The sequence below is a fragment of the Hypanus sabinus genome, chromosome 3 (genome assembly GCF_030144855.1).
Source record: "Hypanus sabinus isolate sHypSab1 chromosome 3, sHypSab1.hap1, whole genome shotgun sequence".
NCBI classification, from domain to species: Eukaryota; Metazoa; Chordata; class Chondrichthyes; order Myliobatiformes; family Dasyatidae; genus Hypanus; species Hypanus sabinus.
In genome coordinates, this window is record NC_082708.1 from 93,497,530 (window position 1) to 93,619,425 (window position 121,896).

Genomic DNA, 121,896 nt, shown 5'->3' on the forward strand with positions numbered 1-121,896 from the left:
TCACTTACCAGCAAAGATAGAGAGGTCCGTTGAAGTCTGATGGTACTATTATAACAGTATTTATTGGTAAAAATACACAAAAATAATATCAATGCAGACATACGTCGTCAATACTAGATCTAAAAGTGCGGGTATGATAATAATCAATAAGAAATAAGCTCTATCGTTGTCTAGGGGATAATGTATTGTCCGATGGAAATATCAAAAGTCATTTAGTTCATGCAGGCTGCAGCCTTTGGTTGGAGTCACGAGACAGATTTTTAGAATTTGCCAGCTTTTCCTTTTTATGATGTCGATCCTTCGAAATTTCTTTGGTGGTGGTCTCTTCTTTGGCTAAACCGTCTTCCGTGGTAAGGCCCCCAATCCCGGCAAAGGGAAAGGACGCACACGAGCCTCCCACCGGCTGTCACTACCAAACGCTGTCACGGGACTTCCAGCGTCTCTCCTGGTGCGTCTAAAGGGGTTGTTCCCCAGACCCTCTTTTATATTTACTCACGGGGTCTCAGATGTCATTCAGGTTGGGATGATGCAATCCCTCAAGCAGCCCACTCTGGTCAGTCCCTGAGGGCTTCAATGAATAGTACAGTACTCAATACACAATTCCGTCTCTAAGAGACAATGGTCAGTATCCGTGGCATTGTCTCGCTGAGGGCAGGACACACATTCCAAACCCATGAGGATTCTCTCTCATTTCCTGGGTCCCCAGAACTGAATTAATAGCGATCTTGCGATTCTCAAAAAGGACGGGGCTACTTTGTACCCTTCGGCCCCTCAGAGTTGTGGCACATTCGTAAAACCCCCTTTCTTCAACGCGTTTTTACCATCGGTAAAAAACGAAGTAATACAGAGTCTTACAGGATTTTAGAATCTAAGACAATACAAAAGGGTTTTTTTCACTACAGAGCAATACAGTTATACATTCAATTCAGCATCTAAACAGTTACCGATTACATTGTCACTTCCTTTAATATCTTACCATCTTGTACCTTACTAAAGTCTTGTAGCATCAGACTCGAATTTAATAACCACCTTTTTTTATTTTCTTTCCTTCAGCAAACAAAAACTAAAGAGTGGTGATCTTAGCTTACGTGTATACTACAAAAGTTCGTGCAAATACTAATCTTTATGTTACTTTCAAACATAACGGTCAAGCTTCCATGGGGGTTGTCTTTATTATTCACATGCTTTGTTGAAATCCCTTAAAACCGGCTTCTGCTATTTAAAAATGGCGTCACATTAACCCTCGCCTTTTCCAGTTAACTCCCACGTGGTGAGCTTGTGCCCCATGGCGAAATAGGCTTTCGCCCGCTCCTTTCATAGGAGTTATTTTATCAGCAATGGGTTCCAAACTTAGACCATTTTCCGAATTTCCACTCAATTCTTTAAGTTTAAGCAAGTTGCTAGTTTTCTCTTCAGGACCCTTCAGGCTATTAGTTCTCAATGCCAGCGATCCCTCTTTGTTCAAACAGCATTTCGAATTCTGCGGTTTCACACCACACTCTTGAATAACAATAGCGTGTGGGGCACCTTTACCTTCCAACTCAACCTGTAATTGATTCACAGGCACCGCGGTACCAAGCCATTGACTCTGTAGCCTGATTGCTGCTTCTCACATCAATCCAGACTTTAAATTTTCTTCATTCAATTTGGGAACTACACTTTTCCCTTTTCCTTCAATAATAATATTCACCTCACCACCTTTTATCTCCTCACTAACTTTTAACACACCTTCGAGCACAAACAACTGGGAATTCTCACTTCCCACTATTACCAAGGTTAACCCTTTCTTCACTGAACCAAGTCTATCTGACCCACAAGGACTGCATTCCTTTTCAACTGAATCAAATACCTCAGACTTTCTCTGAGCTCCATTACTAGGTTCAGTACCACGTGCATCCACATCTTGGACACACTCAAACGGGACATTTGCCTCTTCCAGGCTTTCAATACCCGTATCCTTTTCAAATTCTAAATTCCCCTGATCCTCCCAACTACTCTCTGGGCAACTCCCTTCCGGAGTAAACTCAACCTCGCGGGCTGAAACAACCTCATCTGCCAACCCAGCAGACTTCTTCAAGGTAATGGCATCCTTTTCATCTAGGACTGCCATCATTTCATTATCGGGAACACCTTTAGAATTTTCAACTTTTTCAAACAGTTCTGCCAAACCAGACAGATCATTCATGTCCAACCCTGGACCTTTTAACAGCTTTATCTGTTTCTCATCTTTATTTCGTGCCTCTATAAATTTTCTCCTCGCTAAGGGCAGGTATACTTCCCCTCCCTTACTCTCTTTCACTTTACTACTCTTCGTTTTACCACCCTCCAAACCCTCGTGGTACGGGGTCGGTAAAAACGTCTCGGCCAAATCGATACTGGCCGGATTTAAACTGCTCTAGTTCTCAGCTGCCTTTCTCGACATGCTGCGAGTGATCGCGCATGCGGGATAGATCTTGGAATCAAGGGGCGGGGCCACAACACTCACCGGCCGGCTCGTCAGCTTCATTGCTGACCAAACCTTACCACCGGCTAAAACATTACCTACCCAGAAGGACGTCCGCGTCAGTTCTCGGGAATTCTGATCGCACCCCCATTTCAACTGGTCCAGATACCAGCTCACAATTCAAAATGATCCTATGCAAGGGCACCGTTTCCGTCCCTTTTCCTATTCCTTTCAAAGCTACCATTCCCGTCTTGCGACCAAAATCCAGTACCTTACTGCTAATCAATGACTGTTCAGCTCCCGTGTCTCTCCAGATCCGTACGGGAACTGGTGTGTCTCCCTCTCTCACAGACACGGTTCCGTTTGACATACATGTCTCAGTCCCTTCTCGTACTCTGTCTACCCGGGGCTGTCTTGTCGATTTACTGATCACCACGGCACATCCAATAGGGACGGCTGCTTTCCATTTTCCTGTCTCCTTCCTCGGAGCAAGGCAGCTAGATGCAATATGTCCCCCCTTTCCATAATTAAAACAGGTCATGCCCGGAAATCTCTTGCCGTCTTGCCTCTCCTCCTCAATCTTACCACTAGCTCCCAGCGGGACCTCTGCCTCAGCCGGCGGGCTTTCTCTATCGTTCCCACGGTCTCTCTGGTAAATTTTATTCGAGGAAAACTTTGTCTTGTGGATTAGGGCATATTTATCTGCGAACCTAGCAAATTCGGAGATGGACTTATTTGGCTTCTCATTCAAATACATCCGGATATCCTCCGAAACACAACCTTTAAATTCCTCAATCAGAATTAACTCCCTGAGACACAAAAAATCCTCTTCCACTGTTTCTGCTGCACACCATCGATCCAAGAGCACACCCTTCTCATAGGCAAACTCGGTATATGTCTGATTCCACCCTTTCTTTAAATTTCTGAACCTTTGTCTATATGCTTCAGGTACCAATTTGTAGGTCCGGAGAAAGGCCTCCTTTACTTTTTCATAATTCTCCACCTCTTCCTCCTCCATGGACAATGCCGCATATGCCCGTTGTGCCTTCCCTTTTAACACACTTTGTAACAACGCCACCCACTTCTCTTTGGGCCACTTCTGATTCACTGCCACCTTTTCAAAAAGCAAGAAATAACTATCAACATCCGTCTCCTCGAACGGAGGTACTACCCTCAACTCCCAACTAACATCAAACCGCTCCTCTCGGTCTGACCCTTGAGCTCTTCGGTCGTGTCTTAATTTCTCCATATCCAAGTCATTTTGCCTCTGCCTTCCTCTCCTTTTCGGCTCTTTCCTTTTCTTTCTCAGCTCTCTCCCTCTATTTTTCAGCTGCTTCCAGCTGTTTTAACTGCACTTCATGCTCCCTTTGTTTCTCAGCTCTTTCCTGCTCACTTTTCACCTCCAACTCCTTTAGCTGGAGCTCATGCTCCCTTTGCTTGTCAGCCCTTTCTTTCTCTTTCTCAGCTCTTTCCTTTTCCTTTTCAGCTGCTTCCAGCTGCTTCAATTTAATTTCATGTTCCAACCTTAATCTCTCTAACTCTAACCGAGCCGTCCCACTAGCTGGTACCTTTTCAGGGATGTTTTCCAATACCTCAGCTGAAAACACATCCTTCACAATATAATACTGAGTTATGGCCCTTCACACCTCCCACTTTTTCATCGACAACCTCACCTCTGCGAGGCTTACTCCTTTCGCAATATTTATTAATTCCGATTTGGTGGCTGCCTCTAGCGCCTCCAGAGTTGGGTTTTCTATAAATTCATCCAATTCCATCTTTGCTAGTTTCCCATCTGGCTACCCGCGTAACCAGATCCAAGTTTGGACTTACAAGCCCGATTCACTGGGCCCCCAATTTGGTATCAAATCTTGAGACGAGAACCCCAAGTTGTTACGTACACCGTAACTGGGTCACTTACCAGCAAAGATAGAGAGGTCCGTTGAAGTCTGATGGTACTATTTTAACAGTATTTATTGGTAAAAATACACAAAAAATAATATCAATGCAAACATACAGATACTATACGTCGTCAATACTAGATCTAAAATGCGGGTATGATAATAATCAATAAGAAATAAGCTCTATCGTTGTCTAGGGGATAATGTATTGTCTGATGGAAATATCAAAAGTCATTTAGTTCATGCAGGCTGCAGCCTTTGGTTGGAGTCACGAGACAGATTTTTAGAATTTGCCAGCTTTTCCTTTTTATGATGTCGATCCTTTGAAATTTCGTTGGTGGTGGTCTCTTCTTTGGCTAAACCATCTTCTGTGGTAAGGCCCCCAATCCCGACAAAGGGAAAGGACGCACGCGAGCCTCCCACCGGCTGTCACTACCAAACGCTGTCACGGGACTTCCAGCGTCTCTCCTGGTGCATCTAAAGGGGTTGTTCCCCAGACCCTCTTTTATCCTGACTCATGGGGTCTCAGATGTCATTCAGGTTGGGATGATGCAATCCCTCAAGCAGCCCTCTCTGGTCAGTCCCTGAGGGCTTCAATGAATAGTACAGTACTCAATACACAATTCCGTCTCCAAGAGACAATGGTCGGTATCCGTGGATTTGTCTCGCTGAGGGCAGGACACACATTCCCAACCCATAAGGATTCTCTCTCATTTCCTGGGTCCCCAGAACTGAATTAATAGCGATCTTGCGATTCTCAAAAAGGAGGGGGCTACTTTGTACCCTTCGGCCCTTCAGAGTTGTGGCATATTCTTAACAGAATGCACTGTCAAACCAGAGATGTTCACAATGCATCTGGTATTCTGGAAATTCTCTATTCAGACTGCTATTTCATATTTTGCCTGTCTTCAGAAAATTGGCTGCTGTATCATGTTGCTTCAACATCTTGCATTTCCGACGATGTCCCTTCCTCATTTGTACCCGTCAATTGCAGCTTCATGTTCATTGCAACACAAAAGTGTGAGCACATATCTGAATCTTCACACTGTTCCATTTCACTGTCCTGTCTCCTCCGACGTAAAGATCATATTTTTCTTGATTCCCTTTCGAACTGTTATTCGGAGACAGACGTGTAATCTTGTTATAATGCAATGCAAAGCGAGAAAGCTCATGGTCTGCTTCTTCACATAAAATCAACCTGTTGTCAATATATGTCATTGTCTGGTCCAAGAAATCTGCGTTTTGGTTCACGATCCAGCCCCCGGACTCTAGACTCCGGGTCTTCCATTGTTTCAGTTAGGCTTAATCACAGACACCTGATTCTCATATTGGGGCTGGAATATAAGTGGCCCTGGGTTCGAGTAAGGTTGCTGGCTCGTCCCGTTGGTATCCTGTCCTCGCCTCTGTGGGGTAAGTCAGGCCATCTTTGCCGTTACCCTAAGGCTGGATTGATCCCTTCCTTCCTGACCTGAAGCCCTGCCGGTTAGCCACACCTGAAGCCTTACCGCCAACCTCGTCTGCGTCCTCACCTGTATCGCCGTCAAGTTCAACCACCAGAATGAGACCAGAGCCTTGCCATGCCAACAAAAGGAACTATCTATCGTTGAGCTTGGAACTGTCTTTTTGTGTCCCTGTTTTTAGAGTCCGTGTATGAGTCCCGGCCCTATGTCCTGTCCCAAGGGAGGGGTCCTGGCTTTGTGTTCTGTGCTCCTGTGCTCCAGACCAAGGCTCCGTGGAGGTTACATTCCATGTCCAAGGATCCGTGAAGGGATCATTCTGTGTCTGAGGCTCCGAGGAGGTTCCACTCCATGCCCAACGCTCCGAGGAGGTTCCACTCCATGCCCAACGCTCCAAGGAGGTTCCATTCCATGCCCAACGCTCCGAGGAGGTTCCATTCCATGCCCAACGCTCCGAGGAGGTTCCATTCCGTGTCCGACGCTCCGAGGAGGTTCCATTCCGTGTCCGACGCTCCGAGGAGGTTCCATTCCGTGTCCGACGCTCCAAGGAGGTTCCAGTCCATATCAAAGTGCAAGTTATAGCCTAGGTCCTGAGTCCTGGTCTCATCTATGGCTAGTGTCCGTGTCCAGCTACGCCTCTCCCTGCTTCTGCTTGCTCTCCCCCGACCTAGGATCTGCGTTCCTGCTCTACCTCGATGAAGACGAAGTCTGAGCTTCATGTCCTCGTTCAGCCCTGGATTCCCGCGTCGTGTCCCCCCCCCAACGTCCTGTCCTGTTGACTTGCCACATCAAGTCCTCACCAGGATCCGGAGTCCGAGCCCGAGTCAAGACCCAGGTTCCGGGTCCCTGTCTAGTCTCTGTCTCGGAGCCCTTGTCTAGGTTCCTAGTTCCTCGTCCAAGTCCCAGTTTCCTCCTCTAGTCCTAGCCCATGCCCTGTCTTCTAGTCTTGTCCAGGGCCTGTGACTTGCCCAGCGTCGTTTCTTCCCCAAGTCCCTTGCTTTCTTGTGTTACGTACCCGTGGGTATCTTGTACTTGTCACGTGACAGTGGTGTTGAAGCTATACTGGACTTAAGGTAGTGGTCTTGTGATGGTGGAGTGATGTCATTTTCCTGCCAGCAGAGGTCATGTGACAGGTTTTTTTTTACAGGGTATAAAAGGAGGACCCCTCCCTGTACGGAGGAGCAGTTCGTGGCTGGATTTGCCATTTTGACTCCATGCCACTGCGTAGTCCAATATTATGACGCAGTTTGGTTGCAAGGTGGAGTTTTATTTAATCCCTAAAGTTTAAAAGGTCGTTGCTGGCAGTTTCTTTATAATACTGCCAGTTAAAAATCAGTGGAGAGTGACGATTGGAGTTCGGGAGCTAACAGATCGAGAAAAGATGATTTCGACGGTGAAACAGTTCGACCTTGTTTGATCCTCATTCGGAAGGAATTCGTTGGCTGTCCCTCTGGTAACCCCTGTGAATAGCAAAAAGGCTTGGGTATAGTTTTGTAAAGGAAAGGTCAGTGCCTTTAAGCTATTTCATTTTCATCTTCGTAAATTCTCCGGGAAAAGTATAGTTCGACTGGGAACTGCAGCAACACGACGTGAAAGAGAATTTAAATCGACTAAAAAGTTCTCCTTTAATGGACTGTAAGCATTTTAAACTTTTGCAGTACTACTTTGAAGAACTGTTTTTGCAACATCGTTTTAATAACTGTGTTCGCTTTATTGCTTTAAGATCTGTTTAAGCTGCTGCACAGCAGCTGATTTCCGGTTACGTTAGTGGTTTGTTTCCTTTTGGGAGTTTGTTTTTCAGTGTTTAATAAATGTTCTTTTTGTTATAAAAAAACCCTGCCTCCATTATATATTTATTGTTGCTGAATCCGTAACATAAATATGGGGGCTGTATCCGGGATCAACCATTTTTGAGTTTAAATGCGTGTTAAATTTTGAATCGGTGTTTTGGAAAAGGGGAATACTCGATTCTTTTGTTTGATTGGCTTGTGAGTGGTATTCGGCAACAATAAATATTGATGAGTTTCTGGCTTTGCCAGACGCGGAGTGGTTAGCGAAGGCGAAAAAAACTGAGGTGTCTGAGATAGCTAATAGATTGCAACTTAAAGGTATTTTGAGGTCTAAGGCTCTAATACAGAGAAAAATCGCGTTACACTATGTAGATTCGGGTGATTTTGATGAATCGATTTTAGAGTCGTTTCCAATAAGTAATCTGGAGATGCAGTTGCAAATCGAACAAATGAAGTTGGAGCGTTGTAGGTTAGAAGCTGAAAGTAAACAGAGGAAATTTGAATATGCGATGGCGGAATTAAGGTCTGAGAATCGGTCTTCTGGTTCTAGAAAACCGTTTGTTGCTAGTCAAGAAATTAAATTGGTCCCTCCAATTAGTGAAACAGAAGTGGAAAGATACTTCCAACATTTTGAAACGATTACTCAGATTTCAAAGTGGCCGAAAGATAAATGGTCAGTGTTGTTACAAAGTGTAATTAAAGGCAAAGCACAACAAGTTTATACAGCTTTAACTGCTGCGCAAGCACTAGATTATGATATTGTGAAACAGCATATTTTGAAAGCATACGAATTGGTCCCAGCAACCTATAGAGAAAGATTCAGAAGTTTGAAGAAGTCTGTGGAAAAAAACTTATGCGGAATTTGCCTATGATAAAGCTGTGTGTTTTGAGAGATGGTTTTCCTCTAAAAATGTAAATGGGGACTATAATACATTGAAAGAGCTGATTTTAATGGAGGAATTTAAAAGAAGCATCCCTGTTGAAGTAAGGACCTACTTAAATGAGAGGGATACTGATACATTGCAGGACTCTGCTGGATTAGCTGATGAGTATGTTTTAATCATAAGAATAAATTTCCTCAGAGCAGGATTTTTAAGAGGAAAAATAACACAGAGATTCAAGATAAATCAGAAATTAAATCAGAAGTTAATGAGAAAGGTAAGGAGGAAGGAAAACCTGTGAAGGAAAGACAGTTTGGTCCCATTTGTAATTATTGTAAGAAACCTGGTCACGTAATAGTCAACTGTTTCTAATTGAAAAAGAAGGAGGAAGCAGTTCCAGATGCTTGTGTGAAACATACTGAAACAGCTGTAAGTTCACAGGGTTTGATAAACAAATGAAATTTTGTTAGAGTCTGACCAATTTAACAAGGGATATGATCATTTTATAATTGAAGGATTTGTATCCTTGAAAGAAGGATCTACTCCGGCGCCAATAAAAATCCTTAAGGATACTGGAGCTTCTCAATCACTGATGTTAGATAATGTATTCAAGTTTAATGAAGAGTCTGATACTGGTGAGGTAAATTATATACGAGGTGCTGGGAGTGCTTTTATGCCTGTACATTTGCATAAAGTAAATTTAGAGTCAGGGTTAGTTACAGGAGTTGTTAAAGTTGGATTACAGCCTAGCTTCCCTGTGAAGCATATTTCTTTACTGTTAGGTAATGACTTGGCAGGTGGACAAGTTTTTCCTGAAGTGCATTTGACAATGGAGTCAGAGGAACCAGAGATGAATTCTAACACAGATTCTTCCCGTGTTGTGACTAGAACTATGGCTTTAAAGATTGATGCGCACAATGAGGTTGTTACTCATAACTGTTCAACTCAGGATTCGAGTTTTAAGGATGTGTCCGAGACTTTCTTACCTTCATTGTTTGAACAAGATTCTTGGAGTAAGTCTGACTATGAAGATTTATCTCTGTCTCGGAAGGAGATGATAGCAGAGCAGAATAGAGACCCTGAGATTATAAAATTAAGAGAACAAGTTCTACCAGACAGTGAAATTGAGATGGTGCCAGTAGGATATTACTTGGAAAAAGGAGTGTTGATGAGGAAGTGGAGATACCCTGCAATTCCTGCAAGTGATGAATGGAATATTGTTTACCAGGTAGTTGTCCCTAAAATTTATCGAAATGAGATTTTGACTTTAGCTCATGGTGTGCCCTTAGGTGGACATCAAGGGGCAAGGAAAACTGTGGACAAGATTTTAAAACATTTTTACTGGCCTGGTCTAAGAAAAGATGTGGCGATGTTTTGTAAAAACGTGCAATACTTGTCACTTTGTGTGTAAACCAAATCAAGTTAGACCATTGGCTTCATTACAACCTATTCCAGCATTTGGTGAACCGTTTTCTAAAGCTACTTTAGATTGTGTCGGTCCATTACCAAAAACAAAAACTGGTTATCAGTACTTGTTGACTGTCATGTGTACTTCGTCTAGGTTTCCAGAGGCAGTACCACTTAGGAATATAACAGCTAAAACTGTGACAAAGGCCCTTATTAAATTCTTTACTTATTTTGGATTACCTAAGGAAATACAAACTGATCAAGGCAGTAATTTGATGTCTAGATTGTTTCAACAGATAGTTTGTAAATTGGGAGCTAAGCAAATCACTTCGTCTGCACACCATCCAGAATCGCAAGGTGCCTTGGAAAGGTTTCATTCTACCCTCAAGTATATGATTAGGACATATTGTGTGGAAAATGAAAGTGATTGGGATGAGAGTATAAACTTACTTTTAATTGCAGTAAGGGAATCGGTACAAGAATCTTTAGGTTTCAGTCCATTTGAACTTGTATTTGGGCATACAGTTAGAGGACCTTTAGCTTTATTAAAAGAACAGTGGATTAGTAAGGAAGTACACACTAATTTGTTGGACTATGTTTTGAAATTTAAGGAGAGGTTACATAAAGCTTGTAGCTTAGCCAAGGAAAATTTAAAATTGGCTCAGGAGAAAATGGATGAGGATGTTTAAGCCTGGAGATAAGGAGCTGGTTCTTTTCCCAGTGCAAACGAATCCTTTACAATCTAGATTTCATGGTCCTTATGAAATTGTGTCTGAAATCAATGATGTGGATTACGTGATAAAAACTCCAGATCGTAGAAGGCCAACAAAACTTTGCCATATAAGTATGATAAAGCAATATTATGAGAAACAACCTGATACTGTGACTGTTGTGGTTAATGATAATGATTTTGATTTAACTGGGGACATGATAGATGATTCATCTGAATTTCATTCTAAATCCAACATTGTTTCTGTCAGGTTACCAAATTCAACCATTCTGGAAAATATTGATGAGAAACTAGCACATTTAAAGCCAGAGCAGAAACAGCTGATTAAGAAATTAATTTTTAAATATAAGGATTTGTTTCCAGACGTTCCGCGAAGGACTACTATAGCTTAACATAATGTAGATGTTGGAGATGCCAAACCTATTAAACAACACACATATAGGATGAACATAGGAAAATATGAACTTGTTGAGAAAGAAATTAAATATATGTTAGAGAATAATATTATTAGACCTTCTAACTCAAATTGAGGTTCACCCTGCGTTATGGTGCCAAAACCAGATGGTAGTATTAGGTTTTGTACGGACTATAGGAAGGCAAATGCTGTAAGGAAAACAGATGCATATCTAATTCCTAGAGTAGATGATTGTGTAGGTAAAGTTGGAAAAGCAAAGTTCCTTACAGAGATTGATTTATTGAAAGGGTATTGGTGTGTTCCACTAACAGACAGAGGTAGAGAGATTTCTGCATTTGTAACTTCATCTGAGCTATATGAATCTAATGTTCTTCCATTTGGGTTGAAGAATGCCCCAGGTACTTTCCAGAGGATGATTAACTCTGTGATTCAAGGATTGAAAGATAAAAATGCTTATATTGATGATTTAGTGACAGGAAATGATACTTGGGAAGCACACATTATTGTGGTGGAGAAATTGTTTGAAAGGCTTTCAAAAGCTAACAACTATTAATTTAGCTTAGAGTGAATTCGGACATGCCACTGTGACTTACCTTGGTTATGTTGTGGTAAGGTAAGGTAGCTCCTGTTCAGGCAAAAGTTCAGGCAATTTTAGAGATTCCCACTCCAACGGGAAAAAATACTCTCAGGAGATTCTTGGGAATGGTAGGACATTATTGAAAATTTTGTAAGAAATTTGCTAATGTTGCCCTTCCATTGACTAACCTCTTGCAGAAGAATGTGAAGTTTGTGTGGACAGTGTCTTGTCAAGAAGCATTTGGAAAATTAAAAATTATGATATGTCAACAACCTGTACTTAAGGCACCTGACTTTGAAAAACCTTTTTCATTAGCTGTAGATGCTAGTGATGAGGCTGCAGCAGCAGTATTAATGCAAAGAAATTAGAGTGATGAGGTTGATCATCCAGTAGCTTAGTTTTCTAAGAAATTTAATAAGCATCAAAGAAACTATTCGACAATAGAGAAGGAATTGTTATCTTTTGTTTTAGCTTTAGAACATTTTGACGTATATATTGGTACAACTCAAAAACCACTTATTGTTTACACTGATCATAATCCGTTTGTTTTCCTGAGTAAGATGAAAAACAAAAACAGAAGGTTATTAAATTGGAATTTGATGTTACAAGAGTACAATATTGTGATAACTCATATTAAAGGTAAAGATAATGTGGTTGCTGATTGTCTATATCGATGTTGAATGTAAAATGTAATTTTTTATGGAGTGTTTTTTTTTACAATTGTAACACTCCTACTGTATTGTAAGTTGTAAGATGTTATATGATGTATACTGTGTATGATATAAAATTTATACATTTGTTCTTTTTTCCTTGTAAATAATTGTTAAAATATTGTTCTTGACAGACCAAATTTTTTTTTGGAGGGAGGTGTTACGTAACTGTGGGTATCTTGTACTTGTCACGTGACAGTAGTGTAGAAGCTATTCTGGACTTAAGGTAGTGGTCTTGTGATGGTGGAGTGACATAATTTTCCTGCCAGTAGAGGTCATGTGACAGGTTTTTTTTACAGGGTATAAAAGGAGGACCCCTCCCTATGAGGAGGAGCAGTTCGTTGCTGGATTTGCCATTTTGACTCCATACCACTGCGTGGTCCAATATTATGACGCAGTTTGGTTGAAAGGTGGAGTTTTGTTTAATGCCTAAAGTTTAAAAGGTCACTGCCGGCAGTTTCTTTATAATACTGCCAGTTAAAAATCAGTGGAGAGTGAAGATTGGAGTTCGGGAGCTAACAGATCGAGGAAAGTCAATTTCAGCGGTGAAACAGGTTCGACCTTGTATGATCCTCATTCGGAAGGAATTCGTTGGCTGTCCCTCTGGTAACCCCTGTGAATAGCAGAAAGGGTTGGGTACAGTTTTGTACAGGAAAGTTCAGTGCCTTTAAGCCATTTCATTTTCATCTTCGTAAATTCTCCGGGAAAATATAGTTTGAATGGGAACCGCAGCAACACAACGTGAAAGAGAATTTAAATCGTCTATAAAGTCTCTCCTTTAATGGACTGTAATCATTTTAAACTTTTGCAGTACTACTTTGAAGAACTGTTTTTGCAACTCCACTTTAAGAGCTGCTTAAGCTTTATTGCTATAAGAACTGTTTAAGCTGCCGCACAGCAGCTGATTTCCGGTTACGTTAGTGGTTTGTTTCCTTTTGGGGGTTTGTTTTTCAGTGTTTAATAGATGTTCTATTTGTTATAAAAAAAAACCCTGCCTCACTTATCTATTTATTGTTGCTGAATCCGTAACAGTTGATACACCTAGTCCTCTCCCTAGTACTTCAGTGTCTGTGTCTTGCATTTGGGTCCATTCCCAACGTCCATTTTTTGACAGCTCTAGCCATTTCCTCAGTCCAAGTACCTACAGCATCCATCTGGGCAATCCCAAACGCAGTTAGAAATTATTTCCGAATTTCAAGTTAAATTATGTTCAGGAAAAGCAAATGAAATCACAATGTCAATGATCGCTGCTTTGAACTAATCCTCTCTCACTAGCCATCCTCCTCTGCACAATTTCTGAATATGATTCCGTCCTCCGATTGGGATGATAAAATTAATAAAATGTATATAATTTCATTTTTTAAAAAAAGTTTCGGTGTGGCATATCAGTGTGAACAGAATTACTTAATTGTTGTTCAAATTATCTAAAAAAAAATCTGACAACTAGATGGGTAACCAAAAGCCTATGCTGCAGTAGTTTGGAGATAAAACAGGGTCGTCGCTCCAGATTATTCAGCTTCACCCAGGGGTTACACTTTCAACCCACATCTAAATAGTAATGTTCTCCTGACCTGAAATAATTCATCATTACCTCATTATTAACAAAAAATGTCAGGTTGTCAGAATCGCCGATCCATTACTGAATTGGAGTGACATGTGCCACTCGTGGAATAGATGCAACACTCTGTTCCCCGGGTGTGACATATGTCACCCTATCTGGTGGTTTCCTGCCACTTTAAAATCTTGTTACCCCATAATCTCCTTCTTCAGATTCGGACACCCTCTGGGATGTTTACTGTCTAAATGCAGGTGCCTCTCCCTGCCCATTACTTGTGCCCACCCTGTCACTTGGTTGACCTCAGCTTCATTCCCAGTTACTCGAGAGCTCTATTTCCCTTGTTTGTCATTTGTCACAAGTCATTTGGATCAGACTGGGGACGTTTAGGAATCTCTTGGTCAATTATTGGGGAGTTTGCATAGGATAGCATATACCATACACTTATTTCATCGTTGTCTGAATCTGTATGACATTCAGTTCCCACCAGACCTTTCCGCTGACTGTCCTGTTGTACGACTGCGTCGCCTCAATGACCTCTTACGAGGAGTAAGATCCACATCAGGCTCTGTGACAACACTTAACTCTTGTCCCAGAAGTAGAAGATGGTTCCGATGGCGGATTTTGCAGGTCCATTCCCATCCTCTGTCTTCACCTGGAAAACTGGTAGGTTTGGCAGTTGGCTCTCCACTACTTAAGGCTAAACCACCCAGCCGTCAGCTAGCTTATGCTTGACTGGTCGCCTCAAATTCTTTATGCAAACTCTGTCTCCAGAACTTTTAATCATATTGCCATGGTCCCTTCTGGCAGTCACCCACCTGGCTATTTTCCTCAGGAATTGGGCCTCAATCTCCTCGTTTAGTTTCCAGTCATTCTCAGGTTCCACTAACTACAAACACCTGCTTTCCATCAGCAAATGCAGTATAAAACCCCGTGACCACAACAAGGAGCTGCCAGTTCGTTGGTTGACTCATGTGTAAGTAACCTCGTTCCATGGTTCTTAGGACTATCAGTTCTAAGTCTAGCATCATTCCTGAATTCTCTACTAAAACCAAGACTCCGGGTAGAGACTCCCTTGGCACCAATTCCACACTCGCAATGACCATAACGCCTCCCGACTCGGCCTCCGCGCCCGTGTTCAGCGCTGGTGGTTCGTTCCACCGCCACGTCCTTGCAACACTATTGACATCAAAGCAACGACACATCAGTTGCGCATTTAAAATATATATTTAAAAAAAACTGGTGTTCAGTGTAGGCGGTATTCCTGTCTTTGAGATCAGCGCTGAATCTGTAGGGCAGTAGCATCTGGACTACTTCTGCCCCTGGTTTGTTAGGTATTTAGTCATATGGGGCAGTAATGCACAGAATACAGGACTGCAGTTACTGGTGCCTTTGATCCAGCAAATCACGATCAGCTGGCTCAAGGAGTTGGGAAAATATTTAATTGAATTCTACGCAGAGGGGAAGAATTTAAAATATGGATGTCTTAGCAATGCATTTCAGTGAATGACCAGGACACGCTGTTACATTATCACAGTGGTCAGTGTTAAGGCTCCAGAGACAACATTATCATCATGGTAAATGATGGACGTTGAATACTAATGAGGACGAGAGCTTGGCCTGCAGAGATATCACCAACTCTGCTCAGTGCGCTGAGATCCACAGTTACAAAGACAGCATCCGCGCGGTCAGTGACAGTGAAAGTGAAGACCATTCTACATATTGAATACAGGAACCGCTCATCATTCTGAATTTGCAGCATTGCATTCAACGTGTCCGTTCGTGTCCGCTGTTGGGCAGCTCCAGTCCAGGGAGTGACTCTCCTGGAGGTCAGGGAAATGAGTTTGAGTGTGATTTCGGGCAGATTCATCAAGGCTGTGTTTCACATCCGTAGCCATCTGCAGAGAACTTTTCCTTGGAATGTTTACTCCAATTGGAGCAAATATTTCAAATTATTCCAAATCTTTAATAATCGCATGTCTTATTGTCATCGTATAGCAGCATTTGGCGTATTCCATATATCTGCCGTGCTGAACTACAACGGGTTCACTACATTTATTTCTGACTGCAATTAATCTGATTTGTGTTGTGCAATAGCTCTCTTGTTGTTGTACACAGCCTCGTTGAAGCAACACAGACCTGAACATTTATTTTCAGCAATCGTCACAATATTTGAAAGTGTTTCAGTATATTTATGTGTATACGGGATATTTTAACAATTTTATTTGTTGCCACGTTTGCAGATGATACGAAGATTGGTGGGAGGGCAGGTAGTATTGACGAAACAGGATGCAGAAGATCTTAGACAGATTCGAAGAATGGCAAGGAAGCGGCAAATGGAATACAATGTTCGAACATGCATCATCATGCACTTTGGAAGTGGAAATAAATGTGCGGACTCTTCTCTTAACATGAAGAAAATCCAGGGAACTGAGATGGAGAAGGACTTGTGAGTTCTTGTGCAGACCACCCTGAAGGTTAACTTGCAGATTGAATCGGTGGTGACGAAGGCAAAAATCACGTTAGCATGCATTTCGAGGTCTAGAATTCAAGGGCAAGGATGAGATGCCCAAACTTTATAAGGCACTGGTGACGCCTCACCTTGAGTATTGTGAGCAGTTTTGTTCCCCACATCTTAGAAAAGATATGCCGGCATTGTAGAGGGTCCAGCGAAAGTTCACATGAACGATTACAAGAATTAAAAGAGTTATCATATGAGGAAAATTTGATGGCTCTGGAATTCAGAAGGATGGAAGGGGAGTGTGATCTCACTGAAAAATGTTCGATTGTTGAATGGCCTAGACAGAGTAGAACCGGAAAGGGATGTTTCCCATGGTGAGAGAGTCTCGCACAAGAGGGCACAGCCTCAGGATAGAGGAGCGCCTTTTCAAAGCAGAGATGCAAAGGAACTTCTTGAGACGAAGAGTGGTGAATTTGTAGAATTTGGTGCCACATGCAGCTATGGAGGCCAGGCCGTTGCGTTTATTTAAGGCAGAAATTGATAGGTTCTTGATTGGATATAGCTTCAAAGGTTACGGGGAGAAGGCGGGAAATAGGGTTGAGGACAAAAAAAGAAAATGATCAGCCATGGTTGAATGGCGGAGTAGACGCAATGGGCTAGGTGGACTAATTATACTCCTGTGTCTTATGGTCTTTTGGTCTAATGTCCTTCCGGGCAGGTTGTCTGGAGTGTTTTGTGCGGGTTTAAATCAATTTGTCACGGAGATGTGAACCACCATTATACAGCTGAAGAAGCGGTAGTTATTTGACAAAATAGATGGAATGTGTAGTGAGACCATGAGCAAGGAAAGGCTGATAATAGAGCAGAACAGCAGACAAGGGGATGAGTTGAAACTTAATAGGGGGACAAAATCGAAATGGGTGAATAATAGACTGAAGGCGTTAAATGTGAATGCGTGAAGTATATTGAATGTGGTAGAATAACTTGCAGCTCCAAAGGTAGTCATAGCTGAAGGGTGGTAGTGGGGACGAGCTCCCACTGCTAAACAAATGCTCTTCATGGCGTGCGTTTGAAACAGACTCTGACAACCAAGTCCAACTCCTGGCCACGTATGGCATAGATCTTAAGCCAGGCGGAGTTGTTCTCACTGACAGAAGAACGGGCAAAGGCGGTCAATGGCACCTTAAAACCAGTTGCTCTGGACAGATGGGGCTCGTTAACCGTGAATGGAAGATCATGTGCAAGAGGGAAAACTCTGATTTCAAACCTCCGCTGCCTTGCGGCTATACTCTTTCACGGGAAAGGCTTTGGGAGTAAACCCCGAGGAAAATTCTGGAGTCAGAGTCCCGAAGGCGGCTGACTGCTGTACCCATCACCTGCATGGCAGCTCCTGCGATGCTGCTGACACCAAACTGTATCGACATTCGTCGTTCCTTTGGACCTGTCATCAGCATGGAGTGGCGGGGGGGGATTCCCATTGCATAGGCAACAGACGGATCTCCATGTGGTCATCCATGTTTAACTTGAATAGAGAAAAATTGTCACGGAGATGTCACGTTTTCTCCATATCTATCTGCTCCTTATCAACTGCCATGAAGGTCACCACACTTGGAAGTGATTGTGCATGAATCACAAAAGGTTGGTTTGCCGGTGCAACGGGCATTCCAGAAGGTAACGAAAAGTTGGCCTTACTTGCTGGAGGGACTGAAACATGTTGTAGGGAGGTTACGCTGCAACAGTCTCATCAGTGATGTCTCTGGATCGGCAATGATAATACAGGAATAGCGTCTTTTCCTGAGCCATCAGGTTTCTGAATCGACATTGATCCCATAAACCATCCTCTCAGTTTTGTTTTTTTTGTTTTGACCTTTGATTATCTAAGATTATCTTCTTACTCTGATTTGTAATTATAATGGTTATGTATTGCAAAGTACTGTTGCCGCATAAAAACACATTTTGCAACATATACCACTGATATTAAAATTATTTTAATTCTAATTTTGCATATTCAGTGACCTGCATCAAAGATCCGCGGCTCAAGTATTTATTGCTATGTAGGATCCCTTTAAGAAATAATCTACGCCTGTGATAAATGAAGCGTTCCGGAAGTGAATGCAAGTTGCCTTTCTCGTAATTGGTAAACTTATCAATTGACGTGCAGTATTACAATTCTAAATGTTTTCTGTTCACCTTCTACAATAATTACATTATTCAATGTGTTCCAGATTACTTCTGACACATGCTTAGAAAAGTTTTTCCTCTGATCCCTCTGTAGTACCAATCCCTTTCCACGATTACATTGTCTAAACGCGTCTCGCAGGGTGAGAAAGCTGTTCTGTGTTGATTATTTCCACCGCCAATTGTTGATTATGATTTATCCAGTGCGTAAGGTTATAATGCACATGTAAAGTTTGAAACATTGTCGGCTCATAATCTAATGTTGAAATGAGTAGCGTGTCTGCACCAAATTGCATTACTGTGATCTTCAATCACATTGCTCCGTCGTCCAATCTGTAAAAGTAAGATCTGTCTTTTGGTATTCATTTAATATAATTTCCAATCTAGTGTGTAGTGGCTTATCTATATAGAAACCGGACCTGCTGCATTTTGACAAGTTACAATCTATTGGTATTACAATAACGCCATATGAGTTGCACCTTTAAGGGAAAAGCCAAAATACGGTGTAGGCGATGATCCTGCTTTAGAAGTTAGCCATGAAGCTGCAGGACAGTAGCATCTGGAATAATTCTCTACCTGTGTTGTTAGTTTCACTGTCATTGCGGGCAGTATTGCCAGATTGCACGCAGATAACAACGAAAGCAATAATGTATAGAAAACAGGATTGCACATAGCTGATCACTTTCATCTAGATCAGTTATTCTCAACGGGAACCATATGACCCCCTTGGGGGCCCTGATGCATTTGAAGGGGCCACCGACTGAAAACTGAGAAGGAGAGCCCCAGGTGTTTATGGGGGCCCTGGTAACTGAACTCCAGAGTGATATAACTGCACATTGTCAGTTCAGTCAGTTTCAAAAATATTTTTAGATCAAGAGTGATCCGCGGAATAAATTTACAACACTGTGGGAAAAAGCCCAAAGATTTTTTATTGTCTTTCCCTCAACATATTTGGTTGAGAGCGGATTCTGCAAGGTAGTTTCCTTGACAAAATCCAGGAACAGAATAAATATCGCAACAAGAGGTGACCTCCGACTGTCATTGTCTAATTTGGAGCCCGATATCATGAAACTTGCAGAAAAGCACCAAGCTCAAGGATCGCATTAGGCCTGATAGAGCTTTAATTTCATTTAGTCTTTTTAAAGTTTTGTCCAGTATGTCGAAATGTTCGAGTTTTCTTGGTGTTCAGTGATAAATGATTCTCCGCCTATCTGTTAGTGTTGTACCCCTGTTTGAAAGGGGGGACAAAGTAACTGAGAATAGCTCCTAAGGGGGCGGTGGCCAAAAAAAAGGTTGAGAATCACTGGTCTAGATAATCGAAAATCAGCTGGTTGCAGCGATCACAAAAGGGGTGGATAATTCTCCAACACAATTCTGTACACAGAGGATGAATTTAGTATATGGGTGTTTTTCGATTACATTTAGATTTATGCCGGTTAGAAGAATAGGCTGAACGTTGGCAGATGGAGTTTAATGCTGAGAAGTGTGAGGTTCTACATTTTGGCAGGAATAATCCAAATAGAATATACAGGGTAAATGGTAGGGCATTGAGGAATGCAGAGGAACAGAGGGATCTAGGAATAACAGTGCATAGTTTCCTGAAGGTGGAGTCTCATGTAGATAGGGTGGTGAAGAAGGCTTTTGGAACACTGGCCTTTATAAATCAAAGCATTGAGTACAGAAGTTGGGATGTAATGTTAAAATTGTACAAGGCATTGGTAAGGCCAAATTTGGAATATTGTGTACAGTTCTGATCACCGAATTATAGGAAAGATATCAATAAATTAGAGAGAGTGCAGAGACGATTTACTTGGATTTACCTGGGTTTCAGCACTTAAGTTACAGAGAAAGGTTGAACAAGTTAGGTCTCTATTCATTGGAGCGTAGAAGGTTGAGGGGGGATTTGATCGAGGTATTTAAAATTTTGAGAGAGATGGATAGAGTTGACGTGAATAGGCTGTTCCCATGGAGAGTAGGGGAGATTCAAACGAGAGGACATGATTTGAGATTTTAGGAGCAGAAGTTGAAGGGAAACACGAGGGGGTATTTCTTTACTCAGAGAGTGATAGCTGTGTGGAATGAGCTTCCTGTAGAAGTAGTAGAGGCCAGTTCAGTTGTGTCATTTAAGGTAAAATTGGATAGGTATATGGACAGGAAAGGAGTAGAGGATTATGGGCTGAGTGCGGGTAGGTGGGACTAGATGAGATTAAGAGTTCGGCACGGACTAGGAGGGCCGAGATGGCCTGTTTCCGTGCTGTGATTGTTATATGGTTCTATGGTTATTTCAGTGAGTGAGCGGGCTATGCTGTGACATCATCACTGTGGTCAGAATTAAGACTCCAATGACAACAACAATATTAACATGATCAACGATGGGCGCGGAATAGTACTGACGTCAGCAGCGTGGCCAGTAGTGAGATCATCATCTCAGTTCAGTAGCCTGTTCCATTATCTGCACCACTGAATGGAAGCTGCACCTTTTTCATACTTTAGGGTCTTTATCCACTCCTCCACTGGAAAAGGTCCAGAATTGTTTTTCTGCAGGTAGACTAAATAGAAGAGATGTCAAGATCTCCTTTCCTCCGCTATCTTGCTGGCCACATTTGAGCATGGTTAGCAAACCCGCTTAGCCCACTACAACCCTCCGCCTCACCGATTAGGGGTACATACAGTCATGGAAGTTGGTGGAGGATGGTCGTATGAGCAGCTGGTGTGTATAACAGATCCTAGTTATGCAACCATTGACGCCCGACAGATAATCGTAAAAGGAGGGAAAATAGAAATGGGTAAATTTTGGACTGAGGGCGTTATATTTGAATGTACGTAGTATACCGTATATGGTTCAACAACTTCTCGCACAGTTACATATGGGTAATCGTGTATAAGTTGTTGTAAGAGTTGCTGAAAGATGATTATAATTGGGAGTTTAATATCAATAATATACATTGAAGCAAAAGGCTAACCAAAAAGTTAGAGAGGACGGTGTTGTACTGTTGGGTAAAAATGAAATTAAATCATTAAAAAGAGGTGATATAGAGTTGTAAGGCGTTGAATCATTGTGGATAGAACTAACGAACTGTAAGGATAAAAAAACCATTATGTGCGTTATACAGTATATACAACCACCCCAAACCGGAGTAATGATTTAGTCCTCAAAATATAACATGAGATAGAAAATGTCTGCCGAAAGGGCAATGTAATATCGTCATGAAGATTCAAAACGTTCTGTAACACTGGGAAAATCATATTGCTGCTGGGTTCCAAGAAACAGAATTTCTAGAATGCCTAGGTGATGGCTTTTTACAGCAGCTCGAGGTGAAAATGGGGAACTACGATATTGTTGGGATAATGGAGACATGGCTGCAAGGGGATCAGGCCTGGGAATTGAGTGTACCAGGGTATACGTGCTATCGTAGAGACAGAAATATGGGAAGAGGGGTGGGGTGGCCCTGTTGGTGAGGAATGAGATTCAGTCCTTAGCAAGGGGTGACTTAGGAACAGGGTAAGTAGAGTCTGTGTGGATTGAGCTGAGGAACAGTAAGGGTAAAAAGACCCTAATGGGTGTTGTGTACAGGCCCCCAAACAGTAGCGGGGATATTGGGTACAAGTTGATTAGGGAGTTAACATTGGCATGTGCTAAAGGTAATGCAGTCGTTATGGGAGATTTCAACATGCAGGTGAACTGGCAGAATCAGGTAGGTGCTGGACCCCAGGATAGGGAGTTTGTGGAGTGTCTTAGGGATGTATTTTTGGAACAGCTTGTGCTTGAGCCAACCAGGAACGACGCTATTTTGGACTTGGTGATGTGTAATGAACAGGAATTGATAAGTGATCTTGAAGTAAAGGAGCCATTAGGATCATAACATGATAAGTTTATCTACAATTTGAGAGGGATAAGGGCAGATCAGAGGTGTCAGTGTTGCAATTAAATAAAGGAGACTACGGAGCCATGAGGGAAGAGCTGGCCAAAGTTAAATGGGCGGATGCCTTGGCAGGAAAGACAGTGGATCAGCAGTGGCAGATATTCTTGGGGATAATACAAAAGATGCAAAAGCAGTTCATTCCAATGAGAAGGAAGGATTCAAAGAGGGGGAAGGGGCCACAGTGGTTGACAAAGGAAGTCAGAGATTGTATAGCATTAAAGGAAAAGAAGTATGACAGGGCTAAGATGAGTGGGAATACAGATGATTGGGAAAGTTTTAAGGAACAGCAGATCTTAACTAAAAAGCAATACGGAGAAAAAAAATCAGGTATGAGCACTGTCTAGCCAGGAATATAAAAAGGGATAGCAAAAGCTTTTTTAGCTGTGTGAAGAGAAAGAAGATAGTTAAGAACAGTGTTGTCCCCTTGAAGAATGAATTGGGAGAAATTGTTATGGGAAACAGGGAAATGGCAACAGAATTTAATGCGTACTTTAGATCTGTCTTCACCAGGGAGGACACAAGCAATCTCCCAGATGTATGGATGGGCCAGGGTCATAAGATATCAGAGGAATTGAAACAGATTGACATTAGGAAAGGAACTGTGATGAGTAGACTGAAAGGACTGAAGGCTAATAAATCCCCGGGTCCAGATGGTCTGCATCCGAGGGTTCTAAAAGAGGTGGCTCAGGAAATTGCGGATGCATTGGTAATCATTTTCCAATGTTCCTTAGATTCAGGATCAGTTCCTGAAGATTGGAGAGTGGCTAATGTTATCCCACTTTTCAAGAAGGGAGGGAAGGAGAAAATGGAGAACTATCGCCCTGTTAGCCTAACGTCAGTCGTGGGGAAGATGCTTGAGTCCATTATTAAGGACGAAATAGTGGCATATCTTGATGGCAGTAATAGGATTAGGCCTAGCCAGCATGGATTTACCAAGGGCAAATCATGCTTGACTAATCTGTTGGAGTTTTTTGAGGGTGTAACAAGGATGTTAGACGAGGGTAAGCCAGTGGATGTAGTGTACCTAGATTTTCAGAAGGCATTCGATAAGGTGCCACATAGGAGACTGGTGAGTAAAATCAGAGCTCATGGCATTGGGGGCAGGGTTTCAACATGGATAGAAAACTGGTTGGCAGATAGAAAGCAAAGGGTAGCAGTGAATGGGTGTTTCTCGGACTGGCTGGAGGTGACTAGTGGGGTACCACAGGGCTCTGCATTGGGACCACAGCTCTTTACGATTTATGTCAATGATTTAGATGAGGGCATTGAAAACTATATCAGCAAGTTTGCTGACGATACTAAACTGGGTGGCAGTGTGACATGCGAAGAGGACGTTAGGAGAATACAGGGAGACTTGGATAGGCTGGGTGAGTGGGCAGATACTTGGCAGATGTCATTCAATGTGAATAAATGTGAAGTTATCCACTTTGGAAGCAGGAACAAGAGGGCAGAGTATTGTCTGAACGGTGTAGAGATAGGTAAGGGAGAAATGCAAAGAGACCTAGGAGTCCTAGTTCATCAGTCAATGAAGGTGAATGAGCAAGTGCAACAGACAGTGACGAGGGCAAATGGAATGTTGGCCTTTATTACAAGGGGAATTGAGTACAAGAGCAAGGATGTCCTTTTGCATTTGTACAGGGCCCTGGTGAGACCACACCTGGAATATTGTGTACAGTTTTGGTGTCCAGGTTTAAGGAAGGACATTCTGGCAATTGAGGAAGTGCAGCGTAGATTTACTAGGTTGATTCCTGGGATGTCAGGGCTGTCTTACGCAGAGAGATTGGAGAGATTGGGCTTGTACACACTGGAATTGAGGAGATTGAGAGGGGATCTGATTGAAACGTTTAAGATAATTAAAGGATTTGATAGGATTGAGGCAGGAAATATGTTCCAGATGTTGGGAGAGTCCAGTACCAGAGGGCATGGATTGAGAATAAGAGGTCAGTTATTTAAAACAGAGTTGAGGAAAGACTTCTTCTCCCAGAGAGTTGTGGAGGTGTGGAATGCACTGCCTCGGAAGACGGTGGAGGCCAATTCTCTGGATGCTTTCAAGAAGGAGCTAGATAGATATCTGATGGAAAGGGGAATCAAGGGATATGGGGACAAGGCAGGGACTGGGTATTGATAGTGAATGATCAGCCACGATCTCAGAATGGCGGTGCAGACTCGAGGGGCCGAATGGTCTACTTCTGCACCTATTGTCTATTATGGGATCAATCATTCTTTATTAGATGCTGTGTAATGAGCCAGAATTGATCAGAGGGCTTTGGTGAAAATGATCACGATACGATTAATCTGCACCTCCCTGTGACTCCAGCCCGATCTCAATTCTAAAGTTTTGGGATTTTTACTGTTATTCATCAGTCCACAAGTGTAAAGGAGAGGTACCAATTATTATTGGAATCCAATGCAGCGAAAAAAAATCACAATTCCTATAAAAGCACAATGAATATAAATATAAATGCAATGCTATAAAATGCAATGTGCACGCAACTATTTAATGTATTGGTAAATACATAAGTTTAATTTATAGACCTTGATTGATATGATATAATGTACTTAAATAGACGCTGTTTATGGAAGTATCGGAACATGTCATTATTCTGGCAGGAAATGATAAACTGACAAAGTGAATGACCACTAAATTGTGCCTGACTGTCAGAGCATCGTGCAGCACAGTAGCAAAAACTTAAAACTCTGTCGAACTAATCAACTCCCACCGACTCGGGGTCACAGAGGGAGAGAGAGAAGGTTAGAAACCCTTGGATACCTGTGCAGAAAATCTCTTCGTATCATTATCCGTTTATCAGCAAAGCAATGAGACATAGAAAGAGATTCTCTTCTCTGCCCAGGTAAACAAATCGAATATACAACGGCTTTCCTCAAAACTGTTTAACCGAGCTTAACAAAAAGAAGGGGTAAGTTTTTCAGAAATGGTGAAGTGTAAAGGAAAGCAGCTGTTTCCCTTTCAATGCCTCAAGCATGAAGCGAATCTCTGTTGCATCCGATTTTCCGGCATATTTCTGAATATCAGCGGTGCTCGGTTCTTCGAAAGCTTTGCATCGAAAGGGTTGTGATCAGAAATTGAGTTCAATTCCTCAGTTGGTGTAGAATCTGGCAGCGGAGCGGATCGTTTCTTTGACTAATATAATGCACCAACTACAATTCCGTACGAAGACTATCCACGACAAACGGCACGTTTCCATTCACCCTCTACAGTTTGATACCGACAAAGACGACAATACAGAATGACAGATGCTCCTAGTAATGCTGGGGCACTGGCGCTCAGATAATCCACATCAGCTATTGATCCGCAGGCACCCACAATTACTGAGTATCAATCTATCAGTCTCTGTAAGTAGCGTAAGTTCGGGTGTATGAGGATATTACACCAGATAGAAGATTTTGTATAAAAAAGAAAGAGGGAGAGGGTCATTATTCCCTGAGCGGTGATATTCACCAATTAAAATTCTATGCGGAGACTGCACGGCTAGAGTGTTGCCCGGCATCCATACCAGTCATTTCAAAACAATAGTACTGTGAGGTAGCACAATGGAGGCGTAATAACACAATGCAGTATAAAGAGTTCCGGTTACAGTTACAAAGAAGCAGGACAGGGATGCAATCAGTTGCAAAGGCCATGACGAAGTCGCTGCTGAGGACAAGATATCATATTGAAATTACAAGAGCCCGTTAATAGTTTTATGCCAGCAGATAGAATATGTTCGCGAGTCTGGTTTTCCGTGTTTACAGATTTTTATATTTTATGCCCAATGGGATGTAGAAAACAGAGAATGCCTGGTGTGGAAAGGCCATTGGATTACATTGGCTGGTTAGTCGGGGCAGTTTCGAAGTGTGGACTGAGCTCTCTTCACCACTCATAAAGTCTTAGAATCATTGAAAAGTACAGCACAGAAACAGACCCTTCAGCCCGTCTAATTCATGCCGAAGCAATTTAAACTACCCTCTCCCATTCACTTGCAGTGGGATCCTTGACTTCAATAACGCTGCCATCCATGTAACTGTCTAAACTTTGCTCCATCTTTGAAATCGAAAGCTCTTGCTTCACTTGTGCGGCAGATCCTTACACACACTCAGTTCGCTCTGACGGAAGACTTTTTCCCTCTGGGCGTTGTGAACGGACCCAAATGTAAGACACAGACGCTGAAGTACTAGGGAGAGAGATAGGTGTATCAAGGAAGCAAGAGAAGTGGGGAAGAAACTATGCTGGACAAGTCACAGGGCATGGGCTAGGACTAGAGTAGGAAAGTGGGACCTGGACGAGGAGCTAGGAACTAGAAAGCTGGGCAAGGGCTCCGAGACAGAGACTAGACAGGGACCCGGAACCTGGGTCTTGATTCGGGCTCGGACTCCGGATCCAGGCTCGGACTGGACATGGGGGAAGGACGCGGGACAGCAGCGCTGGACGAGGAGTTGGTCTTGATCGAGGGAGAGCAGGAATGCAAAGCCTAGGTCGAGGGAGAGCAAAGCAGAAGTGGGAAAGACTTAGCTAGTCCGGGACACTAGGCCTGGACGAGACCAGGACTGAGTGCCTAGTTTAGGACTTGGACTTGGACACGGACTGGAACCTCCTCGGAGCCTTCGACACGGACTGGAACCTCCTCGGAGCCTTCGACACGGACTGGAACCTCCTCGGAGCCTCGGACATGGAATGGAACCTCCACTGAGCCTTGGACATGGAATGGAACCTCCATGGAGCCTTGGAGACGGACTGGAACCTCCTCGGAGCCTCGGACATGGAATGGAACTTCCTCGGAGCCTTGGACATGGAATGGAAACTCCTCGGAGCCTTGGACATGGAATGGAACCTCCTCGGAGCCTTGGACATGGAATGGAACCTCCTCGGAGCCTTGGACATGGAATGGAACCTCCTCGGAGCCTTGGACATTGAATGGAACCTCCTCGGAGCCTTGGACATGGACTGGAACCTCCTCAGAGCTTTGGACATGGAATGGAACCTCCACGGAGCCTTGGACATGGAATGGAATCTCCTCGGAGCCTTGGACATGGAATGGAACCTCCACTGAGCCTTGGACATGGAATGGAACCTCCACTGAGCCTCGGACATGGAATGGAACCTCCACTGAGCCTCGGACATGGAATGGAACCTCCTCGGAGCCTTGGACATGGAATAGCACCTCCTCGGAGCCTTGGACATGGAATGGCACCTCCACTGAGCCTCGGACATGGAATGGAACCTCCACTGAGCCTCGGACATGGAATGGAACCTCCACTGAGCCTTGGACATGGAATAGCACCTCCTCGGAGCCTTGGACATGGAATGGAACCTCCTCAGAGCCTTGGACATGGAATGGAACCTCCTCGGAGCCTTGGACATGGAATAGCACCTCCTCGGAGCCTTGGACATGGAATGGAACCTCCACTGAGCCTTGGACATGGAATGGAACCTCCACTGAGCCTTGGACTGGAACACAGAACACGGAGCCGGGACCCCTCCTTGCGGACAGAACATCGCGCCGGGCTCATACACGGACACTAAACACAGGGACACAGAGACAGTTCCAAGCTCATCGATAGATAGTTCCTTCTGTTGGTGTGGCAGGGCTCCGGTCTCACTCCGACGGCTGAACTTGATGGCGATACAGACGAGGACACAGGCGTGAGTGGCCGGCAAGGCTTCCGGCGTGGGTTGCAGGCAGGGTTTCAGGCTAGGCTACAGAAGGAAGGAAGAGAACAATCCATCCTCAGAGTAACGGCAAAGATGGCCTGACTTACCCCCACAGAGGCAAGGGCAGGAAAGGACTGATCCCACTGTAGGGTAACGGCAAGAATGCCCTGACTTACACCACAGAGGCGAGGACAGGATACCGACGAGTCGGACCAGCAAACACACTCGAACCCAGGGCCACTTAAATTCTAGCGCCAATATGAGAATCAGGTGCCTGTGATTAAGCCCAACTGAAACAATGGACAGTCAGAAGACCCGGTGTCCGGAGTATATGGACCGGACCATGAACCGGAATGCGGACTTCACGGACCGGACCATGGCATCATCATGTTACCTTTAAAATTCTCAGCGCTCAAACTGAACCCATGACCTCTGGTAGTAATCCCACCCAACATCAGTGGAAAAAGTCGGTTGCATTTACCATATCTTTACATCTTACCATTTTATATACCTCAGTCAAATCTCCTTTCAAGCTTCTATGTTCTAAGGAATAAAATCCTAACCTATTCAATTTTTCCTTATAATTCAGGTCATCAAAAGCTGGCAAAGTGCTTGAAAATTATCTCTGTATTATTTCAATATTCGCATCTTTTCTGTACATATATAACCAAAACTGCACACAATGCTCCAAGATAGGCCTCACCGACGTCATACACAATTTCAACAAAACATCCCATCTCCTGTACTGAATACTTAGATTTATCAAAGCCAATGTGCCAAAAGCTTTCTTTGCGACCTGTCGAACCGCGACGCAGCTTGAAGGAATTATGGATTCGTATTCCCAGATCCGTTTCTTTCACCATGCTCCCCAGTGCGGTGCCGTTTACAATTTAAGGCCGATTTTGGCTGAACCCACCTTGCCTCCATTAAATTCCAACTGCCACTTTTCAGTCCATGTTTCCAGATGAACCTTATCCTTCTGTGAGCGATAACAGCCTTCCTTGCTCTCCACTACATTGTTCCACTAATCTGGTTAACTACATTCTTCTCAAGTTATTCGATACAAATGGTAAATAACAACGGACATGCATGGAACCCTGCGGCACTTCAGTAGTGTTACGTCCGTAGCCCCCTCCTTTGTGAGAATCGCAAGATCACCGGTGGGTTGGGTCAAGGGGCCCAGGAAATGAGAATGGGATGTGCAAAATGCCTCGTTTCCCCGGCGATGTAAAGCTACGGGACATGGCTATTGTCTCCGGAAGACCAAGTTGTGTATTGACCACGTTGTGTATTGTGTATTGTGTATTCACTATTCATTGAAGCCCCTCAGGGGATGACCAGAGTGGGCTGGTTGAGGGATTGCATCATCCCAACCTGATTGACATCGGAGACCCCGTGAGGAAGTATAAAAGAGGGTCTGGGGAACAACCACTTCAGACGCACCAGAAGAAACGTTGAAGTCATCTGAAGGAAGACACGTTCGTTAGATTCCGTGGCTGGAAACACGGGAAAACAGCTTTTAGCTAACAACGGGGAAGCCCGCTCCCCTGACTCAACGGATCGGCATCTTAAAAGACCTGGGGCAAGTTTAAACCCAACAACGCTGCAGCTTGAACGAACTGATAGTGACTGTTTATCTTTCCATCTGACAATACATTAACCCCTAGACAACGATAGAGCTATTTCTTATTGGTTTTTATTATACCCGCGCTTAGATTTAGTATCGACGACGTATATTATCTGTATGTTTGCATTAATCTTATTTTTTGTGCCCTTTATACGTTTAAAATAGTACTATTTTTAAAATACGTTTAAAAATAGTACCATCAGACTTCAACGGACCTCTCTATCTTTGCTGCTAAGTGATCCAGTTACGGGAATTCATAACAGTAGTCACCGGCCTCCAGACAGAGACACAGCCGTCTACTACAACTCTCTGCATTCTGGCAGAAAGCCAATGTCCAATCTAAATTACCTGCTTACCCTGAAACCAAGCGACAAAATTGTCTTCAGCAACCTCCCATGGGGCAGTTTGTAAAATGTTTTTCTAAAGTCCACCTAGACAACAACCACTTCCTTGCTCTCCTCCACTGTCCTGGTAAATTCCTCAATAAACTCTATAAGATTGTTTAAACATGCACGAAGCCTTGCTGACTTTGCTTAATCAGTCCATTTCTGTCCAAATAGTTATATATTGGGTACCTGAGAATACAGGCAGACAGACAGACAAACTGACAGACAGACATACTTTATTGATCCCGAGGGAAATTGGTTTTCATTACAGCCGCACCAAGAATAGTGAAGAAATACAGCAATAATTAATTAATTAACCAACCAACCAATTAATTAATTAATTATAAATAATTAAATAATAATAATTAGTTAATCATGCCACGTGGAAATAAGTCCAGGACCAGCCTATTGGCTCAGGGTGTCTGACACTCCGAGGGAGGAGTTGTAAAGTTTGATGGCCACAGGTAGGAATGACTTCCTATGCCGCTCAGTGTTACATCCTGGTGGAATGAGTCTCTGGCTGAATGTACTCCTGCGCCGAACCAGTACATTATGGAGTGGTTGGGAGTCATTGTCCAAGATGGAATGCAACTTGGACAACATCCTATTTTCAGACACCACCGTCAGAGTGTCCAGTTCCATCCCCACAACATCACTGGCCTTACGAATGAGCTTGTTCATTCTGTTGGTGTCTGCTACCCTCAGCCTGCTGCCCCAGCACACAACAGCAAACATGATAGCACTGGCCACCACAGACTCATAGAACATCCTCAGCATCATTCAGCAGATGTTAAAGGACCTGTCTCCTCAGGAAATAGAGACGGTTCTGACCCTTCTTGTATACAGCCTCAGTGTTCATTGACCAGTCCAGTTTATTGTCAATTCGTATCCCCAGGTACTTGAAATCCTCCACCATGTCCACACTGACCCCTTGGATGGAAACAGGGGTCACCGGTGCCTTAGCCCTCCTCAGGTCCACCACCAGCTCCTTAGCCTTTTTCACATTAAGCTGCAGATGATTTTGCTCGCACCATGTAACAAAGTTTCCCACCGTAGCCCTGTACTCAGCCTCATCTCCCTTACTGATGTATCCAACTATGGCAGAGTCAGCAGAAAACTTCTGAAGATGGCAAGACTCTGTGCTGTAGTTGAAGTCCGAGGTGTAGATGGTGAAGTGAAAGGGAGACAGGACAGTCCCCTGTGGGGCCCCAGTGCTGCAGACCACTCTGTCTGTCATGCAGTGTTGCAAGCGCACGTACTGTGGTCTGCCAGTCAGGTAATCAATAATCCATGACACCAGGGAAGCATCCACCTGCATCACTGTCAGCTTCTCACCCAATACCTTCCAATGACTTCCCAAAAGCTAATGACATTCACCATGTAATAATTTCATAGTTTATGTTTCCAGCCTTTCATAATAATGACGGTGTTATCGAGAGTACTGATGTAGAGAAGGACAAGATTATTTTTCTTGCAAGGAAGCGGACCTTGGAAGCGAAGTGCATTACCAATGTGATCTTCGTTGTGCTTTAATAACCAGTGTCTGGTTGGAATTAATGTCTGGAGGATGGTTACATGAGTAAAGGAGAATTGTGGACAACAACGAGTAAACAATGTAGTCGCGCAGAGAACGACCTTCGGAAACCGAAGATGGGGGCGGGAAAGTCGTGCCAATCTCTTTTATCATTTTGGGTGGAATGGAATGATGTTGCCGGCAGGAAGTGCAACAGAGAACGGTGATGGCGGCAACGATCATGTTGGAAGGGAATCTCCATTTACTTCTAAAATGTCTTGAGTGGAAATTCTCATCTAAGGAAATGATAGAATCGAATAACACATCCGTCTGGCAGGAAGTATCGTCAAGATAACTCTGAGAGTCAGTAGCTTCGCTTTGCAAAATTTGTTGTTAGATAAGCTCTCCCTGGAGTTGGGGACAGAGAGATTGAGAGACAAGAGAGGTGTCAGGATGGGACCGACCTGATCTGAGGGCGGTCTGGAAAGTTGTAGCAACGTAGATGAAATTGACGAGCTCAGCGTGGGTGCAGTAAGCAGCACTAATTGAATCGGTAATTGACTGGAAGCACCCCGTCGAAGGAATATGGCCTTGCAGCTGGACCAATGTATCGGTGCGGCCGGAAGCCCTGCACCGTGGAACTGCGGGTCAAAGTGCACTAGGATCAGGAGAGCAGAGATGGGAAGATAGGCCGGTGAGTGGGGGACGAGCGCTGAGGTTGTATAAGGGACCGTTCTATGTTATTGCCGCTTGGGAGGTGTGAGTGGAACAAGGATAGCACCGGGCCCAGGGGGACAGCAAGCGCTCGCAATGTATAGAACTTTAATTGGGTCAGGGCGGGAATCGCCGCTAATTCACGGCTTCTTCGAAACAATGCAAGTGAGCGCACATTTTGCCACATTCTTTAGCCGCTCCCTGAATTTAGCCTGTGTAACGGCATAGGGGGCCGTGTTTGTACAACAGCTCAGAAGCTGTTGTACAAACAAATGCCCACCTGTCGCAGCGAATTTGGCGGACGCAAATATATGGTAAGATTATACAGCCGATCCCATGCGGAGTACACAGTGAAAAGTGCCCACAGCAGGATGAAATTGCCCGAAGCGATTTCCTGAGTTTCTCCAACTCCGGATCTTTGGCACTCTGTCCGTTTCCGGGAACACTAAGTCTTCTGCGAGCTCTACTGGTGACTAAAACGTACCTGACGGTGAAGCCATTCATTACCAGTACCTGAAGAAATGGGAGTTCGGGGGTGAGGAAGTAATAAAATAGGTCAATTTGCATTATTAAATTGAAACAACGATATCTCTCTATACAAATGAATGGATAGAATTACCATCTGTATGTCTCTGAGAGCCGAAAATACCAGTAAATATTCTTTAAACAGTTGATCGCAGTCACTGTTCCCAAAACTACGGCCGCAGTTTTACCCGTGCAATATTTTGTGTTCAGCTTCTGGCAACAAATGGCGAAAAACCGATCGAAGATGAACGTGACGGTGAACCAGACCGAACAATCGGTTGCGGTGTAAATCAGAGCAGCGTGGATATTACACCCCTAGGGCATTGACCGGACGAAAGGGTCGATTGGAAAATACCTAAATGGAAACTTACTCAAGATCAGGTCCAGGATATGAACCAGATGAACCGCCACTGCCATGGCAACCAGGTAAGAAGTGATAACCCTGGAGAGGCCGCACTTCCACCGAGACAGGATGAATATGGTCACCATGTTCACTGCCAAACAAAATAAGCAACCATGGTAAGCACACCAGGAAGGGTTTTCTTAAAGCAAGCGTATAATGTGTGCCAATGATAGAAACGGATATACATGGCGGAATAATATAATCGTAGCGATTACCAGTCAATAAAATTAAACCGTTTTGCAAAGTAGTGTGAACATAGTGCGATCTGTTCGATCGATTTTCAGCAACGAAACAGAAAGCGAAGAACACAGATAACGATGGCTGATGATCGGGAAGCTCTGTACTTGTTGAGGGAAAATGAGATGACTGATACATCTGCAAATCTGCGGAATCTCAACTGTCATGAAATGAGTGTCCTTGACACACACCAGGTTTAGCTGAAGCTCAGATTTCCGTCCCTGATCGCTACCCAGAGCGTCTGGATTTGCAGATGGAGCAGTAGTTTGCCGACATGAGGGAGTGAGTATTACCTTGAAATCATACCAAAAGTCTCACCGTCTCCGTCTTGTACTTCTGCCTTTACAATCGTATGCAATTCATTAATGTCTCGAAATGCATTATTTTTTTCAGCAACGATGACGTTGATTTGTCACCGCAACAATACGTCATGGTCAGCATTTCAAGAACTTCCTGTGGTCTATCATGTTCCTCAGGCTTTAACCACCGTCAAATGCACCTGGCGTGAAAATACTGTATTCATTAAGGATCTTCGCATTTTGCAATTTTTGGGTCCCAATCGGAAAATGCACAGTGGGGAGGAGGATAGCCAGAGCCCGAAGGGGCAACTCGTGATTACTTTCGCGGAGACAATGCTTACTTTGCTTCAGTGGAATCTCGGACATCATATGAAAGTTGGAAAGGTATCAACGAATTTATTAATTTTCTAATATGACTGGCATTGGTTAAAATGGCCAGTGAGAAATAGAGGAGAGGTGTTCTCTATAACGTCATTCTTTCTACGGGAAGACCGATAATAAGATGATTAATACCAATACAATTCTCCGACTGCCTCAGATTGCAATTGAAACAATAACAAAAGAAACATAGATACAGAACAGGCGAACGCATGCTCAAAATGCAATTATTGAGCAATAGCCAAAGCGGAAACGTGAAGAATGAACGACAGTGCCTGAGGACATTTCCGGGAGCCTAAAAGTGGGAGATTGCTCTGTTAGGAGACGGAATGCGAATGACTTCTTCGATAAATAGTAGGCATATGATAATATGGTATTCGATAAAGCGGAGGAAGGTCCTGGAGTGTCGACGACAGTCAGACAGATAAGCCACGGACAACTAGGAGATTGGAATCCAGTTAAATTGTAGAGGAACCTCAAGTGATGAAACAACTTGATTCACAGCAGATATTCTTGCTGGTAGGATAAAGCGGATGGAAAGATCAACATTTCAGTGACATGCTGTTGTGTTGAGTGACTGTAGGCAAGTTTGTTCGTCAGAAATTTAACCATTACATCCGGAGAATAAAGTGAGCCAGCCTGAACACAGCGCAGGATCAGAAGCCAGTCAATTATGGCTGATTTCCCTCCCGAAACTGTCTTGTTGACTTCTCCAGATAAAAGTTGATGTCCCAGTTAACTTCCGCTTAAATCACGCGAATAGAGGCACAGGACCATAAAACGCGCCTCATAAGTGAGATCGTTTAATCGCTGGATCATTCTCGTAAACCTGCTCTGTATCATCACCACTGCCACCACCTATTTTCTTAAACAGAAATTCTCAGGACCGAAAACTACCAAACTACAGAGAGCAAAGGTTTGCTTTATGCGCGACAGCAGCATTAATTATTATTCTGGGAGGTACACGTGAAAAAGAAAATGTGCAGTTAAGTATTAGAAAGGGACTCACCGGGAAGAGCAATGATGGCGAGGACGGGAAAGATAACTACCTGAATGGCGAAGAGAACATGCGTGACTCGAACATCTACCGCTATCCAACAATCATATGTAACGATACATGAAACCAGCCAGAAGATATGTTCCCATTTCCTGTTATATTCCAATCTGTTCTTCCCGAACTCTGATTCATGACAGAACATGCCAGTCTGCCCTTACTCTCCCTCTTTGTTCAGCTACGGATCTCTGTCGGTGACAGGAGAGGCCGCTCTCGCTGAAACTGGGGGAACTGATTGAAAGGGACTCTTATTAGTACGAGAGAGAAACTCTCCGGTGACGTCACAGCTTCTTTTCTTGAAATGATGCAATTTATTTTCCATGATACTGCAGGAAGAGTTAACCTTGGTTTACCCTGCGGCCGAGGAACAAGTGTGTAAATAAGTGCTGTTGTTATTACATATCCTGAAATTACAAAATGAAATACAAATTCTCACAACCTTTTGATGGTTTAGCACAGTTTGAAGTCGAACAAAATGGTCCAAAAATAATAGGCAAATATATCTATTTTCTTTAAAAATCCCTTGCTGGGAAAGAGGTAATTTAATCAAAAATCACATTTGATCCCTCTTTGGATGGCGTAAAATGCCAGACTGAAAGCAGCGGTTCTGAAACAAAGCGGCATTAGCTTGGAATGCGGAAGCATTATGAGAGAGTAAAAGATTATCAACCTTTTGTGCAAACGTGCTCTCATGTTAGACAGGAGTAGCAGTAGACAAGAAAGGCTGACATGGAGGAGGACTGAGACTGAGACTGAGACTGAGACTGAGACAGAGACAGGGACTGAGAATGAGAGAGGGAGACAGATACAGAGACTGAGGGAATGATGTACAGGGTCTCACTAACTGCAAATTCCTGATCCTGCTGACTCAGGAAAAAAAAAGGAAAAAAAGTTTTCCTTATAGCGCATACCAGTACCATATCTCATACAAGAGCTCAGTCATACAGAGATTTCCACTGTACGGCAGCTGATGTTGTTCCGCTGTATGTAAAGAGCCGGTGTGATATGATATTCTTTAACTCGGAGGCACTGGCATCTTTCAACAAAATGACTTTGTATTTAAAAGCTGGATGAACTCAGCAGGTCGGGCAGCATCCGTTGAAAGAAGCGGTCAACGTTTCGGGTCGAAACCCTTCATCAGGACTAAAGAAGGAGGGGGCAGAGGCCCTATAAAGAAGGTGGGGAGAGGGTGGAAAACTAATCAGAGGAAAGATCAAGGGGTGTGGGAGGGGATAGGCAGGAGAGGTGAAGAAGGAATCTAAGAGGGAAGCACTATGGGTTGTAGAAGAAGGCAGAGTCATGAGAGGTGATAGGCAGCTAGAAGAGGAGACAGAATAGAGGTGGGATGGAGAAGAGAGAGGGAGGGAATTACCGGAAGTTGGACAATTCGATGTTCATACCAAGGAGCTGGAGACTACCCAGACAGTATATGAGATGTTGTTCCTCCAACCGAAGTATGGCCTCAACATGGCAGTACATGGGAATGAGAGTGAGAGTTGAAGTGAGTGGCAACCGGGAGATCCCATCTGTTGTGTCAGACGGAGTGTAGGTGCTCGACGAAGCGGTCCCCAAATCTGCGTCGGGGGACTTTGTGTTGACTTTGTATTTATTGGCAAGCAAAGAGGAACACTGTAACTTTGTGCAATTTACCCTCCATTGAAGATTACTTAGAAACAAACAACCACCAGTGATCTAAATTAGTTATTTGGTTTATTTTGTTATTCCTCTTCTTTTTCGGTTTCTTGGAATATTCCTCTCACTTGAGCAGCATCGGCAATCATATATTATTTAAAGGTCTTTGGAGACTAGTTTTCTTTTAATTTTCTCCAGACCAAGAACATGCCAAATCTGTGAGCCTGCAAAGGTCGAACAGAAACTGGTGAAGCACATCTCTTCTTCTCTGTTATTAATCACTATCATGGTTTGCAATCAGCTTCTCTTAAAACTCAGAAATGTGGAAACAACGGAAAGGGCACGTTTATTCGCATTTAACATTGCAATAAATTTCAAAGAAATGTGTTTAATGCTGGGAAACCTTTGATTAAAAGTATATATGTTACATTAAAATATTTCTTTGTCACATAACTCATCAGAGACACAGTATGTGTAACGTTCTGTAGACCATTGCATAGTTAGTGCCAAATAAAGATACAGTGGCATGAAGAAGTTTGGGCACCCCTGGTCAAAATTCTGTTACTGTGATTAGTTAAGTGAGTGGAAGATGAACTGATCTCCAAATGTCATAAAGTTAAAGATGAAACATTCTTTTCAACATTTTAAGCAATTCTAGTGTATTATTTTTGTTTTGTACAATTTTGCAGTGAAAAAAAAGAAACGAGCACGTGCGAACGTTTGGGCACCCCAAGAGATACGGGCTCTCAAATAACTTTTACCAAGGCCTCAGACCTTAATTAGCTTGTTAGGGCTATCACAGTCATCAGTCATCATTAGGAAGGTCAGGTGATGCAAATTTTAAAGCTTTATAAATAATCCTGACTCTGCAAACCTGGGCCCAACAAGAACCTGAGTTTGCCTTGCACGTTTTCCTTTGTAATAGCAATGGCACTCACTCCTGCTCCCTGACACTCACAGATCTCTGGCACACTGCTGGTGTCTTCCACAGTGAAGATGGATGCAAAGTACCTACCAAGTTCATCTACCATCTCTTCCCCATTTCTACCCCATGAGCATCATTTTCCAGTGGTCCAGTATAAAATCCCGCCTCCCTTTCGCATTTTTTATAACTAGTATATATTATTATCTAATTTGCCCTCATAGTTCACCTTTCCCCTTCTTATAGCTTCTTTTTACTTGCCTGGTGTTGGTTTTTAAAAGCTACCCAATTATCTAACTTCCTCCTCACTTTTGTTACCTTATATGCACTTTCCTTGGCTTTCACACAGTCCGTAACTTTCTTTGTCAGCCACGGTAGCCTAGCCCTGCCATTTGAGAAGTACTTATTCAGGACATATCTACCTATACATTATGAACAATTCTCAAAAACATAAGGCATTTCTGCTCTGACCTGGGGAATCACCTCTTTCATGCTTCTGTAATTCCCTTTATTACATCGTGATACGACACATGTGACCTACGCTCCTCCCTCACAAATTGCAGTAGGAATTCAGTCATATTATGATCACTGCCTTCTAATGGTTCCTTTACATTAACCTCCCTAATAAGACCTGCATTATTACACGACACCCAATCCAAGACAGCAGTTCCGAGTAGGCTCAACCATCAGCTGTTCTAAAAAACCATTCTTTAAGCATACAATACATTCCCTCTCTTGCAATCTGACTTCCCCAATTCTCCTGCAGATTGAAGTCACCCACTACATTTGTGTCATTAAATTTATTAAATAAATGCCAAACATTCAGGGGCAGAAGTGAGGATACATGCTTTTACCAAGGAGAGAAGGTGTTTTGGAAGCTGAAAGGCCTGAAGGTAGATAAGACTCCTGGACCAGAAGGTTCAGAAAGCAGTAGCTGAAGAGATTGTGAAGGAATTAGAGTCAGGAAAATGCCATTTGGCCAATCGAGTGCATGCCAAAGCATTAATCTGCTCAGTTCCACCTGGACCACAGACCTCCATAACCTTCTCATCCTTGGACCCAAGCAAACTTCTCTTTAAGATTGATATCATCCCTGGTATTTGCTCTGGCAGCTGGTTGCACACTCTCAATGCTTCTGAATGAAGAAGTTCCCCCTGACTTTTCTCTTAAACTATGAGTAATGATCTATCATGAATCACTAGATTTTGGGACAGTTCTGGCAGACTAGAAAGTTGCAAATGTCACTTCACTCTTCAAGAAGAGAAGGAGGCAGAAGAAAGGAAATTATTGGACAGTTAGTTTGACCTTAGTGGTCATAAAGATGTTAAAGTGTATGCAGGGTGATTTTTTTTTTTGGGAACTGTAATTGGCGATGCATGATGAAGTAGGCCAGAGTTAGCAGGATTCCTTTAGAGGAAATTGTGTCGGACAAATCTCTTGGAATATGCTGAGGAAATAACAGGCAAGATAGATAACAAGCAGAGGCAATGGATGTTGTTTACTTGGATTTTCAGATGATCTTTAACAAGGTACCCCATGCAAGGCATATTGAGAAAGTTAGGAGGCATGGGGTACCATTAAGGAAGAAAGGATCCAAGGGGATATTGCTTTGTGGATCCAGAACAGACTTGCCCACGGAAGGGAAAGAGTGGTTGTAGATGGGTTATATTCTGCATGGAGGTTGGTGACAGGTGGTGTGCCTCAGGGATCTGTTCTGGGATCCCGGCTCTTCGTGATTTTTATAAATCTCCTGGAAGAGGAAGTGGAGGGATGTGTTGGTAAGTTTGCTGATGACACAAAGGTTGGAGGTGTTGTGGATCGTGTGGAGGGCTGTCAGAGGTTACAGCGGGATATTGATAGGATGCAAAACTGGGCTGAGAAGTGGCAAATGGAGTTCAACCCAGATAAGTGAGAGGTGGTTCATTTTGTTAGGTCAAGTATGATGGCAGAATATAGCATTAATGGTAAGACTCTTAGCAGTGTGAAGATTCAGTGGGTTCTTGGGTTCCTTCTGATAGCACATTCAAAGCTGCTACGCATGTTGACTCTATGGTTACGAAGGTGTATGTGCTTCGGCCTTCCGTGGGATTGAGTTTAAGAGCTGAGAGGTAATGTTGCCTCTGTTGAGTAATGTTGAGTAAGGTAATGTTGAGAGGTAATGAGAGGTAATATGGGACCCTGGTCAGACTCTGCTTGGAGTAATTTGCTAAATTCTGGTCACCTCACTACGGAGATGTGGAAACCATAGAAAGGGTGCAGAGAGGATATAAAAGGATGTTGCTTGGATTGGGGAGCATGCCTTATGAGAATAGATTGAGTGAACTTGACCTTTACTCCTTGGAGTGAAGGAAGATGGGAGGTGACCTGGTAGAGGTGTATAAGATGATGGAAGGCATTGATCGTGTGGATAGTCAGAGGTTTTTTCCCAGGGTTGAAATGGCTAACACGAGAGGGCACAGTTTTAAGGTGCTTGGAAGTAGGTACAGAGGAGATATCATAGATAAGTGTTTTACATAAAGAGTAGAGAGTGCATGGAATGGGCTGTCAGCGGCGGTGGTGGAGGCGGATATGATAGGGTCTTTTAAGAGTCTCCTGGATACCTATCCATGGAGCTTAGAAAAATAGAGGGCTATGGGTAAGTCGAGGTAGTTGTAGGGTAAGGACATATTCAGCACAGCTTTGTGGGCCGAAGGGCCTGTATTGTGTTGCAGGTTTTCTATGTTTCTGAGGTGCTGCATGTGAGGCTTTTTAACAAGATCACAGCTCATGGAATTACAGGAAAGATACTTGTTTGGATCGAAGACTAGCTGACAAGGGAGAAAGAGTCAGTAATGTGGGCAATTCTGTTTTGTTGTCAGTAACTAATTGTGTTCTGTAGGGGTCAGTATTGAGACTGCATCTTTTCATATAAAATCTGAATGATATGGATGACAGAATTGATACCTTGGTGACGAACTTTGCTGTTGATGCAAAGATAGGTAAGGGACAGGTAGTTTAGAGCAAAGTGGGAGTCTGCAGAAGGACTTCGATAGGTTTGGAGAACAGACAACAAAGTAGCAGATGAAAGACAGTGTATGCAAGTGTCTGGTCATGGTCAGTAAGGGCGCAGAAAAAAAAGGGAGAAAATTCAAAAATCAGAGGTGCATAGGTACTTGGGAGTCCTTGAGCAGGGGTCCCTAAAGGTTTGCTTGCAGATTGAATTGATTAAGGATGACAACTGTAATGTTAGCATATAAGAGCAGGATGTGATATTATAGTTTTATATCACATTGGTCAGATCGCTCTTGATGTATTGTGAGCAGTTTCCAACCTCCTATCTGAGAAAAGATGTGCTCGTCTTGGGAGTTCAAGTTCATGAGAATGATTCCAGGAATGAAAGGGTTAATATATGAGGAGCACTAGATGGCTTTGACCCTGTACTTGCTGTTCCAGAAGAAAGAGAAGGGATCTCATTGAAACCTATAAAATACTGAAAGGCCTCAACAGAGTGGCTATGAAGAAGATGCACCCTGTACTGTGTGAGTCTGGGACCAAAGGCCTCAATGCATAGGGCATCTGCTGACAGCAGAGATGAGGAGGAATTTCTGTACTCAGGGAGTGGTAAATCTTTGGAATTCATTGCCACAGACAGAGTAGAGGACGTCATTGAGTGTATTTTAAATGGATGTAGGAGAATTGGGTTGAGAGAGATAATCAATTGGATACGAAGGAATAGTGGAGCAGACTCAATTGGCTGAGCAGCCTCTGTCTCATATCTCATGGATCATGGTCTGAAGAAGAGGCAGGTGAGGTTGCATTAGAGTTAGGGTATTGTTAGTGTATCTGTGCCTGGATTATTGTATTCAGTTTTGGTCGTTCTGCTATAGGAGAGAGGACCTCAAGCTGGAATGAATGCAGAGGAGATTTACGAGAATGGTGCCAGTAATTGAAGGACTCAGTTCTGGAGAGATGTCGGGCAGGTTGGGACTTCACACCTTGAAGTGCAGGAGATTGAGGCTGACATTATGCAGGAGTTCCAAACCATGAATGTACAGAAATTGGGAATGTGCGCAGTCCTTTTCCTACTTTTGTGGAATCAACAACCGAGGGCACCGGTTAAAGGTGAGAAAGGATTGATTGGATAGGGATCCCAGGGGAAAATTATTAATCCACTCTCTCTTTAAGTTCATTGTTTAACTAACACAATGACTGCACTCTCAGGTTGGAGGAGCAACACCTCATATTACATCCGGGTAGCTTACAACCTGATGGCGTAAACATCATTATCTTTAACCCTTACATACTGTTCATATTCTATACCTTCACAATATGGTCTGGGTCAATTTTGACCCGGCCCAAGAATCCCCTCATAAGAAGTGACTATACCAAATTTTGAACCACAGATTTATTTAGAACGTATAAATAGCCTATCTGACATTAATAAATGGGCGATTAATCCTTAATTAATGTTTCAGAGAGCATTCAGAGTGTATTTTTTAGGTTTTACACCACTCGTTTATGGAGAAAAAAAAACAACTACTATCATACAATATCATGTCCTATTTTACCTAAGACATACAAACATAACAGCCATAATAATCTAAATATATTTTATTGAAACTGAAAATGGCAAGAACATTCTGGAACTGTGGGGTTTATTATATAAGCATTTATAACCATTACAACCATCAAACACTGTCCACAGAGTTAGGATGCATGTATGCGGGCAGTGGGCAAAATATCTCTGTACTGTTTGTGGATCTCGTACTGGAGATGCAGTATCACTTCACCCTGCTACTTCGTTTTTGGCCCACGTTGTCATCATCTTGGTCCCCGACTTGCCTTTATTGGGAGATCCCTCCTCGTTAACCTCAGTTCTGGAGTTTAAGTTAAAGTGGTGGAGTTATTACTTATGGCTAGTACTTTGGAGGTGGGGGGCTTTGCTAGTTTCTGGCTGCCATTTTCTGGTGCTAGTTTAAATATCATGGTGTCCAGAAAGTCAATTTTCTCCCTACTTGTGGTGGCCTTAACCTTAATGGATGGATGATGAGTGTTTAGGATTTGAAAGAATTCCTCTAATTCTGCCTCTGAATGTGTCCGCACTCCCCAGATGTCATCCAGGTATCTATAGAAACACTTGGGTTTTTTGGGACACTTTGGATAAACTGTCACCTCCCACTTTGCCATGTACATATTGGCATAGGCTGGAGCAAACTTCTTTCTCCATCGCTGCGCACGACATGTAAATAGAATTCATCATTGAAATCAAGGTCATTTTTAGTCAGGCTGAGGTGAAGGAGTTCTAACAAGGCCTTATCTGGTCTCTCTAGCTGAGGGTTCTTCTTTAGGATGTCTCTCACCGCCTCTATACCCCTGTGTGTTTCTATATTGGTGTACAGGCTTTCAATGTCCATGGTGAAGAGTATGGCCTCAGGGGGCACTGACATGGAGTTGACAATCCGGACGAACTGATATGTGTCCTTGATGTAGCTGGAGCATTTCTGCGATAGTGGGTTTAGGGTTAGGGTTAGGGTTAGTATTCGGGCAGTGGGTGAATCAGCCCTCTTGTGCTTTTAGATCTAGTCACCTGAGATTCAGTGTCATGCAACCCTGCCACTTTGATCTGGCCGATGCCTTCATTAACCAGGTCCAACACTTGCCGTTCTTATATATATTGGCAACAGCACCACCAAGCACCTTTCCATGCAACCAGAAATAATGACATGAAATTATGAAGCAGCATTTTCTTTTAAGTTTTGAACCCAGGCCGCTCACCACCTTCATTCTTTGCATCTGAGATATCTGTACAGAAAAGTAGAAAAGATACCCAAACTTTAAACCATTGCTCACCCAACACAGCCATGAGCATTTCCCAAATATCACAAATCATTCAATAATAACGAGGGTTGAACCTTGCCCAAAGCCTTCTTACTGCAAAACCAAAACAGTCTGTTCAATCACCAGGTTTGGTCAAAACACCATTAAATGAACTTGAGATAAGTTGCAGGGTAATGGGAGAGAAAAAAAAAATCAGCTGGAGCCCCTTTCACCTTCTCTTAGCATACACATCAAACAAATAGACCCATGGTTTGCAATACTCCCATTGATTCAGATGTTGCTATGAAGACCCAATCTCTAGATCCAAAGTTTAGGTGACATGCGGGGAAATGTTCAAGCTTAATGGGTAGCCTCCACCCACATCCTATGGGCTAATGGATCTTAAAACTGTTTAACCATATAGAACAAATGCTCACCATCAGCTAGCATGTAGATGGCTGCAGTTATTGAAGAATGTTTATATCTCAGCCTGTTATATTGCTAGAAATCCTTTGCACACTGAGCAAAGAGAACAAAGATACAAAAAGGACCACTGATTCAAGACCCATTCAGCTTTTCATTATTGCCAACTGGTATGAATATTGTTGCCTTGGGCTTGAGTATAGTTCTAAATGTCTGAAATGCTGTGAATAAGGCATAACAATAGCCAATTTTTGTTTTATTGCACAACAAAAGTGAAAGGATTTACATTCTTATACCTCAGTCATCAAGTAACAGATTCTCTGGCTTGATGTCCCTGTGAGTAATTCCAATGCTATGAAGATATTCCTGGAAGTAGACAAAAACAAATATAAATTAAGTATTTTGAATTTACATCTTTTTCAAAATCTCCAAGCCCACAAAATATCAATTATACAAATGGAAGAGATTTGTGGCAGAATTATTAACACTAATAAGGTAGACACAATTGCTGGACAATTGGTTCAGAAAATATGTTGTGACATAATCTGGGTGCACACTGGACTTCCAATGCCTGTATGAAAGTTGAGTATTAAGGCTTGCCTAGAAGAATGATGAAACTTCTAAAGATGTTCATCGGGTGTGATGTACTTTGGGAGGTCACCCATCCATGAACAGCATTTTCCTGTAAAAGGGTGAGCTCCAAAATTGATCTCATTTGAAAACTGGGACAAAGCACTGTTAATTTCCTTATTTCACTGTTATAGTGCTAATTCAATTCTACCAGACAAAGCTCTTCGAGAGCAAACATGAGCAGGTAAATACCACAATTCATCTATGATCATGCTCCGTAATGCACAACTAAATAGGGAAAACTGCTGCTGCACATCATAAACACTCACTTAAAACAAAAGAATAAATGATTAGGGGCACTTTCCACTCCTGCTATCAGTTGCTGGAAAAACCTGAGCATCTACTTCAGGCATGCCCACATCAGGCTCTGTGGGAAGGCAGATCAAATTAATCAAAGGCTTAACTTGGTACCAGTTCGCAAATCATTAATATTGTCTGAAATTATTTCACATTACATCACTCTTAAATTTAATCCCAATTGCCAGCCCTCATTTCAATCAGATGCCGAAGTTAATGGATTCTCCAACATGCCCTATTTAGACCATAGACCAAAAAACATAGGACAACTGAAACAGCTTACATAGTGAACTTTAAAGCCTGTCCTAATTTGTTCCCATAACATCTGGAAATGTATTATGTACAACTTCAGATTTTCCACTTCTCCCATAATTTAGACTTTTGGGTGCTCTGTAGGGAGAATATCTGGGAGTGGATGCCAGCTTTTTCTAGCTCAGGACACAATGGCGTAATTACCAAAGAACTCACACAAGTATATCTGTAAAATCAACAGTATAACCAAAATTATTAAAATTAGCCAATCCATATACAAAATATCTTTAACCCTTTCCCCGCTCACCCCAAACTTCTCCATTTTAAACCCTAACTTTAAGCACAGATCCTACCTATAGAGCTCTCCTCCACCGCAATACTCCAAAAACAAGTATTGGATATGGGCCTCTCAATGATGCCCATAAAAGCGGACAATGTCTTCATAGTTCAACATCTTATTGATGCAGAATTCTTTCTGGATGTTATCAAGGCAGTCACGAGCTAGTGTGGTGTCCACTTTCTTCAGTGCCACTGCTTCCTTTGTTCGTCGATTAATTGCTAATTGTACCCTATGATCAAATACAAAACAGTTACATACATTGTAAAACTTCTGAATGCTCCATTGAGTTAAATGCATCAGAAACAGAGCATGAGCCAATTGGCTCTTCATCCCTGCTTTCCCATGCAATAAGATCATTACTGATCTGGTTTTGGCCTCTGCACCACTTTCCAACTCTCTCTCTGCACCTGTAGATTTCCATGTAGTTCATATGCCTGCAATATATTGTATATTCTGTGGTTCTACCACAACTCTTAAGTGGAGAATTCCAAAGGATCACAACCTGCAGAAGAAATTCCTCTTCATCTCCTGATCAATGGGAAACCAATTACTCAAACTATATCCCATTTTCTCGATATCCTCACTTGGAGAAACATCCTCTCAGCATCTTGTCTCACAAAACCCTCAGAATCTTGCTTCAGTAAGATCACCTCTCATTCTTCCCTACTTGCTCATCCCTCGTCCCCATATGTGAATCCCTTGATCCAAGTATGTCCTTCCTTAAAGAAGAGATCTAAACTGTACACAGAACACCAAGTGTTGTCTTACGAGCTCCCAATAAAGTTGCTACAAAACATGCTTACCTTTGTACTGCATAACCCTTACGATAAAGGCCAACATTCCATTAGCCTTTCTACTTGTTTGTTTAACCTACATACCAGTCTTGTGGGCTGGAGAGATTTAGTTTGCACTGCAACATTCTTTAATCACCTGTCTATTTAACAATCAAACTTTTCATTCCTCCTTCCAGAGCAGGCAGGCAACTTCATTCTTTGTTCTACATTATATTTCAAAGGCCACCTTCCTGCTCATTCACTTAACCTGTGCTCACCACTTTGCAGGCCCTTGTGTACTCGTCATCACCAGAATTATCTTTATACTTTCAACAAACTTGAGAACATACATCCAGTCTCCTCAGATTACAACCAATGCATCCACTATCTCTGATGCCACTTATTTGTAAAGGTACAACAAATTTGTCCTATACTTTTTCACTGATAAATACAAAAGTTTCCCTCTCCCTACAGACCTTTGCTTTGTTATTATTTTCATTATTTAGAATCTGTATCTTCTCATTACCAATTTTACATAGAGCCTCCGAAACCAAAATTACTTTTGGTTTTTTGCTTGTATTTCTGTAAAAACCCCATCAATATTTTTAATAATCTTCTCATATGTCCCACATTCTTTACAATTCTTGTGGCATACCTTGTAGTTTTAAACTTTCCCAGCCTTCTCGCCTACCATCAGTTGATTAATCCTGATTATAATGCTTGTTATTTCAAAGTTATATCATCCTAACTTCCTTGGGAACTCTCCACAGATGGTGCACCCTTCTCGTGGAATGTTTCTTTCTCTAGACTTTTGCTGCAAGTTAAGAAATACCTCATAGAGCTTACATTTCTAAACAGAAGCTGTCCAGTTTTTATTCGAATGTTTCTCCACTTTGTAATAAATGCAACTCTGCTGATGCCTCTTTAATTCATACGTTTTGGTTTTGCCCTAAAATTAACAAGTTTCGGCGGGAAGTATTCCATACCTTCTCACAACTTTTTAGGGTCCAATTTGACCCAAATCCCCTTACTGCCTTGTTTGGTATTATTGCAAATGAAGATACAACTTTAAATACTCCTAACCTACAGGTTTTAGTTTTTACCTCTCTTAGCAAGGAGAGCAATCTTGCTTAAATGGAAGGAGTCTACCCCTCCTACACATCTTCAATGGCTACGTGATATTATGTCTTACTTAAATTTAGAGAAGATCCGCTGCTCAGTCTTAAATTTGAAACAATCTTTTTATAATATCTGGGGACCTTTCTAAATTTCTTTTCCAATTTATAAAGTTTAACAGTGCACAGACTTATATGTATACTTTTATCTTCTTTTCTTAAGCAAATGGTTTTTTTTCCTAATTATCCATTATCATCCATCAGCTTTTTTCTTTGGTAGTTGGTAGGGGGTTGACTTTGTTTATATAAAAAATCTCTTTTATGATATATAACCTATCTTTAAATTTTTGATTACAGAGTGGTATACCTTTATGTGATATGCTATAACATTTTGATCAATTTTATTACAATATATGAATGTACATAATTTATGCTGAGATGTATCTATGTGTTGCACTCTGTAAATCTTGTTTTTTCTTCTAAATAAAAATATTGTAAAAAGAAAAGAAGTATCTCCTTAAATGAGTGCTATTGCTGATCTACCAAATTAGTTTTTAAGAATTATTTTTAATTCACTTCAGCTAAGTGCATTACTCACTTGCCATATGCTCCTTCACCCAAAGTCTGCACCAGATACCAATCTTCCACAAATGGAACTGCCATCACCTTGCACAATCAGAAATGATGTTGAAAAAGGAAACACATCATCACAAACTGAAGTCATCTTCAGATACACTTGAAGACTTGCAAGAAGGACAGCCAGAGACCTTTTCTCCCAGTGCAGAAACGGCTAATATGAGAGGGCATAATTTTAAGGTGACTGGAGAAAAGTACAGGGGGACATCAGGTGCAAGAATTTTCTTTAAGCACAGAGACTGGTGCCTGGAACACACTGCCAGGGTGGTGGTAGAGACAGATACATTGGAGACATTAAAGGAATTTTTAGATAGGCAATGGATTTTAGAAAAGTAGAGGGTGATCTAGGAGGGAGTGGTTAGGCCCAACATTGTGAGCTGAAGGACCTGTGCTGTGCTGTAGTGTTCTATAAGGCTGTTTTCAGTTATTGACTTTTCAGAATCCACACTTCATTACCAATGCCAGATTTCACTGCACATCCATTATTGCCCCAAGGAAAGTGACAGTGAATATATCCTGAACAACTGCACTTCTGGTTAAGGATCTCTGCACTCCTGATGGGGATGGCGTTCCAGGATTTAGACCAAGCCACCACAATGATGGAGTGGCAATATCTTTTCAATTAAAAACATTGCTGGGAATACTTGGCACTTCAGTCAGCATTCTGCAGAGAAACAGAGCAAATGTGTCAGGTTAATGGCTCTTCGTTAGAACTGATGATTAAGAATCATATCACTTCTGAATCATTAACTGCTTCTTTCTCTACAGGAAGAATTTGCATTACCACCAAGTCCTTTTCAGTATTATATGCTCCTTTTCCCCAGATTTCCACCTTTTTTTCTCCTTGGAGATGTAGCAAGCGATAAAAGCCATAGGCTGGAGAAAATTGTTAAATGCTGGATGGAGCTGCACAAATTTAGGAAAATATGGAATTGTAGCGGTGTGCTACAAACAGCGCTAAAATTACGACACGGAGTCGGTAACTGCAGTCGAAGGAAAAAACTTTATTCGAAAACTTCAGCCTCACTTTTAAGCCTCTGTCAACCGGCCCCCCATGGCGAAGAGGCTCCAAAGCTCTGTGCTCGCAAACCCCCGTAGGCTATCTAATTGTGAGTCGGTTCGCATACGCTAGGAAATGAGCCGCCACAGAATATTCTAATTATTTCCAGTATTTGGCTTGTGGCATATGGCAGAAAGGCCTTGGGATGTCAGGAAAGAAGTTAGTAGTCACTGCAGTGTACCCACATTCTCCCCGGATTATTGCTGATTTCTTAATGGAACCAGCTCTGGTCAACAAGCTTTCATTGCCAATGAAGTCCAGCCAGAAGGTTAGATTATTTTCTGTGGAAATAATCCATTGACTGCAATGCCATTATTTGCCACATGCCAGCTCATTCTTAAGTATTGTCCGAGTTGCAACCCTACCCCCTCCTTTTCGTCCAACTCTACCCCATCCCTCTACCCCCACCAACTCAACCACCCATCGTCCCTCATCAAATTGCAAGGCAATGTTTTATGAGGATGGAAACTCTTTTGTGGATCCAGCAAGAAAACAATATTCTGGCGGACAGTGAAATAATTGAGCAGGCCTCTCTTGAAGCAGCTGTCTCCACCCTGAAGGCTGAGCTGTTTGCTCTTTCTCGTTCCTGTAACCGAGCAACAGACTAAAGTGCGAACGTTTACACAGACCCCGTTATGCATTTGGAATAGTACACGACTACGGGGACATGGGGATTTCCTGACTTCCTCTGGCCACCCCATTATTAACTCCACCTTTGTAAACAACTTACTCACCGCTTGACAGCTACCTCAAGTTTTAGCTATGCGGGGGTGGTCCACAACCGCATGTCCGACCAGGTCACTAAAGGCAATGTTCTAGCAGATTAGACAGCGAAAAGTGCGGCACAATCCTGGTAGTAAAAGTCCCCTTGCGTTCTCATCAAGCAACCTTCCATGACTTAAGCAGAACGGGTTTGTCAGACTTGCAGGAGGTACGTACCTTTCAGGGGGACACCTCTGAGGAGGAGCGTAAACTGTGGTCCCCGATGGGGTGCCAGAAAGTCTCTAACCTAGGTTTTTGGATCACCCCAGTGGGACAGGTTTGTGTTCCAAGACAGTTTTTACCAATATTGGTTGATTATATACATAATTGTACACACCTGGGAAAAGAGGGAATGGTTAGTAACCTGTACCCTGCCCACCGGGTATACCAGTATACCGGGTACCCAGGTGGACCTTTTTCATGTCTACAAGTTGATTTTATTGAATTGCCTAGAGTACATTGCTTAGTTATATTGGATGTGTTTAGTAGATGGATTGAAGTTATTCCAAGTACCAATAATACTGTTATGACTGTTATGAAGTATTATAACTCCCAGGTTATAATACCTCAGAGGTATAATAGCTAGAGATGCTGAGCTCTGACAATGGCCCACACTTTGTGGCAAAAGTAAACAAAGGGGTATGTAACTAACTAGCTATAGGCATCCATTAGTCTCGAGAGACCATGGATTTGCGCCTTGGAAGGTTTCCATGCCTGGGCAGAGTTATATGGGAGACCGGCAGTTGCCACGCCACCAATGTTGTCCAAGGGAAGGGCACCGGGGTCGTCGCAGAACAATGTATTGTTAAGTAACTTGCTCAAGGACCCAACATGCTGCCTCAGCTGAGGCTCGAACCAGTGACCTTCAGATCACTAGACCGATGCCTTATTCACTAGGCCACGCACCAACACAACAAACTAGCTATCAAGCAACAATTCCACTGTGTACACCACCCACAGGCTGCTGGAAAGAGCCAATGGCACTCTGAAGAGTAAGTAGGCCAAAGTGCAAAGACTGGACTCACTTGGTTGAAGGTCCTACCATTAGCCCTATTCCACATGAGGGTTACCCCACAGGGGAAAGCAGGGGTGTCACCAGCTGAAATCATTTATGGTCGGCCCATGAGGACACCCTGGGGACCAAGACCTTGTGTACCATTGCTCCCAGAAAGTCTACCTGCAAAATTGGATATGCATGCCCTAGTGGAAGAGATCGGGAAATAATATGCCAACTAACCAAAATTTTCCAAGCATCACGTTCACAGGTACGACAGGCTTACAAGGAAGAGAACTAACCCACAGAGAGGAGTGACTATCCCACCATAGAACCTGGGGATATTGTCCTGATCAAGTACTGGGATTGAGGGAAACTCGGACCTCAGTGGAAAGGACCACATCAGGTGTTACTGACCACTCCCACGGCTGTGAAACTGAAGGGACAATCTCGGTGTATACATTGAACAGACACTAAACGTGTTACTGAAGGAACTGAGTAGAAGGACTCTCGGACTAAAGGGAAATGTGTTGGTTGATAGTTGTGTTCGGGTTTATTTCTTTGAGAGGGCTCACCCCAGCATCCCATGTTAACACCTTCCTGTCTCTCTGTCATACCTATGCCAAACAGGTAGCACTAGGGGCATGCTGGGTTTGTGCCAAAATTCTGTAGCATGGTAAAACTATGATTCCAATGTCAGTAATCCCGCTCAACCAGAGTGAGGAACTCTCAGCCTGGGTTGGGCTGGCTCAAATAACACCCAGGGAAATGAGGTGAGGAACTGTGGTCCAGTCAGAGATGACTGTGGTTGTCAGTGTTTTGAGGGATGGTATCTCAGGCCCCCAATAAACGGAACATCCAAAGCTGGAAAACATATATCCTGGCCATACTTGCAAGTGCCCAGCAGCAGAGACGAATAACTGAGTGAGCTATTTTGGATGATCACTTTTCTCTCCTATGGAGTAGCCAGGAAGTCACAAGATAATTAATTTGGCTACAGAACTTGCGGATCTGGCCACAACACTGCAGGGGCCCTGACAGAAACATAGGCCCAACTAACAGAAATAACCACTGAAATTATTGCAATCCGGCAAACAGTCCTACAGAATCAACCTACAGAATCGCACGGCTTTAGATTTTATCCTAGCTGAGAAAGGGGGAACCTGTGCTATTATTAACATAGAATGCTGCACCTATATCCACAATGAGTCGAGTAACATTACATCCCTCTCCGAGCACACAGCCAAAGAGATTCACGGCATCAAGAAAGTAGGGCAGGATTTACGTGGGTTCACAGAAGGGTCAAAATGGTGGTCTTTGAAGGCCTGTTCAGTAACATGTGGGGCATGATGTTGCATTATGCCCTAATAGTTGTACATATCATTGTTATAAATACTGTTGTACGCTGTTTTTGCCCACTGATAATTCAATGCTGTACTTGGTTGATTTCTCTGTAAAAAAAAAATACTGCTTTTTTGATCGTGTAATAATCAAAAAGAGGGAATAATAAAGTTTATAAAAGGGTTAACACTTTGTTAAACAATAGCAGCCTGTTTTTTCTGAAAGAAAGTGCTGATGATCAACAGATGTGCTAAGCCATGCTGAACCAAATTTCTTCCTGAGGGTAGCTGGCTACGGTTTCAGGATGCTGATCTCTTTGTGCACTCAGGCGTAGAGATAGGACAGCTTCAGTCTGTTCTGTGTGTGTAAGCCATTATGACTATTTTGTGATTTGTCTTTAGGGGCTGTCATGTAGTAAATGACTTTGGCTCCAGTCTGTCTTGTGTAGGGGGTAGCTGGACGGATATATCTGTGGTGTAACAGGAATTGTTAGTCTGTTAGTAGATTGGGCAGGAACAGTCATAAACTGTTCCTTTTTGAGCGACTAACTGAGTAAGCTTGGAATAAGAGTTTGTTCCTATATGGTCTCTGTGTGACTTTATCTGGATTCGACTTCCACACAGTGGGAGTGGTTTTAAAGGTCTGGGCTGCTGGAAGCACAGTACCAGACCTGGAGTGGTTGCAACTGGGTCTGACAGAGGCATAACTGATTCTTCTAGGCATATTCAGTCTCACTCCAACTATTTCCTACCTTCCTTTGTACAGGTATGTAATGTCTAAAGGACCAGTGTTTTTAGGTAAATGAGACTCACCAAACTTTCTCCTGACTGAATCACTGGATTCTCCAAGTCAGATGGGTTCTCTCCAGTTGAAGCTCTCAATCCTCGGACTGATTCACCTGTTGCTGTTCCGTCGTCTTCAGTCGTGGTTTGCTTCCAGTTGGGGATTTTCTTCCAATAAATCTCTTACCGCAAATCTAACTTTAACGTGAAAGATAATGAAGCACATTAAAGAGGAGAACCAACCATTTCTGCTTAATGTTACTAAAAACAAAACTCACTGAAATTTAAAACGTTGAAGGCAAATATAATGATCTGAGTGAACAATCTTTTATTGTCCCTCACACGTCACAAAACGATACGGGATAAGAAGGTGCCATCATTTAGTCATGGTAAGACATAAGACACAAGAACAGAATTAGGTGATTCAATCATCTGGTCATGCTTGACTAATCTTCTGGAGTTTTTTGAGGATGTAACTATGAAAATGGACAAGGGAGAGCCAGTGGATGTAGTGTACCTGGACTTCCAGAAAGCTTTTGATAAAGTCCCACATAGGAGATTAGTGGGAAAAATTAAGGCACATGGTATTAGGGGCATGGATTGAAGTTACTGACATGGATTGAAAATTGGCTGGCTGACAGGAAACAAAGAGTAGTGATTAACGGGTCCCTTTCGGAATGGCAAGCTGTAACCAGTGGGGTACTGCAAGGTTCGGTGCTAGGACTGCAGCTGTTTACAATATACATTAATAATTTAGATGAAGGGATTAAAAGTAACATTAGCAAATTTGCTGATGACACAAAGCTGAGTGGCAGTGTGAAATGTCAGGAGGATGTTATGAGAATGCAGGTTGACATGGACAGGTTGGGTGAGTGGGCAAATGTATGGCAGATGCAGTTTAATGTGGATAAATGTGAGGTTATCCACTTTGGTTGCAAGAACAGGAAAGCAGATTACTATCTAAGTGGAGTCAAGTTAGGAAAAGGGGAAGTACAACAAGATCTAGGTGTTCTTGTACATCAGTCAATTAAAGCAAGCATGCAGGTACAGCAGGCAGTGAAGAAAGCTAATGGCATGCTGGCTTTTATAACAAGAGGAATTGAGTATAGGAGTAAAGAGGTCCTTCTGCAACTGTACAGGGCCCTGGTGAGACTCCACCTGGAGTATTGTGTGCAGTTTTGGTCTCCAAATTTGAGGAAGGACATTCTTGCTATTGAGGGAGTGCAGTGTAGGTTCACAAGGTTAATTCCCGGAATGGCAGGACTGTCATATGTTGAAAGATTGGAGTGACTGAGCTTGTATACACTGGAATTTAGAAGGATGAGAGGGGATCTGATTGAAACATATAAGATTATTAAGGGATTGGACATGCTGGAGGCAGGAAGCATGTTCCCGCTGATGGGTGAGTCCAGAACTAGAGGCCACAGTTTAAGAATAAGGGGTAGGCCATTTAGAACAGAGATGCGAAAAAACTTTTTCACCCAGAGAGTGGTGGATATGTGGAATGTTCTGCCCCAGAAGGCAGTGGAGGCCAAGTCTCTGGATGCATTCAAGAGATAGAAAGAGCTCTTATAGATAGCGGGTCAAGGGATATGGGGAGAGGGCAGGAATGGGGTACTGATTGTGTATGATCAGCCATGATCACAGTGAATGGCAGTGATGACTAGAAGGGCTGAAGGGCCTATTCCTGCACCTACTGTCTGTTGTCTATTGTCTGCCCCACCACTCAACCATGGCTGATTTTCATTCCAACACCATATTCCTGCCTTCCTCCTGTAACCCTGAAGCTACTTAGCAATCATGAATACATTGATCTCTGTCGTAAATGTACCCAAATGGCAGCCTCAACAAATTCCAGCAATTCCTGTGCGGCAACAAATTCCAGAGATCAGACATCTTTTCACCAAAAAAAATTTCTCATCTCAGTTTTAAAGGGAAATTCTGAGACTGTTCTGTCAGATCACCGACTCTCCATCTAATGAAAACATCCTCTCCATGTGCACTGTATCCAGGCTTTTCAGCATTCGGTATGTTTACTTAACCATCCATCTCCCTACCATCCCTCTGAAATCCATTGAGCACAGATCCAGAGCCATCAAATGCTCCTTATACATAAAGCTGAGATTCCCAAGATTATTCTTGTCAACCTTGTTTGCAACAACTGTACTGAACACATTTCCAGGAATAACAGACAATTTGGTACCAGCGTAATTTACAGGGAAAAGTTGTGGTTTATTTACTGTTCTACTATCACAGAATGAGCCACTTCCATATTCCTAGGTTAAAACAGGTCCATTTCGAGAAATATAAACCATTCCAGGGTGAATGTAATAAAAAGAAACTGGAATTACCAGAAATGCTCAGCAGGAAAGAAACAGCTGTGGGGAGAGGAACAAACTTTATAATTCAGGTTAATAATGGTTCATCAGAATGACTTCAAACATTTTCAGTTTTTAGTGCAGATCTCCAGCAACTTGAGATTCTGCCTAATTTCCACCGAGTGACAGACAGGTGGCAGTGAGGGGGTGGATGGGGGATTTCCAAGTACAGTTTGAACGCCAAACTCACGGGTCTATTTTTACTGTTGCAAACATGGAACAGCCCATTTATTCATAGTCTCTCCCTGTGAGGATTGAATAAGAACTCATCCTCTCCTCAGATTAGCATCATTGCTTCCAAAGGAACTCCAGAAACAAACATTTGATCCCAGAACAGAAATACTCTCTCAACACCTCATAAGCCCAAGCAGCTCGATCCCTGGGTCCATTTTACCTGGAACAAAAACTGTAATATCCCAGGACCCAACCTCACAGATTCACACAGCTGAATCTGCCACTCATCCACCCTGAGAGTCTCACATATCATCCCCGCATCTCACACTGGGTAGTGCAATCCATGACTTCCCCACAACCAATATCCAGCTATTCAAAATTTCTTCTTCATTGCAGTAGGACAAACATTCAGTGCCATCTGTAGAAGCACTAACCAAAGTCAAAGCCAAAACACCGACAGTTCCATATGACTGGAATGTAGGTTACAGGATCATAGCCCAAGCACTAACTCTCCCAGTACACTTTGCTGCTAGTAAAATGCTGCAGTGTGTCAGCCAGTTACAGTTCAAAAACTGTACATCAAAGCACAACAGAACTGGTACCTGACGACCTTCTGGCATTCCAGCTAACAAAAACCGATTCTGGAAATAACTCAGCAAGGCCAAACACTTCACAATAAAAACATGGGTTAGAAGGCAAATTGCTGATAGATAACATTGAGGCAGTGGGATACAGGATGGGCCGAGGTTGACCCAGATGGTTCATATATATCATTGAAGCGGGGTGAGGAGACTGGACAGAGGTTGAACAAGATGGGCAGGAATGAGTTGATAGAACCAGGTAGGAATTCATCAAGGACAATCACTGATGAACCTCCAGCAATACATAGATACTGAATTAATAGTACATACTACAGTATAGAAGATTCTAAAATGACAAAGTTCGAATAAACAATAAGTACTTTGCCATATATACTTTGACCCTCAACAAATTTTTGTCAAATACCATAGAAAGTTTCCCATCCGGACACTTCACGCTTTTGGATGGTAACTGCTCTGCCCGTGACTGTGAGGAACTGCAGAGACCTTTGGATACAGATCAGCCCATCACAGAAACCATTGCCACTCTAGACTTCTCAGTCCCTCGGTAAAGCAGGCAGTGAAATCAAAGATCCCCAGAACCTGGTATGTTCTCCTTTCTCACCCACCCCAATCGGGGAGAAGACACAACAGCCATAAAGCTCAAGGACAAATGCGTGGAGCCTCAGGTAGCGAGGCGAGTTGGAGGAAGTTCCACTTGTTGGTGTGTTCTCTTTCCTGCACCCCCAGCAAATCTGCATCTTCACACAAACTCCTAACTTGGGATGACTGTCTTTACCTGTGACACAGGAAATCACACTGTCACTCTCCTGATACCATGTCTGACCTGCTCACCTCTGGGTAACCTCCCTCAACATGCCTCTTCCTCAGTCACCATCTGTGAGATTATATAAAAAGCAATTAAAATGATCTATCAGGCAGCTCCTGTACCCCTTCACCCCGGACCATGCTTTGCTGGTTAAAACTCTTCTCTTCAGCCCCTTCCCTATTCCCTTCTCCTTTGCAAACTCCAGACATTCCACCAGATCCGAATCCACTGTTAAGGACATTTATATCTCACAAGCAGATGTACAAACACGTGTCCTTCTCTGATACAGAGGTCACTGACACCCGACTGCCATCCCAATATGCACTAACAGCCCATGATGATGACAGCTCTTCCCAGACTCTGGGGCTTTGTAACAAACACAATATTAACAGCAAACTTAATCAGTAATTCATATGAAGAGAGAATTGTTGCTCACTGAAAGGACATCCCACTTTCTCACAACAGACTTGAACTCCCTTCATCCCTTTCAGGGCTGGGGTCTCACACCCTTCCCTCCACAGTTCACCCATAACCTGTACCCCTACACACAGGCAGATCCCCTTCACCCCAAACCCCCTCCCAGCTTGGGAACCACAACTATTTGATCCCACAGCCCAGGCTCGGGCGCAGAGCCTCCAGCTGTCTGGCACAGCTCGGTCCCGGCCCCTTCCCACTGCAATAGGTCCCCAATTTACATACTCCCGGGATCGACCCTTTCCTCACCACTGCCCAAAGAGGAGAACTGCCGGTGACAGCTGCGGTCAGCAATGCGCCTGCATTTAGCAGGAGGTTCACGGTAGCACCACCCATGTCCAGAGGTCCCTACAGAGGTACCAGTGTCCAGAAGCCAGAGGAACAATGGAGAGGTAAATCACAAACATGTGAAAGTGTGCAGATGCTGGAAATTCAGAGCAACACAAACAAAATGCTGGCAGAACTTAGCAAGCTGGGCAGCATCTACTGGAAAGAGTCAACAGTTGACAATTCCAGTTGAACCCTCCTTCAGGACTGAGAAGGATGGGGGAAATATCTGATAATACGGAGCAGGCGGGGAAGGGGTACTTGTGGTTCACACTGTCAGGGTGTTGAGTTTATCAGGAGACAAAGACTGCAGGGACGAGAGGTTTTCTGTTGACTAATACACTGTGTGTAGACCCCGCTGACAATTCTGGTGTTGTGACCCAAATCGAGACAAACACCACACTGCTCACTCCACCAACAAATCAGACACATAACAGGGGACTTTACATCTCACAACACTGGATTCAGCGATGAAACCCATGATTAATGTTGTTGTCCCACTGAAATTATAAGAAACACCCACCTAGGTGCTTCCCCACCGGAGACGTCACACATGGGTTCCTTACAGCGGGATCTGCCCTCGCGTGCGCGGTGTCTTACGACACCCACGCGCAGCTCTGCTTGAATTTTATCAGATTAACGGCTAGGTTATTAATCGCATGACCACCCCTCCCACAGCGCTGACAACTGACGAACAGCTGCGTTATTCCCATCGGTGCACAGGAATGTCAATCACTGGTTACACCCAATAGCAGAGACGGGCCTGTGGAGAGGGCATTACCCCTGCTGAAATCATCCCTCACTCCAGCACCTCTCTCAGATCCCGAAGTAAATGTTCACTTTTTAATTTATTTCCATTTCCCTCTGAAGGAAGTTGGAGGTGTTTGTGAAGCATCTCCTGCGGCTGGAGTCTGATGTATTGCTGAGAGGTTGGAGGAGATCACTTGGCGAGTAGGCTTGATGCCAGCTCCCCAGGGACGGAGGGAACGAAACCAGCAGGAGTAAGAAGGAAAGATGGTGTGAACAAAAGGACAGGATGTTTGTCCCAGTGGGAGATGAGGATCAGAAGGGTCTCATCTGTGGAAATGTCTGAGTCCATGGTGGTGGTAAGCAGAGGGATTCACCACATTGTGGGGCTAACACCAGCAGACTGTTGACCTGCAAGCGAGGCCAATGGTCTGGGCAAGGTGAGAATTATTTGGGATTTGTTGAGTTTGTACCTGGAATATGGTGTAAAATCCCACTCCCCATACTAACATGGGTTATATAGACCAAAGAACAAACTGCCGGAGGAACTCAATGGGTCGGGCAACATCTGTGGAGGGAAATGGATCATCAGCATTTCGGGCCCAGACTATCCCTCTAGACGTGAAATAGTCAGAGAAAAGAGGTGAGGGGTGGTGATGGGGCAAGAGCTGGGGAGTGAGAGGTGGATCCAGGTGAGGGGGGAGTTGGGAAGGTGGAAATAGTGACGGGGTGGGAAGTGAGTGGTTGGAGCAACACAGGGCTGCAGAAGATGGAAATTAATTCCACAGAGGATTAACAAAGAGGTTAGAGAGTTTTTTGTTATAGAGAGTGCAATGAAAATTCACCAGACTGATCCCTGGAGTGATGGGGTCATCTATGAAGAAAGATTAAACACGATAACCCTTTTATTTAGAGAATTGAAGACTGAGAGGTGAGCACACTGAAATGCATAACATCATTACCGGTTGAACCAGAGAACCCAGTCTCTGAAAAAGGGGGTGAACTGTCCAGGACTGAGAAGAGGGGAAATGTTTCCATTCTGAGGGTGGTGTATGTCTGTAAATTCCCACCACAGAGGGTGGTGAAGACTCAGTGATCATCCTCACATAAAGCAGGATGATGTGGAGATGTGTGGAGACCGAAGGGATTGAGGAAATAAGGATTGGTCAGAAACATGCGGCTGAGATGGGAGAGCAGCCATCATCATGTTGATGGTTAGAGGGGTCAAGTGGCCACAGACAGAAAAGAGCAGAAAGATCGAATAGACCTGTGAGGTAATCTCAATACACAGAGCTAGTGAGTACCGGGAATGAACTGTTCAGTGTTTGCATCATTGGTTATCTATCTTAGGTTCAGTATTCTCACTGCGTTTCAAAATTCCCACTCACTGTCATTTGTCTGTGAGCAGATGAAAATTTAAGTAACACTCAAGATGCTGGAGACCTGAAATCAAATCAGAAATTGTTTGAAGCTATTCCAACACAGGGTGTTGGGGCTGAAACACTAACTTTGTTCCTCTTCACAAATATTCTTTATCTGTTGATTGTTTCTTGTATTTGCTGTTTTTTAGAACATTTCGTTGGAATGATTTAAATCTCCTGGGATATGGACATGTGTAGGATGCACAATGTAATTCATTCTTACAGCAAAGAAACAGGGCTTTCAGCCCATCTAGTCTGTGCCATTTTGTGTCTGGACCCATCCACGTGCACCCAGACTATCGATATCAATACCTCCCTCATCCATGTACCCATGCAAACTTCTTTTCAATGCTACAATTGAACCTGCATCCGCATTCGCATCACCTTCTGAGTGCAGTAAAAATCACAATGAACAGGGTTGTCGGAACAGATTGGTTCAGAACACTCCTGGGTACCGGCTTCCAGAGAGAATACGCTCACTCTACCACTACTCTCTGCCTTCCATGGTCAAGTCATTTCAGTATCCACAAAGCCAAGTTCCCCTCGATCTATGTTTCCTGCCACCCCGAGCTGGCCTAATTTGGAGAACGTTATCAAAGTTCTTACTCAACTCCAGTTGGCGCTTTTGTATGAATTTCAATAAATACTCCCGAATACCTTAAGTGCAGTGAACAGTGAAAAGATAAGCGGAGAATATTTGAAAAACTGAAAAAATCCAAAAACATTAAGTTCCATTGGTGTGTCTGTGCACGTGCGTGTGCGTGTGCGTGTGTGTGTGCGTATTTTTGTGAGGGACAAATGAACAGAAAAATAGATGAAAGATAGAAAAATAGATCGATAGGCAGAAGCACAGATAGACAGAGATATTTCCCCATCACAGGAACATTTATTGCTGTAAGATGAGAGAATTAAAGAGATCGGCGTGGACAGAAACACTGGCATGGACATCGTAGACCTCACTACAGATATCGATGCTGTGAAACTCCATGGACAAGGTGGAGCAAACTGCCCACTTACATGAGCTGAATATGTTGATTGTGGAGTGTCATTGTGTGGTAGGGAAGGACAAGTGGAATTCTATTGCTATTGCAGCAGCAGGAAGGTTAGTTGAGCACGGATGGGCTGTATCCATTTTAAAAAGGATGCTACAAACAAACATATCACTACCTCGCATCCCCATCACTCTGCAGGGATCACTCCCTCCGTGACTCCCGTTTCCATCTGTCCCTCACCACTGATCTCCCTCCCAGCACTTTCCCTGCAAGCGGCCAAAGTACTACACCTGTCCATTCAGCTCCTCCCTCACCACTAGTCAGGGCCCCAGTCATATTTCCAAGGTGAGGCACCACTGTAGCTGTGAAACTACTGTGGTTGTCTGTTGTGTTTCCTGCTGCCAATGCGGGCTTCTGTACATTGGGGAGACCCGTGATGAATTGGGTTTGGTTTCATGGAGTGCCACCACTCCATCCACAAGTGGAGCTTTCCGGCGTCCAAACATTTGAATTCTGATTCCCATTCCCTTTCTGACATTTTTGGTCCATTTATTCCTCTTCTGCCATGGTGAAGCTACACTCAAGATGGAGGAGCTACAGTTTATTTTCCGTCTAGGTAACCTCCAACTTGATGTCATGAATGTCAGTAAAAAACATCCATCCCCCTCCCTTTTCCTTCCATTCACCACTCTGGCCCCATGCCTATTCTCACCCGCCTATCACCTCACACAGCATCTCAACCTGCTTCCGTTTTCCCTGTGCTCCACTGTCCCCTCTAGTCAGATTACTTCCTCTCCAGCCCCTTACCTTTCATACACACCTGGCTTCATCTGTCACTTTTCCCCTCCACACGACATCTTATTCTGGTGTCTTCCCCCTAACTTTCCAGAACTGAAGAAAGGTCTCGGCCCAATACATCGACTGTTGATTCATTTCATAAATGCTGCCTGACCTGCTGAGTTCCTCCAGCATTTTGTGTGTGTTGCTTTGGATTTCCACCATGTGCAGAAATCCACGTGTTTAAGATATTGAAAGGTACATACTTTTTGAAAATTTGAAATGGAGATGCACAGACGTGTGAATCCATAAGATGATAAGACCATCAGATGGAGGAGCAGAAGTAGGCCACTCGTCCCATTGAGTCTGCTCCACCATTCAATTGTGGGCTGATCCAATTCTCTCAGTTATCCCCATTCCTCTGCTTTCACCCCATACTCTTTGATGCCTGGCTAATCAAGAACCTATCTATCTCTGCCTTAAATGCATCCAATCACTTGGCTTCCACAGTTGCTCATCACAACATAATCCACAGATTTACCACCCTCTGACTGAAGTAATTTCTCCGCATTGCAGTTCTAAATAGATGTCCTTCAATTCTGATGTCGTGCCCTCTTGTCCTAAAATCTCTAAGCATGGGAAATTAACTTTGCCATATCTAATCTGTTCAGGACTTTTAGACAATAGACAATAGACAATAGGTGCAGAAGTAGACCACTCGGCCCCTCGAGTTTTTTTGAAATGTTTGACATATTTGAAATGTTTCTATGAGATCCCCCTCATTCTCCCGAACTCCAGGTAATACAGCCCAAGAGCTGTGAGACATTCTTCATACGATAAACCTTTCATTCGTGGAATCATTCTGGTGAATCTTCTCTGAACCCTCTCCAATGTCAGTATATCATTTCTAAAATAAGGATCCCAAAACTGCATACAATAGTCTGTGTGATCTCACTAGTGCCTTCTAGAGCCTCACCATCGCATCCATGCTCTTATGTTCTATACGTCTAGAAATGAATGTCAACATTGCATTAGCCTTCTTCGCCACTGACTCAATCTTTAGGGTATCCTGCACAATGACTCTCAAGTCCATTTGCATCTCTGCATTTTCAATTCTCTGCCCATCAAAATAATAGTCTTCCTGTTTATATCTTCCACCAAAGTGCATGACCATACACTTTCCAATTTTGTATTTCATTTGCCACTTCTTTGCCCATTCCCCTAAACTATCTAAGTCTCTATGCAGGCTCTCCGTTTCCTCAACACTACCTGCTCCTCCACTTATCTTTGTATCATTGGCAAATTTAGCCATAAATCCATTAATAGCATAGTCCAAATCATTTGCATACATTGTAAAAAGCAGCGGTCACAACACCGACCCCTGTGAAACTCCACTGGTAACCGGCAGTGGAAATAGGATTATTTCCACTCTCTGTTTTCTGCCGACTAGCAATGCTCCACCCACACTAATAACTTCCCTGTAATTCCATGGCCTCTTATCCTGTTAAGCAGCCTCATGTGTGGCACCTTGTCAAAGGATTTCTGAAAATCCAAGTGCACTACACCTACTGCATCTCCTTTGTCTACCCGGCTTGTAATTTCCTCAAAAAATTGCAGTCGGTTTCTCAGGCAGGGTTTTCCTTTCAGGAATCCATGCTGGCTTTGGCATATCTTGTCATGTGTCTCAGGTACTCCGTAATCTCATCCCTAACAATCGATTCTAATAACTTCCCAACCACTAATGCCAGGCTAACAGGACTATAGCTTCCTTTCTTCTGCCTCCCACCCTTCTTAAATTGTGGATAACATTTCCAATTTACCAGTCATCCAGTACAATGCCAAATTCTGTCGATTCTTGAAAGATCATCATTAATGCCTCTGCAATCTCTCCAGTTACTTCCTTCAGAACCCAAGGGTGCATTCCATCAGGTCCAGGAGATTTATCCACACTCAGACCATTAAGCTTCCTGAACACCTTCTTAGTTGTAATTTTCACTGCACAAACTTCTCTTTCCTGACATTCTTGAATGTCTGATATACTGCAGATGTCTTCCACTGTGAAGATTCACTTCCACTGCCACCTCTTCATCTCTCTCCAGCATTAATTTGTATTGGTCCTATGTCTATACTTGACTCTCATTTACACTTTATATACTTAAAACACTTTTAGTATCTTCTTTGGTATTAGTCGCCCGCTTCCTCTCATAATTCATCTTTTCCTTCCGAATGACCTTCCTAGATTTCTTCTGCAAGTTGTTAAAAGCTCTCCAATCCTCTATCTCCCCACTAGCTATGGTTTCCTTGTACACACTCTCTTTTGCTTTTACTTTGGCTCTGACTTTACTTGTCAGCCACAGTAGTGTCCTTCTTCCCTGTCTTGCACTTCATTTTTCACAGAAGCTCCAGCCATTGCCAGTCAACTTCAGCCAGTTCCCCTCTCGTGCATTTTAATTTCCTTTACTCCACTGAAATACCAACACATTGGATTTTAATTTTCCCTCTCCAATTTCAGTGTGAACTCGATCATATTCTGATCACTGTTTCCTATGGGTTGCTTAACCTTAAGCACCCTTATCACCTCATGATCATCGCACAACACCCAAATCAGCAAAGCTGATCTCCTCATGGGCTCAATAACAAGCTGTTCTAAAACGCCATCCTTTAGACATTCTACAAATTCTCTCTCTTGAGGTCCAGTACTGACCTGGCTTTCCCAATGCACTTTCTTGTTAAAATCCCCAACGATTATCATGACATTGCCTTTCTGACGTGCCTTTTCTATCTCTTGCTAAATTTGCAATTCACATCCCGGCTGCTGTTTGTAGGCCTGTATACAACTGTCAGGGTCCTTTTACCCTTGCCATTTCTTAATTCAACCCAAAGAGACTCAACTCCTTCCAATTCTATGTCATCTCTTTCCAATGATTTAATATTATTTCTCGTACACATACCTCACCATTTCCTTTGCCTACTAACCTATCTTTCAGAAGCACCTTATATCCTTGGACATTCAGCTCCCAATGGCAGCCATCCTTTAGCCAAGTTTCACAGATGACAACAACGTCATATTTGCCAATTTGTAGCTGAATTTCAAGATCATCCATTTTATTCCTTATGCTGCGTGCATTCAAATACAAAACGCTCAGTCCTGTATTTGTTGCTTTCTGTTTCAATTGCACCATGACTCTATTGCCCTGTAACTCATGCCACTAGCTTTGATTGAGCTTTATCTCCTGCCTGTTCTTTCTATAATCTCTGTTGCACGCTATCTTTGATTTATTTCTGTTTTTCCCTTCCTCTGCCCAATCACTCTAGTTCTTAGCCCCCTGCCAAATTCACTTAAACTCCTACTAACAGCTTTATTAAATGTGTCCGCTAGGATATTGGTCCCCTTTGGGTTCAGGTGTAACCCATCCTTTTTGTACCGGTTGTAGATTCCCAGAAGAGGCCCCAATGATCCAGGAATCTGAAGCCCTGTCCCCTACACAAATCTCTCAGCCACACATCAATATGCCTGATCATGCTATTTTTTCATCGCTAGCATGTGGTGCAGGCAGCAATCCTGAGATTACTACCCCAGAGGTCGACAGGGGTCTGGGTTACCAACGTTTCTGTTTATGTTCTATGTCAATACATCGGATGGCAGTATTGATGGCCCTGTGGCCAAATTTATGAATGAAGTTGAATATTGAAAGGACTAGATAGAGGGGTCGAGGAGGGCTGTAGTATCTGGTTATCACAATGCCATAAATACAACTTAAATATACAAATGATAGGCTTGCTCCACAGCTTGAAATTCTAAATTGGAGAATGGTGCTTTATTCACAAAATCCTCATAGCCCACAGTGACTGTACACTGATCCCAGCAATGGAACCCGCCACTGCAGCCCCACAATGCACTATGTACTGACTGCAAAGCTACGAAATTGCATATGAATAGCCTCCCCTCCCCCAACTCCAATCTTTCTGTGTCATCAGCAGACTGGGACTTCTCGCTGCCTCCGCCAGGCCACTAAACTGTGAACAACTGTGGTCAGGGACTGATCTCTGGGGTACTCCAAACGCTACCTCCTTCCACTCTGAAAACAACCCACTCACCCAGCCACACACTACCGGCAGTTTATCGATCTCCAACAAGAAAGCCTAATCACCTACTCCCGAGGTTCAATAGCATTGCTGACTCAGATGCCAGGAGGGGCATAATAATCAGAAAGTCTCTAGTCACAGCCATGTAAATACAACGTGATCTTAGTGGGTGTGTGGTGTATGCTCAGAATGCGAAGGAGTCAGACAACTGAGGCAAGTCACAGACTGATGAAGGGGAGGAATGATCCATTTTGATACAGAGAGGGAAGTAGAGAGTTTGATATTTTGCCTGATGCCGGAACTGTAGCCAGTTAGAAGATGAAGTCTTGTTCCTCCAAAATGTTTTGAGCTGTGACAGTGTTTTTAACAGAAGGCACCATGGAGACTAAAATTATCTGTTAAAATGTTGTCCTTCACCCACTGACATGCTTTGTAAACTTTTAACAGTGTAGACAAATCAAAGGATTTGTGTATGGGAACCTGAAACATAACAGCACATTTGTTCCACTGTATCTGTCAGTTCACCAGAGCTTGAATGCCACAGATCCTTGAACGTGGAGAAGACAGTGTCCCACTCGCTACAAGGAGAACCTGAACATATGTCGATGTCCGTGATCTGATTGGATACATTGCCATGGTGTTGATAGCAGTGAGATGTCATTCACTGGCTCTCATTTTGGAAGGGTTTCAGTCGGCCATTGCAGATACACCAACAGCCTTGCACTGGGAAGCGGCCGTTCACCTGCTCCATGTGTGCGAAGAGACTCATTCAGTTAACCCACTTTGTGTTGCTCCGGTGAGTTCACAATAAGTAGAAGCCACATATCTGTGAGGAATGAGCAAAGAGTTTTAGTCAATCATCCCAGCTGCTGCAGTACCAGCAAATTCACATCAGGAAGGAAGTTCAAATCAGCTCTGTGTTAAATGTTTAACCATCATGGTGACTGAAGGCAGCTGCAGATTCATGAGGTACTGTTACTGTCAGATTCTGCAGTTCTTGCGGCTGCTAGTCGCATCCAGGACTGAACCCTGGATGCTGAGCATTGGAGGAGTCCATTCTGCTGATGGTAGTCTTAAACTAGACTGGTGTTTAATATTGTGGATCTGTGAAAGATAAATCAGTTCTGTATCAAATCCCGTGTTGCAGGTACTTACTGACTACTGCACTCACAATGTACACTAGAGAGGCCACTCAGTTCATCTGGTCCCTGCCAATGTTTCTGTTCCATATCAGTATTTTAAAATCTATCCCTGCCGTTACCCTCTCACTCAATATGATGACAGGTTGCAACTAGTTACCACTCCATCGGAGAAGAGATTTCCCTTGAATTTCAAAGTATCATATAATCTACAGCACATTGCATGCCCTTCGCCAACAATGTTGTGCCAACCATGTAATAACCTACTTTAGGAACTGCCAATAATTACCCTACCACATCACCCTCTATTTTTCTAGGGTCCAAGTACCAATCTAAGAGCCTCTTAAGATACCTTGTTGTATTCACCTCCACTACCGTCACCAGCAGTGCATTCTGCACACCCACCACTGTTTGTGTAAAAAAAAACTTACCTCTGACAGCTCCCTTGCAACTTCTTCTAAGCACCTTAAAACCATGCTCCCTGATGTTAGCCATTTCTGTCTTGGGAAAAAGCCTGTGGCTATCCACGCGATCAATGTCTCTCATCATTTTATACACCTCCAGACTGAATAAGATGATGGTTTTGACCATGTTCAGGGCTCCAGACTAAGGTGGTCAAGCTCCTTCTTCCCTGCTCTTTTGAAAGTTTTGGGCCATTTTACTAATGTCAAAGGACCATGCATCAGACGGCTGGGTTGTTGCAATGCACCTCTAAAGTCTGACAGCAGGCTAGCGAGTGAACCTTCTGTGGAGCAGAGTCAGAAACCAAACAGTTGCCAACATGAGTTAGGGCTTTGGGGCTCCAGAGGGAGATGGGGTCTAGAGTTTACAAGGAAGAGGTAGAAGAGCAATCAGACCAGCAGGATTTGGCTACAAGTGAAAGACCAGAAACATTTGGAAACTAGTTGATCGGAAAAAGGTGGTTAATTTCTGCAAAATACTGGTGAAAATCAACAGATCAGGCAGGAAATGTGAAGGGAAATAAATAGACAACGTTTAGGCCGAGATACTTTAGCATCACGAGGAAATCTGAAGATGCTGGAAATTCAAACAACAACACACACAAAATGCTGGCGGAACACAGCAGGCCAGGCAGCATCTATAGGGAGAAGCGCTGTCGATGTTTCGGGCCGAGACCCTTCGTCAGGTCTAACCGAAAGGAAAGATAGTAAGAGATTTGAAAGTAGTGGGGGGAGGGGAAAATGCAAAATGATAGTAGAAGACCGGAGGGGGAGGGATGAAGCTAAGAGCTGGAAAGGTGATTGGCGAAAGTGATACAGAGCTGGAGAAGGGAAAGGATCATGGGACAGGAGGCCTCAGGAGAAAGTGGGGGGAGCACCAGAGTGAGATGGAGAACAGGCAAACAACTAAATATGTCAGGGATGGGGTAAGAAGGGAAGGCGGGGCATTAATGGAAGCTAGAGAAGTCAATGTTCATGCCATCAGGTTGGAGGTTACCCAGCCAGTATATAAGGTGTTGTTCCTCCAACCTGAGTTTGGATTCATTTTGACAGTAGAGGAGGCCATGGATAGACATATCAGAAAGGGAATGGGACGTGGAACTAAAATGTGTGGCCACTGGGAGATACTGCTTTTTCTGGCGGACCGAGCGTAGGTGTTCAGCGAAACGGCCTCCCAGTCTGCGTCGGGTCTCACCAATATATAAAAGTCCACACCGGGAGCACCGGACACAGTATACCACACCAGCCGACTCACAGGTGAAGTGTCGCCTCACCTGGAAGGACTGTCTGGGGCCCTGAATGGTGTAGAGGAAGGAGGTGTAAGGGCAGGTGTAGCACTTGTTCTGTTTACAAGGATAAGTGCCAGGAGGGAGATCGGTGGGAACAGATGTCCCTTGTCCACTTGTCCCCCCTATCCCTTCTCACCACCATTCAGGGCCCTCCTTTCTTTCTCCTGAGGCCTCCCGTCCCATGATCCTTTCCCTTCTCCAGCTCTGTATCACTTTTGCCAATCACCTTTCCAGCTCTTAGCTTCATCCCACCCCCTCTGGTCTTCTCCTATCATTTTGCATTTCTCCCTCCCCCCACTACTTTCAAATCTCTTACTATCTTTCCTTTCAGTTAGTCCTGACAAAGGGTCTCAGCCCGAAACGTCGACAGCACTTCTCCCTATAGATGCTGCCTGGCCTGCTGTGTTCCACCAGCATTTTGTGTGTGTTGATGCTTTAGCATGCCTGGACTGGGTACTCCTCTGCTTAGTTGCTGCCTGAACTGCAGAGTTCCTCCGGCATTTTGTGTATATGTGTCTACTTTTCAGGCAACAGCAGAATATTTGCATTTGTAAGAAAGTTCTATATTGGCATTAAACACGCGGAAAGTTTGCTGATATTAATTGTATTGTTGTATAGGAGCTGCTTTTTTCGTTAAAAGAGCTGCTGAGTCTTCACAAAATAAAACTGAGGTGTGGACGTGGAACCAATATTTGCAGAAACGTTTAATGGCAGCGTGATTACCCAGAAAGCTTTGCGTAACAATTCTCGCCGTCGCCGAAGCACTGATCAAATGCGCATGCGTCAGAGATGCGGCTGTGGCCGAATATCGCGCGTGCGCGTAGTACACGCAAGGCCTCGGAAATTCGGCTTCAGGTAAGAGTGGTTTTGCAACACCATCTGAGGGACAATTGCTGTGAACTGCGAACACCGAGTCTCGCAAACCCGGCACTGTCCGGCGCTCTTCCCTCTCTCTCAGCCCCATGATCCGTACACGGGCCCCGGGGAGCTTCCGGCTGCTGAGGGAATGGGAACCGATGGATCTCTCAGACAGAGCTGAGCTCCAGCTATCTAAATGCAAGGATTAGGAACTCGGAGAAAGGAACAAAATCTTTTACATCTCCAGTTGAGAAAATCGCCTTTGTTCTACCTCCAAACACAAACTCGAGGAAATCTACAGATGCTGGAAATTCAAGCAACACTCACAAAATGCTGGTGGAACGCAGCAGGCCAGGCAGCATCTATAGGAAGAAGTACTGTCGACGTTTCGGGTCGAGACCCTTCGTAAGGACTAACTGAAAGAAAAGATAGTAAGAGATTTGAGAGCGGGAGGCCATCCCTAATGCGTGAGGAGATCCGAAATGATAGGAGAAGACAGGAGGGGGTGGGTGAGGCTAAGAGCTAGAAAGTTGATTGGGTAAAGGAATACACAGCTGGACAAGGGAGAGGATCATAGGATGGGAGGCCCAGGGATAAAGAAAGGGTGAATGAAGCACCAGAGGGAGATGGAGAGCAGGCAAGGAGTGATTGTGAGAGGAACAGGAAAAAAAGAGAAAACAAAAGGGAAAAAATAATACATAAATAAGGGATGGGGTAAGAAGGGGGGGACACAAGGGAGTTGTGTAGGGGCTCTCCCATTTCACTCACATCTGCTCTCACCCCATCCACCTGCCTGCCCTCTTGGAATAGGGTTCCACTTGTCCTACCTACCACCCCACCAGCCTCTGGGTCCAACATATAATTCTCAGTAACTTCTGCCACCTCCAACGGGATTCCACCACCAAGTACATCTTGCCCTACCCTCCACTTCTGCTTTCTGCAAGTATCACTCCCTGCGTGACTCCTCTGTCCATCCATCCCCCCATCCCTTCCCACCAATCTCCCTCCTGGCACTTATCCTTCTAAACAGAACAAGTGCTACACCTGCCCTAACCCTTCCTCCCTCATGACCATTCAGGCCCCAGACAGTCCTTCCAGGTGAGGTGACACTTCATCTGTGAGTCAGCTGGTGTGGTTTACTGCATCAGGTTCTCCCGGTGTGGCCTTCTATGTATTGGTGAGACTCGACGCAGACTGGGAGACCATTTTGCTGAACACTGCCAGAGAGAGCAGGATCTCCCAGTGGCCTCACATTTTAATTCCACGTCCCATTCCCATTCTGATATGTCAATCTATGGACTCCTCTACTGTCGAGATGAAGCCACACTCAGGTTGGGGGAACAACAACTTACATTCTGTGTGGGTAGCCTCCAACCTGATGGCATGAACATTGACTTCTCTAACTTCTGCTAATGCCCCACCTCCCCTTCTTACTCCACCCCTTATTGATTTATTTGTTATTTTCTCTCTTTTTCTCTTTGCCCTCTCACAATCACTCCTTGCCTGTTCTCCATCTCCCTCTGGTGCTCCACTCCCCCTTTCTTTCTCGCTGGGCCTCCCATCCCATGATCCTCTCCCTTCTCCAGCTGTGTATCCCTTTACCCAATCAACTTTACAGTACTTAGCTTTATCCCTCCCCTTCCTGTCTTCTCCTATCATTTCAGATCTCCCCTCCCCATCCCCCTCCCAAATTTCTTACTATCTCTTCTTTCCTGACAAAGTGACTTGGCCCAAAATGTTGACTGTAATTTGCCAGACTCCAGTGAGACAGACTGCTGCCCTTCCCTTCATATTCATTGGCTTTGCCATTAATGAGTCACCACCATCAGTCACCTGGAGAGGGTTCAGGGGAAATATTTATATCCAATATCCAATCCAAAAGGTTGGTGGTGGTGTAGATAGTGTAGAGGATTGTTGAAGATTGCAGAGAGACATTGATAGGATGCAGAAGTGGGCTGAGAAGTGGCAGATGGAGTTCAACCCGGAGAAGTGTGAAGTGGTACACTTTGGAAGGACAACCTCCAAGGCAGAGTACAAAGTAAATGGCAGGATACTTGGTAGTGTGGAGGAGCAGAGGGATCTGGGGGTACATGTCCACAGATCCCTGAAATTTGCCTTACAGGTAGATTGGGTAGTTAAGAAAGTTTATAGGGTGTTAGCTTTCAAAAGTCGAGGGACAGAGTTTAAGAGACGCAATGTAATGATGCAGCTCTATAAAACTCTAGTTAGGCCACACTTGGAGTACTGTGTCCAGTTCTGGTCGTCTCAGTATAGGAAGGATGTGGAAGCATTGAAAGGGGTACAGAGGAGATTTACCAGGATGCTGCCTGGATTAGAGAGTATGAATTATGATCAGAGATTAAAAGAGCTAGGGCTTTACTCTTTGGAGAGAAGGAGGATGAGAGGAGACATGATAGAGGTGTACAAGCTATTAAGAGGAATAGACAGAGTGGACAGCCAGCGCCTCTTCCCCAGGGCACCACTGCTCAGTACAAGAGGACATGGCTTTAAGTTAAGGGGCGGGAAGTTCAAGGGAGATATTAGAGGAAAGTTTTTCACTCAGAGAGTGGTTGGTGCGTGGAATGCACTGCCTGAGTCAGTGGTGGAGGCGGACACACTAGTGAATTTTAAGAGACCACTAGACAGGTATATGGACGAATTTAAGGTGGGGGGGTTATATATGTGGCAGGGTTTGAGGGTCAGCACAACATTGTGGGCCGAAGGGCCTGTAATGTGCTGTACTATTCTATGTTCTGTTCTTCTAACACAGAAACTGGTGTTACCTGTGTGTATTGTGTCAATGTAAAAGTTGTGGGAGAACTTGCAAGTGGGAGGAAGTGGGGTGATACTTGGAAATCTGACTCTTTAAAGCATCATTTAGCAAGCAAATCAAATATGGATGGTGTGCAAAAGCTGGAGTGAGAAAATCCTTCATAACTCTCTACAGGCCTGCTACTTAGGTTGTGTGAGAGTGCAGATGAACTTGATCAAACCCAGAGGATATCAAAGTTCATATTAACAGTGATTTGCTAGCTGTTAAAATAAATGCCTCTCTATTTTAAAATTCAGCATGCATATGTTGTTGTCAATGGGAAAAAATTGCACAGCCCAAGATTTTTCGGTACACTGGTCATTATAAATTAGAGGGGACATTGGTGGGAAGGTGGGGAGACCTCCAGTGTCCTTGACGCCCTCACCGGTAAGATGTTCATCCAGCTGCAGCTTGTAACCCTGCACTTTAAGGAGTTGGAGCTGGAAATGGATAAATTCCAGATCTTCTGGGAGTCGAAGGGGGTGATAGATATGACATGAAGAGAGGTGAGTTACACCCAAGGTGCAGGATGCAGGAAACTGGGTGAGAGTCAGGAAGGGGAATGAGGTTAAATAGCAGTCGCAGAGTACTCTTGTGGCCATCCCCCATAACAACAACAACAACACTTTAGAAACTGTTCAGGGGAATTACCTGGTAGAGGAAAGTCAAAGGACTGATAGGGGATTTGTTAGTTAGGAAATTAAAACTAGCAGCGTTCTAATATTCTAGTGGTAAGACTCGCTGGTGCTAGTGTGTGGTGGTGGGAGGGGGGCGGTGTGTGGTTAAACTAAAGTTGCAGGAGGCATTGGAGACAGAATGCCAGAACAGATAGTGGAGAGGGTGAATTGAAATGACTTGTATCCTTCATTTACATGAGGAGTAGAAATCTTTACATTACTTCTCCATCTAAATGTGCAATGAGTAATTTCTAGTAATTTATAATAAATAATTAGTACATGGGACACTCATTACAACATAGAAATATAATTGTATCAGCATGAATTAATCAGTCTTATGGCCTGGTGGAAGGAGCCTGTTGGGCCTGGCTTTTATGCTGTGGTACTGTTTCCCGGATGGTAGCAGCTGGAACAGTTTGTGGATGGGGTGACTCGGGTCCCCAATGACCCTTCAGGCCTTTTTATACACCTGTCTTTGTAGATGTCTTGAATAGTGGAAAGTTCACATCTACAGATGCGCTGGGCTGTCTGCACCACTCTCTGCAGAGTCCTGCAATTGAGGGAAGTACAGTTCCCATACCAGGCAGTATTGCAGCCAGTCAGGATGCTCTCAATTGTGCCCGTGTAGAAAGTTAGGATTTGGGACCCATACCAAACTTCTTCAACCGTCTGAGGTGAAAGGGGAGCACAGCCACATACTACGCAGCCAGTATGTACAGACCACATGAGATCCTTGGTGATGTTTTGCCGAGGAACTTAAAGCTGTTCACCCGCTCAACCTCAGATTCATTGATGTCAATAAAGGTTAGCCTGTCTCCATTCCTCCTGTAGTATACAACCAGTTCCTTTGTTTTTGTGACATTGAGGGAGAGGTTTCTTTCTTGACACCCAGACAGATGTTGTTCAGACAAAGTCAGCAATCAAAATGTTGCACATGGTGCGATGAATGTGCTGAGCTGTGTATATCACAATGCAGGAAGCATCATAGGAAAACCAGATGAGCTAAGGACAGGGAACTATGATATTGTAGCCATTATTGGGACTTGGTTGCATCCAACAGTCTGAGGGATTTAGAGGAACAAAGTTGTAGAGAGATCGCAGACCATGCCAATAAACAAATTTTGATATAGAACATAGAACATTCGGCCCACAATGTTGTGCCGACCCTCAAACCCTGCCTCCCATATAACCCCCCCAACCTTAAATTCCTCCATATACTTGTCTAGTAGTCTCTTAAACTTCACTAGTGTGTCTGCCTCCACCACTGACTCAGGCAGTGCATTCCACGCACCAACCACTCTCTGAGTGAAAAACCTTCCTCTAATATTCCCCTTGAACTTCCCTCCCTTTAATTTAAAGCTATGTCCTCTTGTACTGAGCAGTGGTGCCCTGGGGAAGAGGCGCTGGCTGTCCGCTCTGTCTATTCCTCTTAATATCTTAATATAGTAAGTGATGTTAACTTTCCAAATATTGACTAGATCTCCCATACTGTAAAAAGTCTATTTGGGGTAGAACAACACACACAAAATGCTGGTGGAACACAGCAGGCCAGGCAGCATCTATAGGAGAAGTACTGTTGATGTTTCGGGCCAAGACCCTTCATCAGGACCCTTCACCTGGGGTAGAGTTTGTCAAATGTGTCCTTAATCAGCATGTAGAATTCCCGACGTAGCAGTGTGGAATAAACTATTAGGAAATAATCCGGGCTACTGACAGAAATTAGTGTATGGGAACACTTTGTATCTAGTGATCATAATGCCATGAGATTCCAAGTAAATATGGAAAAAGAGAGGTCTGGACCACGGGTTGAGGTTCTAAATTGGAGAAAAGTACCAGAAGGATCTGACAAGTGTTGTTTTGGACAAGCTGATTACTGGCAAAGGAGTACTTGGTAAATGGGTGTCCTTCAGCAGTGGAATTTTGAATGTGTAGAGTTTGTATGTGGCTGCCAAAATAAAAGTTGAAAGGTAACTGGTGCAGGGAACCTTGGTTTTCAAGAGATGTTGAGGCCCCGGATATTTTGTTCCTCTAAATGCCTCAGACTGTTCGGTGCAACCAAGACTCATTAATGACTACAAATCATAATTCAATGCCCTGAGCATATCTGATTTTTTTTTTAGTTGTCTTCTGTTAGTTTATAAAAGCTTCCCAATAGTTTTTGCTCTTTTGTTTGCCCTATTTTTGGCTTTTAAGTTGGCTTTGGTTTCTCATTTTAGCCACAGTTGTGTCCTCCTGCCTTTCCAATGTTTCCACTTCTTTGGGACGTATTGATCACTCAGCTCCCAAATTGCTCCCAGAAACTCCAGCCATTGCTGCTCCATCGTTATTCCTACCTTTTCACTTCCAAACAAGTTTGGCCAGCTTCTCTGTCACAGAAACATGGAGAAGTTCAGTACGGAAACAGGCTATTTGGCTCATCTAGTCAATGCTGAAAAAATATTTAAGCTGTCTAATGCAGCTACCTGCACCGGGGACTGTCGCTCTATATATCCCTACCATCCAGGCTCCCATCCGAACTTTGAAATGGTGAAACCAAGCTCATATTCACCACTTGTGCTGGCATCTCACTCCACACTCTCACGACCTTTTCAGTAAAGAGCTTTTCCAAATGTTCCCATTAAATTTTCACCTTCCCCACTTACCCATGACCTCTGGTTGTCATCCCACCCAACCTCAGTGAAAAAAAGCTGCTTGCATTTACCCTATCTATACCCTCATAATTGAGTATATTTCAAACAAATCCTCAAAGCAATAATTCCTTGCTTATGTTTAGAGCCTTTTTGAGGTGTATAAGATAATGAGAGGAATTGATCATGTGGATAGCCGAAGGCTTTTTTCCAGGGCTGAAATGGCTAACACAAGGGGGCACAGTTTTAAGATGCTTGAAAATGTGTACTGAGGGGATGTCACACAGAGAGTGGTGGATGCATGGAATGCACTGCCAACGGCGGTGATAAAGGTGCATAGGATCTTTTAAGAGAACCTTAGATAAGTACACGGAGCTTAGAGAAATAGGGGGCTATGCGTTAGGGAGATTCTAGGCCGTTTCTAGAGTCAGCACTACTTTGTGGCTTGAAGCGTCTAATATGTTGTAGATTTCTATGTTCTATGTTAAACAGCATAACAACATTGGCTGTTCTTCAGTCCTCTGATACCTCCTCCTGTCACCAAGGATGATTTAATTATCTCTGCTAGGGGCCCCAGCAATTTCTGTACTTGCCTCCTATAAGGTCCGAGGGAGCACCTTCTCATGCCCTGGAGATTTATCCACCCTAATCTGCCTCAGGATAGCAAACATCTCCTCTTCTTTAACCTGTACAGGGTCCACGGTTTAAATTCCGCTTTCCCACACTTCAGTAGACTCTGTGTCCATCTCCTGGGTAAATAGAGATGATCCCTGTCTGCTTTGGTTCCAAACATGGATTGCCATTCTGGTCTTCCAGAGGACCAACTTTGCCCCTTGCAATACTTTTGCTCTTTATCTATCTCTAGATAATCTAGATATCTCTAGATAATCCCTTAGGATTATCCTTCATCTTTTCTGCGAGGGCAACCTCATGCCTTCTTTTCATCATCCTGATTTATTTCTTATGTATTATCTTCCATTTCTTATACTTCATAAGAAACTGCCTTCCTATCCCTGTTATGCAACTCCATTTTGTGCTTCACTAGGGTCTCAATATCCCTTGAAAACCAAGGTTCCCTACAGTTTCTATCTTTACCTTTTATTCTGACAAGCACATACCTGCCTTGTACTTTCAAAATTTCATTTGAAGATCTCCCACTTACAGACAGACAGACATACTTTATTGATCCTGAGGGAGATTGGGTTTCGTTACAGCCACACCAACCAAGAATAGTGAAGAAATATAGCAATATTAAACCATAAATAATTAAATAATAATAATAAGTTAATCATGCCAAGTGGAAATAAGTCCAGGACCAGCCTATTGGCTCAGGGTGTCTGACACTCCGAGGGAGGAGTTATAAAGTTTGATGGCCACAGGTAGGAATGAATTCCTATGACGCTCAATGTTACATCTCGGTGGAATGAGTCTCTGGCTGAATGTACCCGTGTCTAACCAGTACATTATGGAGTGGATGGGAGACATTGACCAAGATGGCATGCAACTTGGACAGCATCGTCTTTTCAGACACCACCGTCAGAGAGTTACCATCAGTTACCAAGCACACCTTTGCCATAAAGCAGCCTGTCCCAGTCCACACTTGCCAGATCCTAGTGTCATAATTCCAGGTGCTGATCCATGCCCTGAACACATCCGCCTTTCCTACGCTGCTCCTTGTATTGAAATATACAGGGCTCAGCATATTCACTTGTGTTCACTTGCATATTCACAAATGCTCAACATTGTTCATTCCTGACTTTGGCTGAGGACTGAACAGCATCTGTCCACTCTCCACTATCTATTCTGTTATTCAGGCTCCCGTTTCCCTTGCAACTTCAGTTTAACTCCCATCTCCCACCATGCAGCTCTGTCACCCCTTTGGCTTTCCTCTCCCAGATCAATAAAAAGGAGGTACATACCAGTTACAAATACATAGGAACAAATGGGGTACTGATGAAGCACAGGAAATTCAAGTGAACACTTATGAAAGAAATAAAAGAAGGCATGAGGTTGCCCCAGCAGACAAGGTGAAGGGGAATCCTCAGAGATTCTGCAGATCTGTTAAGAGCAAAAAGATTGCAAGGGAAAAAATTAATCCTCTGGAAGATCAGAATGATAATCCATATGAAGAGACAAAATAGATGCGGGAGTTTTTTTTTTGCATCTGTATTTACTCTGGAGCTGGACACAGTCTATAAAAGTGAGGCAAAGCAGCATCAACTTCATGGACCCTGTACAGATTACTGAGGTGGAGGTGTTTGCTGTCTTAAGGCAAATTAGTGTGGATAAATCCCCAGGGCCTGACAAGTTGCTCCCTGGGACTCTGCGAAAGATAAGTGCAGAAATTGTTGGGGCCCAAGCACAGATATTTAAAACATCCTCAGTGACAGGTGAGGTACTGGAGGATCAGAGGACAGCCAGTGTTGTTCCGCTGTTGAGGAAAGGCTGTAAAACTAAACTAAGAATAGTATGTTGGTGAGCTTGACATCAATAGGGGGAAAGTTATTGGAACGTATGTGCTGGAAGTGGATATATAAGTGTTTGGATAGATGTGGACTGATTAAGGATAGACAGCATGGCTTTTTCCACGGTAGGTCGTCTAACTAATCTTATAAAGTCTCTCTAGGAAGTTATCAGGAAAGTGGATGAAGGCAAGGCAGTGGATGTTGTCTGCATGAACTTTAACAAGGCACTTGACAAAGGCTCATCTGGGAGGTTGGTCAAGAAGGTTCAGTCACTCAGCATTCAAGATTAGACAATAAATTGGATGAGCGAATTGGATCAGCAAATTTGAGGATAACACCAACATTGGGGGTGTAATGGACCGTGAGGAAGACTATCATGGCTTGCAGTGAGATCTGGACAAGCTGGAAAAATAGGTTGAGAAATGGAAAATGGAATTTAATGGAGACAAGTGCGAGGTAATGCACTTTGGTAGGACCTAGGTCTTACACAGTGACTGGTAGGTACTGAGGAGTGCTGTAGACAAAAGGGATCTGGGAAAACAGGTCCATAATTCACTGAAAGATGTGTTACAGGTAGATAGGGACAGCATGAAAGATTTTGGCACATTGGCCTTCATAAACCGAAGTACTGAGTGCAAAAGATGGATGTTGTGCTGAAGTTGTGTAAGACTTTGGTGAGGCCTAACCTGGAGTTTTGAGTGCAGTTTGGTCACCAACCTACAGGAAGATGTAAAAGAGGTTGAATGAGTTCAGAGAAAACTCACAAGGATGTTGCCAGTTCTGGAGGAACGAGTGAACAGGTCAGGACTTTATTCCTTGGAATGTAGAAGATTGAGGGGAGATTTGATGTAGGTGTACCACAATTATGAGGGGTATAGATAGGATAAATGCAAGCTGGCTTTTTCCACTGAGATGGTGTGGGATGACAACCAGAGGTCGTGGGTTAAGTGTGAAAGGTGAAATGTTAAGGGGAACATGAGGGGAAACTTCTTCCACAGATGGTCATCTGGGTGTGGAATGTGCAGCCAGCACAAGTGGTGCATGCAAGCTCAATTTCAACATTTAAGAGGTTCGTATAGGTACCTGGATGGTAGGGGTACAGGAGTAGAAAGTTTAAATAGTTCAGCACCAACTAGATGGGCCAAAGGGTCTGTTTCTGTGTTAAACTTTTCCATGACTGTGACAGGAACCTTAAATATGCTAACATTCACTCAAATTCCTTTTAACAACTGTGCAGTTCAGCCTTACATCTGAGTAGGCGATATTTACATGGCGTTAAAACTGTGGCACTTTAAATAAACAGTACATAAATGAAAATCCCAGCTACACGTTAACAAAGGCAATTTGTATGAGAGTGTTTGTTACTGTGGGGCCAGGCACCCATGCAGCTCAGTGGGAACATTGACTCTACCAATGGAGAGTCAAACTGAGCCAGGTCACAGATTGGAGACGGCAGAAAATGCCCCATTCTTATAGAGACAGGAAGAGCATCAGAGAGTTTGATGGTCATTCCAGATACCAGCACTGTGCCCAGTTAGAAGATGATTTCTCTCTCCAACTTGGGTTGAACCTCACAGTAACAGTGTGATGTCAGATCACACCTTGACACTCAAGTGTTCTCATCTGAAATGTTGTCCTTCACCCATTGATGGTTTTTATAAATCTTTTTACAGGATAAAAATGACAAGGAATTTGTCTATGGGAATTCAAACACAGCACACCAGTTTTGCTGTCTCTGTCTAGATATTTAAGAAGTGGAGAAAGGGATTCAATCGACCACCCTTGCTGCTCAGACTGTGGGGAGGTAATCACTCGATCATCTGACCGACTGGCACGCCTGTCATTTTAAACAGGGGGAAACTGCTCAGACAGTGGGAATGGATTCAGTCGGTCATTTCAACTGAAGGTACATCAGCAAGTTCACACTGGGACAAGGCCATTCACCTTTTCTGTGGGTGAGAAGGGATTCAGTCAGTCTTCCCACCTGCGGACACACCAGTTCACACTGGGCAAAGGCAGGTCATCTGCTGAATTTGTGAGTAAGGATTCACTCGGTCATCTGACCTAATGGCTCACCAGCGAGTTCACACCGGGGAGCAGCCGTTCACCTGCTCGGACTGTGGGAAGGGATTCACTTGCTCATCTAAACTGAAGGTACATCAGCGAGTTCACACTGGAGAGAGGCCGTTCACCTGCTCAGAGTGTGGGAAGGGATTCACTCAGGCATCTCACCTACTGAAACATCAGTCAGTTCACACTGCAGAGGGAGGTTTCACCTGCTCAGATTGTGGGAGGAGATTCCCCCATTCTTCCACCCTACAGAGACACCAGTCCGTTCACACTGGAGAGAGGCCATTCACCTGCTCAGTCTGTGGGAAGACATTCACTCAGTCATCTCACCTACAGAGTCACCAACGAGTTCACACTGGGGAGAATCCGTTCACCTGCTCAGACTGTGGGAAGGGATTCACTTGCTCATTTAATCTGAAGGTACATTTGAGAGTTCACACTGGAGAAAAGCCGTTCACCTGCTCAGACTGTGGGAAGGGATTCACTCAGGCATCTCACCTATTGACACACCAGTCAGTTCACACTGGGGAGAGGCCATTCACCTGCTCAGTTTGTGGGAAGACATTCACTCAGTCATCCAACCTACAGAGTCACCAACGAGTTCACACTGGGGAGAAGCCGTTCACCTGCTCATACTGTGGGAAGGGATTCACTCAATCATCTCACCTGAAGCTACATCAGAGAGTTCACACCGGGGAGAGGCCATTCACCTGCTCAGAATGTGGGAAAGGATTCACTCAGTCATCCAAACTACTGGCACATCAGTCAGTTCACACTGGGGAGTGGCCATTCACCTGCTCTTACTGTGGAAAGGGATTCACTCGATCCTCCGAACTGCTGGTACACCAGTCAGTTCACACTGGGGAGAGGCCGTTCACCTGCTCAGACTGTGGGAAGGGATTCACTCAGGCATCTAACCTATTGAGACACCAATCAGTTCACACTGGAGAGAGGCTGTTTAAATGCTCAGACTGTGGGAAGGGATTCGCTCAGTCATCTCAACTGAAGATACACCAGCGAGTTCACACTGGGGAGAGGCCGTTCACCTGCTCAGACTGTGGGAAGACATTTACTCAATCATCCCACCTACAGAGTCACCAACGAGTTCACACTGGGGAGAGGCCATTCACCTGCTCAGATTGTGGAAAGGGATTCACTCGATCATCCACCCTATTGACACACCAGTCAGTTCACAGTGAGGAGAGGCCGTTCAGTTGCTTAGAATGTGGGAAGGCATTCACACGATCATCTCATCTACTGAAACACCAGCGAGTTCACACTGGGGAGAGGCCATACACCTGCTCAGTCTGTGGGAAGAGATTCACTCAGTCATCCAACCTACAGAGTCACCAGCGAGATCACACTGGGGAGAGGCCATTCACCTGCTCAGATTGTGGAAAGGGATTCACTCGATCATCCACCCTATTGGCGCACCAGTCAATTCACACTGGGGAAAGGACATTCAGCTGCTCAGAATGTGGGAAGGCATTCACACGATCATCTCATCTACTGAAACACCAGCGAGTTCACACTGGTTAGAGGCTGATCACCTGCTCAGACATTGGCAAGAGGTTACATAGAATAGTACAGCACATTACAGGCCCTTCGGCCCACAATGTTGTGCCTACCATCAAACCCTGCCTCCCATATAAACCCCCCCCCCCACCTTAAATTCCTCCATATACCTGTCTAGTAGTCTCTTAAACTTCACTAGTGTATCTGCCTCCACCACAGACTCAGGCAGTGCATTTCACGCACCAACCACTCTCTGAGTGAAAAACCTTCCTCTAATATCCCCCTTGAACTTCCCTCCCCTTAACTTAAAGCCATGTCCTCTTGTTCTTCCTGGGGAAGAAGCGCTGGCTGTCCACTCTGTCTATTCCTCTTAATATCTTGTACACCTCTATCATGTCTCCTCTCATCCTCCTTCTCTCCAAAGAGTAAAGCCCTAGCTCCCTTAATCTCTGATCATAATCCATACTCTCTAAACCAGGCAGCATCCTGGTAAATCTCCTCTGTACCCTTTCCAATGCTTCCACATCCTTCCTATACTGAGGCGACCAGAAATGGACACAGTACTCCAAGTGTGGCCTAACTAGAGTTTTATAGAGCTGCATCATTACATCGCATCTCTTAAACTCTATCCCTCAACTTATGAAAGCTAACACCCCATAAGCTTTCTTAACTACCCTATCTACCTGTGAGGCAACTTTCAGGGATCTGTGGACATGTACCCCCAGATCCCTCTGCTCCTCCACACTACCAAGTATCCTGCCATTTACTTTGTACTCTGCCTTGGACTTTGTCTTTCCAAAGTGTACCACCTCACACTTCTCTGGGTTGAACTCCATCTGCTACTTCTCAGCCCACTTCTGCATCCTATCAATGTCTCTCTGCAACCTTCAACAATCCTCTACACTATCTGCAACACCACCAACCTTTGTGTCGTCTGCAAACTTGCCAACCCACCCTTCTACCCCACATCCAGGTCATTAATAAAAATCACAAGAAGTAGAGGCCCCAGAACAGATCCTTGTGGGACACCACTAGTCGCAACCCTCCAATCTGAATGTACTCCCTCCACCATGACCCTCTGCCTTCTGCAGGCAAGCCAATTCTGAATCCACCTGGCCAAACTTCCCTGGATCCCATGCCTTCTGACTTTCTGATAAGCCTACCATGTGGAACCTTGTCAAATGCCTAACTAAAATCTATGTAGATCACATCCACTGCACTACCCTCATCTATATGCCTGGTCACCTCCTCAAAGAACTCTATCAGGTTTGTTAGACACAATCTGCCTTTCACAAAGTCATGCTGACTGTCCCTGATCAGACCATGATTCTCTAAATGCCCATAGATCCTATCTCTAAGAATCTTTCCCAACAGCTTTCCCACCACAGACGTAAGGCTCACTGGTCTATAATTACCTGGACTATCCTTACTACCTTTTTTGAACAAGGGGACAACATTCGCCTCCCTCCAATCCTCCGGTACCATTCCTGTGGACAACAAGGACATAAAGATCCTAGCCAGAGGTTCAGCAATCTCTTCCCTAGCCTCATGGAGCAGCCTGGGGAATATTCCGTCAGGCCCCGGGGACTTATCCGTCCTAATGTATTTTAACAACTCCAATACCTCCTCTCCCTTAATATCAACATGCTCCAGAACATCAGCCTCACTCATATTGTCCTCACCGTCATCAGGTTCCTTCTCAGTGGTGAATACCGAAGAGAAGTATTCATTGAGGACCTCGCTAACTTCCACAGCCTCCAGGCACATCTTCCCACTTTTATCTCTAATTGGTCCTACCTTCACTCCTGTCATCCTTTTGTTCTTCACATAATTAAAGAATGCCTTGGGGTTTTCCTTTACCCTACTCGCCAAGGCCTTCTCATGCCCCCGTCTTGCTCTTCTCAGCCCCTTCTTAAGCTCCTTTCTTGCTACCTTATATTCCTCAATAGACCCATCTGATCCTTGCTTCCTAAACCTCATGTATGCTGCCTTCTTCCTCCTGACTAGATTTTCCACTTGTCACCCATGGTTCCTTCATCCTACCATTCTTTATCTTCCTCTGCGGGAAAAATTTATCCCTAACATCCTGCAAGAGATCCTTAAACATTGACCACATGTCCATAGTACATTTCCCTACAAAAACATCATCCCAATTCACACCCGCAAGTTCTAGCCTTATAGCTTCATAATTTGCCCTTCCCCAATTACAAATTTTCATGTCCACTCTGATTCTATCCTTTTCCATGATAATGCTAAAGGTCAGGGAGTGGTGATCACTGTCCCCCAGATGCTCACCCACTGACAGATCTGTGACCAGACCCAGTTCATTACCTAATACAAGATCCAGTATGGCATTCCCCCTAGTCAGCCTGTCTACATACTGTGACAGGAATCCATCCTGGACACACTTAACAAACTCTGCCCCATTTATAACCCTTGGAACTTATCAAGTGCCAATCAATGTTAGGGAAGTTAAAGTCAACCATGATAACAACCCTGTTATTTTTGCATCTTTCTCTCAGATGGTTCTCTCAGCCATCTCCACCAAATGTGCATCATTGAGTTCACACTGGGGAGATGCTGTTCACCTGTTGTGAATGTGGGAAGTGATTCTAACCTTGTGACACACTACTGGGTTCGCACTGGGGAGAAAGTTTCAATAAGCTGCATGCTGGATATTTGTCTATCACCATTGCTGAATGCAATTTTGAGTGTGACTGTTGGTGCTGAACTCTACAATTATTGCTGCTGCTCATCACACCCAGTTCTGCAGCCTGGTCACTGGGCAGGGGAGGAGTCTCTTCTGCTGCATATTCACCTTTAATGGGACTGAAGTTTAATATTCTGGATCAGAGACAAATAAATCAGTTGTATTGTAGTTGTAATAAACCCAGTGTACCCTAGAGTAAGCTGAGGTTGGCTGGACCCTGCCAGTGATTCTGTTCCATGACAGTCCATTTAAATCCTCCCCTGTTGTTCCCGTCTCGCTGTCCCTGTGGTGATGGGTTCCAAACAGTCACCACTGTGGGTGAAGAGGTTTCCCTTGAGTTTTCTGCAGATTGAAGAAGACAAGCTGACTGCAGTTCTGTCTGACATGTTCTTCGCCCCTCAAATCTCTCGGCTGAGGAAGAACGACATTGGTAGTTAACCTCCTTATTGCCTGCTCATTTCCACATTATGGGTCATTTTTCCTGCTTCTAAAGGGTTGTTGAAAACACCACTGTCTTCTAAAGACTGAAAGCAGAATGGGAAACCATTAGTTTGATGTTCATCGGAGCAAGGTCAAAAAGGCAGGTCTGCACAGGGCAGAGTTTGGGGCTCTGGACAATGGTCGGGGTAAGAACGTATGATGAGGAGAAGGGAATCAGCAATGGGGCATGGCAACGAATAACAGAGTAGCAACATTTGGAAGCTGATTGACAGAGAAAATAATTCGGTTGTCAGACTGATGACACAAACAATGCCTGTGGTGAGGTGCTCCATTGGTCAAGGAATGTGTGTGTTGGGATGGTTATATCTATTGAGAGAGCTGTTTCTGCTTGTTTATCCTGTAATATTTTATCCAGATGGTTATTATGGATTGTCCTATCTGAAATAATGTATTTATTATGATGTGATTTGTAAGATTTTGACTCTAAAAGTGGATCAGGCTTGAGTTTATGGTGTCTTTATGAAGTGATGGAGGGCATTCATGAGTTTGTATTTTAAAGCAAGATTTTGGTGAATGATATTTGTCACATGATCATACCTGCATAATTGATCGGATTGAGTTAAACTGCTGCAGGATCCCGGAATGTGTTGGATTGTGTCTGGTTTATCTTGGCATTTTCTGCATTTATTGCCTGATTTGTTTGTCTTTTATGTCATTTTGATTTTTTAAAATGTCAACCACCTTGTCCTGTATTTCCACAAGGAACCCCTGTTGATGGGAAGAGGTCTCCAACTTTGAGTCAAGCACTCAATGCTTCCTTCTCACCATCTCGTTTTGCTCCGATCATTGGGATGTCTCCCATGGAAGGTCATACTCATTCCACAGGTTATCTTTTTCTTCCATAGTAATGAATAATTTTTCTGAGTTGGCCTCTTATTTAAGTTTTCTGGTCTGTATTGCTGATCAGAATTGCATATACACATATGGAGGGCTGAATCCTGTTTATTTTGTATGAAAATATATACCTTAGTAATCTTATCAGACTGTTGGGCATTTTTTTTTATGTCTGTTTAGTTCTTCCTCCTTCTGTCCTCAGTAGTGTTAATCTAAGTGTGTTTGAGTGTAAATAGTCTTTTCTGAATTGTCATTTCAGTTTTTATTTTTCTTTGTAAAGTTTCCAGATTGGAATGGGACCAAGATATTTTGCCTCAGGAATACGTTAATATGGGTATAGCGAAAGTGTTCATTGCCTTTGTTGTAGCCATTGATCCTGTGGATAAGACATTGATCACATGCACAGCCAGAGGAATTTTCCCATGGTTGAAATGGCTAACACATGGGGGCATAATTTTATGGTGCTTGGAAATGGGTACAAAGGGGATGTCAGAGATAAATTTTTCACGAAGAGCATGGTTGGTGCGTGGAATGCACTACCAGATAAGGGAGTAGAGGTATATACAATACAGTCTTTTAAGAAAGTCTTAGATTGGTACATGGAGCTTAGAAAAATAAAGAGCAATGCAGTAGGAAAATTCTAGGCAGCTTCTAGAGTAGGTTACATTGCAGGCACAACATTGTGGGACTAAGAGCCTGTAATGTGCTATAGATTTCTATTTTCTGTGTTCCATTTGTTATACCATAGATGTCTACTTGGCAAATGTTCTTAAGCCTTGAAGTAAATGTTGTTAAAAGTTTTCCTTTTTGCACTTATTTTTCTATTTTAATTGTTTTTTGGTTTTCCAGACAGCTGGGTGTCGAGAGTTCTGATGAAGGGTCTGGGCCCAAAACGTTGATTCTCATCCATAGATGCTGCCTGACGTGCTGAGCTCCTCCAGCACATTGTGTGAGTTGCTTCAGACTTCCAGCATCTGCAGTATCTCATGTCCCAGATACTTATATGTTTATTGGAAGGACACGCAGGTAGGGAGAGAGGGTGGTGTGGCTCTGTTGGTAAAAAATAAAATCAAAGTTGACATACGATTGGCAGGCATTGCCGTAAGCAGCCATTGTGGGTAGCACTAAGGAACAGCAATGGTGAAAAGACCCAGATGGGAGTTTTCTGGAGATTTCCAAACAGTAGTATGTATACTATGCACAAATTACAACGGGAGAAAGAAAATGCATGCATACAATAGTCATGAGAGATAGTCATGCAGATACATTGGGAAAATCAGGTAGGTGCAGGATCACAAGAGGGGGATTTCCACAAGATGGCTTTTTAGAGTAGCTGCTGGTTGAGCCCAGCTGGGGATCAGCTATTCTCGATTGGGTGTTGTGCAGTGAACAGGAAGTAATTAGAGCACTTAAAGAACCCAGAGGGGGAAGCGATCTTAAAATATTGGAATTCATCCTGAAATGTGAAAAGGAGAAGCTGAAGTGAGATGTATCAGTATAACCGTAGAATAAAGAGAATTACAGAGAGAAGAATTGGCCAAAAATATTTAGAAAAGAACACTAGATGGAATTTCTGGATGCAATTCAGAAGGCACACAATAAACCATATGTACCAAAGAGGAATAAGTATTCTAAAGACAGGATGATACAAGTATAGCTAATGAGAAGGCAAAGCCAACATAAAAGCCAAAGAGAGGGCATATAACAGATCAAGCAATGGTGGGAAGTTCGGGGATTAGGAAGCTTTTAACAAGCAACAAAAGGAAACTAAGAATGTAATTAAGAAGGGAAATATGGAATGTGAAGTTAAGCTAGCCAGTAACATTAAAGAGGATACCAAATGTTTCTTCCGATACATATGGTGTAGTGGAGTGGCAAGAGTGGATATCGGACCATAGAAATCCGATGCTGGAGGGGTAGTAATGGGGGACAAGGAGCTGGCGGATGAACTGAATAAGTATTCTGCATCAGTCTTCAGTATAGAAAACACTAGCAGTGGAAGTTCAGATGTCAGTGGTCAGAATGTGTAAAGTTACATTACTCGGGAGAAGGTTCTTGGGAAACAGAAAAGTCTGAAGGTAGATACGTCACCTGGACCAGATGGTGTACACACCAGAGATCTGAAAGAGGTGGCTGAGGAGACTGGAGAGGGATTAGTACTGATGCTTCAAGAATCAATGGATTCTGGTATGGTTCTGGAAGTCTGGAAATTTGAAAATATCACTCTACTCTTCAAGAAGGGAAAGAGGTGGAAGAACTGAAATTTTAGGCCATTTTGTCTGACTCCACTGATTGGGAAGATTCTTGAATATATTGGAAAGTTGTTGGGGATGTGTTTTCAGGGTATTTCGAGGCACATGATAAAACCAGCCATTCTCAGCATGTTGCCTTCAAGGGAAAATCTTGTCTGACAAGTATGTTGAAATTCTTTGAATTCATTGAGGAAGTAACAAGTAAGATAGACAGAGGAGAATTGGCTGATGATGCGCTTTCAGAACTGGATTTTCGGAAGGTCCTTGACAAGGTGCCTCCCATTGGTCTGCTTAACAAGTTATGACAAGAAATTACAGGAAAGATTCTTGAATGGATTGTGCAGTGGCTGATTGGCACGAGGCAAAGAATAGTAATAAGGGGAACCTTTTCTGGTTTGCTGCCAGTGACTTGTGTTCCACAGGGATCTGTGTTGGGACTGATTCTTTTTATGTTATATGGTAATGAGTTAGATGGCAGAATTGATGGCTGTGTTGCAACGTTTGCCGATGATACCAAGATAGCTGGAGGGACAGGTAGTTTTGAGGAAGTAGAGAGGCTACAAAAGGACTTCGACAGATGAGGAATGTGCAAAGAAATAGTAGATGGAATACAGTGTAGGGAACTATAGTCATGTACTTTGGAGAAAGAAATAAAAGTGGCAGATGAAATACAGTGTAGCGACTGCAGGTCTGCAGTCAGGTACTCGGGTTCCCTTAGCATAATGTTGCACGGACATTATTAGCAAAACACTCTGATACAATATGGGTTTCATTTTGTTGCAGACAAAAATGCCATTTTGGACCTACAAGTACATTTCCATGGTGACAGAGAAATGCTCAAACACCCTTCACCATCTCTGAGAACCTTCTGAACCCTGAGAACCCTTCTGAACCCTACATCACTCCCCATTTCTGTAAACCCCTCCGAACCCTACAGCACTCGCCAGCTCTGCAAAACCCTCCATCATCCACACTGGTGGATTCAGCTGACCCGAGAAAGACACTGCCCGTGGCAGATTGCAGGGCTCATAAAACACCCTCATGCTTTTTGTTTATAAATCTACTGATTTGCATGGATATCTTGACTAAACCTCCTCCCACCTTGTCTCCTGTAAAAGAAAACTATTTCTTTTTCTCAGTTCCTTCGTTTCTGCCACATTTGTTGACAGGATGAGGTTTTCCTTTCCAAATCGTCAGAGTTGTCATCCTCCTTCAAAGAATGCAGTTTCCCTTCCACCACCATTGATGCTGATCTCACACCCAATTGTTTTATTTCCTGAAAATCCGCCTTCACTCTGTATTCCAGTCACCTCCACAGATCTCCAAACATCAAACATATGTTGTTCTACCAGCCGCCCCAACCCTCTGTTTTCCATCCGGATTTCCTTGTCCACTCATCTCTCCCCTCTAATCTATTTCCTGAAACGTATCCTTGCAAAGCGAGGGAAGTGTACACATTCTTATTTACCTTCTCCCTCGGCACCATTCAGGATCACAAGCAGTCTGTCCAGGTGAGGCAACACTTCACCTGCGGTTCTGTTGGTTCATCTACTGTATCCAGCGCTCCCAATGCGGCCTTCTGTATCTCAGTGAGACGTGATGTCGAGTGGAAAACCTCCTTATTGAGTACATTTGTTCCATCCGTAATAAAGCGTATTTCCTGGTGGCCAATCATTTCAAATCCACTCTCCCTTCCCATTCCAACATGCCAGATCATTGTTGGATTAACATGATGACAGCACTCCCAGGTTGGAGGAGCAACACCTCATAATACATCTGTGTAGCTTCCAACCTGATGGCATGAACATCGATATCTTTAACTTCCACCTCCATTTTTTTTTAACCTACACCCCCTCCCCTTGGTTCTGTCTCCCCTCTTACCTCCTCTCTTGCCCATTGCCGATCATCTCCCTCTGATGCCTCCTTTCCATCCTTTTCTCCCATGGTTGGCTCTTGTCTCCTCTCAGATTCCTTATTTTCAGCCCTTTGCAATTTCCGCTGACTGCCGACCACCTCACTCCTCACTTCATCTGTCCGTTCCTCCACCCACTCACCTTCACTCTTATCTGGCTTCACCTATCAACTGCCTGCTTATACTCCTCCTCCTCCACCTAACATCTATTCCGCACACCCCCACCCCCTTCCATTTCCGAGGCAAGAAGTGTCTGCTATGCTCGACCCCTATAGAAGCTACCTGACCTCCTGAGTTCCTCCAACATTTTGTGTATGTTACTTGCCATCTCCAACATCTGCAGAATCTCATCGGGTTGCAGTTCAGAGTGTAGAGATGACATTGAGTCTTACTAATGTAGAGGAGGCCACACCGGGAGAACAGGAAACAGTAGGTGACTACACCAAGCACGAAGCTGAAGTGTTGCCTCATACGGAGGACTGTTTGGCACCCTGAATACTGGTGAGGAGAGTGGTTTGGGGCAGGTGTAGCACTTCAGCCACTTGCAGGGTTATTTTACAGCACCCTACATCCCTCCTTATCACTGTAACCCCCTCCTTTTTGTGGACAGCACTGCCACGGTGGTGATTTGCCACAATTACAGGCCCTCTTTATTTGTGGACTCCATCGTCACCAGGTGGCGTTCTGCCACAATAATGCTGAGAGACAGAAATGTGAAGCTGCAGCCTGCTGAAATGTTTATTCAAGATTAAACGTTTAATTCCCTTTTTAGCAGACAAGTGTAAATGAGATTTAAATAATTATTACTCCGGCTCCAGTGCAGCAAAAAACAAAACACAATAATAAAAATATATTTCCACAGCTTACACACTGCACATATGTCCATCAAGTGACGAAAGGCACAGGACGTGTGTCCATAAAGGCGACTGACAGAAAATGATAAACTAGCGGTGTGAAAGGGTGCATTAGTGGGTGGAGTTGATTATCAGACTTATTGCTTGGGGAAATTAGCTGTTTCAGAGTTGGTAGCCCTGGTGTGCATGATATGTAGTCTCCTCCCTAGTGGTTGTGGGACAAGCTGGGAGGGTGGAGAAAGATTGTGAAAATCAGGCTGGTTGGTGCTTGTTCTCAAGAGAGGGAATTTGGAGAATACCAGTGAGATGGCTTTTTAGGACAGCTTCTTGTTGTGCCACTATGTATAATGTAACCCTGGATTGGGTGGAAAGGAACCAAACTTCATTAGGAAGCTCAAGGTAAGGGAACGCTGAGGAGTCAGTTAGCACAATATGATAGAATTCACTGTGCAGTTTGAGAGGCAAAGCTACAAAAAGATTCGTCATGGAGTAGAGTGAGATGAACTGCAGATTCACGAGAGGAGCTCGCCAAAGTTGACTGGAAGGAGGCACTAGCAGGGATGATGGTAGAACAGCAATGGCTTCCTTATGCCAACACTTCCCTCTTCCCTCCCCAATCTTTCACCTTTAAGGTTACGTAAATGTGATGTTGGCTTTCATTATGAGAGGACTAGAAGGCAGAATATAATACTAGGGCTTTAAATGGCACTGGTTAGACCACACTTGGTGATTATGGGCTTGGTGATGTGGTCCCCTTATCTCAGAGTGGATGTGGAGAGAATATTTCCTATAGTGTAGAGTCCAGGATCAGGGGAACCACCACATGCAGAAAAGAAATGAGGAGGAATTCTCCTGCTGTGTCTTATGATCGTGGCTGATCTATTCTGTGCTGATTTCCCCCACTACCCTAAATGATTATTTATCTCCACCTCAAATATACCCAGCCAGCTGGCCTTCACACCCTTGGGGGCAATGAGCCTCTAAGATTGTACACTCAACTAGATAGATAGATAGACACATCATTGATCCCAAAGAAAATTAAATGGATGATGTAGAGTTCCTGAAATTTCCATCCATCTCCAGTTAAAATGAGCGGCCCTTGTGGCTCTCTCATGAAAAGAGATATCAAACCTCTTTCCCTTGTTTATCTCCCCGTCTCTCTGCCTGGTTTCTATCCCAGTTTAACTTCTCCATCTCCCTCCACTATTCCCCCCCTTTTCCTCCGTCATTTTTTCTCCCACGCCTCTTTTAGCCCTGTCTTCACCCCTCATTAATTTCTCACCGACCTCCATCTTATTTTGCACTAACCTCTACCCTCCCTGTCACCTCCGCCTCTCTCCCTCCCTGTTTCTCAATTGTGCCTCTCTCCTTCCATCTTTCCTCAGTCTGTCCCGCTGACTCTCCCTAGTTGCTTTCTTTCTCATGTCCCTCTTCCCCCTGTCTCTCTTTCTCTACCATCACTAAGCCTGTCTCTCTGTCTCGCTGTCCTCTTTTACACCCTCCCCTCTCCCTCTCCATCTCTTCCTCTGCCTTCAGCTCTGCCATCTGCTTCATCAAACTCTGAAAGCCTGTAGGTTCTGATCTCCAAACAGAACACCAGGACAATTGTGTCTGTATCACCATCGCACATTGAAAAGGACGCAGCGCTATCTTAGAATAAACATGGAGAGATTCACTGTCGGTCAGTGAGGGGGCGGGGAGGTGGTTTGTCGACAGAAAGAGGAGAAAGTGAGTATGAGAGTAAGTTGGTGTTAGGTGTGTAAGAGTGGGAGGTGGGAAGGAGGGAGAGGGAGTTTTAGGGTGAGGGGAGAGTAGGGACCGAGACTAAGAGAAGATGGAGGACAGAAACAGAGAGGAGGGTGTGTTGGGGAGTGAGTGCATGGTGAGGGGTAGGAAGGAAGAGGGAGACAGAGAAGGTGAGCGCACTATGGAGGGAGATGGCATGAAGATGTCGAGAAAGCTGCACACACTCAGACATTGTGCCGGGGGAGTTCTATTCTCTCTGTCCCACTCACGGTAAATCTTCAAAGCATATATTTTCATCAATGAAAACATGATTCAACTCTCTATGCGAGCATGTGCTATTCTGGTAAGAAGTACAGTACACACCACTGAACTGAAATGAAATCTCAACCGACAAATATGAAGAAATTATCGCCATAGAACGATAATTCCCAACTGGTGGATGGGGGTGCGATTACCATAAGACCAGATGATATAGCAGCAGAAGTAGGCCATTTGTCCTATCACGTCTGCTCTGCCATTCAATCATGGGCTGATCCAATGCTTCCAGTAATCTTCAGGCCCCTGCTATCACCCCATACCCTTTGATGCCATGGTTAATCAAGAACCTATCTCTGAATCTATCTTAAATACACCCAAAGAATTGGCCTTCACAGCCCCTCATGGCAACAAATTCCACAGGTTTGCCACCCTCTGACTAAAGTAATTTTTCCACAGCTCAGTTCTAAAAGGACATCCTGCAACCTTGAAGTTGTGTCCTCTTGTCCTATGTGTCTCAAGGGGGTTTTAGAGTCAAATAGTAGTCGTTGGGGGCATTCAATATTCTTGGTGGGGCCGTAATCGAGAACTTTACTTGAGTCAGCAGACCTTACTGACTGTTAGTAGAGCACCGTCACTTCCAAAAAAATCATGAGGCACTCAAAACACAGGAAGAACACTGAAGATGGGGAGCAGATAATAGGTGCAGGAGTAGGCCTTTCAGCCCTTTGAGCCAGCACTCCCATTCAATGTGATCATGACTGATCATCTACAATCAGTACCCGTTCCTGCCTTCTCCCCATATCCCTTCGCTGTCTTTAAGAGCTCTATCTAACTCTTCCTTGAAAGCATCCAGAGAATTGGCCTCCACTGCCTTCTGAGGCAGAGCTTTCCATAGATCCACAACTCTGGGTGAAAAAGTTTTTCCTGAACTCCGTTCTAAATGGCCTACCCCTTATTCTTAAACTGTGGCCTCTGGTTCTCGACTCCCCCAACATCAGGAACATGTTCCCTGCCTCTAGCATGTCCAATCCCTTAATAATCTTATGTTTAAATCAGATTCCGTCTCATCCTTCTAAATTCCAGTGTATACAAGCCCAGTTGCTCCAATCTTTCAACATATGACAGTCCCACCATCCCAGGAATTAACCTCGAGAACCTACGCTGCACTCTCTGCAAGAATGTCCTTCTTCAAATTTGGAGACCAAATCTGAACACAATAGTCCAGGTGTGTTCTCACCAGGGCCCTGTATAACTGCAGTAGGACTTCTTTGCTCCTATACTCAACTCTCCTTTTTATGAAGGCCAACATGCCATTAGCTTTCTTCACTCCCTGCTGTACCTGCATGCTTACTTTCTGTGACTGATGTACAAGAACACCTAGATCTCATTGTACTTTTCCTTTTCCTAACTTGAGACCATTCAGATAGTGATCTGCCTTCTTGTTCTTGCCACCAAGGTGGATAACCCACATTTATCCACATTAAACTGCATCTACCCACTCACCCACCCTGTCCAAGTCAACCTGCATTCTCCTAACATCCTCTTCATATTTCACACTGCCACCGAGCTTTGTGTCATCTGCAAATTTGCTGATGTTACTTTTAATCCCTTCATCTAAATCAGTAATGTATATTGTAAATAGCTGCGGTCCCAGCAATGAGCCTTGCGGTACCCCACTAGTCACTGCCTGCCATTCTGAAAAGGACCTGTCAATCCCTACTGTTTGTTTCCTGTCTGCCAACCAATTTTCTATCCATGTTAGTACCTTACCCCCAATACCATGTGCCCTAATTTTGCCCACTAATCTCCTATGTGGGAAAGTCCAGGTACACTACATTCACTGGCTCTCCCTTGCCCATTTTCATAGCTACATCCTCAAAAAATTCCAGAAGATTAGTCAAACATGATTTCTCCTTCGTAAATCCATGCTGACTGGGACCGATCCTGTTACTGCTATCCAAATGTGCTGCTATTTCATCTTTTATAATTGATTCCAGCATCTTCCCCACCACCGATGTCCTTGTTGTCTCTCTCCCTCCTTTCTTAAAAAGTGGGATAACATTAGCTACCCTCCAATCCTCAGGTACTGATCTGGAATCTATAGAACATTGGAAAATGATTACCAATGCGTCCATGATTTCTTGAGCCATTTCCTTAAGTACCTGGGATGCAGACCATCAAGCCCTGGGGATTTATCAGCCTTCAGTTCCGTCATTCTACCCAACACCATTTTCTGCCTAATGTGATTTACCTTCAGTTCCTCCGTTACCCTCTGGCCACTATTACATTTGGGAGATTGTTTGTGTCTTCCCTAGTGCAGACAGATCCAAAGTACCTGTTCAACTTGTCTGCCATTTCCTTGTTCCCCATAATGAATTCACTTGTTTCTGCCTTCAAGGGCCCAACTTTGGTCTTAACTATTTTTTTCCTCTTCACATAACAAAAGAAGCTTTTACTATCCTCCTTTATATCCTCCTTTATAAGCTAGCTTATCTTCGTACCTCATCTTTTCTCCCCGTATTGCCTTTTCAGTCATCTTCTGTTGCTCTTTCAAAGTTTCCCAATCCTCTGGCTTCCCGTTCATCTTTGCTCTGTTATACTTCTTCTCTTTTATTTCTAAACTGTCCTTGTTAGCCACGGCTGCCCCCTACTTCCCTTAGAATCTTTCTTCCTCTTTGAAATGAACTGATCCTGCACCTTCAGTATTATTCTCAGAAATACCTGCCATTGTTGTTCCACTGTCATCTCTGCTAGGGTATCCTTGCAGTCAACTTTGGCTAATTCTTCTCTCACGGCTCTATAGTGCCCTTTGTTCAACTGTAATACTAACACTTCTGATTTTCCCTTCTCCCTCTCAAATTGTAGATTAAAACTTATCATATTATGGTCGCTATCTCCTAATGGCTCCTTTACCTCGAGTTCCCTTATCAAATCCGGTTCATTACACAACACTAGATCCAGAATTGCCTTCTCCCTGGTAGGCTCCTGTACAAGCTGCTCTAAGAATCTATCTCAGATGCACTCCACAAACTCACTTTCTTGGGGTTCAGTATCATCCTGATTTTCCCAGTCTACCTGCATGATGAAATCCGCCATTACAGCCGTAGCATTACCTTTGCGACATGCTAATTTTACCTCTTGATTCAACTTGCATCCTATGTTCAGGCTACTGCTTGGGGGTCTGTAGATAACTCCCATCAGGTCTTAAATAACAATTACAGCACGGAAACAGGCCATCTTGGCCCTTTTAGTCCGTGCTGAATGCTTACTCTCATCTAGTCCCACTGGACTGCAATCAGCCCATAAACCTCCATTCCTTTCCTATCCATATACATATCCAATTTTACTTTAAGTGTCAATACAGAACCTGTCTCTACCACTTCTACTGGAAGCTCGTTCCACACAGCTACCACTCTCTGAGTAAAGAAATTCCCCCTCGTGTTACACTTAAACTTTTGTCCCCTAACTCTCAACTCATGTCCTCTTGTTTGAATCTCCCCTCCTCTCAATGGAAAAAAGCCTATCCACGTCAACTCTATCTAACCCCCTCATAATTTTAAATACCTCTATCAAGTCCCCCCTCAACCTTCTACGCTCCAAAGAATAGAGACATAACTTGTTCAACTTTTCCCTGTAACTTAGGTGCTGAAACCCAGGTAGCATTCTAGTAAATCTTCTCTGTACTCTAGTTTGTTGACATCTTTCCTATAATTCGGTGACCAGAACTGTACACAATACTCCAAATTCGGTCTTACTAATGCCTTGTACAACTTTAACATTACATCCCAACTCCTATACTCAATGCTCTGATTTATAAAGGCTAGCATACCAAAGGCTTACTTTACCACCCTATCCACATGAGATTCCATCTTCAAGGAACTATGCACCATTATTCCTCGATCACTCTGTTCTACTGCATTCTTCAATGCCCAACCATTTACCATGTATGTCCTATTTGGATTATTCCTACCAAAATGTAGTACCTCACACTTATCAGCATTAAACTCCATCTGCCATCATTCAGCATACTCTTCTAACTGGCCTAAATCTCTCTGCTAGCTTCGAAAATCTACTTCATTATCCACAACGCCACCTACCTTAGTATCATCTGCATACTTACTAATCCAATTCACCGCCCCATCATCCAGAACATTAAAGTATGTGACAAACAACATTGAACCCAGTACAGATCCCTGAGGCACACCACTAGTCACCGGCCTCCAACCTGACAAACAGTTATCCACCACTACTCTCTGGTATCTCCCATCCAGCCACTGTTGAATCCATTTTACTACTTCAATATTAATACCTAACGATTGAATCTTCCGTGTGGAATCTTGTCAAAGGCCTTACTGAAGTCCATATAGACAACATCCACTGCTTTACCCTCGTCAACATTCCTCATAACCTCTTCAAAAAATTCAATAAGATTTGTCAAACACGACCTTCCATGCACAAATCCATGCTGAATGTTCCTAATCAGACCCTGTCTAACCAGATTATTATATATACCATCTCTAAGAATAGTTTCCATTAATTTACCCACCACTGACGTCAAACTGACAGGCCTATAATTGCTAGGTTTACTCTTAGAACCCTTTTTAAACAATGGAACCACATGAGCAATATGCCAATCCGCCAGCACCATCCCCGTTTCTAATGACATTTGAAATATATCTGTCAGAGCCCCTGCTATTTCTACACTAGCTTCCCTCAAGGCCCTAGGGAATTTCCTGTCAGGACCAGGAGATTTATCCACTTTTATATTCCTTAAAAGCGCCAGTACTTCCTCCTCTTTAATAGTTTCCTTAACTTCCCTACTTGTTTTCCTTACCTTACACAATTCAATATCCTTCTCCTTAGTGAATACCCTTACAATTTCTCAGTTCTATCCATACTGGCTCGACATCTCCTGATTCTATGTCACCCGTCGCAAGGGACTGAATTTCATTCCTCACCAGAAGAGCCATCCCACCCCCTCTGCTCACCTGTCTGTCCTTTTGATAGGACATATACCCTTGAATATTCATTTCCCAGCCCTGGTCTTCTTGCAGCCACATCTCTATTATTCCTACAACATAATACTTGCCGATTTCCAACTGAGCCTCAAGCTCATCCACTTTATTTCTTATACTTCGTGCATTCAATAGACAATAGGTGCAGGAGTAGGCCATTTGGCCCTTCTAGCCAGCACCGCCATTCATGGCTGATCATACACAATCAATACCCCTTTCCTGCCCTCTCCCCATATCCCTTGACCCTGCTATCTATAAGAGCTCTATCTAACTCTCTCTTGAATGCACCCAGAGACTTGGCCTCCACTGCCTTCTGGGGCAGAGCATTCCACATATCCACCACTCTCTGGGTGAAAAAGTTTTTCTGCATCTCTGTTCTAAATGACCTACCCGTTATTCTTAAACTGTGGCGTCTAGTTCTGGACTCACCCATCAGCGGGAACATGCTTCCTGCCTCCAGCGTGTCCAATCCCTTAATAATCTTATATGACTCAATCAGATCCCCTCTCATCCTTCTAAATTCCAGTGTATAAAAGCCCAGTTGCTCCAATCTTTCAACATGTGACAGTCCCGCCATTCCGGGAATTAACCTTGTGAACCTACGCTGCACTCCCTCAATAGCAAGAATGTCCTTCCTCGAATTTGGAGACCAAAACCAATACTCCAGGTGCGGTCTCACCAGGGCCCTGTACAGCTGCAGAAGAACCTCTACTCCTATACTCAATTCCTCTTGTTGTAAAGGCCAGCATGCCATTAGCTTTCTTCACTGCCAGCTGTACCTGCATGCTTACTTTCATTTACTGATGTACAAGAACACCTTGGTCTCATTGTGCTTCCCCTTTTCCTAACTTGACTCCATTTAGATAGTCATCTTCCTTCCTGTTCTTGCCACCAAAGTGGATAACCTCACATTTATCCACATTAAGCTGCATCTGCAGTACATTTGCCCACTCACCCAACCTGTCCAAGTCACCCTGCATTCTCATAACATCTTCCTGACATTTCACACTGCCACCCAGCTTTGTGTCATCAGCAAATTTGCTAATGTTACTTTTAATCCCTTCATCTAAATCATTAATATATATTGTAAACAGCTGCGGTTCTTTGTTTCCTGTCAGCCAGCCAATTTTCAATCCATGTCAGTACTCTGCCCCCAATACCATGTGCCCTAATTTTGCCCACTTAATCTCCTATGTGGGACTTTTATCAAAAGCTTTCTGGAAGTCCAGGTACACTACATCCACGGGCTCTCCCTTGTCCATTTTCATAGTTACATCCTCAAAAAACTCCAGAAGATTAGTCAGGCATGATTTTCCCTTCATAAATCCATGCTGACTTGGACTGATCCTTCTACTGCTATCCAAATGTGTCGTAATTTTATGTTTTATAATTGACTCCAGCATCTTTCCCACCACTGACGTCAGGCTAACCGTTCTATAATTCCCTGTTTTCTCTCTCTCTCTCGTCTTGAAAAGTGGGACAACATTAGCCATGTATAATACTTTTAATTCATTACTCCCCTCGCTTCTCACATCGATCCCTATTGCACTTGGCCATACTGTCCAATCCCTTCCTGAGCTTTCTGCCCCTTTAATTCTATTGTCTTTCTTAACTTTTCTTATTCTCTCTTTCCCTTTAACTCCATCCTTATATTTCCATTTCGTCTCCTTCCCCACCACTTATTTGTTTAAGCACACCCGTATAGCAGTGGCAAACCTGCCTGCCAGAATGCTGGTCCCCCACCTATTAAGGTGCAACCTGTCTCCTTTGTATAATTCATCCTTATCCCAAAACAGATCCCAGTGGTCTGAGAATCTGAAACCCTGCTTGCCGCACCAGCTCCTCAGCCATACATTGAGATCCCATATCTCCCTGTTCTTGCCCTCACCAGCACGAGGAACTGGAAGCAAACCGGAGAATACCACACTGGAGGTCCTGCTTTCAGTCTTCTTCTGAGTTCTCAGAAGTCATGCTGCAGAATTTCTTTCCTCTTCTTCCCGACGTAATTTGTGCCAAGATGCACAACCACTTCTGGCTGTTTACCTTCATCCTTGAGGATGCCCTGCAATGGGTCCGTGATGTCCTGGATCCTGGCACCAGGGAGGCAACACACCATCCGTAAATCCTGCCTGTTGCCGCAGAAGCCCCTTTCTGTACCTCTCACTATGGAATCCCTACTACCATGGCTCTGTTTGACGTCTGTCTCTTCGGCTTTGCTTCAGTTTCAATTTTTGACTCACAGACCTGTCTGCCTCTCGGACTGGCAGTGTCTTCTGTCCCGACGGCTTCCAAGAGGATGAACCTGTTTTCAAGAGGCACATCCCCCGGGGTCTCCTGTACTTCGAGCATCCATCCCTTCCTCATCATCGCCCCCCCCCCCCTCTCTCTTCTGGTTTCTTCGGTGTAACGATCTCGCTGTAGGTCCTGTCCAGAAAACTCTCATTTTCCTGGATGAAACTGAGGTCATCCAGTTGCCTCTCCGGTACCCCTTCACCGTACTTCACACAAACACCATGCATTTTTCACAGCTGTAGCATCCGGAGGCAGCATCAGTGTCCCTGACCTCCCACATCAGGCAGGCAACACACTGAATCAGTTTACCTGTCATCTCTTCACCACCTCTCACCCTGTCCAACTGTGAAGAGGGTCACAACCGTCGTCACAACTGTCTGAACCTCACCAATATCAACTGACCTTACGAACCTAACAGATATTATTGCAGATGCATAAATTAGCAACCAGTGTGATTAACACCTCCCCCTGACTTGGGGCACGGCAATTGCAATTTAAAAATTTAGCCCTGTTAATGATGGATAAGTATGTACTGCACAATCTCTGTGTATGAAGGCGGCGAAGCCTTGAATTCCAATCCTGCTAAGAAACAGAAACTACAAAAATTGAGTCTTTAGAATGTTACATACATAGAAAACCTACAGCACAATACAGGCCTTTTGGCCCACAAATCTGTGGCGAACCTGAACTTAACTTAAAAATTACCTAGGGTTACACATAGCACTCTGTTTTTCTAAGCTCCATGTAACCATGCAGGAGTCTCTTAAAAGACCCTATAGTATCCGCCTCCACCCTGGAGTATTGCTTTATTCACTTTCCGTCAGATCGGTGGCACCCCATGTGTCTTATTTGTAATACTGTACTGTCTAATGAAACAATGAAACGATCAAGATCGCAGGAACACTTCCATAAAAGACACACTGAAAATGCTACTTATGGTTAATACTCAGTTCCAGAAGATGGAAGAAGAATTTGAAAAGTGTTGCACACTCGAGTCATTTGCAAGGAAAGCTACAAATGACTTTAATTGTGGTCTCATTGCTTATTGCAACATTTCCAAAATGATAGAAAAATTGTGCGAAATCTCATCCAATTAGTGAAAGGTTAATAACGCCTGCAATTACAAGTCTATTGTGTTATTTATCGTTAACATCCCGCAGCTACTGTGCAGGGCACAGTTACTGTAGCTCATCATCTTGATGAAATTAGTAAAGACATTGAGTATCACTATGCACAGAGTTACAAAATAAAGCAGAATTTGGGAGCCAACTGTATGAACCATCTGTGCAAGACAACGAGGTATTGCTAATAGCATGTGCACGGTTCATCAAAAATGGAAACATTGATCAGGAGATTCTCGGTTGTAAAAAGTTGAAAACAGATATCAACAGAGAATCAGTCCAGACAAGCTCAATGTGAAATTGTTAACAGAATTATTCTGATTAGGAACATGATTTCTTCTGCAACAGATGGAGAAACATATATAACAGATCGCCATGCTGATTTAGTGGAATTTATGAAAATGAAATTGCAAGTCTATTGTGTCATTTATCGTCAACATCCCGCAGCTATTGTGCAAGGCACAGTTACTGTGAAAGATAGGTTTAAAGATAAATAAAAAAGTTAAAGCAGAGTAATTTTACTCACATTAGCATATGGTAGCCATGTTGGGGGCGATATTGGGCCTAAGAGCAGCGAGCATGGCAAGTATGAAGGTATTTCAGAAGGGTGTCAGCAAGTATGTGGGTGTTGGTCTAAAAAGGTCGGGAAGCACTGCAAAAGAGGAAAGAGTTAGCCAATGGATGAGAATAACCATCCATGGATGAGATCCCCACTATCTGAGTAGACTATGTGTCAACCAATATGCGTCCGACGACAGGCTCAAAGTTGGAGACGTTTTCCCAGAAACATAATGTTACCTTGTGGCAATACAAATTCATGTGTTTAAGACAAAAACATCAAAGAATGCACAATAAAAGGCGAACAAATTCAAGATGATGAACACTAGGGAATCTGTAGATGCTGGAAATTCAAGTAACACACACAAAATGCTGGTGGAACGCAGCAGGCCAGGCAGCCTCTATAGAGAGAAGCACTGTCGACGTTTCAGGCCGAGACCCTTCGTCAGGACTAACTGAAAGGAACGATAGTAAGAGATTTGAAAGTAGTGGGGGGAGGGGAAAATGCGAAATGATAGGAAAAGACCGGAGGGGGTGGGATGAAGCTGTGAGCCAGACAGGTACCTTTCAGTTAGTCCTGACGAAGGATCTCGGCCCGAAACGTTGACAGCTCTTCTCCCTATAGATGCTGCCTAGCCTGCTGCGTTCCACCAGCATTTTGTGTGTGTTTCAAGATGATGAAAGCAGAATATGCCATGTGAGACCAGAAACTATCCCGCACATTACAGGATCCTGCAACAGTTTAATTCAATCTGATTACTTACACAGGCACAATTAAGTGACAAGCATCTGTCATCAAAATTTCATCAATCTTTATCCAGTTCTGGAGTCAGGGCCCTAGAGTTCTACTATGACCGATCCATTATCAGAGATAGGACAACACATGATCCCCGTCCGGATATAATATTACAGGATGAACATGCAACAGTAATTTATTTAATAGGTATGGCCATTGCAAACACAGAGCACAAGGAAATTAATCAGTAAAATACACCGGAAATATGCTGACTTGAAAGAGGAAAATGAACGACTATGGTACATGAACATTGTCCCAGTTGTAATATATGCGACTGTTATCATCCCAAAATCACAACACAATAGCACTAAACAATTTGACCTGTACGGCAATATTTATGTCAATCTCCAGAAAGCCACAGCACAACAGCTCTGGACTAGTCTAAAAGTTCTAATCAATTGAGAAGTGAGTCGTAATCTTTATCAGCTTTAGTTGAGATTTAAAAAAATAAAAATAATAAACATGATTCTACTGGAGTGAATGTAGAGGAGAGTCAACACGCAATTTGATCGGATGGAAATTTACTAGAAATCAGGAAGTGAGAGGACATTATTTTCTTTGAAGCAGAGTAGGCACCGGAGGTTTCTGTAACAATTTGCACAATTATAAATAAGTTCTGTGGTGTTAAACATTCCTCCGTAACATTTTGGTCTAATGCGACGGACAAGTTCAATCTTTACTGTAAGTTCGTGTTGACTTACTTTTTTTTAAAATTTAATTTTTATGCAAAAGACTAAGTAACAAATGAGTGGCATTTTTTGCCGATTTGGTCTTGAATGTCCCCAGAATCTGTCTCGTTTTCTCAGACCGAAAGAGGTCTCGCGATGACGAGCGCGGGAATATGGTGGAAAACTGAAAATAAAAGGTAGAATGAGCTCAAGGATTGGTAGGAGTGGAGGTCGCGGGGTGCTGGTGTCGGAGAGTCGGTTCCTGTGCTGTGTTTCTCTCGGGCTCAAAACCAGATTTACTCTCCCCGCTGCCACGTTCTCTAATGATCGTTGGTTCTGTAGCGTCAAGATCGAAAACATTGCGACCGCCTCCGAGAAGAGCTTAGGTATGTTGTTTGTTAACTAGTTGAATAATTGACGTGAGCGGATATTTCGCTGTGCTGATGAACTGCTCTCTGAACTTGGACTGAGATACTCCATAAATAAACGTGTTTGTGCAGCAAATTAATATCATCAGCATGTCTCCGATGTATTGAAATATGTATTCAGAAGCGTTGTAATTGTTTGAATCCAATCCAGCAATGGTGTAATGAAGTAATTCAGCAACACTCACCGACCACAGGATGATGAAGCTTCCGGAGATGGTGAGAATTAAGATCACAAACCTCCTCCTGCTCTCCATCTCTGGGTCACTGCGGTTCTCCGCCTTGCTCTGACCCCTCAGCCCCTTACGGACGCGACTAGTCACTAAAATGTGTCTGACTGTTGAACAGCAGTATTAACACGAACGGGAGTAATGAGGTTAGGACGGTAGAAAGCCGGTCATATCCCATTCACCCGGGATTATTGAGAAATATATCTGACATAACCACTATATATACCTGAAATATAATCACTATGTATTAGCTATTTACTATACTGTGGCGACCCATTTCCTGGCACATCCGAATCGCCTCACAATTAGCCAGCGTTCCGGCTAAGGGAGATAGCCTACGGGGGTTTGCGAGCACAGAGCTTTGAGGCCTCTGCGCCACGGGGGGGGCAGGTTGAGGGAGGCTTAAAAGCAAGGCTGGGTATTTCGAATAAAGTTTTTTCTTCGACTGCAGTTACCGACTTCGTGTCGTAATTTTAGCGCTGCGTGTAGCACACCGCTACAATACTATGTAATCACCTCTAGGTACTGAATATTATTACGTATTATACGTATATGAATACGTATTATTTTACTAGACACATTTTGTTATGTGTTGTTTTCACTAGATACTTTGTACTATCTTAGCTGCATATTATGGCGCTTACAGAACACCTGTTTGTTTAGCAGCACTATTAGCTGAGATGCATCCCATGTATTACACTCAGCCTTTGTTTAGTAAGAGATAACAGTGGCGGACAGGATAGTGCGAGCAGGAATGTAATGTGAGGGAGGTTGTCTGGAAAACATAATCTTGGCCACGAATAAGATCCCAATGCGAATGGATGAAAAATAATGGTGACGCACCGAGAGCTAGGCAACAGCGATTGATTAGTTAATATATAGATGATATGCAATTATAAATTGATTGGGTATGCTGATGAAACCGGGATGTAACTGAGTTAAGAAATTACTATAAAGAATGCTGTACACCGGAGCTCGGCGGGCTTTCGGTGACAAGTTCATTGATTGCCTCAGCCTTTGTTTGCAAATAAAGGTTGAAACTTCTCGAAGAATTGTCTGCGTCTCCTGGTCATTTCAAGTAACCACGAAAGGATCCGTATAATAGCCCGGTATTTCAATACAGTCCCAGGGTATATTGTCAACCACTTTCACATGACGATATATAAAGAATTCGGGCACATTATCAAAGCAGAGCAGAACGCCGGTTGTTGTTAGAACCACAGCCTCAGTTTTCCCGGAGCAATTCTGGCAACAGATGGCGACAAACCGATCAAAAGTAAAGCTGACGGTGAACCAGACAGAATAGTCTGTGGCCGCCTCTCCCAGGACAGAGATCACACTGCACACGGGGGTGATGTCCAGGAAAGTCCCGGGGAAGTAATAATAACTGACCCGCAATATCACCGCAAACACGATGGTCAGTAGATCCGCCGTTGCCGTGGCCACCAGGCAGCGGGTGGAGAGACGGCACTTTCCCACGGACAGAATCACCATCGCCACTACATTCACTGGGAAACAACAGAAAGAGCGAGTGAATTACTGTCTGTCCGCTCCGTGGGTCTCGGGGCAGGGAGATGCTTGAAATGGAGAGCGGCTTATTCCCGGAGGTTTAAAACGCGGAAGGCGGGGATAGCCGCCGCCTCAAAGGTGCCCATGCCGGGAGAAACGTTATGGTCCGGGGTGCTGCACGGAGAGCAGGGTTCGGGAAGGAGGCCGAGAACACTTTGGAAGATCGATGTAAATCTCCGTCCATCAGGTTTCTGATTGATATGCAAAGCCAGGAAAGCCTCGGCAACTTTCTCAGCGACAGTGATCCCCGCGATCCCGTCACGTATGTTCACACTGTTCGGTCCCGCTCAGCCCCGCTGTCTGCGACTTTGTCCATGGACACTTTCCAAATCTCGTTGCACATTTACTTCCCCCGTTCGCAGGCATTGATCTCCTCCTCGGCTTCCACACACACGGGCCCGGCTCGGCTCGCTTATTTTAAATTTCGCAACCACTCTTCGCCGCGGCTCCTTCACACTCTGTCAGGGGATCGGATTAGAAAGTTCCCACGTTCGTTTTATTTAATATTTTCCCCGACCTGCTCCACATTACTGCGGCGTTATTCTAAATGCTCCGGTGCTCATTGTTCCGGAGCAGAGTGTCGCTTGTAACTTACCCCGTCTGATCCCGCTGTGTCGGCTCTGAACTTCATTGATATTAGGGCGTGGAAGCAAACCCTGGTAAACTAAAGCACACAGAGACCCTTATTTAAACTTTGTAAACTCCCGGTGGTTCGGGATCTAACACAAAAATGGGGTTTCGCTTCCCGCGTTCCTTTCAAATTTCCAGCATTTTTTTCAAACACAGCCCCAATACGTTTAAATGTGACTTTAAAGCACGTTGCACTGTTGATGCGGAAAACACCAAGTAGCCCGTAACGGTGCTGAGCGCACTGGATTATCGGAATTTACTTTGATAAATCAAAACAGTCTGCCATGAATCCACAAATTGAATCGATCTCTTCAATCTGCCACTCTCCATCTTTATTTTCAGTCGAGGTCTCGGATTAAACTGCAAGATAACTTCTGAACGAACACAGTCTTGTCACAATGTCTTCACCGTGCTCACTGATACACCGGCATCACAACGCTGTCGGTAACTGATCGAGTCTAAACACCGCGCACACAGAACTGCAAATCATTGTTCGCCTTACCAGGAACACCAATAGCAATGTGACAATCCAGGATGTCAGTGAATCTTGTGAAACTCTCAAGCTCTTCCCTCGGTTTCACGATTGCTAATGGTAAACCAGCTCCCATCAGGTTTCGCACCAGTATGAAGCAAAGTAGTTTAATCACCTGTGGTGAACTACATATACCTGTCTGGACACGCCCCCTGCTGACTGCTCCTGTGGCTCCTCCCACAGACCCCGGTATAAAGGCGATCAAGGCCTGAGCCCAGCCTCTCAGTCTCCAGGATGTAGTATGGTGGTCACTCACTGCTTGTTCCTTCTTCCAGTCAATAAAAGCCGATATCTCACCTTACGTCTCAGAGTGAGTTGTTGATGGTGCATCAATTTTATTGACTGGAAGTTTTAAAACATGGAAACCGTTTTACGTCCGGAAAGATTGGATTTGGACCCTCAAGACACTGAAGCAGCTCTTGCGTTTGAACTCTGGCTTGCATGCTTCCAATCATACTTGGAGGAGGTTCGTGCAACTGAACCCGCTGTTATGCACAGAATTCTCCTCTTGAGGTTCACCCCAAAAGTTTATTCATTTATCAGAGACCTGCCGACCTATGAAGGGGCACCGGACGCCCTCAAAAGACAGTACCTGCGGCCGGTGAACACCGTCTACGCAAGACATCGTTTAGCTACCCGGCGACAGCGGCCTGGAGAATCGATCGCCGAGTTTCTCCGAGCACTGCAGACACTCGTCCGAACTTGTGACTGCAAGACACTCACGGCAGAACAGCATGCGGAGCTGCTAGTACGAGACGCCTTTGTGACAGGACTGAGGTCAGTGTACGTGCGTCAGAGGTTGCTGGAAAAAGCCGACCTTACCTTACGCTCGGCGATTGAGACGGCCGACACTGTCCAGCCGCGCGATTCCCCACCGGTTCCGTGGACACCTCAGACCCCGCCGCCGCTGGTTCCCGCGAGCGAATTCGCCAACGCCGCTGCCAGTCGCGATTCCACGAGCTCCCCGAACCCGACCACGGCTGCGGCCCGTCAAAAGACAGTGCTGTGTTATTTCTGTGGAGTCGGAAAACATCCCCGAAGACGCTGCCCGGCGCGAGAAGCGACCTGCTCCAGCTGCGGAAAGCGGGGCCATTTCGCCAAGGTCTGTAAGTCTAAACTCCGAGCGGAGTACAGCGGTACGGGTGAGACATGGGGGCCGCCATCTTGCATACCGGATGTGGGCGGCCATCTTTGTCGGCGTCAGCACGCCCCGCCCCCGACCCGCCGGTGTTTACCGGCCACCAAGACGGCTCAACTCTGGCCACTGTAACCCTCGACCAAAGCGCCCCACACCAGCTTGCAAGGACAATGATGGACATCCGGGTGGAGGGGCACAGGACTAGATGCCTGTTTGACACGGGCAGCACTGAGAGTTTTATTGACCCGGACACAATGCAACGTTGTGGACTCGTGATACGGCCGGTAAGTCAGAGGATCAATTTAGCTTCATTGCGACATTGGTGGTGCAAGGCACAGAATATCGGAACTTTGCGCTACTGGTCATGCCTAAACTGTGCGCACCTGTGCTATTGGGGCTGGACTTCCAGAGCCATCTCGAAAGTGTGACTATGGTGTATGACGGGCCCCACCCAACACTCACTGTCAGGAATCCTCAGTTTGGTGGGACTTTATCACTACTGACCACACACACACACACACCGGCCCACACATCCCACCCAGCACCATGCTGACAGCTGCGCTACCGACACCACTTGCAGCCTCTCCACCCTCAAGGTCCCTTCCCCACCGCTGTTCGCCAACCTGACCCCCGACTGTAAACCTGTGGCAACTAAAAGCAGGAGGTACAGCGCGGGGGACAGGGCCTTCATTCAGTCAGAGGTGCAGCGGCTGCTCAGGAAGGGGATCATTGAGCCAAGCACGAGTCCTTGGAGGACCCAGGTGGCTGTTGTTCGGACTGGGCAGAAAGATAGGATGGTGATGGACTATAGTCAAACCATCAATAGGTTCACGCAGCTTGACGCGTACCCCCTACCCCGCATCGCGGATATGGTCAACCAGATAGCTCAGTACAAGGTGTACTCGACAATAGAATTGAAATCCGCTTATCACCAGCTTCCCATCTGCCCAGAGGACCGCCCCTACACCGCCTTCGAGGCGGGTGGCTGGCTCTATCACTTCCTGCGCGTCCCCTTCGGTGTTTCACTAATGGTGTCTCTGTCTTCCAGAGGGAAATGGACCGGATAGTGGACCAGTACCAACTGAAGGCCACATTTCCCTATCTGGATAACATCACCATCTGTGGTCGCGACTGGCCGGATCACAACACCAACCTCCAACGATTTCTCCAAGTGGCCGCAGCTCTGAACCTTACTTATAACAGGGACAAGTGTGTGTTCGGAACCAGCCGCCTCGCTATCCTTGCGTATGTCGTGGAAAACGGGGTCATTGGCCCTGATCCCGACCGTATGCGCCCCCTGTTAGAACTCCCTCTTCCCACCACTCTCAAAGCCCTCAGACGGTGCCTGGGTTTTTTTTTCCCTATTACGCCCAATGGGTCCCCCATTACGCAGACAAGGCCCGCCCCCTGGTCAAGTCTACCACTTTTCCCCTCTCTGCTGAGGCCTGCACGGCCTTCAGCTGCATTAAAGGGGACATCGCCAAAGCTATGATGCATGCGGTGGACGAGACCATTCCCTTCCAAGTAGAGTGTGACGCCTCCGATTTCGCTCTGGCTGCTACCCTCAATCAGGAAAGCAGGCCAGTAGCATTCTTTTCTCGTACCCTTCAAGGCTCTGAAATTCGGCACTCCGTGGTGGAGAAAGAAGCCCAGGCCATAGTGGAGGCTATTAGGCACTGAGGTACTATCTCGCTGGCAAAAGGTTCACCTTGCTGACCGACCAGCGCTCGGCTGGGTTCATGTTCAGCAACCAACAGCAGGGCAAAATCAAAAATGATAAGATTTTGCGGTGGAGAATAGAACTCTCCACCTACAACTATGATATTCTATACCGGCCTGGCAGATTCAATGAGCCCCCTGATGCCCTATCCCAGTGATCGTGTGCTAGCACACAGCTCGACCAGCTATACGCCCTTCATGCACAACTTTGCCATCCAGGGGTCACCCAATTTTACCATTTCGTGAAAGCCCGGAACCTGCTGTACTCCCTGGAGGACATCAGGACGATGACCAGGGACTGCCAAATCTGCGCTGAGTGCAAACTGCACTTCTACCGTCCTGACACGGTGCAACTTGTCAAGGCCACCCGCCCTTTTGAGTGACTGAGTGTCGACTTTAAGGGCCCCATTCCCTCCATCGATCACTATGTCTATTTTCTCAATATTATCGACGAGTACTCGTGGTTCCCCTTTGCTATTCCCTGCCCCGACACCACTACCACGTCCGTCATAAAAGCCCTGTGCCAGCTCTTCACTCTGTTCGGATATCCCTGCTATAACCACAGTGATAGAGGGTCCTCCTTTATGAGTGATGAGAGCTGCGCCAGTACCTGCTAGCTAGCGGCATTGCTACTAGTCGGACCACGAGTTTTAATCCCCGGGGAAATGGACAGGTGGAGAGGGAGAATGCCACAGTGTGGAAAGCCACACTTTTAGCCCTTAAGTCAAAAGGGTTGCCGGTCTCTCGATGGCAGGAGGTCCTCCCTGAGGCACTCCGCTCTATCCACTCTCTGTTATGTACGTCCACCAATGCCACCCCTCACGAACGCCTATTCTCTTTTCCCAGGAAGTCTGTCACTGGGACCACCCTACCAGTTTGGTTGACGTCCCCAGGGCCAGTGCTGCTCCGGAAACATGTGAGGAGTAATAAATACTCCCTGCTGGTCGAGAGGGTTCACCTTCTACATGCAAACCCCCAGTATGCCTACGTGGTCTTACCTGATGGGCAGGAGGAAACGGTCTCCGTCCGCGACCTGGCGCCCACAGGTGTAGCAGACCACTACCCTGAACACTCTCCGGTAACTATGAACCCTGTACCCGAGGTGACACCACGCACACCAAGCCCTACACAGACTCCTCACGACACTCATATACCAGGCGTTTCGTACACATATATACCAGGCACATGTGTGAGGGATCACTGACGCCTAGTGGGCTGGAACCAGCACAACCTCCGTCTCCTGTGCAATCACCACCGCCGGCATCTGTGCACTCACAGCCGGTGCTACGTAGATTGCAGCGACAGATTCGACCACCTGATAGACTTAACCTGTAAGAAACTTCGCCACATGGGGACTGTTTTAAAACAAAGGGGGTGTGAATGTGGTGAACTACATATACCTGTCTGGACACGCCCCCTGCTGACTGCTCCTGTGGCTCCTCCCACAGACCGTGGTATAAAGGCGATCAAGGCCTGAGCCCAGCCTCTCAGTCTCCAGGATGTAGTATGGTGGTCACTCACTGCTTGTTCCTTCTTCCAGTCAATAAAAGCCGATATCTCGCCTTACGTCTCAGAGTGAGTTATTGATGGTGCATCATCACCATACGCATGTCCCTCGAATTGGTGAAAATGCTTAAACCAACAGAGTATCTGCATTCATTACTTTTGTACCAACAATGACAATTGTTTTGCAGATGCAGTGAATTAGTAGCGTTGTTCATAGTGAGATGGATATTCTTATTTACAAAGTTTGTACGTGTTTAGCAATCTGAACTGTACTTTCACCGTAAACACAACACAACATTGAATATTCTGGAGTTTTTTTCTCACGTGCTCCCTGGATGTTGTTGTCTGAACAGAATAGCTCACGAGAAGATCTTTCACTGTTGCGGTAATAAGCCAATGGGTCGTCGGTCATGGAATTAAATTAAGCAGTTTGTCAGAAGGATAACAAGAAGGGCAGATATTGAGGTACGTGGTGATTACCTTCCATGTGTGAGTAGTGCTGAGATATTCACAAAGAGTGACGGGGTTCTCGAGAGGGCTGATGTTGGAAAAAAACACGGAAATGTAAGTTCCAATATCAATGAAGGTGGGGGAGAGGATTGATCATGTGGTGTTCAATACATTCCGAATACCTGACCCCACTGACGGGAAAGGTCATGACGCGATATTATATAATATTGGCCTGATTTGAGTATCGCACCGTTCCTGCTCCCCATAAGAAACATATATAATTTCAGTAGAGCTGATGCTCAGCGGTTTCATCAAGAAGTTGCCGAACGTGGAGCATTTCAGGTTATCAGCGGATAATCTGCCATTTTCTCCTTCAAGTGGAGGAGAGAGTTGTTTAATTCAGAAGTTCAAACTTTGTTAGAGACATACACGTTTTCGGTAATGGGAACATTTTCTCTATATCAGATGTATCTATAGCGAAGGACAAAGGCAAAGGTTGACTGGAAATGTAAGTTTTATGTAAGTTAGTGTAAGGTGTTGACTTTCCTCGTTTCAGTTTGATGTAAGGGAATGACCCAGCGATTTAGTTCAATTTGTTTCCTGCATCGGCCGAACTGTCCCTCATTGTTTTTATGGTGATGTCCATGTCCCTTTCTCGCCCCTGTACGATAAAAATCTAAAGAGCGGCCATATGTCCTGCTACGGAGAGACAGAATAAATCCACATGTTCTAATTTGCGGCCGTGACAGATGTGACTTCGTTCGAACGGATGTCACAAGATTGGCAATATAGAAACAGTTTTGGATGTGGAAATGACTCTTTTCTCAGGTTCACTGAAGAATGGGAAGGTGGGGGTGGGGGGCACAAGAGGAAGTTGAGGGGAAGGTGAGAAAAGGAAATGGGAGTCGGGATGGTAAAGGAGAATGGTGGGGGAGGGTGCAATTATCGGAGTTCGAGAAGTTCTCTCACTTTATCTCCATTCCTGCTTCTTCTCCTTCCCTTTCTTCCATGGCCTTCTGACAGAATTCGATCAGATTCTCCCTTCTCCTGTCCTTTATATCTTTAAACAAACGACCTCCCAGCTCTTCGCTTCACCACTCCTCCTCTCCTGATTTCACCAGATTACTTCCATTTAGCTCTTCTCTCCTCCCCCGATTTCTTACGCTGACTTCTAATGTCTTACTTCCAGTCTTGGTCCGAAATGTCAGGCAGCAGTGACAGGGAACTCTATTGTTAGGGTGTCAGACAGGCGGTTCTGTGAACGCAGGAAAGAAACTCAGGTGGTAGTTTGCCTCCCAGGTGCCAGGGTCTGGGATGTTTCAGATCGCGTCCAAGATATCCTGCAGTGGGAGGGAGAACAGCCAGAGGTCATGGTATATATATAGGTACCAATGACATAGGTAGGAAAAGGGAAGAGGTCCTGAAAAAAGACTACAGGAAGTTAGGAAGGAAGTTGAGAAGCAAGACCGCAAAGGTAGTAAACTCGGGATTACTGCCTGTGCCATGCGACAGTGAGAGTAGGAATAGAAGGAGGTGGAGGATAATGTGTGACTGAAGGATTGGAACTGGGTCAAGGATTCAGATTTCAGGATCATTGTGACCTATTTTGGGGCAGGTGTGACCTGTACAAAAAGGACGGGTTGCACTTGAATCCCTGGGGGACCAATATCCTGGTGGGGAGATTTGCTAAGGCCACCGGGGTGAGTTTAAACTAGAATTGTTGGGGGGTGGGAACCACACTAAAGAGACTGGGGAAGAGGAGGTTGGCTCTCAAATAGAGAAAGCTTGTAGACAGTGCGAGAGGGAGGATAGCCAGGTGACAGAGAAGGGTCGCGCTCAGACCGAAGGCTTGAGATGTGTCTATTTTAACGGAAGGAGTGTTGTGAACAAAACGGATAGGCTTCGAGCATGGATCAATACTTGGAGATATAATGTGGTGGCCATTACAGAGACTTGGATGGCTCAGGGACAGGAATGGTTACTTCAAGTGCCGGGTTTTAGATGTTTCAGAAAGGACAAAAAGAGATGGGAGCGTGGCACTGTTGATCAGAGATAGTGTCATGGTGTCAGGGTCCGGTCCGGTGTGGTCCGGAGTCCGCGTTCCGGGTCTCGATCCGGTCCGAGTGCTCTGGACTCCGGGTCCTGCAGCTGTCCCTCCCGGTCCGTTCAGCCTGTTAAGATCATCCTGAATCAAGGAGGCACACCTGTGGCCAATTCGGCTGCAGGTGTTTATAAAGGGCCGTGGGACGGAGACCGGACGGGTGGTCGTTTTGTTCTGCATCCTATTTGCTCCGAAGCCAGTTTAACCTGCTCTATACCTATTTATTAATAGTAAACTATTTAAGAACTTTTTAAAAGCTATTTATTAATGCTTTTTGGGAGGGTGATTTTAGATGCATATCATACTTATACTGAGTTAAATACTGTATGTAATTAGTTTTGCTACAATGAGTGTATGGGACACTGGAAAAATGTTGAATTTCCCCTTGGGGATGAATAAAGTATCTATCTATCTATCTATACCTGGTTCATTTGCTCCGAATCTTACTCCGTATCCTGCCCTTTGCCTGTTCTGCAACTGGCTCTGTATTCCGCTTTGCAACCCACTCTGTACCTGTTTTACCCGGTTCGTCATGCTTTTCCTGCTCCTCTCAGGTGCGCTGGTCCTGTTGTTCCGTCTCATTCGTCTTGACCGGGCTTTCGGTTGCCTTTGCCAATGTACCCGTTGGATCACTGTAGTTCTGCTGCTCACCCTGGACCCAGCTTCCTACTCGTTGCTTCCATCGTGTGGGTCCGGCCGGACTGCCGCTGCCCGGCGGAGGTTCTGCCCCTTCCTACTTGTTGCCTCCGTCGGGCGGGTCCGGCCGGACTGCCGCTGCCCGGCGGAGGTTCTGCCCCTTCCTACCCGTTGCTTCCGTCAGGCAGGTCCTTTACCACCTATTGCTCCCTAAGGGTTGTGCCCCGCACCTGCCCAGGTGTCCGCGACTGGCCCAGGCCTCTGGGTTTTCTGCCTGGGAGGCGGCCCTGCCCGGTATCCCTGCGGCCGCCATGAGGAATCTGCCTGCCTGCCTGCCACGAACTGTGGGATCTGCCTGCCTGCCTGCCCCGTCTGAACTCTGGGATCGATCCGCCTGCCTGCCTCATCTGAACTCTTGGATCCAGCCCCGCCTGCATTAATCCTTAAATGCCACGGCATCCCCATCCTGTCCTCCCCCTAGTACTTCAGTGTCTGCGTCCTGCGTTTGGGTCCATCCGGCCTCCGTTCCTGATACACGGCTGCAGAACAGGTGGACGCCATGGGGGGATTGCCTACGGAGTCTCTGTGGGTGGAGGGTAGGAAAAGGAAGGGGTCAATAACTTTACTGTGTGTTTTGATAGACTGCCCAATAGTAACGGGGATATCGAGGGGCAGATAGGGAAACAGATCATGGAAAGGTGTAATAATAACAGAGTTGTCGTGATGGGAGATTTTAATTTCCCAGATATCGATTGGCATCTCATAAGAACAAGGAGTTTAGATGGTATGGAGTTTGTTAGGTGTGTTCAGGAAGGTTTCTTGACACAGTACGCAGATAAGCCTACAAGAGGAGAGGCTGTAGTTGATTTGGTATTGGGAAATGAACCTCGTCAGGTGTCAGATCTCTCAGTGGGAGAGCATTTTGGAGATAGTGAGCATAACTAACAAATTAGAAAAGCGTTTAATTAGAGTGCAAATCTTGCCCAAAAGGCTGGTATATGTCTAGGGGAAAAGGAGATCCAGCCACACACCAACCCCACCTCCCGTACACGCAGGTGCTGTGAGAATCGAGTTTATGCCTCGCGCCCGCCAACAGTATCAAACCCACAACAAATACCGTTATGAAATACACTTTAAAGAGTTTACTAAAATTAAAAGAGTATTAGGCAATACAATATATATGCAAGGGGAAAAAAACAAAAGGCGCCAACTTATCAAAGTTCAGTCAGTTTAGTGCACATCGTTGGAGCTCAATCATCGAACCATCCGACCCATCGTCGCTTGCCTCCGACCTCCACGTCTTCACACCTAGGACCACCCCCGGTGGTCTTCCGAGCAGTGCAGCGCACGTCCACCTTCCTCGGCGTCTTCCTCCCGACTCTTCACCAAAAGCCCGCGAAAACCCCTTCCCCAAGTTCCCAGCCTCACAAGACAAAATAACATTCCCCATTGGTTAACAAATGAATACAATTACCATATCAGCAAGTATAAAGCAAAACAACTGCGAGAGAAACACTTATCAGACAAAGAAGCATTCCTACTCTTAACAAACCAAAAAAAAAACATTTTGAGTAACATACACAGGACATTGTACAAGAGTAAGGGGAATTATGAGGCTATGAGGCACGAAATTGGAAAATTAACTTAGAAACAGATGTTCTCAGGAAGAAGTAGGAAGAAATGTTGCAAATATTCAGGGGATATTTGTGTGGAGTTCTGTATAGGTACATTCCAAAGAGACAGGGAATTTATGGTAGGGTACAGGAACCATGGTGTACAAATGCTGTAGTAAATCGAGTCAAGAAGAAAAGATAAGCTTACAAAAGTTTCAAAGAGCTAGGTAATGTTAGAGATCTAGAAGATTATAAGGCTACTAGGAAGGAGCTTAAGAAGTAAATGAGGAGAGCCAGAAGGGGCCATCAGAAGGCCTTGATGGGCAGGATTAAGGAAAACCCCAAGGCATTCTACAAGTATGTGAAGAGCAAGAGGATAAGACGTGAAAGAATAGGACCTATCAAGTGTGGCAATGGGAAAGTTTGCATGGAACCTGAGGAAATAGCAGAGGTACTTAATGAATACGTTACTTCAGTATTGACTATGGAAAAGGATCTTGGTGATTGCAGTGATGACTTGCAGCTGACTGAAAAGCTTGAGCATGCAGATATTAAGAAAGAGGATGTGTTGGAGCTTTTGGAAAGCATTAAGTTGGAGAAATCGTCGGCAGCGGACGAAATATATCCCAGGCTACTCTGGAAGGCGAGGGAGGAGATTGCCGAGCCTCTAGCAATGATATTTGTATCATCAATGGGGACGGAAGAAGTTCCGGAGGATTGGAGGGTTGCGGATAGAACCATAGAACATTACAGCACAGAAACAGGCCTTTTGGCCCTTGGCTGTACCGAACTATTTTTCTGCCTAGTCCCACTGACCTGCACCTGGGCCCTATTCCTCCAAACCCCTCTCATCCATATACCTGTCAAAGTTTTTCTTAAATGTCAAAAGTGAGCCTGCATTCACCACTTCATCTGGCAGCTCATTCCACACTCCCACCACTCTCTGCGTGAAGAAGCCCCACCTATTGCGCCCTTTAAACTTTTCCCCTTCCACCTTTAACCCATGACGTCTGTTTCTTTTCTCCCCTGAACTCAGTGGAAAAAACCTTCTTGCATTCACTCTATCTATATCCATCATAATTTTATACCCCTCTATCAAATCACCCCACATTCTCCTATGCTGCGGGGAATTGTTATGTACCCCGTAATTGGTTGTCTTACCACCAAAGATAGAAGTGTCCGTTGGAGTCTGGTGATACTATTTTCAACAATATTTATTAGCAAAAATATACAAAATAGTATCAATACGAATATACAGAGAACATACGTTAGCAATACTAAAGCTAAAAGTGCGGGTATAATAATAATCACTAATGAACTCTATCATTGTCTAGGGGATAATGAATTGTCAGATGGAAATATAAAGTTCAGTTCGGTTCATGCAGGCTGCGGTAGTTGTTTGTCGATGTGTTGCAATTGTTGGAGAGAGAGAGAGAGAGAGAGAACGTGTGAACAGTAACAGCTATTATCTTGCCAACCTTCCTTTACGATTTTGATCCGTCAATGCGTTGTTGTTGCGGCCATTGATGTATGACCCCTCCGTCCTTTAGCTAGACCCTTCTTCCGTGGTGGACTCGTCACCCAGGCAAGGGTGGACACACACACAAGCCCCCACCGGTCTCGCTACAAAACACTGTGAGTTAAAATTTACTGACCCTTCGTTCGGTCTCCAATCTCCCACCCTGTCTTGTGGGGGTTCTGATGCTCACTAGCGTTTCTCCTGGTGCGTCTGAGGGGTGTTACCTCAGACCTCACTTTTATCCCCACTCACGGGGTGTCAGGTGTCAATCAGGTTAGGGTGATGTAACCCATCAAACCAGCCCACTCTGGTTGCCCCCTAAGGGGTTTCAATGAATAGAACAGTACCAAGTAAACAATCCTTCTCCAAAAGACAAAAGCAGTAATCATTGATTCCGTTCCTCTTTTGTTAGTAGGAGCCATTTACCCTGGGTAACTCTTAGTTTTGTCTCTCTCTCATTAACTTTCATGAGCTGTTATCAATAACAACTGCCCTGGCAGATTTCCTTTGTCTCTCTTGCTTCCTTGATAACAGCATCGAAGTAGTAGCGATTTGCGATTCTCCATCCTTCGTAACAGAATAAGGTCCTAACCTATTCAACCTTTCTCTGTAATTCAGTTTCTGAAGTCCCAGTAACATCCTTGTAAACCTTCTCTGCACTCTTTCAACCTTATTAATATCCTTCCTGTAATTAAGTGATCAAAACTGCACACAATACTCCAATTTCAGTCTTTATACAACCATTTACAACAATTTAGTCGTTATACAACAATTGGGTTGTATAAGGCAATTTTTGTCTTATACAACCTTACCATTACATTCCAACTCTTATTCTCAATACTTTGATTTATAAAGGCCAATGAACCAAAAGTTCTCTTTACAACCCTATCTACTTGTGACACCACTTTTAGGGAATTATGTATCTGTACTCCCAGATCCCTCTGTTCTACTGCATTCCTCAGTGTTCTACCATTTACCTTGTATGTTCTACCTTGGTTTGACCTTCTGAAGTGCAATACCTCACATTTGTCCGCATTAAACTCCATCTGCTATTTTGCTGCCCATTCCTCCAACTGGTCCAAATACCTCTGCAAGCTTTGAAAACCTTCCTCACTGTCCACTACACTTTCAATCTTTGTATCATCAGCAAATTTGCTGATCCAATTTGCCACATTATCGTCCAGATCATTGATATAGATGACAAATAACAATGGACCCAGCACTAATCTCTGTGGCACACCATTACTCACAGGCCTCCACTCAGAGTAACAATCCTCCACTACCACTGTCTGGCTTATTCCATTGAGCCAATGTCTAATCCACCTACTACCTCTCCATGTATACCTAGCGACTGAATCTTCCTAACTAACTTCCCATGTGGGACCTTGTCAAAGGCCTTACTGAAGTCCATATATACAACATCCACTGCCTTCCCTTCATCCACTTTCCTGGTAACTTCCTCGAAAATCTCTAATAGATTGGTTAAACATGACCTACCACGCACAAAGCCATGCTGACTGTTTCTAATAAGTCCGTGTCTATCCAAATAGTTGCAGATCCTATCTCTTAGTATTCTTTCCAATAATTTACCTGCTACCGATAACAAACTTACCGGCCTATAATTTTGTGGAACGCAGCAGGCCAGACAGCATCTATAGGGAGAAGCGCTGTCGACGTTTCGGGCCAAGACCCTTCATCAGGGCGGCCCTGACAAAAGGTCTTAGCCCAAAACGTCGACAGCGCTTCTCTCTATAGATGCTGCCTGGCCTGCTGTGTTCCACCAGCATTTTGTGTGTGTTGTTTGAATTTCCAGCATCTGCAGACTTCCTCATGTCGGCCTATAATTTCCCGGCTTACTTTTTGAGCCATTTTTAAACAACGGAACAACATGAGCTACAACTCCAATCCTCTGACACCTGACCCGTGGATATCGACATTTTAAATATTTCTGCCAGGGCCCCTGCAATTTCAACACTAGTCTCCCTCAAGGTTCAAGGGAATACGCTGTCAGGTCCTGGGGTTTTATCTACTGATTTGTCTCAAGACAGCAAGCACTTCCTCCTCTTTAATCTGTATAAGTTCCATGACCTCCCTACTTGTTTGCCTTGTTTCCATAGACTCCATTCCAGTTTCCTTAGTAAATACAGATGCAAAAAACCCATTTAATATCTCTCCCATTCCTTTTGGTTCCATACATAGCCGACCACTCTGATCTTCAAGAGGACCAATTTTATCCCTTACTATTCTTTTGCTCTGAACATACTTGTAGAAGCTCTTAGGATTACCCTTCACCCTGACTGCCAAAGCAACCTCATGTCTTCTTTTAGCCCTCCTGATTTCTTTCTGAAGTATTTTCTTACTCTTTTTATATGCAAGCATCTTATTTCCTCCCTGTTGCCTATACATGTTGTACATTTCTCTCTTCTTCTTTATCAGAGTTCCAATATCCCTCGAGAACCAATGTTCCTTATTCTTATTGGTTTTGCCTTTACTCCTGACAGGAACATACAAACTCTGCACTCTCAAAATTTCTCCTTTGAAGGCCTCCCACTTACCAATCACACCCTTGCCAGAGAACAACCTGTCCCAATCTATGCTTTTTAAATCCTTTCTCATTTTTTCAAATTTGGCCTTTTTCCAGTTTAGAACTTCAACCCGAGAACCAGATCTATCTTTATCCATGATCAAGTTGAAACTAATGACATTATGATCACTAGAACCAAAGTGTTCCCCTACACACACTTCCGTCACCTGCCCAAACTCATTTCCTAATAGTAGATCTAATATTGCATCCTCCCTAATTGGTACATCTATATATTGATTTAGAAAACTTTCCTAAACACATTTCACAAACTCTACATCTAGACCTTTAACAGTATGGGAGTCCCAATTAATGTGTGGAAAATTAAAATCCCCTACAATCACAAATTTCTGTCTCCTGCTATCTGTTATCTCTCTGCAGATTTGCTCCTCCAATTCTTGCTGACTATTGGGTGGTCTATAATACAACCCTATTAATGTGGTCATACCTTTCCTGTTTCTCATCTCCAACCATATGACCTCAGTAGACAAGCCCTCTTTTTTGCTGTAATATTTTCCATGACTAGCAAAGATACGCCCCCCCCCCCCCCCCCCCACGTTCATCCGTCTGCCTCTATCACGTCTGAAACATCGGAACCCTGGAACATTGAGCTGCCCCTCCTGTAGCCAAGTTTCAGTAATGGCTATGATGTCATAATTCCATGTGTCAATCCAAGCCCTCAGCTCATCTGCCTTTCCCACAATACTCCTTGCATTGAAATATACACACCTTAAAAGATTGCTACCACCACACACAACCTTACTATTTATGACTTTGCATGAACTACTAACATCACTTATTTTTACCCCCATTCCACTATCTACTCTGGCACTCGGGTTCCCATGCCCCTGCAAATCTATTTTAAACCCTCCCCAATAACACTAGCAAACCTCCCTGCAAGTATATTGGTCCCTTTGTAGTTCAGGTGTAACCTGTCTCTGTTGTACAGGTCCCACCTGTCCCAGAGGTCCTAATGATCTAGAAATCTGAAACCCTGCCCCCTACACCAGTTTCTCAACCACGTGTTCATCTGCCAGAGCATCCTGCTGTTACCCTCACTAGCACGTGGCACAGGCAGCAATCTGGAGATTACCACCCTCGAGGTCATGTTTTTCAACTTCCTATCAAGGTCTCTGTACTCACTCTTCAGGACCTCCTGACTCTTTCTACCTATGTCATTGATACCGAAGTGTACCACAACATCTGGCTGATCACGCTCGCACTTCAGAATGCCATGCACGCGATCAGAGAATAGCCACAAGGGAACCCTGCACTACCTGCCCTTTCCCTTCCCTCGCCTGACAGTAAACCAATTACCTGTGCCCTGTTCCTTAGGTGTAACTACCTTCCAGAAGCTACTATCTATAAACTGTTCAGTCTCCCTTTGTTGTTCCTTTATTCAAGAAAGGGAATAGAGATAGCCCAGGAAATTGTAGACCAGTGAGTCTTACTTCAGTGGTTGGAAAGTTGATGAAGAAGTTCCTGAAAGGTAGGATTTATGAACATTTGGAGAGGTATAATATGATTAAGGGTAGTCAGCATAGCTTTGTCAAAGGCAGTTTGTGCCTTATGAGCCTGATTAAATTTTTTGAGGATGTGACTAAACACATTGATGAAGGAAGAGCAGTAGGTGTAGCGTATATGGATTTCAGCAAGGCATTTGATAAGGTAAGGAAGAAGTAGGATGCATGGGATCCACGGGGACATTGCTTTGTGGATACAGAACTGGATTGCCCATAGAAGGCAAAGAGTTCTTGTGGATGGTCATATTCTGCATGGAGGTCGGTGATCAGCGGTGTGCCTCAGGTCTCTGTTCTGAGACCCTTACTCTTCGTGATTTTTATAAATGACCTGGATGAGGAAGTGGATGGATGGGTTAGTAAGTTTGCTGATGACACAAATGTTGGGGGTGTTGTGGATCATGTGGAGGACTGTCAGAGTTTGCAGCGGGATATTGATAGGATGCAAAACTGGGCTGAGATGTGGCAGATAGAGTTCAACACAGATAAATGTGAAGTTGTTCATTTTGGTAGGTTAAATATGATGGCAGAAGATAGTATTAATGATA

The 121,896-nt window shown here is 44.2% G+C and overlaps 2 protein-coding genes and 2 long non-coding RNA genes across 5 annotated transcripts; 2 read left to right on the forward strand and 2 right to left on the reverse strand.

The window, feature by feature from the left end:
• Positions 1-42,373: 42,373 nt before the first annotated feature.
• Positions 42,374-49,384, reverse strand: LOC132391510 (uncharacterized). Its single transcript, XR_009511255.1, has 4 exons — positions 47,990-49,384; positions 45,517-45,732; positions 44,281-44,350; positions 42,374-43,546 (listed from the first exon to the last, which is right to left on the reverse strand). It is a non-coding gene; the product is annotated as an uncharacterized LOC132391510 (long non-coding RNA).
• Positions 49,385-65,453: 16,069 nt separating this feature from the next.
• On the reverse strand, positions 65,454-70,811 carry LOC132391509 (uncharacterized). The gene is made up of 2 exons (XR_009511254.1): positions 69,824-70,811; positions 65,454-66,575 (listed from the first exon to the last, which is right to left on the reverse strand). It is a non-coding gene; the product is annotated as an uncharacterized LOC132391509 (long non-coding RNA).
• Positions 70,812-78,718: 7,907 nt separating this feature from the next.
• Positions 78,719-89,630, forward strand: LOC132390919 (zinc finger protein 239-like). Its single transcript, XM_059963455.1, has 3 exons — positions 78,719-78,751; positions 80,568-85,698; positions 86,557-89,630. The coding sequence occupies exons 1-2, from the start codon at positions 78,719-78,721 to the stop codon at positions 81,684-81,686; spliced, it is 1,152 nt and encodes a 383-aa protein (XP_059819438.1). The 3' UTR covers positions 81,687-85,698; positions 86,557-89,630.
• A 15,638-nt stretch (positions 89,631-105,268) lies between these two features.
• LOC132390793 (uncharacterized) lies at positions 105,269-110,933 on the forward strand. 2 transcript variants are annotated; one of them, XM_059963339.1, is made up of 2 exons: positions 105,269-107,987; positions 108,752-110,933. In XM_059963339.1, exon 1 carries the CDS (start codon positions 106,924-106,926, stop codon positions 107,833-107,835), a length of 912 nt encoding a protein of 303 aa, XP_059819322.1. In that variant the 5' UTR covers positions 105,269-106,923; the 3' UTR covers positions 107,836-107,987; positions 108,752-110,933. The 2 variants fall into 2 exon arrangements, with proteins under 2 accessions (XP_059819322.1, XP_059819323.1); XM_059963340.1 differs by having other exon boundaries at positions 110,269-110,933.
• The last annotated feature ends 10,963 nt before the right edge of the window (positions 110,934-121,896 follow it).

What these genes read in the sequence shown, in the direction of transcription:
- LOC132390793 (XM_059963339.1), top strand. Translation starts at nt 106,924, where the DNA reads ATGGAAACCGTTTTACGTCCGGAAAGATTGGATTTGGACCCTCAAGAC.
- LOC132390919 (XM_059963455.1), top strand. Translation starts at nt 78,719, where the DNA reads ATGGATGTTGTGCTGAAGTTGTGTAAGACTTTG. An exon ending in TGAAGTTGTGTAAGACTTTG is followed by an intron (nt 78,752 to 80,567) that starts GTGAGGCCTAAC and finishes TTTAATCTGAAG; the next exon opens with GTACATTTGAGAGTTCACAC.